Raw genomic sequence first — 144,179 nt, 5'->3', positions numbered from 1 at the left:
ACTGATCTGAATGACAGGATTACATTGGATAAGCAGTATCTGCCATCTGCTGGAAGGATATTTTCTAGCACTGATGAGGCAGGCGTTATTTGCTTAGGTGGCCAAATACAGGAAAACTGAACTAACAGCATTCTAGTAGTTGAGAAATTGAAACTTAATCTGCAGCATAATAAAGACCTTCACATGCTGTTTACCAGTGGAGAAATGAGTCACAGAAGAGAAATGATTTACAGAGCAACCTAATGGAAGAGGACTAGAGACTTGAACTAAGTCCTAATCCACTTTTCTGTACAGTATCCCACACTGCTCTCATTTTAGCTCATAAACCCCATTAAAAACGTTTTTGTATTCATAGCATTTCAACAGAACAATCTTCTTCTATCAACTCTGCAATTATTTGCCAGAAACATAGAATACAGCAATACTGCACATTTTAACAGAAAAGGGTGTCAGTCTTCTCTTCTTATTTTACATGAGAAGCAAAGCATTTAAATTAATCTTGATGATAAAACATTTTAGAAAGGGAATCAAACCTAGTGTTCCTGTAATGGTATTATTGAGATAGATGGCTACTTTTACACACATATATGTTGCATACAGATAGACTTTCACATTAAGTATCCTTGGGATTTTGACAGAACACTGTTATTTGGCTGTGCTTCATAATGCCCTTGAAAGTTTCAAATTCATATTTCCATGATGTGAATGAATGGAGTGAAATGTTATAACCACCTCTGAGCTAAAAGAAATTGCACACTGCCTTTGCTACTCTTTGGTGAGCAGCAGTTCACTACCTGATTTGGTTAACACATTAGTGTGTTGTAGTCGGACTGGTAGCACTATTATGACAATTATCCATCAATTCTGAACCCACAGCCCTGTTATCAGCTGCATATAATTTTGCCACACATGAACAGCTCACTCTGGAATTTTCCATGCTGGATGTTTGCCTCCAGACAATTTTCTAGAAAACTTCAGGCAAAAGCTTTCAGCTGTTCCCCAAAAACACAACTTAAAAAGCAATGCATTGTTTTGACCACGTTAAAAAATTCTGGCAGGCTTTTCTTTAAATAGCTTTAGTACATTCATCCTCTGGTCCAGGGACTTCCCATTTGCAAGCTGGGTGGCCTATTTATCAAAGATGAACTTCTTGCTATCCTCATGAAATTTTACCAAAGTTTGGCCACATTATAGACCTTGGAGCCTGTGCATAACAGATGTTTTCAGTAGACACCCCAGTTTTGAATTAAACTCTCCCAGAGTCCATCCACCCGAGCAGGGTCCAGCCTCAGGCTGTGCACAACATTCCCCCTGTCTCTGGCTCCAAGCTGTTGTCATTGCTGCATGAAGTCTGGGCACGTGATCTGCGAGTAAGGATGCACTTTCAACAGTCACAACACTGGGCCTTGGTGGTATGGGAGAGAGAAAAGGGGTGCTGGTCAGGATATGAATGCAAGTGCAATGTAAGTGTGGGTAGTGTGGTGTAGAAGCTGCAGCATGAGAGAGGAAAGCTGGAACAGGCTGCCAGGGTGCTGAGAGCAGTGGGATGGGAATAATCAAGAGGAGAGAAAAGGCTGGGGTGGGTAGCTTAGAATCTAGTTTGAGATGGGATTGAGATGAAGATCTAGAGGAGTCTGAGAGTGAACAAATAGGTTGGTAGGAAGGAGGTATAAAAGGGAGATGGATTTAATTAGTGATCAGATATGGTGGAAATGGTGGGAAATGTCTAGGAAAGGACACTAGAACAAGAGGCTGAGATCAGATGACAAATCTAAAGGAGGAGATTGGAAATCATTGTGAATGGGGAAGCTGAGGAAGAAAGACTAGATGAGGAGTTAGGAGAGAAGAAACGGTATGGGTAAGGCGAGCATGGAAACATGAGCTGATGAATGCGAAGTGGCCAGTCAAGGAGATAGGGTGGGAGTAGAGCTGGGATTTAGTTGGATCAGAGATTAATACTGGCTTGAGAAGTCTGTCAGACTGAGCATTCCCAGCCATCATCTATTTCAAGACTCCTTGAGCAATATGGGATGTAAGTCTCAGTGGACCATGCCCAAGGCATGGGCTGTAGGCTGGGCATCCCCAAATGATGTCATTACACAGTATCTTTTCCTCCTGTTTCATTCACTGATCTGCTCTGATGATGGATTTACTAGTAGTGTAGTAAAGGAAACCATGTTGTTTGCTGGTCAAGATGTGCTGTGAACAGAGGTGGCTGAAGTCTTTTATTTCAGTAAACATACCACCTATCAAAGACAGTATGTTTTTACTTGGTTTTATCACTTCCCTCAGAAAGGCTGTGCATGTGTGTGTATGCATGCATTTCTCTTAGGTTACCTTTTCTTCACAGAGTGGGAGGGAGGTATGAAGGAGGAGACACAGTGATCTATCACCTCAACCTATTATAGAGGTACCTCCTTCATTCCTGCATGCTGCTTTAAAGATGAACCTCAAGTATATTTACATGAGCATAAGCTCATGTTCAAAGAGCACATCGAGAACCACAGACTGAAGAGGCCAAGATGTGTGGGCAGAGCTGTGGGGAGCTGGCAGTGAGCACCAACAGTTGACTGGAAGTTGCTGCATTTCTTGCACTGGGTCATGTGAAGATCCCACTGCATCCCTGGCCATACACTAATTTTGTTGAGAAACCTAATCTCAAGAATTCCTCACCAGTTTACTCATGATTTTTGAAGACCACATTGGTCTCAGGGGCACTCTACTGATAGACAGTAATCCATTATTTTTGGATTTTCATAATCATGGTTAGAATAGAAGTTGTTTCGTGACTTCAGCAATAAACAGGATGCCATTTTCTCATGTGACTGCGGAGCAGGGGGAGGAAGTAACACAAAGACAAACAGAAGCTTTGCCCTTATCCACCGAAGACTATAGTCAAAATGCCCATTTCCATGAGAGCAAGAGGAAATATAAAATACATATGAGACTAGAAGAAACTTAGTCATGTGTATAACATTATGGATGAGTGGCTTTAGAATAGGTACTGACTCATTGCTCCCTGAAAAACTACATATAAAATCTCTAAAGTCCTGTAAAAATGTGTGTTTTGCTAACAAGCAAAAAAAAAAGGAAAAAGGATTCAAATATTTAAAATATTTCATGTGTATCTGGAGTATAACTTTAAAAGAGCCTTACTAAAGCTTCCACAACCGATATTTAGTCTCTTTAGACTGGATTTAGAACAAATATGAAAGAACAACCCATGTTATTCAGGGACAGACAAGGAAGTCTTTTAAACTAAGTGGGTGATGTGTATACTTAAAGGCTTCCATTGCTCTCTGGTGGCAAAGGTTCCCAGGCACAAAACCTTTCCTGAGTGGTCAAAAACAGAGTTTTTTCAACCTCCTCTAAATTCTAAGCTATTTTCTTTCATCTTTCTCAGTCCACCCTTGCCTGTTCCTGTCTTGGGTTCATGTGAGTGCAAAGAGAATCCTGTGGTATTTGCTGCCTAGTGCCCAGAAAAAGCTGTGCTGCGCAATAGCTGCTCTGTCTTACGTGCTGCAGCTAATTAGTGTCAGGAGGAACAAGATCAGAATGAAAAAAACCCGACATTTTGAAAATATTCTTTTTTTTTAAAATCAAAAAATTGTTTCACTCTCCTGGGCTGGTGTCAGGAAGACAGAATCCAAGTCATGTAAATGCACTTAAAATGTGGGGTGATGTATTTTTATTCCCCATGCACAAAATTTCTCCCTCCCCCTCTTAGCTGGCAACATTGAGGCAGAGCTAAAAAAAAAATCTTTTGAGACTCCCTTGGAAATTGCTGCTGCCTCTCTGCAGCCCAGTTTCTGGATGTTTGAGCTTCAATTCCCAGACACATGCCAGTACAAAGCCCCGTACTGAGCTCAGCAGGATCATTTGTGACACTTTTCTTCTTGACATGATTCATGGTTTTGGGAAGTCTTTACGCCTCTCCATTAAGAAGCATTTCAATGCCTTGGTTCTGCATAGTTCATCTTTGTTTTAAACTCCTCCCACTTGTTATCATAAGGCCAAATTTCCAAAGCTGCAGAAGTGCTAAAGTTGGGACAGAGGCACAAAAGGGGCAAGGGCATGGCAAACATTCCTGGAAGAGGGCACTGAGTACCTGTGTAGATGACTGACCACATGTACACAGGATTCAAGCTTTCTGCATGCTGTGCCTGTGACCAAGGATAACATGACCAAGGATTATACGGTCAATAAATATTTTTCAATGAAGTAGAGGGGATAGGAGATACCTACCAAGATTCATCATAAAGAAAGTAAAGTCTCAGAGAGAGGAACTGTCTTTTTGTTCTGTTTGTACACTACACATCTCAGTGGTTCCTCAAGGGAACTCACTGAACAATACAAATAATAAGCAGGTAAAGAACTTGGACGATTCAAGGATCACTTAAGCAGTTAAATTGTACACCACTTTTTGTTCCTTTTATACTTCTGCACCTGCAAAGAGTGTTCAGCAACACCTAATGTTCAAGATGTGCAAGTCTAATGTGAATTTTATCTAAAGACAAGCTGAACGGAAAAGACTACATGTTTTCAACACTGTCAGAATTGTTAACACTGAGTAAAAGCACAAGCATGATCAGCATGCTCCTCAGAAAGCAGAAATTAGTGTGAAGTCCTGCTATTCTTTTTGGTGGCTTCCGGCTGAGAGGATTAATACAAGGAAGGCATGGAGAACTACGCTTGTCCAACATTTTGGTCTTGGAATTTTTCTTCAGATGCTGCTTTCCTGTTTTTTCTACTTAACACCACAGTGCAAAGCTTTCTAGGTGATCTGCATCATTTTTCAGTGCTGGATAAAGCTGTTGACAGCCTTACAGCAGACAAAATTCATTAAATGGGTGCAAGTTTGGAAATCCTGTTTTCTAATGCTTTACTGTAGCATCTTAACAACCACATCCAGTGTTCCTAGTCAGTGACTTCTTGTTAAAATGTCACATAACTGATTAGGAATCCTGATGATACAAGAAAAGAAGCCATTTTTAGTGTCATTATTACTATTAATGCAGCTCTCACTTTTCCCCTGCCCCTAGTATATTGCAAACAGTTGCTACCATGGCTGATGAAGGCAGCATAAGGGATTAGAGGAAAGGTTTCTTTTTAAGTCATCCCAGACACCCTAAGTCTCTGACTACCCTTCATTCTCCTGATCTGCCCTTCTCCAGCACCATAGCATCTTCTCCTCTTTCCTGAGAACTAAACTACTCTAGTTCTCCCCTTCTTTAGGAAAAGATAGTTCCAAAAGCTGATTTGATTTCTGCTGTAATTTTTTGAGGCTTGGATAGTTATCAGCCTAGACAGACAATTTAACCAGGCTGGAAATGTGCCAGGTGGTCCCTAGTAGCCAAGACAGATATGAGATCTCTAAGAAAGAGCCAAAAATGGAGTACACTAAGTCAAATTCTGTTTCTTTATTTCAGGATGTTGTTCTTCTCTAACATATGTAGCAGATGGAGCCTCTTTCATACTTTTTCCAGCCAGACTGATCCATTCAAATGTTTGGGTCCTTGCAGCAGTAACTAAAAGCAATGTTGGAGAGATGCCCTAAGGCACATCATGAAGTGGACACCAGTGTACCTGACCCCACAAACAAATGATAATGATACATCAAAAAAGGTATTGTTTTGCCCTGAACAGTTTGCACAGACAGGATAAAACAAAGATGTAACATACACATGGAGTAACTTGAATAAAGGCTAGCAATCATTTTAACTATATTTTGGTTGTTGTTTCTTGTTCAGTTATGTTATATATTATAGTGACATGTGTTTAATGAAAAAAATCAGAGAATTAGTTACTCCAGGGAGTATGGAATTAGGAAAGGGTAAGAGTGCAGGCATAACTCTGGAATGAAAAACATGGCAGGATCCAGGGGAACAGGAAGGTCTAGGAGGAAGGTAAGTCAGAGGGCAGGCAGAGGAGGTTGAAGAAGTCTCAGTAAAAGAAACAGGGTCAACAAGAAGGAAAAAACACCTAACGTCCACTTTGGAGCATAGAGTATGATGTCATTTGTGCCTTGCTGAATAAACAAACCATCTATTGGCCTTTTTAAAAACCTCCTCTCTTCATTACTGTTTACTCCAAGAAATGCAGTATTTCAGAAGGATTTATCCCAGAGAACTTTAGGAAAAATGGTCACCATAAATAGAAATACTTTAAAATATTATCCAGACATCAGCATTAGGAATTGCATGTAACTGTTGGAGGCACTTTGGCATCTGCATAATTGTATCACCTTAGACTTTAACAGGAGTCCATTGTCTTGTAAAGATTTTTAAGCATCTGTTATTTCTTCCCTAATGTAAAAAGGCTGCTGATAGCCTGAGACTATTTTCTTATTATTGTTCAGTATAATTCCCCAAAGAATGTCCCACACTTCATGAGAGGATTTGAGAATATAATTTTAATACAGGAAATAGAATGTCTATTTTAGACACAGTAAAAATGGAGCAGCAATTGTTGAATAGTCTCCATAAATGACACGTAATAAACCTAAGTGTCATAAAAGTTAGTCTTTAGGTTAGAGGACTGTGGGGGTTTTTTTATTTCAAAGGGACTTTACAAATAAAATGGAAAAAAAGAAGACAAGGGGACATGCAGAATTTTCTTAAAGTCAAAGGCCATAGGCCAGTAAGATGTGCTGATAGCATGGAGACAGCACAGCTGCAGGTAGAAAGCTGAGATGCTGCTCGGAAATTCAGTGTGCAGTTTGCAGTGTTTGCATCATACTGGTTCATGATCGTGAACATGCTTAGAAAAATATGTGGAATTAAAAACCTGTGACTTTTTAGGTTTTCATTTTTTTAATAAAATGCTTAGGCCTTTTCACCTTTTGGAAGCTATAAAATGCTTCTTAAAGTTCAACATACAGAAGAATCAATTAATAGTGAATATGGTAAAATGGAATTAAAGAGAAGTGTTCATGAATTTGAGTCAAACTGCTGACTAGCAGTTTTAGCTAGAAGACAGGGTGGAAAATCCATATGGGTTGAAACAGTTCAACTTCTTTGCAATAAAATATTTCTGTTCAGAAATGCCAAAAGCTTTAAAATACAAATTTTTGTTTCAAAATAACATTTTCTCATTTTAAAAACAGCCTAAGTTAAAACAAGAAAAAGACTAAGCAAAAGACATAACTCTAAATGAAAAAGGAAAAAAGACATGTTTCACATTTTGATTGGCCACAATTGTTTCTCCCTTTTCAGAAAGGAATTTTTGCCATTGTCCCCATTGTTCTGGTTTAGCTTTCAAATATACCTGTTTACTTCCCAGTTTTCTTTTTACTTACATACTGATTTTCAGGCTCTACCAGTGTATTTTCTCAGTGTAAAATTCACTGTTTTCTCAGTATTTTTTCAATACTTAGAAGGCTGGAGCATATGACATAGTAGGAGATTTGGTTTTGGTTAGCCTGAAGAAGAGAAGGCTAAGAGGAAATTAATTGCTGTCTTCAGCTAACTAAAGAAGAGTTATAGCAAAAACAGGGCCAGACTCTTCTCAAATGTGCACAGCAAGAAGACAAGAGGCAATGGCTGCAAGCCGCATCACAGGAAATTCCAGTTGGATATAGAGATAATATTTTTCACAACAAGAGTGTGGCCAAGCACTAAAACTTGAAACTAAACAACCTGAAAAATCTCCATTCTTGGAGACTTTCAAAACCTGACTGGACAAGGCTGAGTACCGTGAACAAACTTCGTAGTTAGACCTGCTTTGTGCAGGGGACAGGAATAGATGGGTCCCTCCAACATAATTTACTCTGCACTTCTAAATGTGAATGTTTGTGTAGTAGTGCTCTGGTTTAGATCAAAACCATACACGGAATGATTAAGTAACAACTACATGATTACCGAAAAGCATTGGTCTAGCAGTTAACGCATGAAACTTCATAGAAATCTAGGTGGTCTTTCATGCTCTACTTTAGACTTTCAGGTTGAGATTGGCTAATGTCTAGAAGGAAATTTTCAAAAGCAAACACTTCTTTTCAGTACCTATGTTACACATTTTAGATAGGTCTACTTACATAAATAAAAGAGGACAAAGAGTCAATTTGAATCATTTACTCTGAGTATTCACAGTCCTTAGCCATTAGTTTGCATGCTGGGTTGGTTTTGGACCACTCCAACTAACTTTCCAACCAAAATTCAAGCAGTGTGCTCAGGATAGTTTACTGTGAGCACTGTTGACAAGGTTTGGCTTTGTCTGACCTACACAGCCTTCATGTGTTGAAACATCTTCACAGATCCTTATGGCACACAGCAAAGCATACATCCCTCAATTTCATTCTATAAAAACCTCACCCTAGCAAGCTGCAACACAGCCCTCATTGTTTCAGACAGCTTGACCTAAAAAAACCCTACAAAAAATAGCAGTTATCTCTTAGGGTCATAGGAATATCACATGGCACCCAGATGAAAACCAGAGGCACAACCTATTCCATATGGACACAGCCCGTCAGCTATAGGAGAGTCTTAAGCAGTGTGGGTGTGAGCCAGCATGTGCCACCCAGGGCCAGGAACTGAAATGATCCCTGCTTATTTTTCTGAGCACTATAGACATACATATTATAGACAGTGTGATCTGTGAGGGAGTCAGGTTTCAATGATTTTTACACGAGGCTGAGGTTTTTACTCTGCATAGGAATAACTTCAATTTGAAGTAGATTTTAAAATCAGGAAGATAACTTCTTTTCCTATTTGATTTTCTGAAAAGTCTAATTGCTATGTAAATTCTCACATTAACATTAACTAAGGATGCCAAATCAAGTACCCAAAAGTTAGGAAATGCTAGATCTAGCATTGATGGTGCAGACTGAATTCACATACATTCTATGTATTATTCATAGTTTCATGACTGACTGTTGTAGTTTTTTCTCCTCCCATGACACTACACAGACAACGTAGACTGCAGTGCAAAAGGCTAAATGCATAAGCGAGCCTGCACAGTAATAAATGCTACTGCACTGCTAATAAATGAACCACGTGGTTTCAAGCTAACTTGGTGCCATCTGCATGAACAGCAACCACCTCTTGATTAAAATGCTGTATTAGGAAAACTGTCTTGCCTGTAAAATAAAGCTGCGAAAACTCTCCAAAGATAAATGTTAGAAGACCTACTACAGGAGATATTTAATGTACACTTGACAAAATACAGAAAACAATTTTGTATAACCAGTGATATGAGCTAATAGGCCTATAATTCAGTGTTTGCCTTCTGTTAATTCGAAGGGGTTTTTTCCCAGCTGGGTAGCAAGTCTTTGCATATTTATTTGACTCGGTGCTTAGGGCTGATGATAGAAATTTGAACGTGAACAGTCTGCCAAAGTGTTTTTCACCTCCCAAGACACTCCTGAGCTCTATCAGTCATAAAGACAATTTAGCTTTGATGATTAAACACTATTTATGTCAAAGGTTTAAAGAGAACAGACTTATCCTTCGTACAGGGCATTAAGTTTATGATTTTTGTCAGACTGTTTCTATATTTGAATGATATGGTTATGCACAAGAATGTGAACTATAATGAAAAATAATGTAAAATTAATAAAGATTTTGAAGAACACAGTACTCCTTAACAGTGACTTTTTACTTAGGATTCTGTGTCAGCTCAAAAAGCTGATCATGTCAACAGGAAAAATAAAAAGGAACTTCCAAGGTCAAAGAAGGACATGGATTACTCATCTTCTAACTGAACTGTCCTCTTCTTCTCCCCTTAGGTGGGAAAAAAATCTTTCCTGAAGCACTGCATTAGAAAAATTGAAAATGTTCAAAGACTTGCTGAAATCATTCACTAGTCTGAGAACAGGAGGTCACTGAGAGTCAGTCCAGGTCCCCCAGCCATAGCCCAGATGAACAAGTTCTCAGGGGACAAATGTTTTTTGCAACGTACACTTTCCTTCAGCAGCCCCTTTTGAGCCTCTCTCCAAATGGACCTCTGTGCTTTGTCTCTCTCCCAACCCTAAACCTCTGTGTTGTTGGAGACTTAGCCCCAAACACCCCCAGATACTGTGTTGGATGAGACTTAAGACCAAAATATCCTAGCCATGACTCAGATAAATATGTCCTCATGTCAGCTGAAGCTCAGCACAAGATTGCAGCCATGGCCCAGGTGGAAAAGATCTCAGAAGATAATCCTTCTGACACCCCACTCTTCCCTTTGGCAGCCCCTTTCCAGACCACTAAACTGCAGTTCCCACTCTTTTTGTCTCTTCTAACCCTTACCCCAAACCTAGGGGTCAGCTGAGCCCTTACCCAATATCCCCAGCCATAGCCCAGGTGAACATGTCCTCAGAGGACAATTCTTTTTGTCCCTTGCCCCTTCCTTTGGCAGTCCCTTTCCAATCCCAGTCCAAGTAGAACTCTAGACTTTCTCTCTTCTCCCAACACTAAACAAAACCAGATCCCTAATCATAGGTGTGGGCTGAGAATTAGCCCAAGGCCCCTAGCCATCAGTCAGATGAAATCAGACAAATTTCTCAGAAGGTAATTCTTTTTGCGGCCCCTTTCCTGTCCCACTCCAAATGAAAATCCAAACTTTGTCTGTTCTCTGTCCCTAAGCCTAACTGTAGCCCCAACTCTAACACCTGATATCAACAGAGAGTAGCCCAAGACCTCAAGCCATAGCCACGATGATCAAGTTCTCAGAAGATAATTCCTTCAGCAACCCTTTCTCAGGTTGACCCAAAGTGGAGCTCTAGGCTCTGCCCTGTTAAAACTCTGACTTAGTCTGAATGCAAAGGATGGGTTGAGCCTTAGCTCCACACCCTGAGCCAGCACCCAGATTAAAAAGATCTCAAGGAAGAATTATTTTTGCAGCCTACCCCTTAATCTGGCTGCTCCTTTTCTGCCCCACACCAACTGTAGCTCTAGGCTTTCTCTCTCTCCCAACCATGTATGTAACATTAATGCTAACCCTAACCCCAGACATCAGCTGAGCCTCCCCCAATATGCCTACCCATGGCCTGGATGAAAAATGTCTCAGGGAAGAATTCTTTTCATGTCCTACCCCTCTTTGGCCGCCCTTTGTAGCTCCACTCCCAAGTGCATCTCTAGGCGTGATGACTCTCCTGCTCCTAATCCAATCTTTAACTCTAACCCCAATCCTCAACCTGGGCTGAGCCTTAGCCCAGGGCACCCAACCATGACCCAGATGAGCAATTTCTCAGTGAAAACGCAGTCTGCAGACTACTCAACCCTTTCCTGGCTATTTGTTAACATTGCCAAGTATGGTGACTGTTGGATCTGGGATTTTTTATTGTTGTTCCCTCTTTCAGGATAAATAACGAGTATCTGCCTCAGTATTTTCAATGAATTATGTACTGAGTTCACCTTAAAGCAATTCAGAGTCATGATCTATGTGAGATAGCATAATTGCCTGTTGTTCAAGATTTTTTCAACTTCCTGACACAAGAGAAACCTTGAATGTGTATTGTTGGGATTCTGCTTACTTTAAATGCTGAGATGCTTAATTTGCTTCTGCTGTATCCATCTGACTTCTAAAGAGTATCTAGAGCTGCAAGACACATGGCTTCAATACTGTTTGAGATAATAATACAAAACGCATGGAACAGGTATTCTGAGATGAAGCAATAGCTCCTTTTTTCTCATGCCATGCCAAATGGCAGGTGCTGAGTTTTAAATATGGTTGTGGAAAGATACTATATAGGGTATATCTAATAGCAGTTGTGGTAAAACAAGGAATGTTTGCAAGGACAAGATACATTACAGTAAAAAAGATTTAAAATTAAGCTTTGTCTTAAGTCATTTTGGTTTTGTCATTATTTTCTCTTTTGTCATTTATCATTCAACCTTCTGCTGTGATCCTTGGGAGAATGACATGAGAAAGATGTTTTACATTCAGCACTGCCAGAAAGAGTCCTTGAGGTAGCTTTGGTCAAATCTATTAAGACATTTGAAGATTAATATTAAACTAGTATTAGTATTAAAATTAGTATGAAATAGAACGTTTGCTTTATTTGATGAGTACTGTCAGAGTAGCATGTATGTTCCTGCCATTTTTAATGAGTCACACAAACTTGCTTCAAAATATTTCAATTTGCTACAAATTGTATGCCTATTTATGGCTGTATCTCATTAGTTTAGAATAAAAAGATATCTATTAGTTTCAGATTAACTTGCTTCACCAGCCGAATCAAACCGAAAGTGGCTATTTTCAAGTGAGGATCTGCTACCTTTTTTTTTCCACATAAATCTGTTTCCTACGACTGCTGGGTTATTCACAATGCTGCCGCTCGGTGGTGCCACGATCCTGCATTTAAAAAGCTTCAGCGGGTCTTAAATTCGATCACTTGTGGAATTCAGCCCCACCAGGTTCTTGCAGTGTTTTCTTTAAAATGAACAGTATCTACTGTTCCGTGGCCTCGGCTTAAAAAAAAAAAATCTATTGTAGCTGAATGATGCTTTCAAATTTGTTAGGCATATTTTTTCAGATAATGTATTTTGAACTAAAACTACATGATCACTGTTCCACCACCTCTATCTATGTAGGGCAACATCTTAAACAAAGAAACTACTTATAGAATAATTTATTTGACATGCTAGGGCAGCTGAGTTGTGCAACAACCAGTACAATGATAGTTAATATTTTCCAATAAATGTGCATCATCTATGTTCAAGCATAATAGGCTTATAAAAAACCCAAATTATTATGACTTTGAATAAAAAAAGTTAATCTTCTAGAAATATATAAACATGTACCAGTAAAATGCTCTGCTGGGATTGTTGCTACCACCACTTCCAGCAATATCCTTCACTCCAACTGAAGTCAATTAGAAAAGAACAAATTAACTGCCTGGTGGTATCATAAAAAAACTGGGACTTAGAAGCAATGTAGGAGTACTTTACTAAAAAACTTTGAGAACAGTAAAAACATACAAATACTTGCATGTGAAAGCTATATTGACTTTACAAAATAAAGCAGTTATGAGTACATGAAAACAGCGTAAGCCATCACTGTGCTGTTTAAACAAACGAATTTTATTTTACTACATTTTAAATTTCAAGTATCCCATGCAGATTTCAATGCACTAAACCCAGATATTTTTCTAGCAGGCTATGAGAGGAACGTTTTTTATAAGCAGAATTGCAAATGGAGAGAATGGGACACGACATTACTTCCGAGCAACGCACCACTGCAGAAGACTATAGTCACTGTAAAGCCACTCAACACCACCGGGTCTGAGGTTCTGACAGCTCGAATTCTGCAGAAACTCTGGATGCTGTGAGACTGGATTTCTGAAAAATCAAGACATGCATTTGGGGTCAAATTTTTTAGACTGCATTTTTAAAGTATGTGGAGAGATGCATTTTTTTGAGTTCCCAATGACAAAAGAACTCCCACTGTGATGCACACAGCTGTATTTTACATAAAGCTATTTATGTATTAAGCCAGTTTGCGGGAGTTAAGATCTTAGAAAATATGGCTCTTAGAAAAGATCTATGTGGTTATACTACCTCGACTGGTATATTCAGAAGTAACTAAAAGCACACCGATTTTTTGGCGACATTTTCAAATGCTTTCTCTGCAGAAGAGAGGGCCTCTGAGGGACTCTGATCCCGGCCTCTGCAGCCTGACAGGAAGGAGCACCCCCCCGCAGGTCCCAGGGACCCCGGACATGGCCCCGGGGCTGCCTCTGGAGTTACACTGGTGGCAACAGCACCCCCAAACCGGCAGTTAACGTAGCCGCACCGGAGCTGCGCGGCCCTCTGGGGCAACCGCAAACTAAAATAGAGCCGATTAGTGACCGTTACCGTGAAAATGCACCCACGCTACAGCGGGTCCGGGAAGGCCCTGCTGGGGCAGGGACACGAGCGCCGAGGCCGGCCCTCACCCGCTGCCTCAGCACCGCGCCAGGCGGACGAGGGGCGGCCCGCTCCGCGCAGCGCTGCACGTACCACAGCACGGGCATGTTTCTGCAGGGGATCCCCAAAAGGGAAGGAGAACGGCCCGCCGAAACGGCGGGAGAGCCGCACAAGCGGCCACGGCAGCGCGCCGCACCAACCCGCCCCGGCCCCGTGTGAAGCGCCGCGGGGTCTCCCGCCCCGGCCGCAGGGGCGACGCGGCCCCACCGCCGGGCGGCGCCAAGCAGCCCCTCGGCCGCTCCCGCCCCGCTCCCTGGCTGCCACGTCGAGGTTGCTCTCCGCACCGCCCCTCCGCGCTGCCCCCTCCCTTCCCCGCGGCCGGCACCGCCCTGGACAAGGCGGGGCGGGGGAGGCGGGGGAGGAGGAGGGCGCCAGGCGGCCGCGCGGCCGCTGAGGGGGCGGGAGGCGGAGAGCTCCGCGCCCGCCCTTCAGGCGTCACCCTGCGCCGGGCGGTGATGGCGGCGGCGCGCTGCGGCAGCGGCGGGCGCTCGGCGGGGCGGTGACGTTGCGCGCGAGGCGGAGGACGGGGAGGAAGAGGAGGAGACCCGGGCGCCTCCGGGGCTGAGGCAGCTGCGTCCCGCCGAGGCTCCGCTCGTGTCCCGTCCTCCCCCCGCAACCCCGGCGGCTCCAGCTCGGGCAGGCGAGCGCGGCTCTCCTGAGGCCGCGATGCGCTCGGCCTGAGCGCTTCCTCGCCGCCCCGCCCGGTTTGGGCCTCTGTGGGGCAGGGGGCCACTATGGCTGCGGCGAGCTGGCAGGAGACGGCGGCCCAGCAGGCTGAGGAGGCGGCGGCCCGGGTGCGGGACGTCCTGTCGGGCGGCCTGGGCCTGCTGCGTGCCGAGCTGGGCCTCGAGCTGGGCCTCGACCCGCAGCGCCTGCCTACCTGGCTCGCCTTGGTGGTCCCGGCCGCGCTGGGGCTGGGGCTGCTGGGGCTGCTCCTGGCCGTGGCCTGCGGAGGCGGCCGCCGTAAGAAGCCAGCGCGGAGCGCGGCGGAGAGGAAGGGTGACGAGGCGGCCGTCGCGGGCCCGGCAGCAGGCGGGGGCCAGGGCAAGGCGGCGGGCCCGGGCCCCGGGCAGCTGCACCTGAAAGGCGACGAGCAGAAGAAGCGAAACAAGAAGAAGCTGCCGGAGAAAACGGCGCGGGTGAGGGGGGGGCTGCAAGGGCCGCGCCGCTCGGGAGGGAAGGGGTGAGGACATGGTGGGGCGGGGGAGGCGGCTGGGCCCGGGCGCCGGCGGGGGAGGGGGCATGAAAGGCTCATTGACAGTGGCAGGATGGGGGGGGCGGCGGCGGGGTTTGCAGTGGCACCCGGCCGGGCGCGGCGAGTCCCCTGCGGGAAGGTGGCGGGGAGGTCGCGTCTGGCGAGCGGCACCGAGCGCGGCTGCCTCTCCCCAGGTGTCCCTGGTGCCCCCTGCTCGTGAAATGCTTGCCGCTCAGATAGGCACCGGTGAGAAGGGGAGGACAGACCGCAGGGTCTGGAGGCTATAGAGCTCCCTCCGAGCCGCCGTGCGATTCACGTGGGTGATAGCTGCCTGTGGAAGGGATGGGGGTGGTCCTGACTGTCTGCTCTGGAGCTGTCTTGTGTCGTCTGGGTTACTCGGTTGCTTTGAAAACCTGGAGGAGCAGCGCGCACACACGGAAATTACACGGTAATAGTCCTGGGTGATGAGGAAAACGCACGTTTCTTTTTAGAAGTTTTTTAATGAAAGCAATTATATGAAAGCATTATTCTTGTATTGTTATTCATCAAATGCTTGCAGGGTTAGGAACCAGTAGTGGCGACCTTAGTACGGCTTAGAATTTCAAGCCAGGAGTTGCAGTCCAGGCAGGTATAGACTGTTGGAAGCAGCACTGTAAGCCCCATAAATTCTGGGATGATTCAAACTTGAGTAAGGCTTTTTGCTATGTCTTTTCGACAGAACATGTCAACGGCAATCTTGTGGTGAGCTTGCCTCAGTAGGAGTATGTCTGATTTAGTTGTTACGGTAAGGATCATCTCCTTTAATAAGGAAATCTGTGTCTTAGCAGCCCCTTAAAAACAGATCGTTCCTGTCTTTTTGGGTTTTTTTTTTTAACCTCAGTATGTGGTGTGGGAACCTTCCATCTTTGACAGCATGCATGCTTTTCATGAGAAAATTAGTAGAATGCAGAAATTGTCAACTGTCCTTGTAAAGCTTCCAGTTATCGTAGTTTTGGGGCTTGAAGCGTTTGCTTCTATAGCTTTTATATTGTTAGTGTGTTTGTAATCCTATTTATGTCCAAATGGATTATAGGAATGAAAGTGCAGCAGATGTCCCCTGCCTGTTACAACTGATTTTAATTAAATCTTGCTCTATAAAATCTGAATTGTTTACCTAATGACAAGAAAAAGGAGAGAAAATGGCTTTTTACCTTCATTTGAGTCTGTGGCAATATTAAGACTTGAGAAGTTTGGGGGTTTTTAATGAGAAGGCTAGAATATCTAAAAAGAAAACAAAAAAAGTCTGCATATGCCACCAACCTGTCTTTGAGCAGTGAACTACTGAAGTTGATTCTGGAAGTTGCAAGAAACTGAACGCTGAGCACCAAGAAGAGGAAGCATTGTGATTCAGAATCTTTCCAGTGTAGCTAGGTCTCCATTTTGGAGAAGGCATGTTAAAAAGGCTTTTTTTTTTTTTTTGCCATCTTGAACAGCAAATACTTCAAGATTTGGTAGATCTGTTATGGCTTCTTGAAAACAAAGACTAATCCTAGAAATAATTCAGATTTTGCTTGTTTTGTTTTCTTTACACTCCAGTATAAAAACAAAGCATAAACTCTTTCAATTCATAGTTGAAGACATTAAAAAGATGCCTCAACAGATGATAGAGTGAAGAGGTAGATACACTGTTGACTTGACAATGTTCTGTAGTGCAGGGCTTCATAAAAGCAAACTTCGTATTTTATATAAAACTTAACTAACTGACATTTTTGGTAAATATAAACACTTGTACTGTTTCAAGCTTGGTTTACTCAGGCACAAAATAAAGTTAAGGCTATGTGAGAACAAATATTTTCAATATCAAAAGAGTAAAATAGTTTTTCAGCTGTCAAGCTGTCATTCTGTATTGTTAAGTTTTTTAAAGTTATTTTTATAGTACTTTGTATTCATCATCTCCATGCAGAGGTTAAAAATACCCACCTTTTCCAAAAAGAAAATGCACAAACTGAATCGTTAACTGTAGTGCAGATAAATTTATACTAGTGGCAAAGTTTAATAGGCCTGCCTCATGCTCATTTTCCAAGATAAATTCATAGAGACCGGTATTAGCGTGTCCCAATATTTTCTGACTTTCACATGAAAAATTCTCAAAATAACATTGGAAATTTAAAGATGAACAAAAATTCTTACTGATTGCTGCTTAATCATTTTCGCCTTTTGTTTCTGTGCACTGTGGTGCTAATACTGAGGTCTGTGAAGGGAAAAGAGTAAGCCTATTATCAGTAGATTTACTATAGGGTTTGCTATGCCAGGGTCTAGATTTCCATTGCGGGCATTTCAGAAAGCTTAGAGCAACTGGTCTGTAGCATTAAAGAGCACACTACAGATGTCTAATTAAAAGCTGTAGGGTTACTTTAATACAGAATTACTGAGCTCATTGTATGGCAGGTGATGCGTAACTCTCATCAGTCAGGATCAGAAATGTTCTTCACTGTACCCTTTCTGAGGAAGAGTATTATTGCTTTGTTTCTTGCATGGGGCTTTACTCAGTTCCTGTATAGGTAGGGTACAACTTAACTGATATTTTTAGTAAAATAACTTTAGTTTTACAGCATAGTGTTGACTGGATACAGTAGTAACTGTGAGATTCTATTTATTTACTTGCTGCAGTCAGACTGAGGGGAAAAAATATGAAGCTGAAATGGTTCAGCATTCATTAATGCTATAGTTTACAGAGCCAGTTCTGGCTTTCTCCAGCTGCTTGGAGCAAGGTAGTATCATGGTATCCTTACTTAAGATTCTGTGCAGTAAACCTGAAGCCTTTTTTCTTTTTTTCTTATTTTTGTAGCTGCTGGCAGGGGTAGAGCTCTGTCTGCTGTCACAGAGTTCTTTGGCCCCTGTTAAGATTTTTTTTTCTTTCAAAAAATCTCTTGATCTTTAATTCTCTTCACTTCTGAATAATTGCTGTGCTTCTCTTTCCTACTTTTTAAACCTTCAGCAGAAAAAGGTGAAACTGCTCTTACATGGTTTCTGTACAACATGCAAAACACCACAGAAACTTAAGAGTAACCATCTTCTGTACTCTGCTACAGCTTTAGAAAGCCATTCATACGGTCTATTTGTAGATGCAGAAAATACCAAATTGACTATGTACTTCCTATTGTTTGAAGTACACCTGGACAGTAGATGCTACACATTTTAGCAAAACCATTTGCACTCATTTGAGAAAGTTTCCTACTTAATCTGCTTGAAAGAACTTTTCAGGCTATGACTGTTTTATGCTTATTGCACTTAGAAATAAACTGCATAAAAACTTGTTCATACTTTAAACTCATACATGTTGGTTTTGTGTATTTAATTGTCAAATAGCAGAAGTAGGGCTCTAGGATTCTCCAGTGCTCAAAGAGAAAATGTCTTAGTTTCTTAAGAGAAGCTTACAGAAAATAGGTTCTTATATCGGCCAAAGATATTCTAAGTAGGCATATCTTTATAATGTGTAACTAAGGACTTTGGCTAATATGGGTTTGTGAGACTCAAATTATAGCAATTTTGTTACTGCCATTTGAAGTGTGAAACTGAGTTATCCATTGCACTGTACCATATTTAAAGAAAAATATTTTTCATTTTAACAGTCTCAGCAAAACCTTTATTCTATTTTTGGATTGTCTTAATGCCCTCAAATGAATCTGTGTGAAAAAGGTTTATTTAAATATTGGGGTTTTAGGTCAGCAGGCAAGAAATGCATTCAGAAATCAGTAGTGTTATTGACAGCACTATTTCTGCCTTGTTGCATCTTCCCTGTAGCTTTTAGGATGAGGAAAAAAAGACGGCAAATAATACATTGCACAATTTGAATGAATTAATATTGTCAGTGGATGTTTAATATGTTACTATAAAGTTTTAAAGTTAGTCTTTTTGGCTGCAGTTGTCTTTTAAAAGAAACATTTCTGAATACTATAGAAAAGCTTTTTTCTTTCCCGCTTCTGTTACTATCTTTGGTATATCCAAAAATGGTCACATGAATTTTCGTTAAAATTCTATGATTCATCTGTGGGCAGAAAATAAATGTGGCAAGCTTCCACTGAAAAGGAGACTATTACAATTCAGGGATACGTTCAGGGAGAAATGTATCAAAGTACAAGTTTTTAAACATCTTTCTAATGGTTGTTGCTTACATGATCAGATGATCAGACAGCGTTTTAAACTGTCATGTGGATGAATTTTTCCAGAGGGTTCTTAATGGTTATGAATTAGTTTATTACTTCAGAGAAACAGCTGAGTTTTTTTGAAATTAAAGATTAAACCTTTTATCTATTGAATTTTCGAGAGGGATTAAGAAAGTGGTTTTCAATTTAAGGTTTATATATAATAGCAAAGAAGCAAAGCAAGGTACAGAATTAAAAAAGTTAGCTGGCTGTAAACATTTTTGACACAAGTCCAATACCAGATGCAGCAAATCTGTTCTCTAACTCTACTGTTAAATAGCTTAGAAATCGTGATTCTTTCTCTAGCTTAAGATCTTAAATGTCACGGGTACTAACATGGATTGAAAAACATCACACCACTAATAACATGGCTGTGCGGAATCTGGAGAAAATAGAAGGGTTCAAGAACTGATTTTTGGCAGCGGGTTATTTTTCAAGATTGAATATCAGGTCTTTGGTATCGCTGTGGAATCAAGTACCGTGAGCTTCTTTGAGAGGAACTTAAGCGTTTTGAGACACAGATCTGTAAAATACACTTCCTTTTCAGAATGCTGAGAGAAATGTGTTGCATCTTACATATGAAGAGTCTAGTTTAAAGCTGGTTGTTGCAGGAGAAGAAGGGTTAAGTGATCTGATCTTTCAATTCCTATTAATAGTTACAAAATAAGAAGTTGGTGTGCTAGCTAACTACAGTAAGCAGTACTATGTTATGCACTGGTGAAAGCATGCCAAGGATGATTTGTAAGCATAATATAACATGGCAAGATTTAAATTCCTGTACCAGTTAAATTGAGGATCAGATCTGATAGTTGAAGGAATAGGTCACACTAAGTTGTAATATGGCCTTTGTTTGACTTTAAAGCAATCAGGTTCATGTGATGCAGAGTTACAATAGCTCTTGTTTTTTTAATAACAAAAATAACTAATGATAATATAGTTTCAACTTTATTTAAAAAGAAATTGCAGAAAATAAAGCAACTGTGAAGTAGTTATTTATGCTTAATGTCTTAATTTTCAGTCTTTTCTCTGAATCATTATGAATTTGAATCAATATGAAACTTGTGTGGACTCAGTTATCAATTACTACTCTTGACAATTGTTTTTCACTCAGTGAAATTAATGGCTAACAGTAATGTAATGCTTTACTTATTTTCGTCTTTTCTGCAGTTAAGCACAGTAACTTCAGTCATAGCTCTTCATTAACAGTAAACATGACTTTAAAAATTACTACATTTTGCATAGGGGAATATATAGGCTAAGGTGTATGCTGTTGCTGTCAAAGGTGATGGTAAAGACTAAATGACTGTCCGGAGTTTTAACTTTATATGTTAAATAATACATGCTAATTTTCTTTCCTTTATTACATGAGGGGGAAATGGTAGACTAATGTAACAACTATAATCAAGTCTGTCTGAAGAGAACAATGGGTTGTCATGCTTAGTCATGCTTCATGTTTGACGTCTAATTTCTGTTCTACTATGATGTTTAACTTGTGAAGGAAATGAGCTGTGAGGGATATGCATAGGTAGAAATTGCAGGAGTTTGGTCAAGGTAGAAGTGGTTTTAAAAATTCAGCCTGTTGCTGAACTGCTACAAAGTGGTAAACATGTTCATGTAAGTAGATAATTTATGGCACAGAGAACTGTAGCTGTTCTGAACCAGTTTTCAAAACAGCTGCAGAGAACTGTAGCTGTTTTCAAAACTGGTAACTTTCAGAAATTTACCTTCTGATAAGCAATTCCTGTGTTTAGTAGGATTGAGATGAAGTGAGGAGATTTCTGTTTTCTTTCCTGTCTCATTTCTGTGTTTGGTAAATATAGAATTGCAGTAGATACTTTGAGGACCAATCCACGACTCTGTTTGCTTTACTTAATAATCTTGCGCGCATTTTTCAGTCAACATATAGTTGCATTTCACTAATAGGAGATGAAGCAAAGCTCAAATTACACTTTCTCCAAACTTTTTTATTCACACTTATTGTTTACACAGCCTAACGGACGGTCTTTCCTTGATGTATCTGAGGATGAAGTAATACAAACTGTTCGTAAAGAAAATACAAAGCAGCCTGTGGACACAGAAAAGAAGAATGAAAAGGTCAGTTACGGATATGAAATGACAATGTCAAAGTTTAGTGCTCGCTATTTCAGTGTCCAATAACTGTGTTTGTGATTTGAAATCCTGTTACTGAATGAAGAGGCATATATCTTACTATGAAGAGTACTAATCTAATTTGGTGTTGGAAAGACCTGAAGTAGTACTTTCTTAACTTCTGAGATCATGCCTTATCACAGAATGTTTGCATCAAGCAAACTCCTTTCCCTGCGCACCCCCCCCCCCCCCCCCCCCCCCCCCCCCGGCTAAACAGTGATACCTCTCTTCGCCATGTGAAAATGTTAAGCCTACAGAAATTAAGTTTGTGTTTCATCTCTGCTGGCTTCTGTGGAGATGCAACATAATGATGTTATTGTTAAGTGGCTTGAAAATGGTCTTACAGTTGGGGGAACCACTATTCAAAGGATTAAGACCATGTGCCTGGTTATTTCTTTTGTCAGATGTATCCATTAGTGATTAGAGTTTTTAATTTCTGATGACAAATATGGGCTTTGAAGTCTGATGTGAGCTTTTTGTAATGCAAATTGAACAGCTACATTAAAAACATAATTTTAAAGCTTGGTCTGTAGCTTTATCTAAAAGGTAACCATACTGATGGAAATGTTATTTTTTGCATTGTGAGGACTAGTATCTTCTAGCCTTATCATAAATGCTATCATTTGTAGGCAACATGGATGTATTTATGGTAGGCCTTTGACGATAACTTTTGGCTTTGTTCTTTTGCTAATGTTGTGCATGAAATTTTCCTACTGTTGTGGATTTCTGATTTATTTTCTTCAACAAAATACATTTGTTCTAACTATATTGAGGAGTATTGGAAGGTAAATGATTATGCATAAACAGTCAGAGAACAGTAGTTGACTATTGTGATTTGTTTAGCTTGTTCAAGCTTTAATTAACTTACTTAACTATTCTATAATAAGTTCTTTTGCAGTTAGTGTGTTGGCTGAAAGACTGTATCCTGTTAGTTGGCTGTAGGGCTATAAACCTTTTTAGCATTGGCAAATAGAAAGACTTTTCTGTGAAATGGCTTTGTCTTAAAATTTCATGCTGCGTACTTTTTCTTCTCCATGTGTCTCATCTCAGATTGACTTTGTGGTTTGTTTTTTCAAGAACATAATAAAATTTGATCCTGAAGGAATAACTATTTTTCTTCTCAGCTTTCACTTTATCTCAAGCAGGTTTCTGAATAGGTAAGGTGTTTAAATGCTAAACTCGAGCTTTACCTTAACATTGCAAACATAGTCATCTGAATTTTAAAATGTTAAGTTGGAGCTGCAGCTCCAGGAAATCAGCACCACTATATGGGTATGGATGCTTATTCAACTGATTATGTTTTCATATCACTTTGGGGAACCCTGGGCAAAGCATGATTGCCTCAGGAGTTGATTGTTACCCTTCAATTAAAAACATACCTGAGAACTTTCTTTAAACTACAGGTAACTTTACAGGCATCCAATTATTTGGTTAAGCCTCTCGGGGCATCTGTTGCATTTTTAATGTTATAAACCTGCTAAGAAGACTGTAAAGGGTCCTGTGTATGTGTCTTTGTATAGCTTGGATGGGTAGTGTAAGTCAATGGGTGGGATTTAAGTAGTATGTGGGTAGATATATGAATATATATGGGTAGATATATGAATCTATGACATGAAGGGTATAATTTTTTTTGTGCTTGAATATATGCTTTCAATGAAAATAGCACTTCCTTTGTGTTTCTGTATTTCTTAGCTGCTTCAGGGTTGTGAATTTAATGCGTGTTTTTTCAGGGTAGTCATTTAAGTTGTATTCTCTTGTTCCTGCTTTGGGGGAGGGGAAGCTTTGGGTAATGTCTAGATTGTGGCTGTTCATAGGCTATATGATTCTCTTGACACTTTGAATAGTTTCTTCCCTTTTTTCCATTTTGGTGACTTGCACAATACATGATTTTTTTAGTTTTTAGTGTAAGGGACTGTATCAAAGAAGTGACTCTGTGGATGAGATTGCAGGATGTTAAAACTTCATTGCCCGTTCTGTTCGCAAACGCACAACTACCTTGTCTTGAATACTAGAAATAAACACCATTAGGGATGAGAAAGAAAGTTTTATTTTTTATTATTCTTGCATGGGGGACAGTGCATCTTAAAGACTTAAAAGTTGGCAGGCCTGCTGAGTTCCTCATGTGCTCTTTGGCTGGTGGCAGAGCCAACACTGGCAGCTTTCTGTGTTGCAGAAGATGACACTTTGAATGAATAGGCTTCTGCAAAATGATTGGCTAGCTTGCTCAGTAGCCTTTAACATCTCTTGCTATTTCAGTCAGTTTGTTACCAAGATAGTGACTGTTACAGCACTAAATTTGGCAGGTGGCGAGTAAATTGGATAACTACTTATGGTTCTGGTTTGTCAGATCAGGTTCTAGTAACTCAGGTTAGGAAAGTAAATATATTTTCAAGATTTGAATTCTTGATCTTTTTAAAAACAGTGTTTGTTAGTAACAAATGTTTTCAAGTTAACTTAAACATTGATGTTTTCACGAGAAGTGTAAAATTTGATGTCGATACCGCTGTAGGAGCTATTTATTTAAGAAATTGGAATTATAACTTGGAGGAGCAGGCATCTTAAACTGCTGACTGGGAGACTTCTGAAGTAATTTTGAGTGTTCGTTTAGTGCCAGAGCACAGTTAGGTGTAGTTACAGTTTTTTGGGTGGGAGATTCTAAGACCTCAACTTCTATTCTCAATGTAGCTGAAAATGGGAGACATAGGTATAAACTTACTATTCTTTCCTCTGCTTGAGCTCCAAGAAGCAATTCATAACTGTTTTTCATGCTGTTTTTCACTTTTCTTTTTAATTTTTTCCTTACAAGGTGTTCTGGCAAATAATTTGGCTTGTTCATATTCTTAGAACCGATTTTTCTTGGGTTGGTTTTGAAACTGGCACTTCTCTTTTGTGAGACTTTTCAGAAGTTAGATAGCTATTATGTGGATAAAGGTAGTCTACTGAGCAGGTGAGGTAATTCAGTTTGGGTGCATCTGTATTGTGGGCCCCCTCGTGCAGTAAATGATGAGTTAACTGCTTAAGTCAGTTCCCTAAGTGTTATAGGTGTGTTGGCACAGCATTGCATATAAGCAGTGAAATTTTTATTATCTCTGGTGCTGCACTAATAAGTTATACTGCTTTCAGTACCTATATTGAAGCTACGTGATACTTTTTGGGTGTGCTAACTCAAAGGCATCTGAACTGCATGCCATTGTGGGCCCATAGGATATCTGCTGCAGCTGTGGTGATAATTTAGCTGTTACCAATTCTGAATTCTAGAGAGATTGTTATACTCTTCTTGGCCATCTAAGACTAGAAAATCATATAGTTCGAACTCGGGTATAAAGCTGGCAATTACTAGTCTTACTCTGGCAGAAGTGTGTATTCCAGAAAGACATCCAGCATTCTTAGAATATCCTTATTCGAATATTCCAGAGGCAGTGCATCAGTGAATAGTTCCACTTATAACATTTGAGTAGATAACCATATTTCTTTAAAAAGTCTGGTTTTTTTAATTCATGTTTAGCTGGTAGTTCTTACATGTTTCTTTACTAGATTGAAAAGCTTTTCAGTACTGTATTTTCTTTCTAAGAAGGTAGTCAAGTCAATTTGCCATCATTTTAGCTTATCAAAAGATTAAATCCCAAGGCTTTCTGCAATATATTCTGTCCTAACATCTTGGGTCTGTTTTAATCTTTTTTTCTCAATATTATCTTTTTAACACTTTATATTGCTACCTGTTGCACGAAAACTGCTTGCAAAAGTAGTAATCTCTGTTCCTCTTTCTTTATCTCTGCTTGTATAGCCAAGAAGCCATAACTGGTGAAACCTTGGGGGAAAAAAACCTGTATATCTATTGCATGGACTCTAATCACAGTTCCTGTTTTGAAGTCATTTTCCAAGCTGGAATTCTCTTACCCACTTTTTTTAAAGGAGTCACCGGCATTATTTATTTCTCCATATATAACTTTATACTTAACTTCTGCACAAAACAAATTTTGGCAGAGTGGGATCTGCCTGCCAAATAGTTCATTACTCCTCTGTTACTGTGATGCCCCCAGTATAGTTTCTTCCACCAGGCTTTGTGCTGTTTAGCATAAGTAATTGTTTCCCCCACCTGCCATTTGTGTACTGCATAAGTGTTTCATGCTACTTCAATAGTTGTAACTTATGTTTAGGAATTACTATTGTTTAGTACTCCTTTCAAGGGACTGCCCATACAGAGGGTTGTTCAGGAAAATCTGTTTCAAATTTACTCCTGTGTTTTGGTGTAGGGGAATTCTAAATTACTATGACAAATGATCACTAAGTAATTATTAAGATAATGTTTTATTTTTATTCTAGTCAAAGAAAAAGAAGAAATCAAAGGGAGATGCTAAAACGGTTCAGGATACGTCACGTCTGGATGGAAAGGAAGTTGATGAAGGTACTGAACACAAACACACACAAAAAATGCAATTAGACATATTTGGCTTAAATGCTGTTTAAGATTTATTTGTTTGTGCTTAATAAAGAAACGTAAGAAACTCATTTTGTCATCACTCCATAGTTGCAGATTATATCTAGAAATCTGAACTTTGAAACAACAGTATTTAATAACTTCAACTGACTTTTTTGAAGTTAAACTTTGAAAAACTGAGAAAAGTCATGAATAGTAGGGCCCTCATGTTGTTCATGTTTTGCTCTGTGAAGCAAAGTATTACCGCATTGCATCCAGAAAAACTTAACTTTGGCCAGTTGTTCATGTTTTCAAACTAATGTTGAAGTTGACTGCCACATATGAAACAAGCTAAAGCTCTGTTGTTCTCTGAGTTATTTAGTGATGTTTTCATTTGGGGATGTTTTAGGAACCTGGGAAACGAAAATCAGTAACAGAGAGAAGCGACAGCAGCGTAAGCGAGACAAGGTGCTAACTGATGGTGGCTCAGGAGAATCAAATCTCCAAGGGGTGGAAAATACAGTCACTGTATCCATTGAACAGCTGATGCCTACACCATCACTTCCGGTTGGTCTCAGAAAAAATAAAGGTATGATGGTTGATAGGTCTGTGAACGTGTTCTAGAAAGATAACTTTACTTGAATGCTTAAATAGTGACTCTGGTTTGTATGTATGATAGGTATATTTGGAGGTGTAACTCTTGAGGAAATTATTTCAAGCTGTGTAAAGCAAAACTCCCCCTTTTTTTGAGCAACACTTTCAGGGAAGCTCAGGAGAGAACGTTCTGGAGTAAGCAGCTGAGGCACTGGCCTCTACACTGGTGCTCTGTCAGTAGCTGCACCGGCATATGTCCCCATTCCTTCACTTGTGCTCTGCTGCCTCTGCCCTTTATGTTTCTGGAAACTTCAAAGGCATCCTCAGCGCTGCTGCAGGCAACACCAACTCCTTAACTTCCTGAATGCTTCCTTGTGGGAAGGTTATGCCCATGAGTTCTCTTTACAGATCATTCACTGCTTAACATGTAGACATCTTTTCCAACATAGATTTAGTAGTACCTGTACAAAAGCTGTTTATAATGGTGGGGCACATCTGGCTGAGATTTAGTAATCAATTATTATAGCTAAGGATTCAATAAGGAAATGTAGGTTTTAACTTCTATGGCTGCTACTGTTTCAGAAAAAAGTTGCACGGGCCTGTTTAAACCATGTGTAGGCATGGGAATTCATATTTGGCTGCAACTGGGAAATGGTTTAAGAACATAAAAGAATCTGAAGACACAAACAGTTTAGCTTTCTAACATACTTTTAACCTACTGATACATTTTGTGCTTTAATTAGATGAAACTTGATGTTTAGCAAAGTGACAAAAAAGACTGAACCTAGCAACTGTCTGGTACCTTGTAACAATTTGTTGAAATTTGTATGTCTTACCTGGTATTTTTATTGACACTTGTTTGTGTCTTGACTGAGTGCATGATTCTTGTCCTTGAGGACTAGATTAATTGTTTCCTGTTTTCTTTTTTCTATCTATTTACACACAAACAACTTCATGAAATGGTAATTCTAACTGTCTACATACTCTATGGCTAGCCATAACTACTGTAACCTCTCTAGCCAGAGTCCTTTATGCATCGTATGTTCTTACATACCACCTTGTACCAGACTAATCTGAAAAGAGTTCAGCTGTATCTAGTGTTTTCATGGTAAGGTAGAAGTTGGAAATAGCTATATATTTATGAAGTATTTAGAGCTGCCCTTTGCTTGAAAATGACAGCCTCTGTTTTAGATTTCTGCTCTCCATTCTTGGGGAAACTAGCTAGAGTTCTTTGAAATCTGTGGTTACTTGGTTTATAGGCCCTAAATCAGTTTTGAGTTCATTCTGTTTGCAAAATAAACACAAATAATAAAGAACAGAGCATTTCAATTTTATTTTTAAGTTTTCTGGAAATGTCTTAATTTATTTTGAGGTATTGATGTGGGTTTTTTTCTTAAAAATATCAGTAATGGATACTCTTCTAGCAGATTTTTACAGGTGTTGCTATTTGAAAAAATTTACTTTAGCTCTGTTTCCTCTTACTTCTTAATCAGGTGATGCACTTCTGAATGCGCAAGTTAGCAGCTCTAAACCTGCAAAGGGGGAGTCGTCAGTTCCACAAGGTAAAAGGCTTTCATTATTAGGCCTCCTAAGTAACTAAAAAGTGTTTTACAGAAGTGAAAACACAAATTGTCAGTGCAGGATTTCATGCCATTTCTGATCTGGAACTTTATTATGCAGCTGGCTTTTTTGGCTATGCAAATGTTACGCTTCTAGGTTGCAGTTACTTCTTAACAGGTTGAAAACAGGCTCTGTTACGTGTAGAAAAAGGATTCAGTATCTAGAATTTTCAGACATTACCTATTATACAAATTGTTAACTTACAGAACAGGAAAGCTTATTTCAGCTTGCCCAGGTGGCCAAGAAGGCCAATGGCATCCTGGCCTGTATCAGAAACAGTGTGGCCAGAAAGACTAGGGGAGTGGTTGTCCCCCTGTACTCGACACTGGTGAGGCCGCACCTCAAATACTGTGTTTAGTGTTTTGGGCCCCTCACTACAAGAAGGACATTGAGGTGCTGGAGCGTGTCCAGAGAAGGGCAACGAAGCTGGTGAGGGGTCTGGAACACAAGTCTTATGAGGAGCGGCTGAGGGAACTGGGGTTGTTCAGTCTGGAGAAGAGGAGGCTGAGGGGAGACCTCATCGCTCTCTACAACTACCTGAAAGGGGGTTGCAGAGAGGTGGGTGTTGGTCTCTTCTCCCAAGTGACAAGTGACAGGACAAGAGGAAATGGCCTCAAGTTGTGCCAGGGGGAGTTTAGACTGGGTATTACGAAAAATTTCTTCACTGAAAGGATTGTCAGACATTGGAACAGACTACCCAGGGAGGTGGTTGAGTCACCATCCCTGGAGGTATTTAAAAGATGCGTGGATGAGGTGCTTAGGGACATGGCTTAGTGGTGGACTTAGCAGGGTTAGGTTTACAGTTGGACTTGATGATCTTAAAGGTCTTTTCCAACCTAAATGATTCTATGATTGATGGTGGTGTTTTAACAAAAAGTAGTTAGTGTAATTAAGCAAGTCAACAAATGAGTTATTAAAAGCACTCAGATCCAGAAAGTGAATCACTTTCTGCTAGTTTGTGAGAGCTTTACTTCACATGTAAGCTTCCTGGACCATAGCACAGAAGGAAGAAGCTGTATTTTTCAGAGATGCATAATGGGAGGACAGGAGGCAATAATCAAGTTTCAGTAAGGGAAATTCTGACTGGCCATGAGGAAAAAAGCTCTTCATAAGTTTGCCCACATATGCTTTGAACTATCAGCCTTTATGATTTCCAGAACTTAAATAATGTGGTATAAGTTTGAAGTTAACTGTGCTTTGAGCAGAAGGTGGAACTAGGTGACTTGCAGGGTTCCCTTCCAATCTTAAGTTTTCTGTGGTTCTGTGAAAACTTTCTGGTCATATAGAAGGTAAATGTTTGTGACAGGAGAGTAGTATGATAAACACAGAATAATTAAGTTCCTGCTTCAGGACTTAAGCTGTCTTTTTGCAAGGTTGCAAAAGAGTGTTTCTACCAGCTATAGTTTAGTTTATCTTTGCTATTTTTGTTGTTGTCTTCCCCTAAGATGTCATATTACCCTTAGAGGATGTTGACTGCCATGAACAATGTTAGTGCTGTGGAGAAAGGGCAGTGTTTTTAGGTACAGCAATGGTGACCTCAGATATGTCTGTGTTTGGAACTGATTTGTCTGAGAAAATCTAGGCATATCTCACTAATCAATTTCTTGCCAGTGAGGCCGCCTTAAATGTGGCTTGTTCATGGTGCCTGAGCTATAATTTCATATGAGTTCATTTCATATTTTATTCCTCAATAAAATAATTTGGTCTGTAGTTTTCATTGACATATGATAGTGACTGACTTGTGCATCAGGTTTTGGCTGACTGTTTAAGGTGTTACACTTGCAATATGCAGATATTTCTTAATTGTTTGTAAATCAGCAGTTTTTCTGTTGCTTACACTGCATATATAAAAAGAGCGAGAGGATTTGATACACAGTGCCCTTTGAGAAAGGATTGTGACATATAGGTCAGGCTGGGTGCACCAGGTGATGGTTAGCCTTTGTTTTATAGGGACATAAATTTAAAAAAAAAGTTTTATAATGATCTTTATGTCTCAGTGTACTGATGACTCCTCTCAAAGTATACATTAAACTTGGTATGGCTAGTAATTTCTCATCAGGGTAGGCTGTTGCAGTCTTGTGGTCTTTTACCTTAGTGTAACGTAATATATATTGCTTATAAATTATTTTGAGTGTTACCATGATTTTTTTCCTCTAACCTTGATGGACACTATGGTCAATGATGCTATGCTCTCTGTAAATCCTGTGTAGTGTTTGGGAAGCATTTTCTGATCCTTGGCCATTTCTTCTACTTCCTGCTTAGAGAACTGCTGTATGCAGTTATGAAACAGAAATTATTCTCCATTTAGTGCATGGGCTTTTCCACAAATCACCACCATACTCTGTAAGAGAAAGTACCTGGCAGTGTTGGAAGCACCCCCACCTCCTTTTCTTTAATCTAGAGGCACTGGTTCACCAAGATATTGGCCCTATAAAGAGAGGGACACAGGAAGGAGAGTGCAGGTTGGTGCTGTTTTTTCCTCACTCTTCAAGTTAGTAGACAGATGGTGCGTATCATCTGAACTGGAAAATACAGCTGAGACAGAACAGCAGCTTTTCTGTATCACACTGGTGTAGCAAAGCTGCTGTTCACTTATACTTTCTTTTTTTATTGTTAAGTGTATGTGCATGTAAGTAATATTTTAATTCTTCATGCAGTTCTCGTTTTAAATAATGCTTTCATTATGCTTGTATTTAAGTTTCTTCAGGATTGAGTGAAAGCCATACAGTAAATGGAGGAAGCTGGAATGAGAAGTCTGTAAAAATCTCCTCACAGATTGGTGTAGGGGAGGAGAAATGGACATCTGTTCCTTCAACTGCAGCTGGGAAGAGGAAGACTGAGACATCAGCTTGGGGCCAGGACACTGGAGATCCTAATGGAAATGGAAAGGACTGGGGTGTAACCCTGGTGGGCAGGCCCTGGAAAGAGCGTTCTTTGTTCACTCCTATTGGTAAGCTTATTCTGAAGAAAACTTGCTTCACTTAAGCATTTTTGCATAAGTATATTTTTTAGTAGTGAATCTCTTAAATAGCTTCATGTTTATATATTAAAAAAAAATCTTGGAGTGGTCTAGTGAAATGTGAACTAAGCAGTTTCTGTTTACTCTAAGTTCTGGTGGCTGCAAGTTCTGTGTCTCTGTTCACAGTTTAACTGGGTTTTTGGAGTTTATCTGAAATAAAATTATTTCTGTGAAGGAATCAAATTTTTTATATCAATTCCCTAAAATTTTGAAAGTGATGACTAAGTCATTTTTAAGTGTAACTTTTTTTTTAACGAATGTCTTAAAACCCAGGTCATAAGTCTATTCTGTTGATCCAACATGATCAAATCAACTGTGTTTGTTTTTGGAAGATGTTCATTTAGGCTCCAGGCATGAAGATTGTTCAGCTCTCGTGACATTTAGTGTTACACTGTTTTTCTCATTAGAAATTGTTTTTAGTCTTCTCCGATAAAATTTTTTTACCTTTATCAATTGTACTGTTCATAATAATAATGGAGAAGAGAATTCTTCATCTCTCTCTGGGCAGCAGTCTTCAGCTTATTAGTAGATGCTGTAGTATGGTCCTTCCCAAGTGTTCAGTCTAAATTATCCTACTCTCTTCTGGAAAGCAGTGTTTCTTTGTAGTCAGCAATATTGCTTTAGTCTAGACCTCTTTCATTTGTCTTGCATATCTTGAAATGTGGTGCCCAAGGCTAGACCTGCTATACCATTGGAAGCTTTACTATTGCTAAGTAGAGAGGCAAAGGGCTTTTTTCATGTTCCAGTTAGTTGTATTCTGCTGTATATTCTAATAAAGTAGTTCTTAGTGACTGTGACCAGCTTGTTGTTTTTGTTACTGTGAATACATCATGCCTGACCATGCTGATTTGCTTCTGGTAAAATGACTAGTTTTGTGGGTGAGGGGAGAGCAGTGGATGTCTTATGATGATTTTAGTAATGCTTTCAACACTGTCTCTCACAATATTATTGTATCCAAGTTAGGATAGTTGAAAAACTAGTCAGGCTCAAAGGTAGTGGTTAGTGAGTCATACTCTATGTGGAGGCTGGTAACAAGGGGGATATCACAGGGCTCTGTACTTAGAGCTATCCTATTTATCATCTTTATAAATGACCTGGAGGAGGCAACAGAGTGTCATTCACATCAGATTCCCAGATGATACCAAACTTCAGTGGGAAGGGGGGAACCAGTTGATACAGGGGAACCAGATCAGGGGTGCCATCCAGAGGGACCTAAACCAGCTGGAGGAATGGGCCAACAGGAGCCTGGGGAAGTACAGTGAGGACAAATGTGAAGTGCTGCATCTGGGTAGGAGGCAACCCTGGCTGGGGACTGACTTTCTGGAGAGCAGCTCTGTGGATAAGGGGTCCTGCTAGACACCAAGCTGGACATGAGCCAGCTGTAGGCCCCAGCAGCAAAGGACACCAACAGTACTCTGGGCTGTATTAACAGGACTCAGTAGATTGGGGGTAGTGATTATCCACTTCTTGAACCACATCTGGAATACTCTGAGTTTTGAGCACCTGCCCCCCAGTTAAATAAATGTAATTCTAATTAAATTTACTAGTAGTTTTTATTTAGAATCGCATTCCAACCAGATGTTTCTTTTGACACATTAGTGCTACTGATTATTTCTGCTTATTTTCTACCTTACACTTAACAGTCAAGTATATCTTAATTTTTTAAGCAGTATCTCCTATTTGTCAAAAATTGTTCTGAACTCAGCTCTGTTGTTTAACATATATACGATTTGCTTCAAGCTAGGTTTCATCTACAGAGTTAATAAATAAGCTTTTCAGTAACTTAGATGATTGCAATAATGAGAAGCAGAATAATAGTCTGGGGCTCAAAACAAAATTTACTTTTCCTTTGTGAGAAGTTTATATATACAAAAAGCTGTAGAGGGAAGAAGATCTTAAAAAGCTTGAACTGTTTAAAGCTGAATGTTCATACAGTCGCATCTCTGTCAGCACTGATTGTCTGATGTAATAAGCAAAATAATGCCCTCAGTTGTGTGAAATGTTAACATGGCTGGAATGTCCACTGTTTTTCTGACCCTGTTCATAATTAAATAGCTAACTTTTTCAACATTGCCAGCAGAGTGAAGTTCCTTTTTTTTTTTTCTTCCTTCCCTCCGCGCCCCCCCCCCCCCCCCAGCTGCTTGGAATGTGGATGCAAGGATTAATACCTCTGAACAGAATTCTACTTCTTTCTCTTCATTTGGATTAACTCCTGGAGTTTCTGGTATGTATGCCCTTCCAAACATTTTTACACTCTCTTCTCCTCCACCAGGTGGAAATAGAATTTGCCAAATGTTATTAATACATGTCTTTCTCATTGTTCTTTGAAAATAGTACCGGTAACTGGACACAGGTAGAAGACACATTTTATGAAAACCTAGAAGGCTTTCTTGTTATGCTGAAATTATGCAATAAAGTAACTTTTAAATTGCTAATCAAAAGCTAGATCAATGGGAGGGTGATATTTCTTATTTAGCCTTCCTGTTTGTTGAGTCTAAATAATGGGCATAAGATTGCTCAGTGTTGCTATGTCTCAAGTTGGAGATCTGAAGATTGCTTTTTAGGAAAGTCTGTTTACCCTCATCTTCTGGAATATTTGTTATTTGATGGTTGGGTTTTTCCCCTTCAAGGAACTGAAGCACTACTTCTAAAATATGTTCCATAGGCAGAATTTGAAGTCTTGAGTCTTTTCTCTGTAGGACGGGTGGGAAAGCTGAGCTCTGGACTTTTCTTGTTTTGAAGGGTAAAATTGCTGTAGAGTGCAAACCTGGCTTCATAACAAATCTTGTGTGTTAAACTACTGATATGAGTGCTACGGTGATTTATTATACAATAAAGGGATCATATGTCAGGTTTTCTGCTCCTGCTTGCTTATTCCACTTATCTGATGAGCTTGGCATGGCTATTTTCTTTTAGGAAGTAGCTGGCCAAGTGCTTATGCACTTAAGCTGTGTTTACGTGTATTGCAGTTTATAGTCTTTCAACTGTGGAACTTAATCTCAGTGTCCTACAGCTCATGAGTGCTTCATTCTCTGTGCACATCTGAGACAGGATAACGAAGTTATAAATGCCAAGGTCTAATTTATCAGACTTTCCAAAGAACTGTTCATTCAATGAAAATTTAGAAACCTTAAAGAAAAAGAAGAAACAAAGTCTTAATTGTACAGAGTTTTAATAAAATAACATTTCCTAGGGAGCCACTTGAATTCAAGTTCAATCTCTAGGCTAAAACTTAAGAAAGTTTAGTTAGCAAAGTGGGACAACAGACTGATCTGAGATTAATCTGCAATACCACTATTCCAACTTCAGTTGAAAGATAAATGTGAAGACATTGAAGTATATTCATCATCTTTGATGCACCTTAGCCAACAATGTTGTAATGCAAAGTGACCACGTGAATAAGTATTTACTTCTTACTTGTGACTGGCTAGCAAAAAATGAGAACATGTCAAGGTTCCTGTCATCTGAGGTATCTTTTGCAGAGGTGTGTATAAAATAGAGACACCCAGGTAGCTATGGTCCTGTTTAAACTTCATTTCAAAAGTGAGTCTCATCATAAAGTCATAGATGAATTTCTTTCAGTCTCACAATTAAGGTTTTTTGGGTTTATTTTTTTGTAAAATGGTTTCTGTTGGCTGATGTCTTATTTTTCTTAAAATAATGATGTTAGATGTCTAACACTTTCTGTTATTGTGACTGGTATTGGCCTTACTGTTGTTTGTCATGCTGCTTTTATGTCCCTGAAACCCTTTACTTGAAATGAGAATTGGATTCTTTGTAATGAATAATCTAATTGCTATATCTGCAATGTAATTGATGAGGTTTCTTTCTAGTACTCTTTTCTTTTAACCTTCTCCCTGTAAGAGTTTTTACTGATATAGGGTAATAATTTTACTACCCATAAAATTTCATTGTATTTTTCAGTTTGAGAAGACTGCTGTAGACCTTATAGACTGCTGTTATTCACCCTTCTTATCTCTTTTTTCCGTATTCTTCTCCTGACTTAATTTTGTCTTACTTCTTCAATTCCTTTTGTTTTCTGACTATAACTCATTTTCAAGAGCCTTGTAGTTTTCCTGTCCTGAGCAGTCCTTAGAATCAGACTTTTTTTCTTTGAGCCTTTTGTCTTCCTCTCCTACTTTGATTGGAATTTCTTTACCCAAGAAAATTCCTTTACCAAGGAAGCTTGTTAACTTACAAGTACAATTTTATTTATTCCCTTTCAGGATCCAACAGTGAGTCAGTTTCTCAGGCTGGTACTTCTGATTTTCAGTGGGATTTAAGTCATGCTCAACCCCCTGTTGATGACGAATGGTCTGGGTTAAGTATGTTCCTCTAAAATGTTCATTAACAAAATTTTGTTAATTACCATTATTTAAAATGTAGTTACTTACATTAGCTGCTTGTATTAGCCAGTTGTGAGCATCTGAAGAAAAACCTGGAATGTTTCACTTCTGGAAAGCTAATTGACAGTTTGAAGAAAGCAGGAAGAAGTATTTTGACAAATGATAAAAGAAAATGGTTAATTTTTAGGAAAAGTACTTGGATATTGAAACTAAGAAGTGAAAGAGAGCTCGTGCATTTTAAGGTAGTTCTGGCTTTTGCTAGAAAATCTTGGTGATCGATTAAAACAGTCTTACTGCAAATTATGAGAAAAATCCACTGCGAGTCTGCAAAAGACCTATTTAGCAGATTGTATTTGAGTCAGAGTTTGCTTTGACATGTTTGTACCTTACTGAAAAATTTGTGACATAAAACTGTTGTATTGAGTCTAACTTATTTTCTCATTTAGCAAACATTAGGAAGTTCTTATGTGTATAGAAAGCATATGCAGGATAGAAATCACTGAAATTACTTGGGAATTGTAGTAAAATTGTTGTTTACTCTCCCCTTCCCCTCCCTGCCAATTTTAAAATATTCTTACCACAGTCTCTCCCTAAACAGGGCTGTAGTATAATAAAATTACAGTCATTCCTAAATATTTACTAGTGAAGCTGTACCTGTGAAGAAAGCTTTCAGCCTTAAATTCACTTTTTGAACTGCCATGTAATTGATAGCTTTATTCAGTCAGATCTAAGAATGTTTAAGAAAAACAGTTTAGTGCCTTTCCTTAGGTCATTGACCTGAAAAATTGGTCAAGAAGTTTACCAGAAAAGCTGCCTTGCATGTTACTGTCTCTCTAAGAACAACCTCTTGTTTAATGACTGCAAAAGTGGAATGAATTGATGCAGTCTTTGATTCCACCAATTTTGGCATGACTGCTCTGATACCAGATCGTTTTGGAACTTATTTTTTGTCTTTTATCTGGTTTAAGGATAAGGGAAGCGCATTTCAGTTAATAATTTCAAAGTCATCAGTTTTATGTATTATCCAAAGCATAATCTATTCACATTTCTGAGCACAGAATGTTTATGGCTATAACTTCTGTTAGAGTAACCCAGTCATAGATGTCAATGGATTGAAGTATACACTAGTATAATGGAAGTTTAGGCCAATGTGATACACCTTACTGCTTTATCAGGTTCAGGACAAGGAAATTAACTGTATGTACAAATACTACTAATTTTTATTATTAGTAAGAAAGAATGGATTTTTTCTTTAAGCAATTAGTGAGAGGGCAGTAGATAAACTGTAAAGTGTTACGTTGGGCAGTAATTGTTTTCTCAAATCAGTAAACTTTAGCGTCCAAAGTAAGTGTAATTGAGGTAATATTTTTACGCGAAAGCAAGAGGTGGAAAAGTATTATAAGCAATCTTAACATCTCTTAGTGCATTTTTGGTTTCATAGTGTTTGCCAGTAAATTTAATTGGGATTACTATTGCTTTTCATTTTGACTTTATTTTCATATGTTTAAACTGAATCCCATTGTAGTTGGCAGACCAAGTTTGCCTCTTCTCTTTCAATCTGGCATAGACGGAGGGTGAGAAATATTTGTGATGTTAATAAAAATGTAAAATGGAAGATGATCTTTTACAAGGTCTTCTGTTTTAAAATCAGCTTGCTGTAACTTTCTGCTAAACAGACAGTTTAAGGCTTAGTTCTCGCCTTCAGATATTAATTTTTATATAACTGACCCTTTAAATCTGTCATTCCTGTTTGACAGCATAAATATGTGCCATCATAAATGAACAATAGCAGAATGGAGTAGGGACTTAGAGCCTTAGAAAAAATAAGGTTATTAAAAAAATGTCAGTGTTGCAAGATGACTTTTGGCTCAGTAAGATATACACTTTCAGATATATAACTTGTAAAGGATTCTTACTAAGGTAAGATTGATCAGTGTTACAGTTCATCCTAATTTTTTCACAAACTAGGAAGAAGGTTTAAGACAGAGAACAACTCTTAAATTTTTCCCTCTTCATATAGTCTAGAAAAGTATCTCAAAGCAATTGTGTCTAGCTAGCTGCTGCTGTGACTAGTTTGTAATCCGATTGCTCTGTAAAATAACCAAGTCTTACTCATTACTTACAAAAGTCTTCCACCTATCATTAAAATCTTTACATTTTTTCAGAAATACAGGAAATTAATATTTATATCTTGGTATCAAGAAGTGGCTTTATGCATATATTTTTAATTTTTTTATTTTTAAACTGTCAAAGAGCACCTGTAAAGTAAGGAGACATTCCTGAAAATCTTTTTGATCTTTGTAGATGGACTTTCTTCAGCTGATCCCAGCTCTGATTGGAATGCACCAGCAGAAGAGTGGGGAAACTGGGTAGATGAAGAAAAAGTTGCTTCTGTTCCTCAACCTGAGGAGATATCTGATGTTCAGAAGGTAAAAGCGGATATTTTCTCCTTAGCTCCAAGACTTTGCCCATACCACTGCCATTTCTTAAAGAAACTTAAGGGTTGATGATAAAGGTAATCTCTCATCTCTTTTACACTGATAAGAGTAGCACAATTATGTTTCATATGTACACGGAGAAGGAAAATGCTGAATGTTGTTATTGAGAAAATAGAAGCCACTTAGCTCCATATAAAATCTTACTGTCTCACCATAATATAAGGATTACCTTATCGTTGTAGACTAAGAGGGGATTTAGATCTGTTTTCATAAATACTTCTAACAATATCTAGTTCTCTGTATGAAAAACAGCATTTCCATGCCACCAGTACATGGTGTTTTGTTGCCTTTTCCATTCCCAACTCCTCTACCTGTATTACCAGACAGCATGTAAAGAACGTGGTCTTCTAAAATGAACTGAACAGAAAAGATTGTGTTCATTTATGCTTTTATATGCAACTAAATTCCTTATAGCTATTTATTTGTGTTTAGTCTGTAGAAGGCATGTTTCATTGTTATTTTAAATGCTAAATACCTTATATTCCCATATGAAGGCTTCAGATAATGAAAGAGAAAAAGCAGAGTCAATTCTTCAGACTTCTACAAGTGGCAAATCCAAGAAAAAGAAGAAGAAAAAGAAGAAGCATGGCGAAGAAGCTAACTCTGCTGTACAGGTAAATGGAACAAAACCTGGATAGTCTGAAAGGCGGTTGTGAGGAATTCACAAAATCACCTTAGTTTTGTATATTAGCATCTTAAGCAAAATTGGTTTGGGGAAATTAATTTCCTTTATGGTACTGGATTGTCTACTGTTGTTTCTCAAGAGTTAGTGATCCTTCTCTTACTAATATTTCCTTTAATTTGAATTATTCTATGCTTGACTTGTGAATACAACATAGTTTTGCTGGATTTATGGAAAGCATGAAATATGTGGAAAGTATCTATCCTGAATTACTTATTTTCTATCATCAGAATTCCGTACTGCAGAGATGCTTCCAGGAGGAACTTTTCCTCTGTGTGAGAAGCCTTTTCCTCCTGTCCTTTGAAAGGCAGCTGCCTTGGTGGACATAGCTAGGAGAACAGGAGAAATTGAAGTTTTCTCTTAGGCTGTCTTAAAGTACAATCCTATGAGAATGTAGTGGTTTTCTGAAGTACTGTCATAACCATTTCACATAAATCAAGCTAAGTATCAGCGCCTCGAACTCAGTAGATGAAGCTACTCTGTAGGAGTCAGATTTGAATGAGATAGGTACTATTTGCAAACTGAGGATGCTTGGAGTTTTCTGTGTTACTTAAATAGGTTTTGAAGAATTACATTGAAACAGGTTTGTTGTAAAAATAGCAAAATCAAATTGCACTTCACTTGGCATTTGAATCATGTTTGAATAGATGAAAACAAGTACTTTCCTAATAGGAAAAAGCTTTTAATAGCTCATGCTCAGAATACATTCTGCTTCTGCTTGTAGTGACAGCCATTCATAATTTACATTATTTATAAAATCGTAAATGCTCAGTTGTGTCTGACTAGGTGAATTGGAGAGAGGGGGAAAGCATTACTTCAGTCATTGTTGCTTTGGACTTGCTTTTAATTATTACCATGTTTTCAGTCTGAGATTTTATTAAAACAATTTTAAAAGATTAAAAGAATTCTGTTAAATAGGAATTTAAAGTTGTCTATGTGGAGATGGATGCTTGTGTCAATTTGCAGTGTTTCTTTTGAAGCAAATTCAAACAGGGTACTAGGTCTGCATCTTTTTTGTAATTGAAATCTATCATGTTCTGGTATCTGTAATGACTCTAAGTGTAAGTCAAGATTAATAGGTTATGGTTAACAGATGTTTGTGGATGTCTTGCATGGATCTTAAGGTCAGTGAGTGCATTCTGAAATTATTTTTTTTCCGTTGCCTGTGAAATGGAATCCTACTGTCCATATTAACATAATCAGATTAATTTATTCTACCCATTGGTCTCCAGCCATTCTGATTTTGTTACTTTTTCTTTCAATCCATCAGTCTATGAGATCATCAGCTTAAAGATAAGAATTTCTCTGTGTTAAATTTCTATTAAAATTTGGGGTGTGGTGCTTGATAGGAACAGACAGAACTGCTATACATTGCTGAGAAGTTATCCTTGTTGCAGAAGTTTAGTAATTTAACTTGGCAGTTGTACTTCAGACTCACTTAAAATTATATATTTATCCTCTGAAAATTTAACATTTAAAAAGCATCATCTTTCTCACTGATTGTACTTCAGTGTTCACACTCGTATTTGTTGACTTCACTGTTTGTCAGGGCAGTGGAAGCTACCTTCAGAGCTAGATGTAAGGCAGTATGTATTCTTTCCTGTCAAGAATCAACAGACTTAAGACTGTGACTGCTTTTTCACAAGGTTCTAGAGGAAATAAGGGAAGCAACAATGTTTCAAGAGGTACTTCCAGCTTATAACCAGAGTCCTGTGTTCTATTTACTGTTCACCACCTCAGGATTCTTCTGGTGCTATAAACAAATGTAACTACTCTAATTCCTCATGTAAAATGAAAACTTTCCACCACTGGAGTGTTTAAGGAGTAAAGGTTGAGACGCTTAGATACTTTGGATATATTTTCAGTTTCTGTACCAGGAGGTTTGTTTTACAGGCATCATGGCAGACTAAATTGGGTTGCAAAAAATATTATTAAAGCTTAATATAGGATAGAAAACTGTACAGGTTCATATGCAGCACTTTCATTTAAAAACATTTTACTTGTAACAAAGCACAGAATTGAGAGCAGTCAAGTCTCATCATGATGCAAAGTTTTCAGAGTAACTTCAGTATAATGTCACAGGAGTGTTGAAGTGCAGTTCATTCAGAGATTGGGATTTTTGTTAGTAAATTGCATGAAGAGTACTGCTTTTTGGGCTTTGCTAGGTTCTATGGGTATTTTTGTGTTTTGTTCTATAAATTTTGAGTGTTAGCATAGGCTAATATTAGCCCACTACTTCAATTTTTTTAGGTAGATTTAGTTATAGCAGCTGATTATGGCAACAAAACTGATGTGCAGGGAAGAAGAGTCAGAACTTTACTGCAAACACAGGCTCTTTTTTTTTTTTTTCCCCTCCACCCCTTTTGTAGGACACTGAAGAACTGGATAGAGAAGCTGGAGAGGAATTTCAGGAAGATACCTCAAAAGTTCAACCACAGCAGGAAATAGCTTTTTCTCTGAAGACCATAAGTACTAGTGAACCAGCTAAGGTAGGGATACAAAATTGGGTTTATGTTACAATTTCTGATTTGGAAGTGCTCAAAGTGCATTGAAACATTAATTTGTGTAGGTAAGGTTACAGTAAGTATACTGCTTCAGGCTATATGTTTATTGAGTATAAAGGTGATTGAGAGGTTGAATTTTAGATACAGGTCAGTTACGAGTTTTAAAAAGGATGTCTGCTCTGAAAAGCAGTATCCTCTAAAATCAGTAGTCACTTTCATGACTGTCAAGTTTTTTTCTTGTTTGAATATTCAAGCAATAGTTTAAGACTTTAAAATCTGGAAACCTAAGAACTAATAGGTCTGAGCGCGAGACTAATAGCATATTTTACTGTTTCACTGCAACAGAATGAAGTGTTACTAACTTATTATATTCTGACTTAAATGCAGTCTGAATACAATTTTTTTAATGTCTGTGCTGAGCTTAATGTTAATGACTGAATAAGAAAAGTTCTTATTTGAACCAATTCACAAACTGCCTGTTTGCTTCAGCTCACAGTTGAAACAAATATTCTAGAGAATACAAGTTCTCTTTACTATTTCTCCAACTATCAGCTTTTTTAGATACTGTTATCCTACAGGCATCGCATTGTAGAAAGAATTAAAGCGTTTAATATTTCTAGTGGTACTGGTTTTGTGTTCCATAAAGAGTGGACAATACCAGTGAGACAGCAGTTTGGTACCACAGGATATCTGTCAGAATATTGAGTTTTACTTTTTAATTGCTAAGCATTTGGTTTATAAAGATAACAAGGTCATAAGATTCAAATTAAAATATTAGAATGGAATCTTTTACGAGAGGCTGCAGGTCACGAAAGAAAGGTTTATTGAGAACATGTGCCTTGAAAAGTACATTCAGACATACTTTTAGCTTATTCTAAATACATCGAAGTAGAGCTTTTACTGTAATTATGTAGTTTAGGTTCAGTTCAACTTTTATTCAAGGTTAGCAACAACTACCTGTTCTGACTAGTGCAAAGTTGTTTTCTGTGGGTTTTTTTGAAGCTGTATCTAAAAAAACCCATCTGCCTATGTATGCAAGCAGCTTTATTCCTGGCAGTGTGTGGTTGTGGGGTTTTTTGGGGTTTTGGGTGTTTTTGGGTTTTTTGTTTGTTTTTTAAACTTAAAAAGAAATACATTGTTTTGTGTTGGAGGCCATAGTTGAAAATGTGTAGACAGAAAACTCAGTTTGGATTGTGACATCAAGGTGGGGTTTTTGACATCTAGAAAGAGGTGTACTGGTGCATCCCAAAAGGCTAGGTTTTGCTGTTTAGAAGTCTAAATTGATTTGAGAAACACTTTTCAGCTACATGTAATGATTCTTTTGATCTGCAGTTAGATACTTTATTTTTTCTCACAAGGTGTCTGCACTGCCAAAAGATCAGCTGAGTTTCAGTACACTTTGCTTAATTGTTTAGTGTTTAAAACCATACCCAACTTCCCAGGTGATTTGATGGCATCAGCTCTGATGTAGACCTACACTGTGCGCTGTTTTTGGGGGGCTTGAGTGCTCCTGTTACTCCTGAGTCTTAAATTCAATCTGTTCATAAAGTGCCTATGTATAGCTGTGTTTAGTCAGTGGCGATTTTGTGAAACAAGACATAGTCTGTATTAAACTTGGTGTGGGGGCAAAGGACAAACAAAATTATCACTAACAACATTCTCTGGAAGTTAGTTGGACTTGATAAAGGACAATTTGTGAATTGATGTATCTGACAATGCAGATGGTCTATCAGTCTTTATCAAGTCTCCTTGCCATCAGATTTGGCTTCATTGTAATTTCACACATGCAGAGATGCCTTCTGATGTTGTTTGACTTGGCTGTTCCAAAAAGTTTTAGAAACAGTCTGTGACTGATGTGTGAAATGGATGACTTAAGTTTCCAAGGTAGGTACTGTAGTCTTGAGCAAATGCTCCAAAACATGAGAACCAAACATGAGGAAAAATAAATTGAGTACAAATAAGTTATAATCCAGAACATCCTCATAAAGACAACAAACAGCTGGATGTTGAACACTTCTGATTTTTATCTGGTGATGATATTTTTCCCATATTACACATTGGGCTGCGTGGAAACCTTTGGCATTTTATCAGCAGGCACAGGTTTTAAGTGAAGAGGTTATCTTTGGAAATCCTTCATTTGTAACAGTTTCACAAGTCACTTCATTAATAAATTGTAGAATTATGTATATAACTATTTATATTATCAAATAGGCTTTATTCATTGTTTCAGGTTTCCTTTCTGAACTGATTTGTTAACAAAGAATATCCTAGTGAAGTGTGGTACCCAGTTCTTAATGTTTGGTATCACTATCCACTTCCCTCATCCAAAATTCAGGCAGAAGTATGGTTATTTGGAAAAATGTCCAGATAATGCTGTATGTACCTGTATCATTACATTTGCAGTAATACTGTGTGCATTAATATTCAAGCTGCAACATGTTTGTTAGTCAACCTGAGACTGTTGTATGCCATTTAAATCTTAATTGAGTTGCAGGTGGAGAGTGACTCGGTTCTAACAAAGCTATGATACCAGTGACCTGAATCAATTATGTTGCACAACTAGGGGCTTTAAGTCCTGCTTCTCTTTCAGAGGTCACATCCATTTTGTTGGAGTTGACGTATTTATGTGGCAGCTGATTGCTAACCATTAGACAACATTAGAATTGGCTAAACTTGGAAATCCTGTAGGATGGGAATTCATTTTATCAGTATGGTTGATATAAAAAAAAAATAAAATTCAAGATTACCATATTTTCAGTAGATTAAGAGAAATACTGCAATTATAGTTATTAAAAAATTTGTTTCAGTTGATGTGTAAGGGCACAGCAAACTCTTCTATTCATAAAAGGTTAGAGAACTGCTACACTCTAAATTCATGTGTTGGGCTTTTTAATTAAAGCTGTTTAACTTCTTGCTCAGTATGATATGATTAAAAAGAAAAGTTAAAAAGTGTATCTTTTTGCTCTTTTGTTTGTTCTGATTAAATCTTTGAGATGCTTACATTACAGTGATAGAAACAGTACAAACTGGTAACTATAATGTAGAATCTGTGTATATTCACATGAAGGGCTGGATGTAGACTTCACTGTTTTGTTGTGGAAGTTCCAAGTCCTGGCTTTTGTGGCGCAGCTACAGCCATGACTTCTTAGTAACATCCTAAAATTTGGGGTTACTGCTTGACTGAGGCACTGTTTTCTAATACACTCTTACTTGAAGCCTCTTGTCAGTAGGCTGCCTGCTGTGGGATCATATGTTTTTTTATGTTCTGACTTTCCTGTTGGAATGTCAAAATGTTTATTTGCATTTTGACTTCTGTTTTACTGTCCTTTAATTCCAGTAAGTGCTACACAGTAAGCTACAGTTACATCTTGTCTCTGTAGCGGGAACCTTCAAAATAGACCAGATAATCAGAAAATGCGAGGAGTATCTTTTACTTGGCAGTTATTCCTGCAGTAGTTTCCACTGAAATACTTTCTGACTGCTCTCACAAATATCTGTTATTCTAATATAAACATACAGAGTGTTTCAAGCAGTTTTTAGGAATGACTGCAGGTGCTTTCTAAATATTATAAAAGTTTGATTTATTTTGGTTTGAGTTGTATATTTGGACCTGTACAGCTCGCCTGTTTGCCTTGCAACAAAATGCATACATGTCACCGTCTTGCATCTCTTCTGAATATGTATTCTAGAATCTCTTTAGGATCTTAGTGATTTTTAGATTGTTCTCCCTTTCTTTGCATGTCATGTATTTTAAGAAGAATTCATTTGTGTGGTTTATCTTTGCTTTGCAACTAAAAGTTTTCTCACTAGATGGCAGTCATAGTCTTGCAGCCTTGATTTAAAATTTTGAAGGATTTTAATATTGGCTTAATTTTTCAATGTCATCTTTCCAGCAGCTGCTAAGTATACTGCCAAAACAACACTGTATATGAGTGGTTTACTGTTGTTTTTTTCTGTTTTGGAAATAGCCTGAGGAGGCTCCTTTGCTTGCTGTTTCTACTGAGCCATCTGTAATTGTATCAGAGAGCGATTCTGACAAGATCGCTTCCCAAGTGCCACAGATGCTGCAAGAGACAGATGTTTCTAGTCCCAATATTAAGCAAAACAGTGTGCCTCCTCCACAGAGTAAGTATCTCTCAGTACAACTCACTCGTCTGAATTCAGGGTGTACTTTTTTCCCATAGAGTGTATATAATCTGAATGCTTTGCCCTGAGGTTTGGGTTTAGAGTGCCATATCAGATACTTAGCTATTTCATTTATGTATCTTGCCATATTTTAGCTTTCACTGAAGTACTTTGACAAATGTGCTTTCGCTGTGAGGAAAAACTGGCTTCATATGCTTGAATGGCTGTTGGCTTTGTCCAGTCCTTAACAGACATTTGGATGTACTCTTCACCATCAGAACTGGAGCTCCATGCTATGACTAAGTAGTTCTGCCAGCACTGTTTCAAAGGCCTGCTTGCAAGTCTTCAGTGGAACAGATGGGTACTAACATAGCAGTTGACAGGATGTTTAGCTACCAGAAATCTGGAAAAAATACAAGCAATTCAGTTTTCAACCTACTGTTTTTTTTGACTTCTCAGCTTAGCTCATTAACATCTTTTTCCTTATGCTTCCATGAAATGTAGTAATCATGGAAGAAAACAGTTGCTAATATGGGAGTAGAAAGGTATTGGGTGATGCACTTACTTTTGTTGTAGTCCAACAGCACATACATCAGGCTGAACTACTGCAGGGATATTGCTTTTTAAAAATATGCTGTGCCCAGAGATGTCAAACGTATCCTCTGTTGCACTCAGCAAAAGTGCTTGTAGTGAAGTACTCACCCAGTAAGACAGAAAAATTAGAAGGGAAGTCAGGATGTAAAAGGCATAGTTTTTTTAAAAAAAAAGGTTGTTTGAATTAGACTTTTTAATGAGATTAATAAATACTGGTGTTTTGTAAGAAGTTCCTGGCTAAGTGTTGAAGGACTAAACCAGTTTTTAATGACTGCTGAAGAAACTAGATGGTTTCATAATACTAGTCTCATTCAACTGCACTAATTGGCTTCTTGGTTTCGAATATATTAAACAACAGTATTTTCAAGTCAATGTGTCAACTTACAACTTTTTGTTCTGGTTTTAAAATTTGAAGGCTTTTGTGACTCATTCATGCCTCAGCAATTGAAAACATCTCTTATGTTCAGCATATAAAATATTTTACCTGATTTACCACTTTTGGCAGCTAACATGTCTTAAGGCAATCTGTTTTAATAAAATGACATAGTGCTTCTTTATTTGATGATGGAATCCATATAACCACATCTTTATGTGGTTCATTATTTTTAAAAATACTCTTCTGACATGTCACTTATATTTAGTAGTTAAAAAGTGTAATCTGATAAAAGTGAACAATGAATGTCAATTGTGTACATGTACATTATTCCCAGTTAGCCAAAAAATAATAATGACCCTGCTGTAAATAATACATTTACAGAATGTATGACCTTCGTTGTGTATCACTCTTTGTATTTGTGGTTTAAAAAAGTAAGTTGAAATTAGCAAATGTTGGTTTAGATGCACTTCAAATTAGACTTTGGGAGAAGCAGGCAAATACAACTCTCCTTCAAAAATCATGCTAGCTGATTGTTCTGAATTACTTCATAATAATATAAGGTGTACTATCCACAATATTACGTCAATTCTGTGTATACTTTCTCAATCCTAACACTGTAATTATGCTTTTTTAGCAAAGTCTGAAGAAAGCTGGGAATCCCCCAAACAAGTTAAAAAGAAGAAAAAAGCAAGAAGGGAAACGTGAACTTCCTGAGATGGACATGTGTTGCTGAATACTGTCATGAAGATTATGCTGTTTATGCAATAATTTGTGAACATGTACAGAATTTTATATAAATTTCAAACAATTTTTAAAAACAGAACTGCTGTGAACACAAACATCTTTAAAAAGGAATCAAAGGAAAGTAACTTTATGATATAGCAAACAGAACATGCTACATTTGAAAGACATTCTGAAGAGTCTGTTTTTCCAACTTTTGGAGAGAAATCTTAATTAAAACTGGTTTTACAACACAGTGCCCTGTTTACAACAGATTATACTCTCATCTACAGCTGCGGATAAAAAAATTAATTTCAAGGAAGCATTGTCTGTAAAAATAATTGTCTGTACAATAGTGGGTGTTTCTTGCCTCTCTTATGAGTGAGGCATTAGAAGCACAGAATGTCAACCATTTGAATTTGTTTCATGCCTAAATCAAAGTGCTTTGATTAAATACATAATCTGCCATATCTTTACAGTAAGTTGGTTAGCAAGTCTGCTAGCTGTTACAGGAATCACAAGTGCAAATCATTAACCATTTGTACAGTCAGACCTTCATGGTTTATTATATGAAGTTAACACAATAAAACTCCTTTTGGGTTAAAAGTTTGAGAATGTGATTAGAAACTTGAGTATGGTTCATGAAGTTATTTTTGATAATGTCTATTACCTTACTTGAATTGTTGCAGATAACAGTATATTTTTAAGAATGCAGTAATGTGCATAAAATTGGTTTTCTCCTTCATTCCCTACAGTTCTTGGTTGATTCAGACTCCCATCTAAAACTGTGTCCTTTCAACTTTTAAACTTATGGAATGAATTGAAATCAAACAGTTTTTAACTTACCATACCCAATTCTGTTCTGTTCTCTGTTACTGAAACTCTGAAGAAAGCAAAGCGAACTTTCTTCACTCACAAATTATTTGGGATTTCAAAGATCTGTTGGAGAACTGGAGTGGCTTCAGACAGCTTTAATTGACATTGTCAAGACCAGTTATCAGGAACACATTTTTTTACTGCCTTAACCTGTAGTATGTAGAATGTGTCTAGACTTCTGGACAGGAGTTTAGTGTTTTTATATAAAAAAAAATAAAAATTCATGCAAGTATAGCAGTTGTAAAATAAAGACCATTTCCCGCTTGAAACTGTTAATTAAAATGGTGTTCAAGATGTGTTGTCATTTTCAGGCACTGTGTTAATTCCATGGTATCAAACTGGCAGATGTGTTTGTGTCTAAGGTGCATGCTCAGCCATGTACACTGTAAATAGCCTTTACAAAAATCTGTTTGATAAGGATGGTAATTAACATCACCTGGCAAATTCAGTTAAAGAAGAGACAATATTTTTTTTAAATGATTGACTTCTGGTTTTGTGGCACAAACAGAATTGTTAACAGCTGTAACACATGGTACTGATCAACAATCTTGTACTCTTACTGTACCTGACTGCAGTTCGACAGTATTGCAAGGCAAGAATAGTTAATGCAGCAAGCTGGTTTTAATTGTACTGAAAATGCACCTTGCTAATGGAGAGCTTTCCTAATAAATGGATACTAACTTGCACAGGTATTAACCCCTGTATATCAGGAACATGTGACAGTCTAAATTGATTTGTTAAAATAAATTGAGCATATTGACAGTATTGATTTATTTACTGGGAGGGAGTAATGCCTGAGACTGATACCTGTCAAGATTCATGTAAAATAAATTTAGAACTGAAGTACCGCTTTTCAAGGAGTATCTTAAGGCAAACACAAAAATAGGATATTACACAATCATGCAGAGTCTTTTGCATGTAAATAATATCTTCATTTTACTTGTCTTCTTCATAGTAAAGGTTAAAAAGAATACCCTTTGAATTCAGGTTTGTAATGTATGTCCAAAATGTCTGTTTCCAATCTGTATGTTGTGCTATGAGCCTCTTTTGTAGAAAATACGAAGATTTTTTTTGTAATGAGAGAGACTGCCCCCAAGGGCTTTCATTGCATACATTCTTTTTTTTCCTCTTGAAGATAAAATTGGTGATATTTCTGGGTTCGTAAGCTTTAGCTCTTGAATAGCTTATCATTCTGGAAAAAAGAAACAAGCTAGCTAACAACATAGGAACCCTGCTAATTAACTGCTACTACTAAGCAGGATCATATAAATATACAGCCTTCCTTTCAAAATGTTGTTACCTGTTTAGCAGCACCTCTTACTGTTTTCTTAATGTGCAGTTGCAACACCTTAGAAAGTGAAACTTGCTTTATTTGACGTTCATTAAAGAGGTAGTAACTGTATAACATATTGTCTATAAATAGAAACTTGGTTATCTATGTACTGTCATGTTGCTATGACTCAAGCAGTGGTTAGTCTTAATGATACACTGAATCCAGACTTTGGTACTTGGATAGAAAGAGAAAACACCATTTAAAGAAACTTCATCTTTTTTCTTTTTTTCTTTTTTTGTTGTTGAATGCATGGAATGATTTCATAAATCCAGTATGTTGGGTTTTTCTAAATACTCTGGAATTATTTGTATGTGTAATTTAAACTTATTGTGATGATGTGTAATTGGATAGTCCTGGCATATTTTTATTTCTTTTGTGGGGCGGGAAAGGTGTACAGAATTCATATGTGCTTGTTACGAAGGTAACAACTGTGCATTGGTTTAGAGGGGGGTGAAAACTGTACTTCTGATGCCCTTTTAGAAGTCTAAAGAAAAAAGTGCAAGAGAAAAGCACTACTTTAATATTTACTAAGAAAGAATGTACATATTAAAAACACTTCGAACTTTATAGAAATACTTCTAGTACTGTTGTGTTGTAACTGAATTGTATCTCACTGGAAACTGCCTTATTAATAGTTCCTAGCCATGGGATTGTCCTGTGAATAAGGCTTTTGAGAAGTGCAGACATCAGAATACATGGTTTAAGCAAACTTTCAGCTATTATTAATCATAGTTGTTTTGCTTTTAAATGACTCAAGTTGGTTGCCAGTCAAGATTTCAGTTGTTAAAAAAAAAAAAAAAATGCAAGTCTTTTGCAGCCACTTGTACCTGTGAGTGTCCTTCTGGTGACTGTTGAGTACCAACGATGTTTCAATATCCAGGCCACTACTGAAAGATTTTTTTTCATTGTTCTGCTGTAAATGGAAGAAAAAAAAAACCTAAAAAAATTTGAATTACTTCTTAAAAAATACTGCTAAAGTTATTTTACTGTTAAAATTCCAAGTGAATTGCTTCATTTAAGAACTAAGAGCATCAGTTGAGTCAATTTGGGTGGGGGGAAGGACTAGGAAGGGCTGTGTGGCTTATCATTCTTAACCTGAAAGTAGTGCAGTATTCCCACGGATTTTATTCTCTGCAGGACTAACAGAACTGCTGTTAGTTGGGATGAATGTTGGGAACAAAGTGGGAGAACTCTATTTTGTCAGTTTGGGGGTGGGGGCAGGATTATAGTTTCCTGTACTCTACAGCATGTTGCTATTAATGGTTCACAGACTGTTGCTATTGAAACTTGGTTGAATTGCTAAAATTGTCTAGTCTCCATATTGGGTCCCTTCAGTTTATGAAACTGTTGAACTTCTGTTCTTTTAAATATCTGGTTAGTTGTACCAAGCTGAAGATTTCTGGTTCACTGAAAATCATTTTTTTTACAGAAACTATGATGTCTTTAATTTTGGTGTATTCTGGAACGGAAAATTGCATTTAAAACTCTCAACATGAAACTACTGGTTTTGGGGTTTCATACAATGCTCTTTAAAAAACCTTGCTTAGTAACATCTGCAGCTCAAAGCAAGTATGTTTTCTATTCTAATTGTAGCATCAAGTGACCTCTTAACTTGGCTCAGGGTGGGTAAGTCATGGACCACTCAGAACTGGATCACCACATTGAACTCATAAAACTGACTAGTTCAAGATGGTTCCCTGTCTTCTCGGGGACAGCAAGTCTTTTACACACACAATGTTTCCACTTAGCTGTTCAACAGGCTCTGACTTGGAGTTAAGTGATTCCTTACTTCAAATACTTCATGAAGTATAAACTAAATACTTCGGTTACTGAGGCCATTCTGGCTAAGGCTGCCAAAGCTTGTTTTTCTATTTCCTTGACCATCCTTATCTGTGTAGCTAACGAGCAAAGTCGTGCCTTGAGTTATGTCTGCAAGTGAAGCTCTGGATGGGAGAGAGCTTCTCTCTGATGTGATACTGGAACTTGGACACACTCTCAGACAGAAGCAGCATGCTGGACTGGAGCTGAGTGTCTTTCTGAGCCCTAGCCAGTTAGCTAAAAGAACAGGAGCTGTGTCAACTGATGGTCCCTCTGCTGATGAGGGACTGAGTGGCTGGATGTGTGTCCAAAGAGACGTACAAGCTTTGCTTCTGCTCTCAGAAGTCTCTGAAGGCATTATGAAAGATCAGTAACCTTGCATTTCGCATAGGCATCTATTGTATTTGGAAAATATCTGCAGCCATGTCTGAAATTACTACAGAATGAGTTTTCTCAAGAAGTTGCCGTCATTGGAAGCTCAGATCTGACCCGAATCCAGTCTTTACAAGAGCAGAGTGCAATCATATGTGAAATCAATTTGATGGCCCCTTCTGGTTTATAATCTGTGGTTACTGAAACCAAGGCAACATCTTTCTGAAGGGGAAAGAGACAATCCTTGAAGCTGTCAATACAATTTACAAAAAGCTACAGGCTCGATTTTAGATTGGCTGCAAGAGTTAAATCATTCTGATTTAAAGTTATTTATAGCTCAAATTAATTAATTTTCCTCTTTGAGTTAGGTAGCTTGCTAATGAACAGCTATGTTGAATTTCCTATTTGTATATACTGTGACTAAGGATTTCCTTAAACTTTTTTTCATTGTCTTGAAAACTGAAAGAATTGCCTTACAAAAGGCTGAGAGGAGCTCAGGCTTTTGAGTTTGCTCCCCCTTGCTCTGAGCCCCCTTACCTTTTTTTTAATTTCCATTTGATATGCACACACAAACTCCTGAAAGGCTCCCAAATGCGGCTGTACCAATGTCAACTGCTATTTCTTCATGCTTGCCTGGGAAAAGAAGGTGCTTGAAATAGGTGATACTCCATGTATCCATAATAATTCATACTTTGGGAGCTGGGATCTGGCACATGCTGAAACTTGTTTTCTTCATTCTCGGTTCATCTTTTTAGTTTCTCATCTTGCTTACTCAAAACTGAAAGGCAAGCTATGATGGCTGGCAAGGTAATCTCTTCCTGACTAAGCTTGAAGTATTCCAACATCAAAATGTAATTGGTAAAACTATATTTGCAGCCATAGTGTTTTGCTTAAAGCTTCCCTTTATCCGATCTCAGAAAAAAAAAAAAGCTCCTAAGATTACTCTGTGGAGCTGTCACCCAGAAGAGTTGGAAGACTGTAAGTTTTCTTCATACAGATGCCTGTTTTGCCAGGTAACCCAGTGATGAGTCGTCCTCTGTACCCAGTGAGTTTGGAGGTATGTTGTGCCTTAACTGAGGGACTGTGAAATCTCTAGAAGATATCTCAGACTAAACATAAAAAATGGATTTACATTTGAATGAAGTGAGATTTCTTTTTTCGGGGAAAAAAAAAGTGCCATACTTAAGCTGACCAGTTATGCTTCCATAGTGTTTGAATGCAGTAAAATTATGAACAGAAAACACAGATTGCTATAAAATTCCATACAACTGCTACCTGGCTTTCCATGTGTGTGTGGATTTTTTTCTCTGGTATGCATAAAACATGTCTCAATAGTTGTATTTTCTTTCAGTCAAATCCTTCATGGACTTTTCAAGGTGGTTTTCTCCAGACGTTTGGTGGAGAGTTTGGGAGGTCCATGTGTTCTCCTTCAAAGACTGTACTGCTTTAGACTAATGCAGTGTTAGACAGTGTCCTTTCCGTAACCACCAAGAGAGTTTAGATGCTTCTGAATTACAAGAGAATGTAATCCATCAGTATTTACTTTTCTGACAGCATGAGGGGAAGAAAAAACCCAACTATAAATTCAGTGAAACAAAGTCTGTAGCCTTGGCCCAGCTGAGTTTTGCAAGGAACAGTTTAGGACTGGGCAGCTACCTCAGGTGCCTATTTCAAGTGGTCTGTCTGCAACGAGTAACCCTGCCATGCTAGCATCATCTTTCATTCAGCTCTTGAACTATTTTGTTCCAGTTTTGTGTTTTAGTTACATTGGCCTTTAGCTTGGCTGCAAAATTAGAGTCTTTCAAGTTCTTTGGAACTTTTTCAGATAAATTTCTTCCTCCTTGCTTGCCAGCATGGTCTGAGTAGCCACTTCAAGAAGAGCCAAATCTGGGATTATACAGTGACTCATGCGCTCTTGCAGCCTGCCTGGCCAGCACCCTCCAGCATCAGGGCCAGTTCGCCCACCCCGCACCTACCTTGCCTGTTTGACTCGCCTCCAGAAGGTGCAAGTGTAGCTGTTAAATAAGGCCAAGGCTGCGGTGGTACTTGAGAGGTATTCTTACTCTAGCTGGCTCTCCAGTGTTTCTGCTGTAAGTCAAGTCAGTGGCCTGTGTAGAGTAGGGTTAATATTGGTGTTACGTTAAGTATGAGACTTTCACAGTTGACTTTAACATGGGGGAGGGGGTGTTCCCCGTTCATAGACACCTTTCATTTTTTTTCTGTCACTGTCATGCCTGGCTGATTATTTTTAAAACTGTAAAATCTTAATCATAGTAGAGGTTTGAAGTATTTTCTTCCTTTTTGCCAGAATTCTCTTCTGCAGTTCCTAGGGACAGAGGTTTGAAGTGCTGTCTGTTCTGAACTAATGTGATGGTTTAATAAAAAAAAAAGAAGGAAAATCAGTCGTCTTAATAAGCAAAAATAATGTTACTCAGATTTGAACTAGGGATTGAACACTTGAACAGTAGTAGTAATAAAACATCTTTAAGTGCTTTTCTGGAGTGGGCTCAGGATGCTCAGCACTTGGTAGAACTGAGCTGGAAAATCAATACTGTGCTATTTTATATTCATATACTACAGGAATGCGGTTCAAAGTCATCGAAGTCATGCAGCCTGCTGTTAACCGTGGAATTTCTTTACAATGTTTTAGGAGTGTGTCTTTTACTGCAAGTCCTTAGTAGGCAAGCAGAACAGCAGATTTAGTGATCATTTTTGTAACAATTAAAACACTTTAGCTTGTACTGCCTTGAATATAAAAAATACTTTGTAGACTGTGAGAGAGATGCATAATTGAAGGGTTCCAAAGCCTGGCATGTCAGTGACTGAGAGGGGCAGGTTTTACATACCCAAGGATTGCCATGTGTTTTGGATTTCTGCAGTCACATCATGCAAATACTAGGCTATGGGAAACTTGGTCAGAAGTTGTGTGTGTCACATCAGAAAGTAGCTATTTGCCTGTTCACTTCCAGGTGGAATGTCTGTCATGCAACACAAGGTCAACATGTGGAAGCAGGATTGCAAGTGCTTCACTTTGCATTGGTAACTCCATCACTAAAAATCTTGACTTTGTGCTAGTATGCCACTGGGATTCATCACTCTGTGCTGCCAGAGAACAGCACACTGGAACACATTTTCTTATGTAAATACTTAACGTAATGCTAACATCTCTTGAGAGCACCACACGTCATCCTTCACACAGTGTTTTACTTCTGTTTTGTGTTGCTGCTGAATGGAGGACATGATACAGTTCGAGGCTTTAAACCCTTTGGACTTAATCATTCCAAATATTTCTTGAGCAATCCACCTCAAAGAAGGTATTTTGACAAGTTAACTGGAGGAAGAATTCCTAACTGCAAACTGTGTTCTTTATTTATGGCAAACCAGTGGCTCAGCCCTGCTCCAAATGAAGTGAGCTGTCAGTAGGGTGTTCTGCCAGGCCTTTAAGGATGTCTCCGTTGGCATGGTAAAAACTCTTAGCGAGGACTGCTGACTATCTTGCAAATATGAAGGTGTCCTATATGCCAGTTAGGTGGTTTGAGGGCTCATATACACTAAACATCAAAGGGGAAGGGGAAAAATATGCAGACTTGAATTTTCAAAGTATGCTTGGTTTTGGAGAATCTCATGTTGGTGATCAGTTAATTTTATGTTAGAACTGAGAAGAAAGTCGGATGCTGAGAGGCTGAGCAAACAATGTTAGGTACTTCACTACAAGAATGTGCAATAAGGAAGCTGCAGGATGCATAGTAATGGCATTCTATTGTTACATAGTCCAGCAGGAGTAGGGAAGAGATTGTCCCCCTGTACTTGGCAGTGGTGAGGCCACACCTCAAATACTGTGTTCAGTTTTGGACCCCTCACTACAAGAAGGACATTGAGGTGCTGGAGCGTGTCCGGAGAAGGGCAACGAAGCTGATGAGGGGTCTGGAGCACAAGTCTTATGAGGAGCGGCTGAGGGAACTGGGGTTGTTCAGCCTGGAGAAGAGGAGGCTGAGGGGAGACCTTATCGCTCTCTACAACTACCTGAAAGGGGGTTGCAGAGAGGTGGGTGTTGGTCTCTCCTCCCAGGTGACTAGCGACAGGACAAGAGGAAATGGCCTCAAGTTGCGCCAGGGGAGGTTCAGGCTGGATATTAGGAAAAATTTCTTCACTGAAAGGGTTGTCTGACACTGGAACAGGCCGCCCAGGGAGGTGGTTGAGTCACCATCCCTGGAGGTATTTAAAAGATGCATGGATGAGGTGCTTAGGGACATGGTTTAGTGGTGGACTTAGCAGGGTTAGGTTTACGGTTGGACTTGATGATCTTAAAGGTCTTTTCCAACCTAAACAATTCTATGATTCTATACTTACCGACTTGCCCCACCAAGTTTGACTTAATTTCAGAGCACTCTCAGGATCACTTTAAACAGTGACTGAATGAGATGCTGAGTTAGTACAAAATACGAAGTACTGCTCTCCAAAGTGACAAATATGTATCATTCTGCTCTGCAGAGATGGGGTTTCCATGTGCCATGCCTAAGCCACTTGTATTCCAAAGGTTTGTATGTAGATGTTTGACACTAAATGAGTTGCAACAGAGATGATGAGTTAGAAATGCATGTTATTGCAATTAAACTTTCTCTGTGCTTTTACCAGTCCATTACTGAATACCAATGTGAGTTGAGAGATCTCTGCCATGTTGGCTCAATCAAGATTTCCCAAAGTTTCTTCAGACTATAATGAAACGTGTTCAGATGTGCATGCCTGTAAAATGCTTTACAGTCACAATACAATAATATACTTTACATTGATAACCTATATTGGGACACATAGCAGAAAGCGATGTGATTGTGAGGCAAGCTTTTGAAGTGATGTTTATACTGCACTTGGGGATCAGTTGCCAAATAATGCTATTTCAGTAGAATTACATCGGTATTCATTACGCCATTTGCTATACAAAGTGGAGGATGAAAAATTAGGTATATGATTTAAACTATCAATGTTACTTCTGGCATGAGGGATCCTAAGAGGACATTTTGGACATTTAGAGGAGCCTGTGATGAAGAGAAGCCAAGAGTATCTTTGATTTCTATGATTAGAAGAACATTAGCAGCCTTGATCTGTCTCTCTTTAGAAGAGACAATATAAAATAAACAGAACTGCAAAGCTTCAGTCCCACCCCACATACACATACACCTGGTACTGGCAGCTCCATCTTACGTAGCTTTTAATCTAGATTTCCTAGCTGCATTTCCCAATGTATACAAAAGGTCTATAAATTGGGACAAACCTCATCCAATTAAACTTTCTGCACCATCAGCACCATAAAGAAATGTTTTCCTTGCTCTTGAAGTAACAAATCCATCTGTGCTGTATCTCTGCACTTCATGAAGGACATACTATGGGCCTGTAATTATATATAGTGTATATAAAAGGTGTTACATTGCAGGTGCAGTACTTGCAGCTTGCCTCTGCATGGGCTGCAGAAAAAGGCAAATATTGGCTAACTGTGTTTGAATTTCTATCATGTGCTCAGCAAGTCAGCTATCAAGGGGATTCAGAACAGACTGCTGAAGGGAACAAACCCAGCTGCATTTTCACACAGTATAAAGCCACCAGCTCCTATGGCATGTTCTCCAGGCTTGGCTGGCAAGCAAGTGGTCTCCATTGGTGACTCCATATTGAGCAGTAGATGGGTAAATTGGCAGAGGATGTGACACTGTGAGAAAGTGGAGTGCTTTTCTTAGTATAGAAAAAAATATGACTGGAAGTTTCTGTAAAGCTCCGTGGCAAACCTCCACCTGGGGTGAACACTGGTGAGAAGAACTAGATAGCATGCCCTGAAGTTTGCTCAAGAGTCCAGCAAACTTGGAAGAGAGCAGGAAAAGAGGAATAACTCCATAGGTATTCAAAGTAATGATGGTGATGCTATTCAGTTGCTTTAAAGTTGGTGATAGCTCAAAGCTCAGGTTTTTGGTGCATATGGCTTAATGTGCTAAAGAATAAAGTGCTCCTGGGGGAAAGTCTAAGCAGGTCCCCAAGTGAAGTGGTGAGTTGCTGCTTGAAACCTGACTAGCATCTAAAAATACGAAACTGGGAAGTGTTTGCTGTGTAAGTTACAGGCAGTAATAAATTACAATTATGGAACATGTGTTGTTTTAATTCCTCTTGACTGTACTTAAAAATCAGTGTTGGTTCTCAATAGAATGGAAGAAAATTATTTATCACTAGGCTGAAATTGTTAATGAAAGACAAAATGATCATGACTTATACTAGATATCAGTAAAAAAAAAAATAAATATGTAAACAGAACATGCTTGATGAGCAAAACTGGGGGGAATATCTACATTCTTCTACATTAAAAAAAAAAGTGAGCTTTTAAAAGAAGGGGAAAAACCCATAATCACATAATGAAAAAGGGAATAAAATCTGGCAACGTTCCCAGTGTTGAGCCATACTCAAATGAATTCATAAATTAAACATTAACTAATCTAACTAATGGAACTAAAAGGAAGTAAATACTATTTGATATATATTAGCTTTTCTTAGAAGGTCTGCCTCTCCTATCAATCAAAGACCTGTGACCTCTCTGACCACAAACTCAGCACAGTATTAAAAATCGTCACTGAGCTTTCCTTTGCTCAAGCAATCTGGCAAGCAGTGAGACACTGCTGGCAACACAACAACCGATTTATCCAACAGCTCCATCTCATCCTTGTATGCTGTATTTCATGTTCTATAACTGGCTACAGACTATGGATAAAATGTACTGGTTGGTTTAATACTGTGTCCAGCATAAGCATTCAGGCCAAAAGACCAAAAATCTCCATGTATGACCTACCACTGGGTTTCTGTCATAAAAGGTCAAGTGTAAAGCCCGGGATGTTTGAATCTGAGTAGTGAAGAGGAATGAGGGGTACAATCCCAATACTGTGTCCATTGATTAAATAAATACTGTTATGTCTGATGCCTGCAGTTTTAAAGGCTTTTACAAAACTCTAGATCTCTGCACTAGTGAGAGAAGCAATAAACATACTTAAAGGACTGGAAGCAGTGCCTGATGAGTAAATTAATTTGTCAAAAAAGACTTGGAGAAGACTTTGTTGTAGAGTAGAAGTTACTAGGATACAAGGTGCTAAAGGGCTCATTAGCCTGATGGAGGAAGAGATGATGAGTTTGAGTCGGACATAAGACACCTGCGCTTACCAGTTTGGTTGATACCAGTTGGAACCAAGCTGCCAAGATTAGTGGTGGTGTCTCCACTTCTCAGTGTCTTTTGGCATGCTGAGCCAGCGGAGGGGATAAGCCAAAACTCTTCCAGCCCCCTGGGCATAAGGTGGAGCGCAAGGTTCACTAGCTGTGTTTGGCTGGGAGAAATAAAGTTATTACACAAAATCACAGACTTCCCAAGGCAAAAGGGGAGAGAAGAGATGATCTTTCTTTATTGCTAATGTACTGGTTAGGGGTATAGAAATGCTGCAGGGTAGAAAATTTCAAAGAATAAACATGCTTTTAACACATCATACTCCATCTTTAGTTGTACTTTTCAGACTCTGTTTGACTTTATATACTTTACTTTCATGTATTCATCTTGTAAGTATGTCTACTAATGTCAGTTATCTTCAGTCAGACTTGCATTAGCACTTTTAAAATTTCCACTGAACTTGCAAATTATTACTAACCAAAAATGATTGTAGTGAGTAATCCAAGTGCTCAAAACTAGTAAACTTGTTGTGCCTTTATTCTTCTTCTAATCAATATCTAGACCAGTCCAACCTGCTTCCGTAACAAAATATTTCTTGTGTCTTTGGTCTATACCTTCTGTGTTTAGACGTTTAAGAAGGAAGAAACATGTATGTGTCTCCCCATGATGAACACCAGAGCCAGACAGGGCTACAAGACCCTTCAAATTTTCAGACTCGCCGTGTCTTCTGGTTTGGCAATGACTTGTGATAGTTCCTGTCTAACCCCGAGGGAAAAAATCTCCATTACGAGCCACAGCCAAGGTTTCTGGTGATTAGTGACTGCAGGACCTGCTATCTACAGACATTCTTGTGTGGGGGCTGGCTAGCTAATTAGTACCCCTCAGTTTTGTTTTAAATGGTCGCTTCAGGGGAAGCCCTCGTGTACTGCTTTCCCTGCTACCCCTGTGTACTTTTATTAGAAACTGCCCAGTGAGTTGAGTGGGTGACCCACACCGGGCTGAGGAACATGCATAAGAAGGAAGGAGCGGCCAAAGGAGGCAGTTACACACCAACCCCAAACCTCTGGTGCTGCTGTGAAACCCGGGGAGATCGGTGTGTTGTGCTGCCAGGGGGGGCCTGGGGTTTGCCGTGTGCTCCCAGTGTGGCTCTGGAGGGACCGAGACCCCTTGGTAACATGGGGGAGTTGGGCTGATGGCCAGCTAATGGGTGGTAGCTTACAACAGCAGAGCTGGGGGGAGTCCAGGGCCTATGCCACTGTGCTGGTTTTGGCTGGGATAGAGTTAATTTTCCTCATAGCAGCTAGTGTGGGGCCATGTTTTGGATTTGTGCTGAAAACAGTGTTGATAACACAGGGATGTTTTAGTTACTGCTGAGCAGTGCTCACACAGAGTCAAAGTCTTTTCTGTTTCTCACCCCACCCCACCAGCGAGTGGGCTGGGGGTGCACAAGAAGTTGGGAGGGGACACAGCCGGGACAGCTGACCCCAACTGACCAAAGGGATATTCCATACCATATGGTGTCATGCTCAGTATATAAACTAGGGGGAAAGCTGTCTGAGGAACTGCTGCTTGGGCTGGGCATCGGTCGGAGGGTGGTGAGCGATTGTTTTGATTTGCATCACTTGTCTTTCTTGTTTGGTTGTTGTTATTGTTGTTATTTTCCTTTTCATTACAATTTTTATTATTATTATCATTATTATTATTATTATTTTATTTCATTTCACTTATTAAACTGTTGTTATCTCAGTCCACGAGCTTTCTTGCTTTTACTTTTCCTATTCTCTCCCCCATCCCGCTGGGGCAGGGGGGGAGTGAGCGCGCGGCTGTGTGGGGCTTAGTTGCCGGCTGGGACTAAACCACAACAGTCCTTTTTGGTGCCCAACATGGGGCTCGAAGGGTTTGAGATAATTACAGATTCAACAGAACTTATTAGAAGGGGTTCCTATCTGTTAAAAGTTACAGGTCACAATATTGATTCATCTGTTCTTGATGTTAGTTTATTTAATCTGCACCATGCTCTTTATTTTGCTGTACCTGTTAAAGATTGGTTCTGGTTTTTTGTTTGCTGTGCTCTGTAGTGATTAGTGATGTTTTGCCTGGGAGATTCACCATTAAAACACTGACCTTGAGCTTAATCTGGTATTTGGTCTCTGTACTGAAGTCATTACTGTACTTCAGGTACCATCTCATGGAGACATTTAACAATTATACGTCTTCCTCTGAGAGGTTTTTTGTGGAGGAAGTACAGAACGGCACCCTTGCTACCTTCTTCTGTGATGTTGTCTCCCTCGTTACAACGACTTCTCAGTATCTTGAACATCCTTGGGTAGTTAAAATACTTCTATTCGTATTTCTTAGAAATATTGCTTCAGTTTTGTCTAAGGTTAACAAGCAATTTAGGAATATGACCCAGGCTCCGCGAGAGTGTGATCATGGGTGGCACGGCACATGGCAGAATACGGGCAGGTATCTAGAGAACTTCTCACCTCCAATGGTCTGGAACTTCGCTCCTGAACAACTACAGTATCCTGATGAAGTGGTAGAATGTTAGAAAAAAAAAATGCCGTATCTACTCCAAAGAGGCACAACTTACCAAGCTGTGCTGGGCCCTGGCCAGTACCTACCAAACACTGCTCGATATCATGCAGCACCCTCAGGGAGAAGAGAGGGAAGACAAACCAACAGACACTGTGGCTAAACCAGGCACTGTATCAGTCGCCCCTATAACTAAAAAGAAACAGTGGAAGCGGAACTCAGCTTGTTTAGTAAGGGATGAAGAAGCTTCTCCTAAGAGGGAGAAAGTATCAGAAGAGGCAGCCTGTTCTGCAGCAGAGCAGCCACAAGAACAGGAGGAAGAAGAGACTGAGATAATCAGTGAGACAGAAACCACCCGCTCCCTATCCCTAAGTGAGCTGCGAGATATGCGAAAAGATTTTAGTCATCAACCAGCTGAGCTAATTCTCAGCTGGTTGCTTTGATGCGGGGATATTGGGGCCAGTAGTCAGGAATTAGAGGGTAAGGAAGCCCGGCAGCTGGGATCCCTTGCTAAGGATAAGGCCATTGACAAAGGGATTGGAAAAAAGGCAGGAGTCCTCAGTCTTCGGCGGCGACTCCTGTCAAGTGTGAAGGACAGATATCCCTTCAAAGAAGAACTCGCAAATTCTCAAAGGAAATGGACCAACATTGAGGCGGGCATCCAGTATCTGAGGGAATTAGCCGTGTTGGAGGTGACCTATAATGACCAGGCATCCAAAGACCCGGACGAAATCCGGTGCACACGGTCCATGTGGCGAAAGTTTGTACAAAATGCAGTGATGTCATACACCCACACCCTGGTGATAATGAGCTCGACAGACACTGAGGCACCAGCTATAGATGAACTGGCCAGGCAACTCCAAGAATATGAAGATAATCTTGCTCCCTCCACGTGTGCTTGTGTCTCGGCTGTGGACAGACACAGACTGACCCAAAACATGTTCGAGCAAGCTGAGAAGAGTAGGTTTTCCTCATGCACTCCAACCAAAGCCTCAGCTGTTAAGAGTCAGCTTTTTCCTTTTCAAGCGAAGGGGTACCGGTGGTGCACACCACGTGCAACCCTGTGGTTCTTCCTGCGTGACCAGGGGGAGGACATGAGGAAGTGGGATGGTCAACCTACCTGCAGACTAGAAGCTCGGGTGCTGGAACTGCAAGGGAAAACAACAGCCAAAAAGCATCCATCCAGGAAAATTACTGCTCCGGTGTCTGTTGGGCAGAGTAGAAGGGCTGACTGTACTTTTGATCCTGATGAAGGGACTTCTGTTTTGCACTTACAAGAAACAAGTAATGAAGACTCAGACCAGGAATAGAGGGGCCCTGCCTTCGGTCAGGCAGAGGAAAGGGACAATCGGGTTTACTGGACCGTGTGGATTCGATGGCCTGGCACATCAGCCCCATGGGAGTATAAAGCTCTAGTGGACACCGGTGCGCAGTGTACTCTAATTCCATCAGATTACAAGGGGGCAGAATCCATCTGTATTTCTGGAGTGACAGGGGGATCCCAAGAACTGTCTGTGTTGGAGGCTGAATTAAGCCTGACTGGGAATGAGTGGCAAAAGCACCCTATTGTGACTGGTCCAGAGGCTCCATGCATCCTTGGCATAGACTATCTCAGGAGAGGGTACTTTAGAGACCCAAAAGGGTATCAATGGGCTTTTGGTATAGCTGCTTTGAGTACGGAGGAAATTAAACAGCTGTCTAGCTTGCCTGGTCTCTCAGAGGATCCTTCTGTGGTGGGGTTGCTGCAAGTTAAAGAACAGCAAGTGCCAATTGCTACCATGACAGTGCACCGGCGACAATATCGCACCAATCGAGACTCCCTGGTTCCCATCCGTAAGTTGATCCGTCAACTGGAAAGTCAAGGAGTGATCAGTAAGACTCATTCACCCTTTAATAGTCCCATATGGCCCGTGCAAAAATCTAACAGAGAGTGGCGGTTAACAGTGGACTATCGAGGCCTGAATGAAGTCACACCGCCGCTGAGCGCTGCCGTACCAGACATGCTAGAACTTCAGTATGAACTGGAGTCAAAGGCTGCCAAATGGTATGCAACAATAGATATCGCCAATGCATTCTTCTCGATCCCTCTGGCAGCAGAGTGCAGGCCACAGTTTGCTTTCACATGGAGGGGTATCCAGTACACCTGGAATCGACTGCCCCAGGGGTGGAAACATAGTCCTACCATTTGTCATGGGTTGATACAGAGTGCACTGGAACAAGGCAAAGCTCCCGAACACCTGCAGTATATTGATGACATCATTGTGTGGGGCAACACAGCGGAGGAAGTGTTTGAGAAGGGGAGAAGAATAATCCAGATTCTCCTGAAAGCTGGTTTTGCTATAAAACAAAGTCAGGTCAAAGGGCCTGCACAGGAAATTCAGTTTTTAGGAATAAAATGGCAGGATGGGCGTCGTCATATCCCAATGGATGTGATCAATAAAATAACAGCCATGTCTCCACCAACTAACAAAAAGGAAACACAAGCTTTCTTAGGTGTTGTGGGTTTCTGGAGAATGCGTATTCCAGGTTACAGTCTGATCGTGAGCCCTCTCTATCGAGTCACTCGGAAGAAGAAGGACTTTGAATGTGGCCCTGAACAGCAGCAAGCCTTTGAACAAATTAAATGGGAGATAGTTCGTGCAGTAGCGCTTGGGCCAGTCCAGACAGGACAAGATGTGAAAAATGTGCTTTACACCTCAGCTGGGGATAACGGACCCACCTGGAGCCTCTGGCAGAAAGCACCTGGAGAGACTCGAGGTCGGCCTCTAGGGTTTTGGAGCCGGGGATATAGGGGATCTGAAGCCTGTTACACTCCAACTGAAAAAGAAATATTAGCAGCATAGGAAGGAATTCAAGCTGCTTCAGAAGTAGTTGGTACTGAAGCACAGCTCCTTTTGGCCCTTCGATTGCCTGTGCTGGGCTGGATGTTGAAAGGGAAGGTCCCCTCTACGCGTCACGCAACTGATACTACATGGAGTAAGTGAGTCGCACTGACAATGCAACGGGCTTGGATGGGAAACCCCGACCGCCCGGGAATCCTGGAAGTGATCATGGACTGGCCGGAGGGCCAAAACTTCAGAGTGTCGCCAGAGGAGGTGACACGTGCTGAAGAGGCCCCTCTGTATAATAAATTATCAGAGACTGAGAAGCAATATGCCCTGTTTACAGATGGATCCTGTTATATTGTGGGAAAACATCGAAGGTGGAAAGCTGCTGTGTGGAGTCCTACACGACAAATTGCAGAAAGTGCTGAAGGACAAGGTGAATCGAGTCAGTTTGCAGAGGTGAAAGCCATTCAGCTGGCTTTAGATATTGCTGAATGAGAAAAATGGCCAGTACTTTAACTCTATACTGACTCATGGATGGTGGCAAATGCCCTGTGGGGGTGGCTACAGCAATGGAAGCAGAGCAACTGGCAGCGCAGAGGTAAACCCATCTGGGCTGCTGAATTATGGCAAGATATTGCTGCTCGGGTAGAGAACCTGGTTGCAAAAGTACGTCACGTAGATGCTTACATACCCAAGAGTTGTGCCACTGAAGAACATCAAACAATGAGCGGGTGGACCAGGCTGCTAGAATTGAAGTGGCTCAGGTGGATCTGGATTGGGAACATAAGGGTGAGCTATTTATAGCTCGATGGGCCCATGACGCATCAGGACATTTAGGAAGGAAATGCAACATACAAATGGGCTCGTGACCGAGGGGTGGACTTGACTATTGATGCCATTGCACAGGTTATCCATGAGTGTCAAACATGTGCCATAATCAAACAAGCTAAGCGGCTAAAGCCTTTTTGGTATAGAGGAAGATGGCTGAAATATCAATGCGGGGAAGCCTGGCAGGTTGATTATATCACACTACCACGAACCCGCCACAGGACGCCGCATGTGCTTACAATGGTGGAAGCAACTACTGGATGGTTGGAAACATACCCCATGACCCATGCCACTGCCCGGAACACTATCTGGGGCCTTGAAAAGCAAGTTTTATGGCAACACGGCACCCCTGAAAGAATTGAATCAGACAATGGGACTCATTTCCAAAACAATCTTATTAACACCTGGGCCAAGGAGCATGGCATTGACTGGGTGTATCACATCCCCTACCATGCACCAGCCTCCGGCAAAATTGAATGATACAACACACTATTAAAAACTACACTGAAAGCAATGGGTGCTGGGACATTCAAGTATTGGGATACACATTTAGCAGAAGCCACTTGGCTAGTTAACACTAGAGGCTCTGCCAGTCGACCTGGCCCTGCCCAATCAAAACCCCTGCACACTGCGGAAGGAGATAAGATCCCCGTAGTACATATAAGGAACTTGCTGGGAAAAACAGTCTGGGTTATTCCTTCCTCAGGAAAAGGTAAACCTATTCACAGGGTTGTTTTTGCTCAAGGACCTGGGTGCACTTGGTGGGTAATGCAGAAGAATGGGGGAGTCCAGTGCGTACCTCAAGGTGATTTAATTCTGGGTGAAACTAATCCATGATTTGAGTTACATGTTACAGGAATTACTATAGCAGGAACCACCTGAACCAATGGAGGACAAGTCTTAGAAGAAGCAGTGCAAGTGCAGCACTGACTTGACCTGAGCTGGTTGTGGTGCCCAATAACTCCATGCAATACAACTCTATCCCAGCCAAAACCAGCACAGCCACTTCTAAATCTGCTCTACCCAAGGGAAGAGGGCTTTGGGGTCTGCTGATGGAAGGAAATGTGGAGCAATGGCCCAACTCTGCCAAACCCACAAATGAGATGCTCCAGTGAACGGGCTGGGAAGGGGTTGCAGTTGCTTTGACTGCTGGAGGTCCCCTTACATGTAAGGGACCCTGAAACAGTGGTAAACACAAATACCATGGCCCAAGAGCCCTGACAGCTAGACACAGTTACAAACGCCCCTGGGCTATCACCTGATGTGCTGGTGCGGCATCCTGTTGGTCAAGGTGGGATCTATACATATCAGACTGGAGGAGCACACAGGAGGAACAACTTCATTAACAGCATGGCCAAGAATAATGCAGGAAAACCCATAGCATGACTGACCTTGAAAAAAGTGTCAAGAAAGGCTGAAAACTATCCATGCTCTCACTCTACAGGCTGGGACTTACAAATCTTCCAGAAAGGCAAGGGGGAGGCCATGGCAGAGTGTGGTGAAAGGTCCTTTAGAGATCTGGCATGTTGAGCCGAAGACTTGCACAGGGGAAAGGTCAGAGCTCAGCTAATGCTGTTGGAGGAATTGGAGCAAGAGATCAAATCTGTCTGATGCATAATTTTACTCCCCAAAGAAGGAAATGCTCATACTGCATCAAGCGAACATTGTTTATTGCTCTCTTCAGGTCTGGATGAAGCCCTACTGCTATAGGATTCATAAGCCTATTGGTGCCTTCAGCAGTGGTTTTAATTGTTGCTTATACCATATGAATCATTTGCTTGTTTTCTAAAATACAGTAAATTACTTAAACAGCCTTTATATTCTTGATTTTGTGTTTTGCAGGGCCAAGAGGTGAAGTTTGTAAAAGATACTTGTTAAGTTTGTTAGGGTGTTAACCCCTGTAGCCCAGTCAACAGGGAAGAGGGGATGGACTCCACGGTAAGTGTGTGTTCAATTTGTAATAGTACTGACCCCATCATCTAGTTCTAGGGGTGGAATGTATTGGCCATAAATTGCAGGGGTTTGGTAGCTGGGGGCTGCAGGGGTGCCATGTGTGGGAGGATGCCATGCCCTGTGCTGGTCACAGCCAGTGCCAGATGGCTCTAACTCCAGTGTAAATATCTTCTGCATGCCAAAACTTCAGTGAGGGGGCCTGTGGCAACCCTGTGCAAACATGCTTAAGAAAGAACAGCAGGGGCAAGGGAGAGAAAAAAGGCAGGGGACACAAAAGAGCCACCTGAGGAGAAATGGAAGAGACACATGGAAGGAGACATTGTTGGGGACATGATGGCGCATGTACTTTTGGAAGGAGGTGCTCCATGCTGGAGCAGGTATGCCTCTGAGGAGGCTTCAGCCCATGGATAGCATATTGTATCCAAAACTGAAGAAAGACTTCCAGTACATGTTACCAAATTGAAAATCTGCTGCCAGGCAAATAATTAGATAATCGGCTAACCTCATTTTGAGGTTTCTAGTGAATGTAGCACAGATGGTTTCTTCTCATTCAAAATGTTAAAATTAATCTGCAAGGCTAGCATGAATGGGAAGGCCAGAAGAAAAAAGAAAGAGCTGGATCTCAGTGTACTCCAGAGCTCACCAGCCTTCTTGTGAGTCCTATATTTTCACAGCAAAATTGAGAGGCTTTCAAGTCAGAAAAGGGGAAAAGGAAAGAGGCATTAAGGCGAGCTTTTTCTTGGAGAACATTTGAGCTCTTGGCTTTTCTGATTTACAAGGGCATTGTATCAAAATATTTTAATGATATGGTTTTTTTAAATCAACAACTTTAAAACAGAATTATGAAGCTGTAGCCCAAGGGAGCTAGAGTTGCAAATGCAGTTTACCATCGTGAAAGAAAATGAGTAAGTATATCAGTTGTCTAAGAGATTAGAATCACCACCCTCTATAAGGCAAATCATGACAAACTGTCCCAGAAGTGAGCTAAAAAGGTCCAGGCATTTCTCTCAACAAATTTTTTAAAGGTCAAAAGAGAACTTAAGAAGATAGAAAGAAAAAAAAAAAATTGTTGTACATTGTTTGGTACTGAAACATGAGAATTTGACTAGCTCTGTGCAAGCAGTTGCACACCAAGCATTGTGTCATTGCGACGGCTCTCTTATAGGCTTCTAAGATGTATTCTGAGTTGTAACATGCTGGAGAAAATGCTGTTCCCACTCTGATCTTTTTTACACAAACCAGGAGAATGAATGACCTCTTGAACCCATTTTGAACTGTGGCAGCAGTCCTATTTTATTGCGTATTGGCCAGTCTTTGTGGCTGAGAGTTAGTGTCAGACATTTATTGGAGGGTTACTTTTTTTAGAAAGCACGGGTGCTCTTTAAACTTTGTTGCATTAAATATTTCTGTAGCCCCGAATACTTGAACCATTTGCAGCCATTCTGAAACACAGGCTCTGAAGCAAGCCGAACAACAACTCGGACTCTTAAAATTACTCTTTACTACAATCACAGTCAATTTCCCAATGTTGTCACTGCCCTGTGCCCAAGAACAATACCCAGACCTTGGTTTCTGGACAATGTTTAACCCTTTTCTTATCTTGCCTTAACCTTGCCAAATACAAAACAATTAACAATTTCTTTGCTTCCTCTGAAGCACATGGCTAATCCTGCAAGCAGAAGATGTGGTTACCTTGAGCTGCCCTTTTGCGTATGTGCTGTAGGCAATGCCTGGCAACAGTGTAATTGAATTATCCAAGGCCTATTGAACTATGCTCCACCATCTCTGTGGACTGTGAGTACAGACAGAAGGTGGGAATGATAGGCAGCTTCCAAGTCACCTGTCCTCTTCAAGCAACCTTGTTCAGATAGGTATTAAAAAGCTTGGGAAGAGGACTACCAGTAACCAATTTCAGTGAGCACTAGAAAGCACGAGAAAATGCCAAATGGATCAGAACATCCTCTGGCAGGAGGAAGAAGTTGTCCCCTGGAGTGAGAAGGTCACGGGGGACACATGGGGGGGAGTACAGAGCAGAAGCAGGACACAGAATATACTGGATTTTTTTAACAGCTTGCAGCACAGAGAAGAAAAGGCAATGAACCGAAGTTGGGCTGGGTCCTTCCCCAGCTGGCTAGCGTAGCTTTTGGGGTGTGCTGTGGGGAACAAGTGGCTGTAGGAAATTACAACAATTTACAGCTCCGCAGTGGTAAGGAAAGGCAGCCAAGTAAGGAGGCGGGTGAGCAATACCGTTACCATGGACTTTCGGAGGGCAGACTTTTCCCTGTTCAGGACACTGGTCGGGAGGGTCCCTTGGGAGACGGTCCTGAAGGGCAAAGGGGCCCAGGAAGGCTGGACCCTCTTCAAGAAGGAAATCTTGAAGGCGCAGGAGCAGGCAGTGCCCATGTGCCGTAAGAAGAGCTGGCGGGGAAGACGGCCGGCCTGGCTCAACAAGGAGCTTATGCTGAGGCTTGGGGAAAAAAAGAGAACTTACCACCTCTGGAAAAAGGGGCAGGCAAGTGAAGAAGAATACAAGGACCTCGTTAGGTCATGCAGAGAGGGAATTAGGAAGGCGAAAGCCCAGCTAGAGGTCAACCTGGCCACGGTCGTGAGGGACAACAAAAAAAGCTTCTATAAATACATTAACAGCAAAAAGAGGGCCAAGGAGGATCTCCATCCTCTACTGGATGCGGCGGGGAACATTGTCACGAAGGATGAGGAAAAGGCTGAGGTACTTAATGCCTTCTTTGCCTCAGTCTTTAACAGCCATACCGGGTATCCTCAGGGTATCCGTCCCCCTGAGCTGGATGACAGGGATGGAGGGCAAAATAGGCTCCCCATGATCCAGGAGGAAGCAGTTAACGACCTGCTATGCCACCTGGACACTCATAAGTCTATGGGGCCTGATGGCATCCACCCAAGGGTGCTGAGGGAGCTGGCGGAGGAGCTTGCCAAGCCGCTCTCCATCATTTATCAACAGTCCTGGTCAACGGGGGAGGTCCCGGATGACTGGAGGCTTGCCAACGTGACGCCCATCTACAAGAAGGGTCGGAAGGAGGATCCGGGGAACTACAGGCCTGTCAGCCTGACCTCGGTGCCGGGGAAGGTTATGGAGAGGCTCATCTTGAGGGCGCTCACGGGACACGTGCAGGTTACCCAAGGGATCAGGCCAAGCCAGCACGGGTTCATGAAAGGCAGGTCCTGCTTGACCAACCTGATCTCCTTCTATGACCAGGTGACCCGCCTAGTGGATGAGGGGAAGGCTGTTGATGTTGTCTACCTGGACTTCAGCAAAGCCTTTGACACTGTTCCCCACAGTATTCTCCTAGAGAAGCTGGCGGCCTGTGGTTTAGACAGGTACACTCTTCGCTGGGTAAAAAACTGGCTGGATGGCCGAGCCCAGAGGGTTGTGGTGAATGGGGTGAAATCCAGCTGGCGGCCGGTCACAAGCGGAGTCCCCCAGGGCTCGGTTTTTGGGACCGGTCTTGTTTAATGTCTTCATTGATGATCTGGATGAGGGGATAGAGTGCTCCCTCAGCAAGTTTGCAGACGACACCAAGTTGGGAGGGAGTGTTGATCTGCTTGAGGGTAGGAAGGCTCTGCAGAGGGATCTGGACAGGCTGGATCGATGGGCTGAGGCCAACTGGATGAAGTTCAATAAGGCCAAATGCCGGGTTCTACACTTCGGCCACAACAACCCCAGGCAACGCTACAGGCTTGGGGATGAGTGGCTGGAAAGTTCCCCTGCAGAAAAGGACCTGGGGGTGTTGATCGACAGCCAGCTGAATATGAGCCAGCAGTGTGCCCAGGTGGCCAAGAAGGCCAACGGCATCCTGGCTTGTATCAGAAATGGTGTGGCCAGCAGGAGCAGGGAGGTGATCGTGCCCCTGTACTCGGCTCTGGTGAGGCCGCACCTCGAATACTGTGTTCAGTTTTGGGCCCCTCACTACAAGAAGGACATTGAGGTGCTGGAGCGTGTCCAGAGAAGGGCGACGAAGCTGGTGAGGGGTCTGGAGCACAAGTCTTATGAGGAGCGGCTGAGGGAGCTGGGGTTGTTTAGCCTGGAGAAGAGGAGGCTGAGGGGAGACCTTATCGCTCTCTACAACTACCTGAAAGGGGGTTGCAGAGAGGTGGGTGTTGGTCTCTTCTCCCAAGTGACGAGTGACAGGACAAGAGGAAATGGCCTCAAGTTGCAACAGGGGAGGTTCAGGCTAGACATTAGGAAAAAGTTCTTCACTGAGAGAGTGGTGAAACACTGGAATAGGCTGCCCAGGGAGGTGGTTGAGTCACCCTCCCTGGAGGTATTCAAGGAGCGTGTGGATGTGGCATTGTGGGATGTAGCTTGATGGACATGGTGCTGTGTGGTGTTGGGTGGGTTGTGGCTTGTTATTGTTGTTGTGTGGCGTGGGTTTTGTGGTTTTTTTTTTTTTTTTTTTTTCTTTTCTTTTGTGGGTTTTTTGATGTTGTGTGGTTTTTTTCTTTTTTTTTTTTTTTTTTTTTTTTTTTTTTCCCCCCAGGTTGGACTCGATGATCTTACAGGTCTTTTCCAACTGTACTGATTCTGGGAGCCGTGAGTCTGCATTTCTTTTCTGGATATGTCCGACAGCCTACACGCCGACCTGTGGCTGAGCAAGGGTGTGTCAGGTTTTGACCCTGTTTAATTTCAGAATCAAATGTTCCCTTGGAAAAATTTCTTACCATATCATGGATCCCACTAGAAGGATTATCTATTTTTTCAGCACAACTAAAACAAGGGCTTGTGAGTAGGCTCTTGATTCACTTGAGTTTATATTGCTTTCTGAGCCAGGCAGCGATACTGGTCCTGTTCAAGTTTTGATGTATAAAGATGACAATCCGGCGTGTCTCTTGTACCTCTAGGAACCTTGACAAAACTCAGGGGTCATCCAGTTCAAAAGTTGTCCCTGGTGCATCTTAAATGATCTTCCACCATTCTGGGTGGAAGATCAGATATGGTGGATTCACAGCCATCTCTGTAAGAGGTGTTTGTCATTTCTTGTTTTATAAGGCAAAGTGAATGGCACGGAGGCTTGAACTACAGAGTCTGGTTCTGGGTCTGTAGCTGTGGCAATACTCCGGCTCTGAAACAAATTAGTAAACACCGAGTTTTGTATATTTGCAACCATTTCATTTCTGTTGAATTTCTCACTTGATACACACTTGACAGCATACTTCTAAGGCCTTTAAAGGTTTGTGTAACAGTCCCTGTAAGTGGATTTCTGTCTGCTAAGTGGTGGCTGCTGAAGGCCCTTCGGTGTCACTGCTAGCAGAGGGGGCACACGGCAGTGGGGGGGCCTGTGATGGTGGTCAGACCTGCAAGGAGGAGGCCAACGTGGCGCCAGCGACTGCCTCCGACAGAAACTGCCGCTGGGTGCTGATGTCCCACCAGCCAGCCCTCCTTCCAAAGACCTCGCTCGGAGCCAAGGCAGGAAAGCAAATTCTCTGGATGAGGTTTTGCAGAGGAAGTTGCATGCTTGACTTGCAGCAGCCAAAGTGTCTTCTCAAAATCCATTTGCATGCAAGAAAAATGGATTGGTGTACATTGGAGCCCAGTGACCCTCATGCTGTGATCTGTGTTGTGACCACCCCCCCGTTACTGTCCCTTGCATCTTTTTGTTTTAATTCAGTTTGCAGCTGTGTCTTTGTCTCCACAGCTGGGAGCAAGGGGAGTGAGGTGGGATCAGTGGGGTGGGTCTCCCCAGAGCTGGTGGGGCTTCATGCAAGTCCACAGCAGTGCTTGTGCCTGTGCAGTCAATTGCTGATGAGAGCTGAAGACTATAACCGCTGCAAGGCAGGGACTAGGTCTTCCACCTGCAGAGTACGTAGTATGCCACATAAATAAAAATAGGAAGGAGCAGATTGGATTTCATCATTTCTCTAAACTCTGCCTTTATACTTCTCTGGACTTCTACAGTTGGTTATAAATTAGGAGTGTGATACGAAGCCTGATGTTTCCTGATCTTTCCCATCAGGCTTTTTGAATGGAAATTAGTAATTATACAGGAAACTGCTCTGAAGTAGTGTCCACTTTCTTATTCTTCCTTTGTTTTTCTTCTGAGGATATCCAGGTTAAAGCCGTGAATGGGAAACCATAAGCAAAAGAAGACAAGCAGTTCTTTTCTCCTTGCAGAGATGAGAGCTGTGCTGGGGGATGTTATAAGTAGCCACTACCTCCAACAGCTCCAGGGCCTGGGGTTCCTCCTGCCCAGCTGCAGGAGCCCAGCTTGTTGTGCCCATCCCAGGCTCACGGATGCGACTGCTGCTTTCCCACTTGCAGGCACAGGACGCCGACAGGGATGGCTACACAGATGGCCACAGACAAGGTGCTGCCTTCCTTCAGCTGTGCCTCCTACCTGTAGGGCTTGCAGAAGACCTAGGTACAGACCACCTGGTCCAGCTAAGCGTTTACAGGCGAATAACACACACACACACAGGGTTTGGGACAGATAAAGACTCTCACCCTGCCAGCAGCCAGCCCCAGGCACACAGGCTGTGACCCATGGTCCCACTCCAGCCGTTGGCACTGAGCCCCTCGCTCACCTCACTCGCACCGATCCCCCCAGCAGCTGGCACTTACTCCTTGCAGTCCCCGCACACACTGGGTGGAGAGTGAGAGTACACAGAGAGACAGTTAAGAAAGGATTTAAGAAGAAAGGGTGATCAGGCACAGGGCTCAGTCAGGCAATTGTACTTGATTGACCCCTTTTATACCCCTTTCTGTCTGATCCTCCCTTTGCTCCTTCCCCATCCCTTTTCCCTAATCATTCCTTCCTAAATTTTGCAGAGTCCCACAGGCCCCCCTTGAATATCCCAGATCCTTATGTTGCTCTTGTTTGCCCCTTCTTATCAGTTACAAAATCCAGGTGACCATCCCCAAAGCTGCCCCTGAAGCTCCTCAATGGCCCATCAATCAGTAACTGGAGATTTTTGGTCTTTGGCATTGTCTCCTGTTGTCCCTTGTCCACCAGGTTTCTGTCCTTGTTTATCGCTTCCCCCTTATTATCCCCTTTGCTTTGAAAATATCAGGTCCTTGATCAGATAACCTTAATGAAGCAGTTGCTCTTACCTTCCACATACCCTTACAAGGCATACCTACAGGGTTTAGTCTTTCTAACTAACTTGCTTACTTTCTGGTATTAAAGATCGAGGTCTCTCAAGGTTACCAGTGAGATAGCCCAGACCACATTGTTTGGGATTTTCCTTTGGTTTCTCAAATATTTGGTTTGTCAATGTGGATGTTTCATTTTACTATAATTTTGGTATCATTTTTTAATATGAATCTTGAAAATACACTGTTTGGCTTATGCATACAATCTAGTCAAAAGTATAAATTCAGTGCCAAACGGCTTTTCTCTTTATGCACAAAAAAACCCCCAAACCCTGGAAGTTTTATAAGGACAAGGTAAGAACAAGAGGTCATGTAAAGTTCCTACTTAAAGTATTTTACATTTAATTTCATTTAGTAGCTTTACAAGTAGGGATAAGGCATAGTTAGAAATGTTCCTCCATGCCAAGTTAGTCTTGGAGTTCCTGTTCTGTGCACATGTATGGAAGAAATAAAGAAGAGCTCCAAAGCAACCATATAGGGAAATATTTGAGTAGTTTTCAATGTTATATTTTGATGATAAATTGTGAGATTTAGCAGGAAGCCAAGATAGATGGCAGTAAATAAATTACTCTTAGGGTCAGGCTAGGCATACAGACCTCCTGGTAGAATTTTCTGCGTTACTTCCTTTAGAGAATGATACAAGTCTCAAATAATAAAATATGAAAAAGTCAGCTGCTTGGGAGGAAGCTTAGCTTCCACCTGCATTAGTGCTTGAATATGCAGCATTGGGTCCTTCCTCCTAATGCTGCTTCCCCCACCACCATCAGGGCATTAACTACAGCTAGTAACAACGAGGTTAATGTTAACCTGTATATCAGTTACACGAGGCAATTCCAGCCTTCTTAAGAGCAGCAACTTTGGGAATGGGTTAGTAAAGAAAAAGAAAATAAATGCTCATGGCTTCAGAATTTGGGGCAAATCCAAAGCGTTCCATGATCTCCTCTGATAGTATCTTTCTTTATAGTGAAATGGAGGTTTATTTCTACTGGCTAAGTCAAGATGTGCCAGACGAGCTACAAGCTTTGCTGAGGAAGCACCGTCACGGGTTTGCTCTCATCCCAGGGATTCCAGGCGCAGCTGTGCCTGGGAAGGGGTGGGTCGGACCGGCAGGAGAATGGCACTTCTCCACCCGCCCTGGCACGCCGGGCACAGGCAGGCCAGGCTGTCAGCTCACAGAATCACAGAATCAGTACGGTTGGAAAAGACCTGTAAGATCATCGAGTCCAACCTGAATGCTCGCTGCATTTCCTCACCTTTCTCTTGTAAAATCCTTCCGCGCTTTGGCGCGATTGCCGCCGTGCGCTGGGGTTTTTCAGTTGGTTGGTCGGCGCTAGTGCCTGCCCGGGCGTGGAGGGCTTTGACGGCAGCACCGCGGTCGGCAGAGGTGCAGTCACCACCCGGGGGACCGGCGGCGGCTTCACCCCCGCCCGCCGCCCTCTGGGCTGAGTCCCTCCGCTCTCGGTCCCGCCCGCCGGGAGGGGCGGCCCCGGCCCCGCCTCCGCGGAGCGGCGCGAGGCGCGGAGCGGCGCGGAGCCCGGAGAGCCCGGAGGAGCCGCGGAGATGCTGAGCTCGCCCTGGGCGCGCTTCTACTCCAACAGCTGCTGCCTCTGCTGCCATGTCCGCACCGGCACCATCATCCTCGGCGTCTGGTACCTGGTAAGCACCCCCCGGCTGTCCCCGTCCCCCCGCGCGTGTCCCCCCGCCCCGGGCGCTCGGCAGTGGGTGCAGGGGCAGCCTTAGCTGCGGCTCCGCCGGGGGGGAGGCCGGGGGATGCCCACGGCAGCAGCTAAGGCTGCCCCTCGCAGCCCAGGCGTTCTTTGGAGAGAACCCTCCGAGAAGTCATGTTATTATTAGCAGCGTAACGTGCAGCAAGCTCCAGCGCTTCCCCGCTGCTCAGCCACGGGTTATCCCCCGGCAAGGCAGAGGCTGGTGTTTAGACTCCGTCTAAATTGGGAAATGAAGCGTGTGCGTGTTTAAGGGTCAGGGGACTGGGAGCAGGAGATGCAGAGCACAGGCAGGCTCACCAGGGTCTCCAGAAAAAAGCTGGTTGGGGGATGAAAACGTGATGAGTGAGGATCCCTGGTGTGAGGCCTTTTCCTGGCTCTCTCAAACTTTGGAGCGGTGTTTCTCAGGCTGGGGCTGGCTGCAGCACTGAGGCCCCACTGGTGCATCACCTCCAGCAAGACTGCCCCGATTCTGACCACACTGTGCAGAAAGTCTTAATTTATCATCTGCTTCGTGAAGAAGTCGTGTGTTCTCATCACTGCTGTTCCTTGTTTGCCAGATCATTGTTTGTCAGTAGTATCTTGGGCTGCCTGGCGGAGAGCTGAAACCTTTCAGGCAGCTGCTATCAGGTCCTAGAAAGACTTCTTTCCTCCATCAGGGTTATAGGACATGAGTGAGGAATTCACCCTCAAGGCACAGCTTTAACAGGTTATCATCAGTCCCAGAGGTTGTTCGACACCCGGTTATTCAGCCAGGGGAAACACTTGATGAGGGGGATGTGCATTAAGCCCTCAGTTCCTCTCCTGTCTTTGACAATCTTTTCTCAATCCCTTGGGTAGCAATGCAGGAAAAGCGGCTTTCCCAGAGCCGGCCCTGCCATAGTCGCAGGGTTTGCAAACGTGTCGCAAGAATAAAAAGAGCTGGTTCATGGGTTATGTAGATGTACTCCTCAGCCTGCTCAGTCTTCCCTGTCCCTTGGTGTGAGAAATCAGTCTCTGTCTGATGCCAAGGCCACGCAGAGCTGTTTGCCAAGCATCATTTTTCAAATTATTGCAGGCAGAAGCAGATTAGACCCAGGCTTATTTGCTAACTACTGAAATTCCCTTCAGAAGCAAGTGAAAAATGCAGGGCTGGCCTCCATTGTAGGACAGCTCATTAAATAAATTCAATCAGCGTAATAAAAAGGCTAGGTTGACATTTATGTCCTAGAAATCATACAAAATGCTCTATGTCCTATAAAACACATATTTCACCGCTGAGAAAATGGTGCATTGGTTGAACTCTTTCTTGCTCCTGGTTTAATAAAACATAGTTAAACGCAATATCCACAGCCTGCGGTACCTGGAATACTGACAGTATTGAAAAAGATGCCCTTCTTTTCCTGGCTGTGATGAACTTTCAATAAGTTTTAATATGACCTGAAAGCTTTTGACCATTTCTTCCAGGTTGCTTGTTATTTCTTTCTGCCTTCAGCTGAATGAAGCCTTTTCACATTGGCTCCACAAAGACAGGGATCCAGATATTTTAGCTGTTCAGTGGACCTAAAGATATTTGAGGAAGAGGGAATTAAGTGCATCAGCTGGCCTTAGATACAAAGAAAGCCTGACAGCTTTTTAGACTTTGTTACCTATTGAGTTACTAATATTTAAATACCAGTGACCCAATTTCACATAGTTTTTTTCTGCAAAATCTGTTTTAAATTTTTCTTTTCTAACTAGCAGGTATTTCCTAATTTACACCTCTTCCCACTTAGCTTCTTTTGCTTTCATAGATTTCTCAGGGCAGATTTCTGAATGGCTTAAAACTGACTATAACTCACAACATGTCAGGGTGTGTATCTCTGTCTGCGCTTTCTCCTCTGTTGCAAATATTTGGATTTTTAAGGTTAACTACTAAGAATAGAAATTTAGATGAATGTTGATAATCGCTAAACCTTTTTGCTAGCTTACAAAGTTGGGAAGCAATAAGTAAGGAAGGAGTAGCTCCTTGAGTAAATAGCTACCTTGGTTGAAAGGTCTGGTTTACAAAGTCAGATATGAAAATATTGTTTTATCTCACAAGAACAATTATGATTTGATACCATGTGCTACTGAGGGTTTACATAAAAATAGACGCTGTCTTGGTGGCAAATTTTTTCTCTGCATGCATTTCGGGTGGTTGCATTACTCCAAACCACACATGAGCTATGAGCATTGCCTCAAATAAAGTTCAAATAAAAACCGCATTGATTTTAAGCCATGCCAACATGTATTCTGTATACTGTTTGCCATTATGCTGCACAGGAAATTACTTGAGGAAAAACCATCCCTCTAGAGAATCAATAGTTTTTTTGTTGCTTTTTTGTATCTTGCTACCTGTGAAGTATAAGTTTTATTAATTCTATGACTATGAATACAATGATTCAGTAGTAGAGGCTTCTGAAGGAGGAAAAAACAGTAGCTTAAAAGTTTTGGCAGGTTTTCAAAATAACATTTTCATATGTTGAACCAGTCTTGAGTTAGTATAATCTCAGGAGGCAGATTTTCATGTCTGAGTAAATGTGGAAAAAATAGTGCATTTCTCTGGGATGATGTTTTAGCTCTTTAGTTTTAATGTTTTAATTGGATGTTTGCAATCCTACAAATAGTGGAGAGAGTGGGGAGCTGAGTGCTGGTGGAGTCATCAGGGCTGCATGATGAGAGCACTTTCCCACATAGGTAAGGGGCAGGAACGCTGTGTGCATTTCCAACACATGCCCAGCAGCCACGGACACTTACAATGGTCTCATAAAGTATCAATAGCTGGGGAATAAATATTTAACTTTGCTCTATTTTTGAACATAATGGATCTCAGAATGCTGATGTTTCTATAGCCCTTGAGTTTCAGTAGTTTCTTGCTGGTAGAGCCATAGGTACTGCATTTAGAGTAACATAATACAGCATTGCATGATATTGCAATATAGTATACATAATACAATATCCATACTATCACAGAGCACTAAGGTACTTCAATGTAAAAAGTAACTTGTAAAGGGTGGAGCAGCCAGAGGAAATTTCCTGAAAATAATATCTAATGGAATTGCAGAATATTCTGCACTTCAGGAACTGGTGTGCTGCCTTGAGGAGAAAAGCTTAAGAGGGGGTGCTGCGATGTTGAATACAAACATTATGCTGAAGATTGATCAGGACAAGAGGATTGATCAGGACAAGAGGAAATGGCCTCAAGTTGCGCCAGGGAAGGTTCAGGCTTGATATTAGGAAAAATTTCTTTACCGAGAAAGTGGTGAAACACTGGAATAAGCTGCCCAGGGAAGTGGTGGAGTCACCATCACTGGAGGTGTTCAAGGAACGTGTGGATGAGGCATTGTGGGACATGGTTTAATGGGCATGGTGGTGTTGGGTTGATGGTTGGACTTGATGATCTTACAGGTCTTTTCCAACCTTAGTGATTCTGTGATTAAAATGGCAGTAATATGGCTGGCTGGGGGGTAATATTTATTTCAATCCCTGAGGACCAGTTTAGTTCAGCTGGTTATTAATCTTTGGTTTTTATCCTACTGGCATGGACTTTACACTTCTCTGCATTACATCAAACATGAAGTCAGAGGTCAGAAGTAGTAACCCGGAAACATTTTGGGCATTGAAGTCTTACAAGTGTCATATTTTGGAAAAAAAAAAAAAAAAAAATTAAGGAAAATGGGAAAGTTACTTTCAGCAGCTTAGTTTTGTTCTAGACAGTTGTATCAGCACGCTGTTCAAGGCAGTGACACTGCTGAAATGAACCAACTTCAGTTCTGATCTTCCCCGAGTGCTGGAGTCCAGGGGAAAGCTGGCACTTGTGGTAGGTCCAAGTGACCCAGTGCGGCACTGGTGAGTCAGAGTAACATCCCCGTTGGTAACAGCATTTATAAACACAGCATGTCTTCTTCCTGAGTAAGTGGACTCCACTTTCTGTATCTAAAACACAAAGAAGGAACAACATCAGATGTGTTGACAGCGTCATGGAGAGATTTCCCACTCTCCCGACACACGGCAGTGGGGTTTACGCACACCCCGAGGCTCCACCGGCACCATCTGGGACAACAGGAATTATTTCCCATTGACTTGGGAGGGGGGAAGACGAAACTTTAAGGCATCAGTTCAGAAAAAAGAGCGTCAGAAGAAAGAGCTTTCATTTTTGAGCGGTGTGTGCCCAGTGCCGCCCCGCTGCAGCAGCGCCCCGGGCACGGGCTGCGCCTCCCCGCGGTCCCCCGGGAGCCGCCACCGCCCCCGGCGGGGCGCGGGAGCTGTCCAGCCCCGCCGGAGCTGTCCGCGGCTCAGCGCCGCCTCCCCGGGGCCCGGCAGGGAGGGGCTAAAAATAAAAACGGGTGGAAGACTGAGACCCTTTCATAACCACGAGTTACCAGGTCGGGCGGCTGCCTCTGAAGGAGGTGCGGTGGGAACAGAAACAGGGCGAGCCGAAGTTTTTAGCCCGGGTGGCTTCAAGGTTTGAGCTGCTATTTGTGGGAAGCTCGGCATGAATTGCTAGTCGTGACATTTCAGTTCTGGATTTTTCTGAATATACAATTGAAAACGTGCATAATTTCTATCTGCATCCCAGCCGTTTTTTTAATAAAAGGATTGAATCCTAATGGATGAAAAAATGTACTGGTAGTGGCCTTTTTAAACTGGAATGCAAAAGAAAAGCACTGGTTGCTACAGCCTCATCGATTTACAGGTTGAACACCCTGCTGAGATCAGTAGAGCGCACTTGACCTGATGTCAAAAAGAGAATCAAGGTATATATTTTGCAACCAGGCCACACTTACTTCCTTGTCGTCTTCAAGCCCTGTGCAAAACAGCATTTATGGCAATGTGCTTAAACACCGGTTAGGAGATTACTGAAATCTTGGCTTACTTGGCAGGGAGTAGAGATCAGCATAACTGCTCATGTACACTGGGGTCTTTCCAAGCTGCTCTGTCCCCACTCCTGGAACCTTTACACTGTCTGAGACTGCTCACAGCAGCAAGGAGTTGTAAGCAGGGGTCCCCTGAACAGGGTAGAAAGGCCCTTTCAGAGAAAATAAAGAAATTCTAAGAAAATATGAAGTTACTAATTATTTTCAAACCTGTGAGAATCGGGAGATTTTAAAAACTGAAAAAAGAACTGAAGCTGTGAAAAGGGGGAAATGGCACCACTACAACACCTGATGTTACAGGGAATTGGAAACTTTGTGCCAGGTTGTGGGAATTTGCATGAGTACAAGTATGAGGCCTTCTGTTTTACTTACTTAGAAAATTAGCATTCTTTGTTTTCATACAGAATTAAATTGGCTAAGAATAAAGGATCTCCAACTTTACCTACATACGAATGGTCATAGTACATCAGCCAGCTCACTGAAGGCTCAATTCCTTCATATCAGCCAGGGATGTTGCTTCCCGTGTCATGCCAGTGTGATATAGCTTGGGTATTGGGTCAGGTTATCCTGCAGGCAACGCTGTCTTTACCACCTCCACTAACAGTCCAATACTGGTGGCACTGGGGAAAGAAGTCTTGCAGAATGGGATTCTGTGTGTGTTGACCAGGGGATTGCTCCTCCATGGCCCAAACCTGGGCAGTGTATTCAGGGGTAAGAGCTGGATGGTGCCAATGACACGGCTAATTTCCAGCCCTTGGTAGGAGATGTAGTGTCAGTAGCAGGTGAGATTTCTCCACTGGCAGGTGAAGGGTTCAGGATATAATCTGAAATTACTTGAGCTTCCCAATTCTTGTAGTGGAAATGGCTGCAGTGACTAAATATTTATGTCCCAAGTCCCATGTCTATAAAATTATCATTAGCTTTTCTATTGTCTGTACTTCCTTTCATAAAAAAAAAGCTAACATCTTAAAAAAAACCAGTAGCATTCCCAAGTAACTCATTGGAGACTTGCTGCTTTGTGCACATGCTTTCTTTTGAGTAGAGTGGAGAGGGAACTTGGAATTAATTATGAATAAAGAAAAAATATGAATCCTACTTTCAAAGGCTTCCCTGTATGATTGATGTTCATGTTGAATATCCAGCTGAGACTGGAATCAGAGGAGATTCAGTGTATTTGCTCTTGGAGTGGATCGCCTCCATTTCATTATCTTCTTCAAGACCTGCAGGAAATAAATGACTGATTCTGCACACAAACACCTGCTCAGGGCCTGCATGGTACTTTCTTAAGAAACTGAAAATATGTGTACGCATTTTAAACATGATAGAGCAAAGAATAAAGACCACCACTGATCCTTAGCATGAATGAAATGTATCTTGTCTGAAGGACCTTCTCGGTAATTACATTATGATTATAACCTATCTAGAGAGACAGTATTAAATAACATAACAATTAATTGCTTCAAGAATGGCTTCTGGAGAACTCCTTAACTCCGTCCTACCATGTGCAAACCCAGGTTGGTTTCTGCAGTGCAGGACCTTATCCCACCTCCTTCCCTCCTCATTCCAATTCATGTTTCAGGGCCTCTTCAGTTAAATTACAAAATAAAGTACCATACGGGAGGGATTTAAATCACACAATCAATAAGACAGCTTGCACAGACCCTCATCACTCACCTCTGGCTGATAGAATCAATCCATGAACAGGCCAGAAAGATTACCTGAAAAAAGGATGGATTCATAGGTGTTATCTGTGCTTTCTGTTCTGAGTGAAAATAGCCAGGTTTGTGTGCTTGCTGTGTTGCAGAGAGGAGCAGAAACAGCACTTTGTCAGTCCTCCCCAGACTCTGTCAGTGTGCTTGTTAATGTTTTTGTTTTGAAAACTTTTTAAGGCATTGGAGGGCTAAAATTTCTTGTAAGCATCTTTTGGACAGTCCATGCATTTACTGAACTGTTTATTAGTCTGTAACACAACACAAGGATTTCTGAAAACTTCTTTAAGCTCTATTCTCCTTACATGTGAAGTTTTCCTATATCCCCAAATACCATGGTGGGATTTACCACAGGGTATATGAATCATTGCAACTGTAGCTGATAATCTGCATCAGTTGTCCAGGATTATGACACAGTTGTCTCTTCTGATCAACACGGTTATCAATTCAGAAAATATAAACTTTTGTAAAATACCCTTTTTTTTCTTAGTAAGGCTTTCAATTGGGTAATAAATTCACTGGGATTACAAAGAACAGTTGTCTCCCTCCAGTAAGAAAACAGATGGTTGGTTGTAAGAGGAGCAAAGTTTACATAAATGCTTGTTAAAGGAAAGAAACCCATTAAGAGTCCAGTATGCTATAATTACTCTTGGTTTTTATACAAAAATCTTGAATGTATTTATAGAAAGGAGAGGAGGTATTACGTTAATCAAGGCAAATGTGTTTAGAAGTTCTGTTGAAGGTTAATATGTATCTCCTAGTGAGCCAGAGGAGAACACATTAAGCTTCGTAAAGTGATCGTTGATTAGACTGACGTCAGTGAAAATGCAATTAGTCTTATATATTCCTGGACATATGGAATGGATGTTGCAAAATAGCCAGGAATTAATTTCCTTGATTGCTTTCTTTTTCTCTGGTTTTACTGGGAGGCTCATGCTTTGACTGTAGAACTCTGGAAGTTTAAAGCAGCTGAAAACTTTGAGAACAGGGAGTTTCAAAGAAAAACATGCATGGGAGTTTCTGTGGTGTTCTGCAGCTGGACTGGTGGTTCCAAGCCCCAAATCTCCCCAAATAGGAAGAGAAAACCCACACTCATTGCTGAAGGTGTGACAGAGTGCTCCTGGTCGATCTGAGGTATTGAATCTGCCGGCAAGACATCACCGAAGAAATAATCCGGACTTGAGCGTAGTGCACTGTTCCTGGACCTCCTGTGGGTCTGCTCACTTTCATACGCCTGTAGTCAGCTCTGACTACCGTCATCCTAGTCCTCTGCCTTAGAAGAGCTTTTGAAGTGCTGTGGCTGTTTTTCATTTCATTCCTAGCTTGTGCTGAGCAAGGTCTTTTTCCATCAGGAGATATATTAAGCTACTTAAAACAGACAGGACAAATGATTTTGGCAGAAACACAGGTTTGTGGGAGATTTTCACCTTGCGGAGGTGCATTTTCCAGCTGTGAAACAGCTGTGCCCAGACGGATCGGATACATGTGATCATGTTGCTTACTATTTCAGTAATTATCTGTACTGTACCATCCTTTGTGGTGTGCCCGCTTCTTCCTTGCATAACTGAATCACTGCCTTGGGTTGCAGAGTGATGCAAGGATGCAGTTTACTACTGACAGCCCCGGTCCCTTGCATGGTTTCTGTGGATATTGCCTGTGGTGACTACATAAGAATAATGGATCAAAGGTTTGGTGTGTTTTGGTGTTTTTTTTTTTAATTAAGTGGGTGTATGTGGCTCACTGTCAAAAGTTGGGGCACACTGCTCTCACTAGTGCAGTAACACATGTCTGAAGAGGCTAGGGGTGAGTCTGAGCACAGTGTTGTGGGCTGATGTGGGTAAGAGACTAGCTGCTGGCCATGGCCTTGGGCAATCCAGCCCAGGTACTCAACTGCTCAGTTACAGCTGCATTGACTGACCCCTCCTCTGTCACACTAAGGTTCAGACCCATGGGAACTGCCACAACTCACATCAAAAGCGACACTTCACAGGTCTGCCCTCAACCTTTCACAGTCACCTGCAAGACTGAAAAATCAATTTCTGGAAGTCAAGGACAAATCCCAACTGACCGGTTGAACAACTCTTTTTCTAATAAGGTTTTAATGCATACCAATTCTTTGCTAGCTCTCCACAGCACCCTGAACTGAGATGTGCTTTAGTAGAAATTGCGAGTCGATCTGGCAATGTTATAATTTGAACATGGGTATATTAATTAGATTTCCCCAAGGTTGGGCAGAAGACCTCAGCAATCATTTTCAGGACTTTGCTCAGAAACAGGTCCAACTTCCTTTAAACACAATGTAAAAGTAACAAAGAATCCACTGACAAATTTGCATACAAATATCCTATTTCATTAAACCATGACAGGACTAAGATTAAGTATATAATAAATTAAACTCTATCTCTAGGGAAGCAGAAATCTCCAGTGAGCATCCTGCACAGTTTGTCCATCTAATTTTTCTTTTATAAATTTAGTCATTACCATATTTCATTAGTAACAGACTTCTTGTGGTTTGGGTTTTAGGGCTGTTAAAAGACTGGCAGTAGGCAGTAGTTGAGTCATTTGTATAGAAGAGTGATGATAAATTATGCTGGACTTCCTATATCAATTTAATCAGCATAGCCTTTAAAGTTCAATGCTTAGTGTCATTATAATAATCAAAGTTGAGTTTATATATGAAGTCTGATTAAAATACTTTATGCAGCTTTCTATTATATGCTCTCTATAATATGCACTCTGTAATATGCTAGTCTGAGCCTGCCTGGATCGTTCTTTTACTTCTCATGAGTAATTTGGAAAAATAAGCAAGAAGAATTGCAGATTCTACCCTGTCTTCTCCAGATTAAGGAACATAAAAACTTAATTGCTACTTATGATCTGACTAATGCTCTCCCTATTCCAGTGCAGTATTTCAGGTAGCAGCCAGAAACTTATGCTTTGAGAAATCACACAGGGAAGTAAGAAAGAACGACTTGTGCAGGGAAGACATTTTCTTTTATTCTACTGTTATTTTAAGGTGGGCAATAACCTGAAGCACGAAGGCTTATATTTTGTTTTTAAGATGCTTTGTAGTACAATTAAGCACTTGCATTTCCTGAATAAACAGCTCATCCTTTTCTGTATTCCTCCAACCTTTTGGCTTCAGTAATGTCTGATAATGACTTTCACTGGTGAAGGCAGTGAAGGGTTTCCTTTAACCCAACTCTACGTGGCCATCTTTCTGTTTCCTTTCAGCCTGTTATGTTTCATTGGGTGAAAAGATAACTAAGTGTGTCTGGGTTTCCTTCCTTGGACCATTCGTTATTTTGTGTATCACTAACACATCTGCAGCTTGTGCCCCAGCACTGGAGAGCTGAAATATTTTCATTAGCATGAGGCAGAAGGCTTACACAGCAGAAAAAAGAGAGAGTTATCCACTCTGACAGCCAGGGTTCTCCTGCTCCTCCTTTCCTAGGAGTTCAAGCCACTGGCTGAGGTCTGCTCAGATGTAGCTCCTGGGTCCTATGCACCCTGAGGGGAAAGGTGATTGAATCATTGCCGTGAGATCTGCAAAGAAACTTGGGCACACAGCGGGGACACCTCATTCTTTCTCATGTTGTTTTCCTGCTCTCCACAGCAGTCAAGACAGCTGTAAAACCTTTACTGCTAAAATTGCCCCCTTGTTTCCTCTTTAATCAGAATTCAGAAAAAAACCCAAAACTTTGCCTAACAGGGAGAGAGAGAGAACAGGTAGAAAAATCTGCCTATATGGGGCAATAGATCATAAACTTTAACTCATCATCAATGCTAACAAAATAAGTTTGGGAAAGGCACCCAAGATAGCACAAATCTACCCTGAACTATTGAGTTAAACTTGACTTTTTTCCCCTTTTGTAGCGTTCTTTTGTCCTCTTGATGAACAAAAGTGTTCTTGCTTTTATTAATGTCTTCTATGCTAAAAGAAAAAAAACAAGAAAAATGCAAAGAACATGCCAAGTGGGAAGGTAAAGGTAGATGGAGAGAATTAAGGATGTTGACTTACCGTAACTGTATATCTTAACTATATAACTTAACTATAGAGAGAAATCTGCTGTTATTTGCTACTCAGTCACAACCATTTTTGTTCAGAAACATCATCTCCTCTTTCATCTGGTAGCTTATACTGTGTCAGGTATGGGACTATAGAGTAAACTACAGTGATGTTTTTGGTAACTAGCTGCCCGTATCAATCCCAGTATTATAGTTCACTAATTACAGAAAGTTGGGGGGTTAACCCAGAATGACTGTGTTTTCATTAAATCTATTTTTTCATTATTTTCTATATCATAAAAACAGAGTTTATCTTTGCAGTTTTCTATTTTTCTCCCCTTATCTAAAAGTATGGAGGTTTTATACCTAAATATTACTGAGGTGTTCACTGTCATTAAATCAGCTCTCTGGAACTGTAAAGGGCCCCCAACAGGGAGTACAGGCAGTGAGTTAGTGCTCCACCAATGCAGAGATTTAAGGAGTGTGCTTAAGCGGATCTCTTTTGAGTTCAATGAGGCTGAAAGCAGACTCAGAATTAACAGTGTGCATACATCTTTCACCACATAGACAGCATCCAGACCATTCATTACATGCATGGATTCAGTTATAAATTGAACCCTCAATATAAATAAAGCTAGGGAGTTTTCTTACTTTTTCCTATAAATATAAGGAACTTTCTTCACTGCTTTGGGAAGTCTTGGGAGAACTGTAGGAGAATATTTGTAGAGGGGACCCTGTGGAGTTCAATAGAAACATTGCTGCATTTTTAATGCAGTGTATCAAGTTAAAGTAAGCTTAATATTTCCTCTTCTAAATGCCTTTATCAGAGCAATTCTATTTCAACTATTGACTGTAAGCTGGAGGAAGGCAGGGACAAATTAAGCCATTGTAAGTCCTGGCAATTCTTTCAGTATTTACGGACATCCATGTTAGTCACTGGCTTGAGCATTTTTCTGTCTGCTTGAGTTAGGGATCAGCAAAAAGATCTGTGTTAATGGCATGCTCTTAGGAGCTACTGGAACTAATTTTATTTTAGGTAAGCTGGGATAGATATGATGCAGCTGCACTTCCGTGGAGGGTCTGAAATTATATTGGTACTCATTTTCTCATCACCTGTTGATGCAGTGGTTCCTGACACCTTCCCTCCCCTGCATTTTATCCCCATGGGTCACCGCACTTCACTGCTGATCTCCAGAACAAATGATGGGGAAAAGAAGACAGATCACTCATTGGTGGCAGAGGTCTGAAATTGGTGCGTTATATGGTTTCTAAACACTGGATGCTGTCTGTGGAAGATATGAGGTTGCTTCCTTGCATCCTAAATGCTGGACGTTCCCTCTAGCCGAGCAGCCTCACATCGTACATAAGCTGCTGGTTCTTTATCACAGTACAGATGGAAGCAGTAGCAGGGGCTGGCAGTGCTGGTCCTACACTCAGCACGTGCTGCCTTTCTCCCTCATGCCCGCACGCACCTTCTCTCACACAGTTGTTGCTGTTTAAGATACCTTCTACTCAAATCTGAAATTGTGTTTTGTAAGCCCAGAGCAGGAAATCCACGTAATGCTCCAATATTTGGACTAGCTATCTCCTCCGTAATATTTCCTGGTTTGCCCTCTTCATTATGCATTCTGGATTCTCCCCAAAGCGGAGTTATTTTCCTCCTCTACATTGATGAGAAGGTGGATGTATTCCATCTGGTTGCCAGAGAAGCAAGATTTGGTGACTTTTTAAATTATCATTTTATTTCTGTATCAGGATAACAGGACAGTTGGGTATTTCCAGGACTTTCTGTGGGATCTTTTCCAGTCTCTTGTTAGGGCACTCTGAGCACCATCCTGCAGGGGCTGAGCCCCGGTGCAGAACTGGGGGTTGATAAGGGGGTCCATCAACAGCCCCCAACATGGCAGGTGATGAACCAGGACCAGGGGTCATCCAGGGGGCCCAACCAGGAGCAAAAGGGGATGAGAGCAGGGGCACAACTGGAGACGAGCTACAACATGCATTCAAGGGGTCCACCCAGGAAGAATGGCTGGAGATCGGCACTCCTGTGGTGCCACTGGGGCAGGGACTGATGACCCCAGGCTGAGCTGAAATGGGGTCCTGGGCCATGGGCAGGGGTGTGGGGAGGCCCAAGGTGGGGCTGGGCAGGGCCAGTAAGGCCTCTAAGTGCCCCCGGGGCTCCTCTCCTATAACTCTGGGTAGCACTATGGCCGTAACCAGCAGCAGGACCCAGCGGTCACAGTTCTGACATGACAGTGCAAAATCTTGCATTTTATTCTTACCGCTGGACACTACCCTGCTGTGTGTTCATAAACCTGTTTCTGTTTCTCCATCCATAAGAGGAGGATGACATGTCTTATTGGGAAGGCATAGGGCTTAGTTGCTTACTGAAACTTTGCATAATGAAAATGCTTTCTAAGCATTGTTAATTAGCCGTTACATTATTTGTTGCCGAAGGAATGTAAAACATCCTGAAGGAAATCTTGGCCCTACTGAGAGCACAGAAAAATCTCCTTTGCTTTTCCTAGAACAGAGATTTCAACTCTCATACCAACTGCCTATATCAACAAGGCATTACTTTATGCTCTTGTCCTTGATTATGCATCCTTGGAAGATGCCACATCAGTAAGTTTTTAGGCACTTTAAATTCATGCATTAAAGCATTTTTTAAAATTCAACAGTTGCATCACTTTCAAAACAAAAGAAAAAACCTAACAAATACAATACACCCAACTGTGCACACATTTCTTCTCAGAGAAATAAGGTGAGCGAATAAACACATGGTGTATTTCACTTGCACTGCTGACAGCACAGTTTGAAGGTGCTCAGAGATCATTATAGGGTTCTCAAGAGAACAACCTGATAGAACAGAAAAGTGATGCACTAAAGAGCATTAGAAAGATTCCTACTGACCGCAGCAGACTTCAGATCAGGCAGACACAACCTGCAATGCTGACAAACATGTAATCTGAATCTGGACATATCCATATGGATAAAGTAGAGTGCCTAGGTTAGTATTTTATGAATCTTCCTATCTATATCTGTACAAAAGATTAAACTTGTATGCCTTTAAAATAGCAACAATATATACATTTATTTATATATATACCTGATTGCTTGATTATTTTGAGTATACTACTTAAGTAACATATATTTATTACTGGCATATACCCCCTAGCTTTCCACAATAGAGTATAAAGCAGTAATTGGATTGCAATATAAAGTTATACATAATGATAAAAATTAAGAGGATATATAGAATATAACTTTGAATCTTGGCAGTCATGTGATCTGTCTTCAAAGCCAAGACAAGACCACCTATGGCTATAGCGCTCCCAACACAAAGCTATTTAACTGTTCTACGAAAAAATGCAGTAACGAAGATCTCTAACCCCCTCTAGACAATCTCTTCCGCTGTCTGATTGTTCTTATTGTTCAGCAAGCTGCCTAACTGAAATTTCCTTTTGCCGTAATTTAAATCTGTTACTTTCCTCCAGATCCACTGGGAGATGAGTAAAGTCTATTACCTCCTTCTTTTCCCCACCTTTCTGCATATGAAAGACTGAGACCACCTCCCTCCACCTTCTCTTCACTAAACAATCCATTTTTTTCCCTGTCAGTCACGCTTCCCAGATGTCTGATCAACCTTTGTTCTCTTGCAGGATCCTCCCCAGGGTTTTTCTTGGTACGTTTTAGAAGGACTTTGAACTGGGCCCTTTCTGCAGAAGCCCTGTGGAGGGCGAGTGGGAGGATGACTTGTGCGTCTTAATACCCACGGTTCTGCAGTACTGCCCACCACCATGCAGCCGCAAAGATGAGCTCATGGGCTGACACTGAGTCACATTCAGTTTACTCACTGTCGTACCCAGACTCCTTTCCGAAGAACTTACCTACTTAGTTATTTCACCTCTTGTTCTTCTTCAGTTTGTCACAAATGTGATATTCTATGCTTGTAGGTACTGAATTGTGCTCTGTTCTCTGAATTCTGCCATAGTTGGTCAAAATCTTTTTAATCTTATCTCCTAAAGTGCTTACAGCTTGGCATTTTCAGCAAATTAAAGAAAGGTACAAGTCACAAGTGACTTGATATATCAAGTCTTTCAATGATACTGGAGAACCCCAATCAATATGTCTTCCATGCTGGCTGTGAATCTTTGATAACTATCATTTCATTACAACTATCCAGCTGTATGTACACTCACCTTCCGGCACTTTTCAACCGAACCAGGTTTTCCTAGCTTATTTATGATAACCTCATAATATCAAAAGGCTTGCTAAGATGCAAAGAGATGATATCTGCTTTTTTTTTTCCCCAGTCCAGGAGGCCTCTTAGCTTGTCAGAGAAGGAAACCAGGCTGAATTAATTACAATTTGTCCTTGACAAGCCCATGGTGATTGTTGGTTATGACAATACAAATTTGAAGTGCTAATGGGAAGACCGCTTGAGCATCTGTTCTTGGGTTTATTTTACTGTTAAATTTCACAATCTAGCTGGAAATTCTTTATATGGCCTTTCTGCTTTGAAAAGGCATAAACTGTGCTTGCTCCTTCCCCATCTTGTGATCTCAATCTATTCTTAACAATTTTTCAAAGATCATTGCTAACAGATCCGGTATCAGCTAAACTCCGTGGAATTTGCCCATCAAAAAAGCATGAAATTCTCTATCCTGTTCATGTCTTATTATAGCCTGTGTTCCTATACCTTTTTCTTGCTGTTAGTAACCTGTGATCAGATTGGGATGACTTCAAATTGAGCAATAAAGCAATAAAAATCCATCTTTCCCAGCACACTGTATTATTATAATCTTTCTTTTCCCCATTATCCTGTTCATCAGTTATCTTCCTAGTTCTGTAGAATAATCTTTTAGCCAGGCCGCATTATTTCACACTGAGCAATCTTCTTGCCTGCGATTAGGCCTCTGCACTTCAAGATGATATGAGCATTTTGTTCAGATTTGTTTTAAAATATAGCTCTTGGCTACCTCTGTGTTCCTCTCATAGCTGATACTTGACAATCCACTTCTGCTGAATCACTTGATAGTATATTCTTGTGTTTAATTCATTTATTGCATTTCACAGCCAAGGCCTCAGTGTATGTGAATGTCTCTCTGTGCCATATGATACAGGAGCATCCGCATCAGACATTGGGCTCACACTGCCACCTACTCCCGTCCCCCCAGGGCCCCCTGGTTTAGCAGCTCATGTCAATTAGCTCATCACTCACGGCCTCTTAAAATTCAGCCTCCTCCAGCAAATCAGCTCCTCTTCTATCATCTAGCAATTTCACAGGGCCTGTCCCCGATCCCAGCTCTGCCATGCTAATAATCCTTGACTACAGCGCTCATTTGTAATAATCTCAAAATGATTGTTTTTAATTGATTTTAGTTCTTGCAACAGAACAAACTGAAGTGGATGTGCTAACATGTTTTATAAGCTGAAAGAGCAGTGGTAACTTGTCTTACGGTGTGGGAGAGAGTTGGGATGAAAAGGGGTAATCCACGTTTTGTTTCATTTTCCTGCCGCCACTTGGGGAAGAAATAGGTCCTGTTATACAAACCCAGAGAAACTAATTGCAGTGTTAGTTAAATACGACAGTTGTACAGTTAGAAAACAGCCTCTGCCATAGTTGGCATGGACTGTGGTGGATATATGCTACCCAGAGGTTTTTCACGGTTTACTTTCACAGCCTGACCCTTTTCCCTTTTTCCTCTCTGTAGATTATCAATTCTGTGGTATTGCTGATTCTGCTGAGCGCCCTGACCGATCCTGACCAGTACCACCTAACCAGTGCTGAATTAGGGGGTGAATTTGAATTTATGGATGATGCCAGTAAGTACAAACTGCCTAAATACTAGCACTCATTGCTCCAGCATTTATGTACCTGACCTATCTTTTCAGTAAGTACAGTCCTTTAATTATTGCTTCACCTTGGTATCTTACAGATGCATTTTTGTTGTGAAAGGTATATTCATGGCACAGCTCAAACTGGTTACGTATTAGTAACCTTATCTGCTACCTATTAGTAATCCATCCACTCTGCTGTGTCCTGGCTTGGCAGGGGCAGAGCAAACCCTTGACATGGAGATGTTATCCCTGAGCATGATGCTGAAAGCCCCTGGGGGGATTGTGCAAGACACAGGGAGATAGGGAGTCTCTGCGCCTCCCAGCACCATGTCCCGTAGTGCCTGCACATGCATAAGAACCCTTACTGCTATTTATGTAACTGCCCGAACGTGTTCATTCGTGTTGTGCATATTTACACAACCCCCGTGAGCACATGGCATGTCTTACACAAACCTATTGTGATAGGTGCAAGTATAAATATTAACTGTATAGTTGTAGACATATTAGCGATAACACAGGGCTGCTTCCTTCTCTCACCAAAGGACATCACAGAAAATCTTCAATACAGTTTCAGGGAAGGGTGAGCCAGGCCATTTATGTCTCCTGCAAAAACCTCCTGTCCTTTGCAAATGTGTCTTTCTTCCATGACTTTTTCAAATTATTTGGTGATGTTTGGTTTGTTGATTTGCTTTAACCATTTAATGCATATCTAGAAAAGTTTTCCCTCAATGTGATTTTGATAAAAGTTGTTTATTTTAATTTCTGCTCACAAGACTGTTACGTTCAACATTTCTCACCTTAATCTGAAACAAATACTAGTTGCACTAGTGTCTTGCTGCTCAGAATCACACCCACCCACAGCAAAAGACTCTAAGTCCTTTCCTCATTCCTACTGAAGTCAATAAAAATATCAGTCGGAAAAGGAATAGCCCCACATGTGAGAAAAATAATTGCACCCATGATGTGTCAGAGCTACTGGGTATCAGTTAAGGGATGCTTATTTCCACAAGGTCTTTAGTACAGATATGCCTTAAGGGTCTACATTTAATTAACAATAAGGGGCAATTGCCACTTTATTGTGTCTTCATTGAAAAACCACCTACAACTTCCGACTAAAAATCTTTTTATATAACTGGATTTAAGAAAGTAAGGACCGTAGTAGATACAGATGGGCTCCTAGCTGATTCTGACATATTAAAACTGACTGCCTTGTCCTAATTCTCAGAGATTAACCTTGGTGATGACTGTCTGACAGTGTGGTTTTATATAGCCGACATCAGAGGCCTGCCAGTGCCTAAGGCTTTAAAATAGTAATTCTGTTTTGTAATGCAATAGCTGTCAGATCAAGTACATTGGGGATTTCCATCTACACTTGAAAATTGTATTTTCTACACTTTTTTATCGAGGCTTCTCAAGTGAACCCTGCAAGACTGTAAAAGGATGGCTTGTGGGCCAAGCGACCTCATTTCCATTTGGTAAAGGGAACACTTCACAGGCAGTTAAATTACGAATGAACACTTGAATTAATGTCTCCTTTTATTCTTTGACTCCCTCCAGCTTAATGCCTTACTGAGTAAAGGCAGCTGAATCAGGCTACTGGCTTTTATAGTTACTGGAAATAGCTGGCAGGAGATAAATTTTTCTTTTCTTTTTTTTCTTTAAGTATGCCTGTATTTGTTCAAATCTGAGGAAATGTTTTCTTATGAGATAAAACATCAGACAGACTTCCACATGCTCTTCTCTTGTCCTACTTTTATTTGTCTTTCTTGAAGAAATGTTTCCCAGGTTAGCTATGTGTGTTGAAATTCTTAAATGTGAAACCATGTGTACAAAATACAGGAAGATCACCAATTTTTATGCAAATGAAGGTCCCAGAGTTGTTGTCTATATGGACTTGTGTTGACAAATAATAATGATGGAAATATTAGTAGCTGTTATTCTCATTACTGCTTTTGATGCCCCTATCAATAGCAAACCAAAAAAAGAATGCAGACATAGATTTTGCATGTTAAATTGTCCCTCCCTTTCCCTCCCTCCTCAAACAGGCTCCTTCATAAAACATCTGAAAATATCATCTGGAAATAAATTTATCAACTGAGTCACAGTAGGGGGATCATGGCTAATGTGAAGTTAATGACTGATTTCCCTTGACTTCCAAGAAACCAAGATTCCCCAAAAGCTTGTATTCATCTTTATTTCTGGCTGTGCTCAGGCCTGCTTTATGGAGAATTTTCAGTTTTCTGTTCCAGCAGTAGGAAAAGTTCCTGCCACATGCAGAGCTAAAACCAGTCTCGGGCAAACTGCTTGAAAATGCCAGCACAGCATCAGGTCTTCTGCGAATGGCTGCTCAGCCTTAATTTCAGGATTTAGCATGGTTCCCAGGGCATTACCAGAGGCTCCAAAATGCCTGTTTCATTTCAATCCTTCAGAAGAGGAAGGATTTACCTGAGCACTTATAAAAAGCTGTAGGTTATAGCTTTTCCCCTCTATTCTAGAAAAGGAAACAAGGGGGAAAATAATCTGCCAAGACTTGCCATGCGGCAGATGGATGTACTGGAAGACACTCGTGTGTGTGGTTTGGCTGGCTCTCTGAGACGTACATCTGGGAGCTGGGGAAAACACTGGGCTTCCTCCTGTGCTGGATATTCAACTGAGCCCATTTAGTCTCAACTTTCTTTTTATTATTTCCTTAGGGCCTGAGGGAGTTTATGAACTAGAAGCTGACTAGGAAAAATTAAAAATGTGTGAGTTGCCCAATGTAATACTGCTGCTGTTAGAAGACTAATAATCTCTGGGCAGGAGATGGAAAAGCCCTATAAATCATTTTGACTTCCCAGATGGTTTCACCTGAGCCTCCTGCTCAGGTTCTCCAGATACACAGATCCTGACATGTCAACAGCCCAAACAAGCAGCGAGTGTTGCCTGGATGTATTTACTGCCTTCAGAGTGTCACAGGTGTGATACTTCATAAGTCATATGACAGCTAGGACTAAAATCCTATGTATGCCCTATAGAAATTGATGGGAACTTCGACACTGGTGTCAGCATCTCAGGCCAAAATCCGCCTGTATCCCTGCCCTGGAAGGGGCAGACAAGACAAGCAGAGGGCTCAGGGTAGGGCAGGATAATGTGATGGTCTCTCTGCCGAACGTGACATGCAGCCAGGGCTTAAAAAGATTACTTAAAGTAGAAAAATGTTAATAAAGAAACCTACAGACAGCAGGCTTGGACTTCTGTTGGGGGGTAAAGGGAAGTGGTAGAGTACATACCTTTCCTGCCCCAATCCATCAACACCACCTATGTAGCATGAGCCCCATGTCACAGGCAGGGGGGGAAAAATCTGGATCCCTGCCCCAGCATAGCATATTCAGGGCTACACGTTCCCCCCCTAGCCTTACCCTCTGGAGTAAATGAGCTAGGCTCAAAGGTGCAGAAAGTTCTTTCCTTCTCATGGGCCTCCCTCCTTCGCCAGAGAGAAAATGCCGCCACCACAGGGGCTGCGCCCCAGGAGGCTGCAGGGCGACCCGCAGCAGAGGCACCGAGCTCACACGAGCAGCTTGGAGCGAGGCGGTAATCCTTAGCTGGCAGGAAGGAGGCCAGGCTGCTGGATAAATAAGGCTAGAAGGGTGGGCAAAACCGCCTGAGGATTGTAGGCTGCTGATCAGCAGCTTTCTGGCCCCTGCTGTTGGAGCTTGGAGCCAGCGATTAACTCCAGGGCTTGGGCAGGTGGTCAGCTGGAGGTTTTGAGGTCTCCGTCACTCCACACAGGTCCTGGCTCATGGAATGGCCTTGCTGGCTGCTCCTCCCTGTCCCCACAGCACCTGCCACCAGCCTCCTCTGCAAGAGGAGAGGGGAAGACAAGGAAATGCTTCTAAGATGGGCTACAGTGAGCTCCAGCTGCAGAGTTTGGCGTGCATGCAAGCACCCCAGGCAGGAGCTCTGCCCAGCCCCAGCAGCATCTTCTCCCCAATGTGGCAGGAAGGTAGGATCTCACTGCAAGGTACAAGAGGGGAAAAACCCAACTAGTTTCTTTAAACCCAAGCAGAAAACTCAAAAAGCCACCTAGGACAATAGGCTGTATACACACTGCAGCACTCCAAGTAGGGCCCTTCTAGCCATGAATGCCATGGAAAGTACAGCATGGCTGGAAAAAAATTCACACATCCCTGAGAGCTTCTAATGTAATATGCTACATATCTAGTTTCATTCTCATTAATTGAAGCCAACACAGCTCAAAAAAACCAATGAAGCCTTAAATGAGAAAGAACCAGCTTGAGCCAACTAGGACTTGGCACAGCTAGAGAGACACTGGAGATGGGGAGCACAAGTTTGTCAGACCAGAGCTTCAATGTCAAGTTTATTGCAGTTTGCTAGGCTCTGGCTCTGAACCAGTACTGCCACAGTCACAAGCAAAGCGAGGCCTGTGACTGCTGCATCTGCTGCAAATGACAATGACAGCAGCTCCCCCTTGGATACAGTGAGTAGGTGACTGAGATTAAGAATGGATAGAACAAATACATGAGCAGTGCCTTCAAACGGATGTTTAAAATAAAGATATTGATCCAAGATACTCTTTTATAAGAGGTTCAATTGAGGTTAGTGGCTATGGGCAGCCATTTCCACTTCTTTCCTTTTCTTTCATTACCTCAATTGTACCTGGACTACTCAAAATAATTTTGATTTCACAGGATGTATGTGGGCAGCCAGAGTAAAGTACCACACAAATAAGACTGTCTGAAGAGGCTGCAGTACCTTGTATCAGCATGGGTTTGTTTTGTGGGTGCTTCTTCCTCTTGAGGACAGAATGCAGATCAGCTCTAACAGGCACAGCACAGCCTAAAAAGCTGAAGACTGGTCATGGCCATGCAGCTCACACTGGATGTCTGGATTCTCTGCACAGTCAAAGAGATGAAGGAGGTGCCTCTGAAGAGCAATTTGGGATGAAGAGCAATTTGGGATGCACTGAGATGTCATCCCCTCCTGAATCACGAGCAGGGAGCCCAGCTGCCTCCCGATGGCATTTCCAAGTGCCCACAAGCCGAGCTGCATAAAGCCACCGGGTAGGAAGCAGTGAGCACAGGGGTGCAGCTAACCTCAGCACTGAGTGCTGGTGCCTCTCCCAGGTGAGACCTGCTTATTTTGACAATAAGACAAATATTCAAGCATTTGCACTCTGAGTAAGGATATCTGGACTCCAGGCCCTCATCAGACTACAGTGCTTTAAATGTGCTCCTCCAAGTGCCCAGGAAAGGGGCCCCATCCATTAAATAAGGAAGTAGCCTGCAATAGGGCTTCTTCTGTTGCATTTGAGTCCCTATGCAATCACAAGGACAAAATTTGGGGGCAAGAGTGAGAGATCAAGGGTCCTGAAACCCAGGACACAGGCAGTGTCCTGGGAAAGGGGAGAGCTGGATTCCTAAATCCTTAATCCTGCCATTGGTAGGCATGGTACCCAAGGAGCCTGTAGCCCAACGTTCATAAGCACTCTCCGGAGACACCCTCACCAGCCAGCGACAGTCTCCTCTTGTTCATTTTGCCACCAGCTTCACAAGTCTCAGGTACCTCTCTGCATCAAGGGCCAGCAAAAATCTGGATTAGTGCCGGCAGGAGCTCTGCACTAGTCCAGGTTTGTGCTGCTTGAGGTGGAGGAGGGTCAAGGACTGGGTTCTTTGTCTTCTACATGGATGATCATACTGGCAGGCTGGAAAAAATGTCCTTCCTCTTCAGCCATGAGCCGGGTAAACCTGCACTGCTGCCTGGTGGCAGTAGGTGAGATCTGTCCACAGCTACCAGATCAGGAGCTTTCAGGGACTTTGAGGCAGGCACTTACCCAGAAGGTCATTTTGCTGCAGCCAGGGAGGTGGAGGGACGGTCCCTTGCTGTGGGATGCTCCTCATCATGTGCTGGAGTTAGATGTTGTGGCAACTCTGTGATAAAATGGAGGCATCTTCACACTTCGCCTCCAAAGTCAAGCAGTGATGGATAGTGAACAGCCTGTACACCATCATGTATTTGTGTGTCTCAAGTCCATCAAACGTCTCATCAAAGCAGGTAGTTTAAATGCACCTGGTGACAGCAATGTGAACAGCAGGTATCTCACAGATATCCACAGAGCTGGGTTCTCTAAAGTCATGTCCTACATACCTCACATCCTCTCTCCATTTTGTGCACTGGCTTAGCCTTGGAAAAGTAGTTGCAATGCTCAGTTGCACTCTCAAACTCACTACAAGGTTGGGTTCAGAAATACACTTCTGGTATCCTGACTATGGCCTGTAATGATGTCAAGGGACGTGTATAGGGAAAGACCAAACATATGTATTTTTTTCCCCCAGGATCTCCTTCCAGCTGTTCGTGGCTTCGGAACTTCTTAAGTCTAATGAAAAGCTAATTGAAAGCTGAAGAGCAATAGAATAAAAAGATAGGAGTCCTGTAATTACGCCAATCAAAACCTTAAAGAATATTTTGCTTCCTTTACTACTTCACCTTTTCTGACAGTTATACATCTTCATTGATAAACTCTATATCTCTGTAGTATTCTTGGTTGAAGTGAAAATTTCCAAGATATTATTTCTGCTCTAAGATGCCTCTACCTGCCAGTTTTGCTTTTAAAAATCCATTTCTCCTTTTCCAAAGTTTTTAGAGATATGCAAGCAATGGTATACAGAAACTATTAGCGCAAAAACAATCTGCAGTGCAGAAGAACAGACACTTTCTGACTACTTATGTCATCATCACCGGCAAAATAGTCTTCTAGTCAAGTCTGCTCCTGATTTTTGAAAACGCTCAGGAAAATTAAACCATTCATGGCATCTCCACAGCCTCATAGAAGCTGCAGAGGCTTGTGCAGTGTAATCACTGTCTGTGCTTCTCATATGTAGGTGTTTTCCCACAGGAACCAGAGATTTTCTCCAGCAATGGCTGAATGATGCCCCTGCCCCCATCTCTGCCCCAATTTCCACCCTGCCCTTCGAGATTCTCTGCATGAGGCAGATGGCAAAATAACCGAACCAAGCTCTGAATTAATCTGCGATCATTTTGATGTGTTTCTCTTTCAGATATGTGCATTGCCACAGCAATTTCTCTTCTTATGATTCTGATCTGTGCAATGGCTACATATGGCGCATATAAGGTAATTCATTATATTCAGTAAAGACATGAATCAAGTGAACTATACAACTCTGTAGAAACAAAATTCAGAAAATTGCTTTCTAACAATTTCTTGTTTAGTTGTTTAGCTAAAAAATGAGAGGAAAAATAAAGAAGTCAAAGAGCCAGCAGAACTGATTGCTGAGATCAGTGGTATCCCAGGGCCCCATGCTGCAGGCAGGAAGACTGCCCAGTTGTGTTGACTGTCTGCAGTTTCAAATATGAGTAAGCTCTGGGCAAAGTGAGAATTCAGAGAACTGAATCTTGTACTTACCAAAGTTAAGTAAATTTTTTCTCATTCACCTCCCAAGCCTGTGGTTTGTCCCAATATTAATCCTATTAATTAGTGTCATGTATTATTAAGTGTCATGTTGTTTCTAAATGTCCTGGTATAATGAGTTGTGGGACTTACACCACACATATTACTGAAGTTCAGCAGCCAAGCTGTCTTGGCCAACCCTTTTGGCTGAATACCATATTTCTTATAGCTGATTTTCCAAGTTCTTTTCTCTTACGGCTTCATGAAATGTAATGCATTGTGTCAAATATTCCTTAGATTTTCATGCAGAAAGACATATATCCTTCTATTTTAACTTGTGGCTGATGAGTTTTTATCTTATTTCCTTTTTAGCAACATGCAGCTTGGATCATCCCTTTCTTCTGTTACCAGATCTTCGACTTTGCTCTCAACACGTTGGTTGCCATCAGTGTACTCGTCTATCCCAGCACAATTCAGGACTACCTCCACCAACTGGTAAATCACTTGAAGTTCACAAGCCTTTGGGGGCTTTGGGGGAAAAAAAAATGTGCAAGGTGCACAGTTTGTCCTTTATTTCTAGACAACGGTTTCCTGTTGACTTCCTATGCAGCCCTTGAAAAGTCCTCTCACTCCTTGCTAGTCTGTATTCAACAACCTTGCAAGGCTACGTTACTAACTTACTACACTATTTGTGCAGAGCTGTGGAGTTGTGGAAGCTCTCAGCACCACTTCATTTAGAATGAGATTCATATTGCAAGACAAAGACAATAAGTAATTGCTTTTGGATTCAGAGTTACTGTGTTCATATCCAGTGTCTTATTTTTGGTGCTATTTCAAGAATGTTTTGTTGCTCCTTTTAATTTATTTGGTGGCTTTAACATAGATTTTATTAGGCACGAGTTTCATTCAATATAGGTTTGTTTTTGCTAGAAAATATTATCGAATTCTGTCTTAGGGACAATTAGAGGTTGCCTTCTTGCCATGATCTACTTTGGCCAAGTATTGTGCAAGCTTACAGGATGTGATTGCAACCACCTACAGCAAAGACAAGAGCCCACCAGGCTCTGTCTCATCACAGGACCTTGGCCTTGTCCGACAAAGTTCAGGTGAAGTTGCAGAGCTCTGGGAGAAAGCTAATGCTGCTTCTGCCTCTGAAAATCTGCCTAGAGAACCTGAATACAGATTAGCTTGGCTGTGGACTTTGTTATGTGGATGGAAAACTAGCTAGGGCAGTATAAATAACAGGTAACGAGAAACTGCAAGCAGATAAGTAGCCACACAAATCTGCAGGAAGAGGCAATGTGTCAAGCCAGCGGGAGCTGGGATGCATCAGGGGCCTGTTATCCTTCACCTTATTTAACACCCACCTGCATTCACAGCTGATGCTACACTGGAAGAGAAGCAGAGGAATAATTCAAAAGGTTCTCAGAGATATGAGTTGAAAAGAGCAAATTACAGCCATAGCTTGGCGAGTGTTTGAGGCTGGCACTGCTGCTGGCTGGAGCCCTCCTGCCCATCCTTTGCATGCAGTCCCTCGCTTCTGCATCCGTGCCAGCCCCGCTCTTGTGGCAGCACAAGCATCTGTATGGCTGCAGTAACTCCCCTCTCCTTCCCAGAACATGAGTTGTAACCAGCTTTTACTCTGTCCTGGTCACTGTACAAGAGCATGAGGGGGACACGAGCAGGCTGGGAGCTGCACACCAAAAAGCCCTGCTTTTCTGCTGAAAACCTGGTGCCACATCTGGAGCCGGCTCACCAGGAGGGCAAAGAGCAGCTGATTCTCTCAAAATGTCTGCTAAAATGTCACTGTCATTCCTGCAGATAAAGAAATAATAGGCCCTTCCACAGCAGAACTACAAGGAGCAGGCTTTGGAAGGTATTGGGAACAGTGCAGCAGAGCACTTCGTGAGCCACGTTGCTGTTCTGGAGCATTGAAACCTCTGGTTGCATACATCTTTGTCTTGCTATTGTAAATAATTTTCTGGGTTTGTAATGAAATGCCACAAGACTTCAGGAGTGCTAAACTGTCAGTGCTCAAAAGGGCAAGGGGGATTTCCAGGATAATTATAGGCTGATTAGTCTGACATTGCTACCAAGCAGAATAATAACAGAAATGCTGGGATGAGAGTCAATTGATAAAGGATTAGAAGAGAGGAGTATGATTAATGACTGCCAGCACAGTTTCACAGAAAATCAGTCCTGCAGGCAAACTCATTTTCTTTCACTGACAAGATTACTGGCTTCATCAATAAAGATGGGCAGGGGCATAATAGACTTTTGTAAGACGTTTGACTTCACAGCGTGACGCTCAGAGCAACAATAAAGCACTAGATCAATAAAGGGTGTATCAAATAGATTAGGAGAGGTTAGCTGGCAGACCGCAAAGGGTCGTGGTCAAGCCGACCATCTGCCAACGGGTTTCTATTTTGGATAGAGGAATCGGCACTAGGTCTCATGCTCTTCCTGACTTCCTGACTTCCATTAATAACCTTGGTACCTAAGAGGCCATTCACAAAGGCTAACGTCATCCTTGGGAGAGCTTCCCCAGGCTGACTGTCTAGAGAGATCGAGTCCTCTAGTGGGAAGTTGAGAGCAGTAGCTTAATCTAGCTGTTCCATGTCATCCTCTGAAAGACCCTATCCCTGCATTGCCCAAAGCGAGCACATCTCTGCATTTCCCAGAGTCAGTACTGGTGCCTTTTCCCAGCAAAATCACTTCCAATAAAACCTGTCACTGACACAGAGATTAAAGAAATAGTAAATAACACTAAGGACAGAGCCATTAATCAGAGTGAACTAGACTGGCTGAGAACCTGAGTTCAGTCAATTAATGTGTGTTACATTGCTAAATGCAAAAAAAATGTAAAAAAAATGAGGAATATAAATGAGCAACTGTACCTGGGATGCAGTGACCCTGTAAGCAGTCTAGGGAACTAAGTGCCAAAACAAGAATCCCCAGTTTTTTTGCTGTTTGCAAAAGCTGGTCATGGGATTTGTGCACAGAAAAAGCCAGCAATGAATAGTAATGGAGAGGAGACTTTCCTTCTCTGTCGGTGACATAGGTTTCATCTGTCTATTTCTGGTGTCTGATTGTAAAGAACAATGCTTAAAAGCCAGAGAACATGCAGAAAAGTGTTTCTTCCTGGCATTCTTACAGTTTTTGTTCCTCTAAAACCGCTTTGAATTTGGGGAATGATATTTTAGGGAGCACAGCTCCATAAGGGAAATGAAAAATCCCAATTGTTCTTCAAATCCATTATTGAATGTCTGGAAGAAGGTATGCATTAGGTCATGGAAATATTTGGCAGTCTCAGAAAAACTTTTTTTTTTGTATTGCTGTAAGGTCAAAACCCCATGTTTTTAACCATTTCTACTTCCCTACACTAGTATCTGGAATTATTTTATCTATTCACTTTGTGCACATCTGCCAGATTTCAGTCTATCAGTGGTGAATTGTAAGCTACTGTGAAACCCTCCATGTACTTTTAGCAGGATGATAAATGAGTACCTATCAGTAGAGTAGGCAGAGCCCTAGCTGAAAATGTTGCAATTGTAAAATACAGAACATTGTGTTCACAGGCTATTTGGTAATGTCACCCTATACTGGCTGCTTCTGTTGGAGGCACAAGTGTCTTTGGAAACTTTTTGTTGCCTTTTAATACCCAGTTGTACACAGGTGTGCCACTTAATTCCCAAAAATTGCAAGAGCATTTCACATGAACGGTCATGTAAAATAAGTAGATGTTACAAATCTAGCATTTGAAATCTGTATGGCAATGACATCTGATAAAACTTTCTAAGGGTTATGTTGGACATCCTGGTCATTATCACTGTCACTAGAAAAACAGAAACTTTCACAGACAATAAATCCAGCATGTGTAAAACAAAAATAATTTTGGTTCTTGGAGCAGCAGTGGTTTAAAGCAATTTGACCTAAAGCACATTTCTTTTCTTTAGCCCTGCTAAATCTTTGAGATATGGGCTTTCTAAAGCCTTCAAATTAAACACTTCATCTTCTGTCATCTGATAACAGTATACAAAATGAATTGAAGCAGAGGTGCAGAACAGGCTAGTCTGCAACTGTTATGCAAACTTGTTTTTTATTAAAGTACAGAACTATTACAGTTCATCTAAAGGAAATTTCAAAGTATATTAAATAGCTTTACTATGGGACTACCTGCAATGCTGCTGTCTAACAATTCAGGTGGTATCAGTCATACTTTTAAATCCTAGGGGAAAGGTCTAGAGAATGTAAAAGAGATTAAACCTAAAGAAATTATTCCTATAAACTAAAGCTTAAAAAAGGAATATTCTTTCTGACATTTTTAATGCCATTTCGTCATTCCAAAGAAGAAGTGCTACTAACTTCATAGCAAAGCTTTAAAAATTCTACAGACACATTACTGTTTTCTTTCAATTTTGTAAGATTCTGATACTCAGAGGATTGTAACTGTTGAATGAGAATCCTCACCGTCTTTTAAAGTGGATTTTTTGTGGTCCAAGGGGAAGGAAAATGTGAAAGGTTATGCAAGCAGGCTGAGGGAATGAGAAAGGGCTTCAGCCTTGGACTTCTTATTCTTCTTGAGCATTTGTACAATGTTGATGCAGTAGAAATCTACTTCTCATGCAAGTTTTAGGTTCTTTTTAAGCATCTAATAGAGCTTTGCTATGTATAAGCAGTATTTTTTTTCTACTTGAAAGTTTATCGGGTATATTATTATGTATGCAGCCCTCTCTGTGTCCATGACAAGGTTATAAATGACCCTTTAATTATGACTTTAGCATGCTGGTGCCACACCAATACAACTACCTCTTGTTGGTATAGAAAATTTCATCACGTCCTGCTGCGAAATCACAGAATCACAGAATTACAGAATGGTTTGGGTTGGAAGGGACCTTTAAAGGTCATCTAGTCCAACTCCCCTGCAATAAGCAGGGACATGTTCAACTAGATCAAGTTGCTCAGAGCCCCGTCCAACCTGACCTCACTCCTGTATTTCCAACAGTGGGCTTGACTTTTCCCACACAGACGTATTTCAGTCTCAGCTTCATCAAACCTTGCACAACATTTGACATTTGATTTGAGCTTTTCCCAGAAGTTGCAGCACTGAGCCCAGTGCCCGTGGCCTTCCCAGCAGCAGGATTTCAGCTACCGGTCTCCCCACAGGAGAGCAAACCCCCAGCACAGGAGCAGAATCTCTCTTCCCACTTCATATACCCACATCAGTGTTTAAGCTTATCACTGCGGCTGGTGGAGGGCAATGGGTGTTTGATTCATCTGAGCCACTGTCGGTATCTGTTTTCCATGGGAGTGAAAGAAACTTTGGGAGTGGCTGCTGCCCTGGGCAGACCCTAAGAGCCACCTGATGGCACCTGCTCCATGGTGGTGCCTGCACCAGGTGAGCCTGGAGCCAGCTGAGATGCTTCTGATCATCTTTCCTGCTTCTTTGCCAAAAGCTGCAGGTTTTATAAATTGCTTTTCCTACTGCACTGAAGAGGCTTGTAGTTATGAATCCAGATTAGATGGCTCGTAGGCCAGACTGGGCAAGCCAGTGTTAAACATCTTCTGGTCAGCAGGTGCCACCAGCCCGGTTAGCAACAATGGGAGCTTCTTCCACACTGACCAGCTGCCCCTGAGCTTATTCTTCACAGCCCCAGATGCTGTTTCTCCCACACAGCAAGTTGGGAAGCCCCAGGAAGGGCAAGCTTTGGTTTTCATGCCCCGCACGAAGATCTCCCAGGCATCTGTGGGTGGGGTGAACACCACATGGGTGCAGCACCCACCTCCTCACTGGGGTTTGCTTGCACCTCACATCTCTTCAGGACAGAGACCCAGAAACCTGACAAACCACAGCATTTGCTCCTCATGCGCACTCCTGGCTTGCTACTTTCAGTGCTGAATTATTGTCCTTTCACCTGAAACACTGCTGATGTAAGGAAGGGCCCGCACTGCTCTGCAACACATGCTGCTCCCAGACTTGGCCAGGGCTCATGGCTCCAGCAGATGTTCCTGCTTTTCAAGGTAGTGGGACCTTTCTTGGTCATTTTCCCACCTTTCTCTTGCCCCTGTGCAAATCCCAGTTGATTTGACATCTGGAAACGGGCCGTTAGGTTATGGCCAAGACCCCAGCACGCAGTCATCCAGTCTTTGACCAGTGACTGCTCCCCAAAAACCAGAGCATAGGAAGACCAAAGCCTCACTAGGAGTTTTTTATTACTCTCACAAAGTAGTTTGACTGATTTTTAATGGTAGGTCAGTGCTAAAAGAAATTGTTTTGGGGCAGTTTTACTCTAAATGTCCCTAACTGACTGGGCTTTCTAACCAAGTGCATGGCCTCCCTTCTGCAAGCAGGAAGGCAAGCTGTGGCATTAATAGTCTAAATTTTCTGCATATAAGGTTTGTGTTTATTTTTCAGTGCATCTTTTCTTGGCATATACTCTTGCTTTCTTGGTCTCTGGGTGACTGCATCCACTATATTTACCAATAACCTTCTGCGGAACAAAAAAAAGAAGCAACTTATTGAATTATAGCAAGCTAGTTTCCTGAAAAAGCTTGACAAAGAAGATAACGTGATCAAAACTTCAGCCATGAAATTCAGTACAGGAACAGAAACATTGCTGTCAAGAAGCGGAAAATGTGCTTATGTAACATTTATCTGCAAACGGTTACAGCTGCTGCTGATGTTAACCACTTTGAACAGTTCATGGGAGCACTAAATAAAGAGCTATTCTCACTAGCAGCTGTCAAAAAAAAGGAGAATTTCCTGTTGCAGTGGGCTGAGTTCTGGCATAAGGGGTAATAAGGGGTTACTCTGGATTCACACCATCATCGCCAAGAATACAGTTATAGCTCGGTCTAGTTAATTGTCCTGACAAGGATGCAGAGCTGGCCTGGTTAAGTAATTAGACCTGTAAGGGAAAAGGGGGTTGTGTGTGGAAGGAGCTAATGCATTCAGTTATAATGAGCTACTATTGCAGCGGCACCATCTTTTGTGGAGAACAGCTCTGTCTGTGAACAAAGGTTTATTCTAACTGAAACAGGAACTTGTGCCTTGTAATATTACAAAACGGTTTTGGAACATTCATTTTAAAGGGTGTGTTTTCTTTAAGCAATAACAAATACAGTAAAACATTTTTAGAGGTTGTTTTTCAGCCAGTGATCCTAAAGTGTTTCACAATTATAAATCACTAGAGCCTAGGCTAAGTAGGAAGATTAATTTTGTCACCTCTATTTCATGTACAAGAAAACAGAAGGACCTGGAGCACATTTTGATTTGAAATCATGACATTGCTCCCCTGTAGGACCCATGCTTCCACAGGCATGCACTCAGACAGCAGAACTCACAAGTGCTCCTGGGAGAAGTAGTCCAAATTTAGACAAAATGAGATGGAGCAGAATAGATCAAATATTTAGGTGAAAGGATCACGCTGTCCAGCCTTTCCCGCTTTGACTTTCTGGAAGGAGCTGCCAGTGGTCTTTGGCAACTACTGCCAGTACAAGATAATGATTAGTTAATAAGTATGGGACTTGCCTGCTGTTGCCCAAGATGGCAGATTTCCTGCTGCAAAGCTCCCAGAGAGATGTCCTTCGCTAGTTTGTGTCGGATACAAAACCCATGAGCACAGAGAAAAAGACAGCCCACACCACATACAAAGCAAAAAGCAAACCCCTCAGCCCTTCAGTGAACGTTTGGCAGCTGAGTCTTTGCAATGCCTGTTCCAGCCAAACTTACTGTAACTGGTCATTGGTGCAGAGTGCTCCCCATTTAGCAGATCACAGCAAGTTTTGTAAGCTGTTAATTGTAGAGTGCACTAATTGAATGGCTCTTAAATGACTCGTGAGATTAATTTACAGTGTTTTTCTTATTTTTGCTTATGCAGCCCACCAATTTTCCCTACAAGGAAGAGATCATGTCTGTGAACCCTACGTGTCTGGTTGTGATTATCCTCCTTTTCATAAGTATCATTTTGGCTTTTAAGGTAAGTGCATTACTGTGTATAAAGTCTACTTCTGGTCATGGGTGGAATACCCCTTGCTGGGAGGCCTGGCTTTAGAAGAGATCTAGGGAAATACAGACCAGGCAGCCTGACAGCTATATGTAGCAAAGTGATAGACATAATGGAAAAAAAGCAGAAAATCTCATAGACAAACACATGAACATATAGGCCAAAATGGTGAAGCATGATGCTTGTAGGGGGAGCTCATGACACATAAATCCATTGAAGGAGCATCCAGTGAACAAGGGAGAGCCTGTTGATACAGACTTCTTGGTTTTTCGAAAGGTGTTTGGCAGTGTCTCTCATCAAAGGCTTTAAAAAACACTCTAAGATGTGTAGGGAAAAGAGGAAAGGTCCTCTCACAGATTGTAGCTAGGAAACAGAGAATAAGGATAAATTAAGTCTTTACAACAGTGAGTCCCACGCTGTTCGGTATATTCATAAAAGGTCTGGGAAGGGGAAGGAAATCTAACAACTTTTTTTTCAATGATGTCATTCAAAATAGGGAAAACAATTAGCCAAGAAAGCTTTGCAGAAGAATCTCATGGCACTGAGTGACTAAGCAATGAAATGGCAGAGAAACTCAGTGGTGATAAATTCTAAGTGATGGTCACAGAGGAAATACAATCTTGTTTCGCAAATATTGCAGTGGACCCTGAACTAAGTGTGACCACCTGAAAAAGGGATCTTGTAGCTGTAATAGATAGACCTGTGAAAATGTTAGCTAACTGCTCAGTTTTGGTCAAACAAGTAAATCAAATGCTAAGAATATTAAGAAAGGAATAGAAAAACCTGAGATCTAAAGATTTCTTTGCCAGTTTTGATGCCTAATGCCTCTGGAAGCATGCATTCACTTCTGGTGCCCTATCTCAAAAAGGATGTTGTAGAGCAGGTAAATAGATCCAAACAATCCCTCCTGGGAGAGACAATGTAAAGGACTGTCACACCAGGCAGCAAAAGGGCACAGGGAGTGATGATTTATTTGCTGTTATGCAAGCCTCACGGGTGAGAGGGCTGGAGATGGCAGGTACCAGACGAAGGGGAGATATAGCATCACTCAGCGCAGCTGGAAAGGGCTCATGTGAAAGCCCCGCACCCAGGTTCGTGGTCCAGCGAGGTCGGCCACTGCCTGCCATGCAGGGCAGAAGTCCAAAAGGAGCTCAGAAGAAGATCAGACAAATCAATGTATGGAAAAAAAACACCTGTGGCTCAACTAGTGACAGAATCACTGAGGTTGGAAGAGACCTGTAAGATCATCAAGTCCAACCAGCTCTCAGTCCTCTGAGCCTTGGACCTCTTGAAAAGTATGCTGGTATGTTTGCCCTCTTCTTGCACCCTTTTGCAATTTCTCACAGTGCAGTGCTGCTGTTGTTGTATTTCTTGCGTTGGGTTTTATTTCAGAATAGTTCTTGCTCTTTCTCTGCAGAGCAATTACGCACTAGATTAGAAAAATCCCAAAGAGCCAAAGTGACAGTAGGGTTGCTGTTTCCAGATGACACATTTGACAACATGAACAGGGAAAGTTATTGTGACAAAAGATGTAGATTAGATTATTGAAGCTTCTTCAAAATTGAAAAAAAAACAGATACGGTATTTTAAGTTGCTGTTGGAAGTGATACTCACTTTTCTTTTGTGATTTAAAATTAGACTTTAGCCTTCTGGCTTTGTAAGTTCACAGCCATACAGCTGATTTTGTTTGCACCTTTAAGAAATACGTATGAATGTGATAAATACGTAGATCTGTCAGGTGCCACAAGGGATGTGCTCTTTAAATTTCCCAGATGAAATCATTAGCTCGTTTTTACCCCAGGTGGGTCAGGTATTTCATTAGCTAAGCATGGTAAGGAAGCCTCAAGCTTGTAAAAGAAATGCAATTGAAATTGGAATGGCAAAAATACTTACTACAGGAAAAAGAAACCTGAGAAATTAATAGTGCAAAAGACTCATTTTGTTTTAAAGTGCCTGACACATGTTTTTTCCAAGAGTGTATGTGGCTCATATAATGCTCATTCTAGCAACATATTGTCGTGCAAATGAGTCACAAAAAATATGACCCACACAGAAACACATGCTAAATTGCAGTTAGCATTTTCATTTGAATTTCTTGTGTTTCCAGAAGAGCTGCTATGCAAATTTATGGAATCTGCTCCATGAAAAGAAAGCTGGACACTATCAGATGCATCACACTTTATCACTGATAGACTTAACAGATGGTACCATGTTTATATACTGAAACTGAAAAGGTACTGCGCATAAAAATATGTTTGAGCTCCCTCTCCCTCTGGAGTTTGACTAGAAATAGGGAGAGAAACCAAAACATTGTAACCTAAGAAAAGCTACAGTAGGAGAAGCTGCATTCAGCTGGTGGGGAGTATGAAAATGAATCACGTAATTCCTCAGAAACATTTGGCATCATGACACTTTTGTTTTGGGTGAAGCTACAAGCTAAGGAAAACACTACTGAGCAGAAATCAAGATATAGCAGCATTAGGTGGTGTTTTTATGCTTTGCAGTCACGGGATTGTAGAAAGGGAAGGGGGGGACAAGAGAGGGTAGTAAGAAAGCGAGCCAGCTAACCACACACAAGCACTTTTCTTTTTAGTCCTTAAGATTTACTTGGATCCGAAGCAGCTAATGGATATTTCAGGGAGTTTCACGCATAATCTTTTTCAGAATAGACCAAAATGTGTTATTCCATTTACTGTGTTTGTCTATAAACTGAACCAGAGTTACATATCATGAAACATAGGTGCTTCCTATCTGGCTGAGGAAGGACGTCCAGCAGCATAAATGTATTTCTATACATGTACACGGGACTTCAAATGGCATACGGCCAACACAGTGGCTTTCGAATCGTGCCCTCCTCTGCAGCTGGTTTGGGGAACAGGGCCTCCGTTTCCTCTGGCCGGCCCCAGCTGCTGAGACAGAACAATTGAGGCATCAACCTCCTCCTCCCCACCGCGGGCAAAGCCCCCCAGGCCCAAATGAACTAGGCTCAGGTGAGCACAAACACAACCAGAATAAACCCTTCTCCCAGACTGCCCTGAGCACTCTGCAGCTGCAGAGTACAGCCTCTTCTTCTCTTCTTTTTTGGCATTTTTTTTTCTGGAAAGGAGGTAGGAAGAGGTAGTTGCCAGGGAGGCAGCTGAAAGGTATTCCAGTTCAGTGAGCAGGCTGGTCTTCAGCAAACTGAATATTAAACATGGTCTCCGTAATATGTTCATAACCTGCATGTACAAGGTGTTGAACCTGGGCATGAGACCACTCTGTGTGTCATGGTGTCCTCAGCACACGGGAAAGAGTGATGCAGAGTGAAGTTTTATGACGCTGAGAGAAGTTTTATCACCTTGAGAGATTTTATGTCTCTGCCCAGGGGGATGCCCCTGGCAGGGCTAACCCTGATCTACGTCACATCGTGCCAGCATCTGCTACCTTCCCACAGAGGTGATGGAGCAGCAGTCAAGACCATGAAAACACCCCCAACAGCCAAGCTCTGATGCCCGCTCCCAGGAACAGCCAGCACAGAGCCATGAGGTTGCCATCTGCTCCATGAAAGCCTGGGGACAGGTCCCAGCACTGGGCTTGCTGGTGGCAGGGTACTTATAGAAGAAGCATCTCTAAAGCAGGCATCATTTGCTTTAAATTGCATACCCCAGTGTGTGTGATTGTGAGCCAACGGATGATGTCCTGGCCCGTATAAGGTGCCATTTAAAGGGTTGCAGGCCAGTGGTTTGGTTTGACATCATTAATTCTTTTCAATCATAGCATTTCTTTGCAGTTATAAGGAGTCGTTCTTGTGCAGCCTTTTTATACTCACAAGATACACTTTCTAGTGTGCTGAGAAGATGGATTTAATTGCAGATTTCATCAGCACAGCAACCCATTGTTTCTCCTTCTGCAGCACTGACATGTGAAATACATGTGGCCAACTGGTCTGCCATTAGCATCCCTCTGAAATCTTCATATAAATTTCAGTTTGTGTAGAAATCTTTATCTCATTTTCATCAGTTACTGAAGACCAGGCCAGCTCTGTAAATAGAAAATTCAAAGCAGCTGGAGAATAAAACGGGGCTCTGTGCAGACAGCTCCTAACCCGATCAGGCTCTGTTGGGACTGCAGCATTCACCCTGCGCTTGCTGCCAGCGAGAGAGCTGCCCAGAGGGCTGCTGTGACCCAGATTGGCACGGACTTTTCCTTGCTGTGTTACAAGAAATGGCAGGATACAGCATCCTCTAATTTCCACAAAGATGCTGGTCAGTCAGCTGGTCGGGCATGTGTCTGATGAGCAGAAGTCTGGCAGTACGTTGCTGTTGTTATGCAGCTTAACAAGTGCATATGCAGTAACAACGGCAAGAGGCAGGATTATAAAGTTTTGTGGGTTTCAGTTCCTTAGGGGCTCAAGTCATTTCCCACCGTTCAAGGGGGAAGACTGAAAGCTGGTAGAAGTAGGCACTGTTTCCACACTGAGCTCTTCTTGTGCACCATCCTTTCACATGGTGACTATTGGGGCCGCTCCCCCAAAAAGTGTCTGTCAGCAGCTTGTGCTGCAGTATGTGTGAATACCACTGAGGGTGCGTTAGGTTGAAGTGACTTAATGCCTTTTATGTAGGGCCTATTCCAAATGTGAACATTGGTCTCCTGAGAGAAAAATCAATATATTTATATACTGTGAGTCAAGCCACACATTTTAAAGCGGTATTTGAAACCTCAGCCAAGTTTTTCATGAAAAAAATTGGTAACTGAATCAGCAATCCCATTTAAGGGTGCAGCAGCAGCAGTAGAACACAATGATTAGGAACAAGTTTAAAGAAGTTGTTACAGGTTGATCAAAATGAGTTTCCATGACTCACAATTAGCAGGCCAGCAGCACATGTCCAACGCACTTGGACAAGGACGTGCTCCGAGCTGCTGCCACTCTCAGCTGTATGTGGGTCAGTGTCTCGGGGCCAATTACTTGGTGTGTGCTGGCTGATGACCTTTTTAATTCAAGGGTTGGAATGGACCTCACCCACTGAGAAACGGCCCGCACATGCAGGAGCAGGGCTGATTAGAGGTAGGGCTCAGAGCTGGAAGAGCTGTAGGAGTTCATTGTGGGTTAAATGTGTTTTATTCACCACATGTAATGGAATGGGAGCATTCAAAAATAAATCTCCCACTTGCTTCTCCCAGATAAGACTGTATTATCTGAAACGGGGCTTCCCTCGGTTTGGATTTTGACAGAAGGAGTATAGAAACTGCTGTGCAAATAGTTAGGCTTGAGGTAAAGGGTTTCTTATAAAGACAGGCTGTGTCCCCACAGAAGTGTACTGTATTCAGTCTCTGTCCTGTACTAGCTCTTATGTCTTTCTCAGCGCAGAGTATCTGAGCATTGAAAGCTGCTGAACAACTTATTACTGTTTATAATTAACAATGGCATTTTATTTAATTCTGGAAAACATGCAGTTCTCCATGTATGTGCCTTTACTCCACTTGTTTCAGTAGCCTGGGGCAGGTTTGCATAACCTGCAGCTTCGGCTGTAGAGCCAGTCTAACCTTCCCTTGGGTCTCAGCTCACTCCAGAAGACCTTTGCTCTCCCCATTTGATGGTCGAAAGTATTGTCAAATTCTGCGACACCTCCGAGTCATCCAGGGTCTGTAAGATGCTGCGAAGAAGAGGAAGCAAACTTACTGGATTTCAGCCAACTCAGCCCTGGTGGAAAAAACTCCTCCTGATCTGCAAGCGAACCGTCAGTGAGTCATGTGGCATCCCAAAAAACACAGCTCACACATGACAGCTCTGGAGAGGGAGGAAGCACAGGGCAGCTCAAAAGGATAAGAGGCTTTTGGAAGGTCAGCAGTGCAAGTGAGTCACAAAAATATGACTCAGAGTGAGACACACATGCAAATCCAATCAGCGCTGGCAGTTTAATTTGCACGCACTGGATTTGTGAAAGAACTGCTATGCAGAACCTACCAAGTAAAAATATAAGTCGGGCACTATCAAAACACATTGTTCTTCTCATCACTGTCATGTGTGACTGTGTGGGAAGCAGAAAGCTCCAGAGGGAACTGCATATTCCCACCAGCCTTGTCCCTGGCATGCTGAGGATCTGACTCCTGCTCGTCCACATGTGTTACTGCCTCCTTCCTGCCTGACTTCCAGTCACTTTGCTCATCTCTGCTGGCCAAACTGGAATCTCTCCTACTGATGAAGGAGATGATGAATGTGAGCACTTTGCCCAACCAGTTAAAAAAAAAGTGGAGACAACTAGTTGTTTGCCAGGCAGCAGCCCTACCCAGAGCCAAGTGAGCTCCAAGAGAAAAACTAGTGAAGTTTATGACCCTGCGGTAGGATTATTGCTGCAATAACAGCTTTTTTTGCTTTATACTGGAAAAAAATCAAGTATTTGTAATAATGGTTAAAAGGTCAGAAATAATTTCAGATTTCAATAAAAACTTTTGCACTGGCAATTTTCTCTAGTCAGGCAATAATAGGAAGGCACCAGACCATTCCAGTCATATGGAATACATTGATTTAATGTCAGATTAAGTGAAACAGAGTATTGAAACAATGCAGGTGATATATAGGATCATTACATAGTCATTGGCCAGGCTTCCACTCACAAGACAAGGAGGGTTTCTTGTAATTTACTTGATGGTTCTTCAGTCCCCAGCATGCTTGTGCTCTTTTTACTGGGGTTTGCTTCCACTTTCTAGCACTACTAACCCCCAGTTGATGATATTTAAACATCCTTACCATGGAGGAATCCGAAACTGGTTTCTGTTTTCTTTTTGCTGCTGTCCCCGAGACATTCTGCATCTGCAGGACCTTCTCTTTTTTGTCACAGTCTGACTGGTGCCTTCATTCTGTGTTGTAAAACTCACTCCTGCTGGTACACAGTATCCCATGCACAGTAACGAGGTGTGTGACTGAACACATACCCCTCTGTATTTCCAGAGAGGTGTAAGAAAGCAAGCCAGCATATGTGACCTGCTCATTTAAGTAAAATGGAGGTTGTATACACAAAATGTTGTTACTTTAGCTATATTCAGGCCCAAAGAAACTGTTTCTTTTCAAAATAATTAGTCTACATTAATTATGGTATAATATTAAATATCTGGAATAGTAAACTTCATTCAGATAGGTCTAGATTGCAGTATCTCTGCCTAGATGGAGTGGCTCGTAGCGCAACACAAGTAACCATAATCACAGAACCGTATAATCACACAGTGATTTGCGTTGGAAGGGACCTTTAAAGGTCATCTAGTCCAACTCCCCTGCTGTGGGCAGGGACATCTTTCACTAGATCAGATTGCTCAAAGCCCCATCCAACCTGACCTTGAACACTTCTAGGGACGGGGCTTCCACAATTTCTCTGGGCAACATATTCCAGTGTCTCACCACCCTCATCGTAAAAAGTTTCTTCCTTATGTCCAATCTGAATCTATCCTCTTTCAGTTTAAAACAATTGCCCCTTGTCCTGTCACCACAGGCCTGGGTAAAAAGTCTCTCTCCATCTTTCTTATAAGCCCCTTTACATATTGAAAGGCCACAGTAAGATCTTCCTGGAGCCTTCTCTTCTCCAGACTGAATAACCCCAACTCTATCAGTACAAGGAACAGTGTTAGATTGCCCACAGAGCCCCTACACATACTTACAGCCATTGCAACCAGCAAGGAGACTGTCCTGTGCTTCTATCAGGCTCATATTCTTATTTACAGGAGAATAGAAATGCTCTAACAGAAAAATGTATATGGTTTATTTTCTGCACAGAATAATAAATCCCTTTTCTTTGCAGGGTTACTTGATAAGCTGTGTGTGGAACTGTTACCGATACATTAACAGCAGAAACAACTCAGATGTGTTGGTGTACATTACCACCAATGACACTGCGGTAAGGATGTTACATCACAAACAGTTGTCTAATATTATGCATTTAAGAGCTTTATTTTATATTCATTTCTGACTCCTTAGTTAACCATCTTCATTCCTTTGAGAGTCCTCATCTGTTGGTTATGTTTAGACTTGAGATTCAACAGACCGGTGTGCTATGGTTACAAACCACATCTATTCCTAAAACACTGGTTTTATTTCATGCATATAGCCTGTTAAAGAATCTGTGTTAAGCATAAAACAGCTTACCTTGTGGCCCCAGGAATGATCCCCAGTTCTGAGCTTTCCAGCTGTGTGATGATCCAGACAGTGGGGGACTGATCAAGACCCAGGGATGCCATGGCCTACACCTGCAGTGAAATGTGGATTTAGCTATAGAAACTGTGATTTAGGTCACTCATCATCTGGTGTAGTGCTTTACACACTCACAGAGAGGAGCTAAAAGGCAACAGAAGTGCAGTGATTCGTCTCCCAGCGCATGATGGGTTTTGTATAGTAAGGAGACAGAATGAAACAAAGATTGACATGAAAGAAATTAATAAACAGATTTTAACCTCAAAGAATAGAAGGTGTCAGTTCACTTTATAGTAGTTTAGTGCTGACATGCATATGCGCAGGACACGACCGCTAAGCAATGTCTTGCTTGTTGCAGAAGGCACTGAAGGAATACAACAAGAAAGAGTCCCTGGAAAGAGCTAGCTCTGTCTGCAGCGGTATCTCCATGGAGCTGCACAGTTCCACCCAAACTACACAGTGAAGGCACTGTGCCAAATCAGTCCCTGGAGTGACTCCACTGGCTTATGTAATGAAGGTCTTTATATCATTTACATAACAGAATGAGAGCAGCATGAACTTGGTTCTTTGGATCTTCTGGGTAAAATTTCAGGATTGCCTTCCTCAGGTTTTCCTAATCGTGGGTGTTCTCCACATGCTGAGGTATTAGACCATCAACTTTAAGCCATTGGAATAAGTGATTCCTGCGCAGCCACAACTCCTGCATAGTCATTAGTCCTCAATATCTAGTGCTTTAAGAAAGGCATAGGAAGTTTTACAGACTATGATCAGAGCTGGCAACCAGGACATTTGAGTATAAAAATACCGGTTTATTGAAAGCCAAGAAGTATTACTACTTTGTCTAGTGGAATCTGCTTTGAGTAAAACCAGGAGTTTTATGTGAAATAATTTTGATAGCTCTTTTGTTCAGCCTGTGGGTAGTTGTAACTCAGCTTCAAACATTGCTAACTCTACAACCCACAGAACTGGCAGGCTTGGTGCTGGGAGAGTGTCAGCTGGATTATCTGGGAAAGTAAACTTACCAAGGCTTTTTAAAAGCTGCATTAAAACAACCTGCTCCACTACTGCCTTTACAAAGCAAAAGACTTTGGTTTTGCAGAGGTGCCTGGTTACCAAAACTCCTCTAGACACTTTTGTATGTAGCAATTACAAAAGTGCTCTGAGCTGCCTCCTCATCTTTAAAGCACTTGTAAGTATTTCTGTGAGGAAAGGAAGCCCTTTTATCCTGTTTACAGAGGACATATTCTTGCACTGAGAGTTTAATTTAACTTTGCTTGTCTTGGTCTTACAAGACAGCTATGGCAGAGACAGGTTTTGAGAAAGGCTGTGCATTCCTAACTAGTGCCCTGACCATTGGACTCTTCTTCTTTCCTCAATATTTACATCTCCTTAATTTGAATATGGTCAGAACCTCTTGCTTTCAGGTATGATGCATTTGTTGTTCATTCTTTCTAAGTAACTCCAATGCGATGATGTTAGATCAGGTCCTATAGAAAGAGCTGTTTGGGAATTCATCAGCTAACCAAAAAATTCACCCAAAAATTCTTGTTCAGGAGTACAGAAAGGCTCAGGAGCAACGGTGCTGGGGAAGAGTTTCTCAGGCCAGGCACAGAGGCAGGAGGAGAGAGAGTCACTAACAGCTTGGGTTTTGAAGTATTTATTTAGGGTGGAGGCAAGCTTCATTCAAACTCCTGTCTGACTGCTTCTCTCCAGTTATGATGAGCTCCTTCATCCCTAGGTGACACAGTTGGTCTCCATCTCTTGCACATCCTTCCCTGACAAGCTCCATGGACACCCACCAGCGCAGTGTACTCAGCGATGTGATGGAGGAGTTGATGTGCTCCTGAGCAGCCCTTTTCTTTCTTCTGCTCATTGCTGAGCTTCAGCAAGGAACAACAGTTTGCAGGGTTAAATCCTCATCATTCTCCACTGTGAATCAGAAGATTGTTCTTCCCTCCCTTCACCCCCCCAAATCGCAGACTCAAAAAGGTATTTTTTTCTGTGTCTACATTGAGAGACAACAGCAAAAACCCCTATTCACATGACTGTAAAAAAATAAGCTCAACACAATTGGATAAAAATGGTCTCAAAATGAAGTGTGGAAGAATAGGGCTTTGAAAGTTGAGCGCTGAGGACCTTTGAGATTTTAGGACCCTTGAAGAAACCTCATGAAATTTTGAAATGCTGTGATAGGTCACCACTGTCTGTTGAATTGTATAATATTCCCCCAAAACTTAAGTGTACTTTTGTATTAAAATGAAGTTTTTTCATTCTTATTGATGCTGGGAAACTTCTTTCGACAGGGATCCTTCACCCCAACATGCCTTTAAATTATAAACTAGAAGTTTCTTTAAAAATGTGGGTCAATCTCTGCCCTCTGCTTTGAAAGAAATGTATCATTTTTAGAATCAAACCTGCTACCTGAATTCCATCAGCTGCATATCATATCTGCAGGGCATATTCTTGTCTTCAGGGATGTTTTTTTGATATATACTTATCATCAGCATTAGCTGAAAGAATACCGATCTGTACAAATGGAAGTGAAAAATCTAATCTTAAATATGGGACTGGGCATAATATAGAGTAATATAATTTAGAGTAACAAGTTTTAAATATACCCCAACACTTCCAAAATCTAGAGATCAGATCCCAGCTGCTACCTGCTAATATCCCTTGTACTGCATAGTAATTAATGCATCTCAACTACACTCTACGCACAAGATTTTTTTTTTAAAGTTATTAGGTTTGCAAGTGCTAGACACTATATTACAAAAAACATTTAGTATGGAGTTTAGATATGGGCTAGAGTATGGGTTAGCTTACTGCCAAACTCAAAAGATCTGGTTTATGTATTGGGATGATTACAAATTAAAAACCTTTCTGCAGTTACATAAGTATTTTCAATGAAGCTAAGAAATTTATTACTACAAATGTTTTATTACTGTGTCTTACAACTTTTTGGGAGAGCTGTCTCCAAAAAATATCTTAAAAATGAAATGTATACTTTATTTATTTCTGTTATAATTTGCACTCAGGGGAAAACAGAAACCTCTGCCTTCAATAACAAATCATCAACAAATTCATCCTTGAATTCAAAATTCTATATACCTGCAGGATTTGTACTGAAAATGGAAAAGGAATGGGTAAACCCCTGTCCTCTAATAACTCTAATTACAGACAATTAAATAGCCATAAACAATTGCATTCACGTTATGATTACTTGATGATTGTTGTGTGCCGTTTTCTGAAGGAAGACCTATGTCTGTTGTAAGAGAAGGCATGTCAACTACAATAGTTATTCTTATCTCTGGTCTGCTAACATCTTGGATCTTCCATTGCCAGATAAATACAAATTTATTTATACCTTCATAAAGGTCATTATTTTCCCCCTTCTAACTTTTGAACTAGTAGTTGCCTGTTTTACCTTCTCCGAACCCTTGAAAAATATATCTAAGAGTTTCAATTTAAATGGAAATATGACATTAATGACTGAGCTTTTCTTGAAAAGAACAATCAAATCCTTACTAGCTGGGATGCTGTTGCATGAGAAATAGAAAGGGTCCACAGTTACTTGCTGGCTGCAGCAGCTGTGAACCCTTCTGAGATGTTTGGATTACAGGTCTCTTTCTTAGGAAAGAAGGAAATTTCTTTAATACAGAGCAATAGGATTTGGTTCGAAAGAGTAAGAAGGTGTGATTGTATATAATTGGTTCTCCAGTTCAGAAAGTTGTTCTGAAAAAAACAACCAGATTATCTTTTGTTTTACTGCATTTCTTTATTTATGGCTGGCAAGGTGTGTAAGCACACTTATACATCACATCCAGATTTGATTAGGAGAATGGATAACTCCTTAAGCACAGCTGTGCAGGCCTGCTTCTTGTTCCTTGCTCCTCAGCTCTCTGCGTTCAGGAAGCCCTTGGTTGGTCTCACAATTAGTTTCTCCCATTTCTATCTAAAGCCAAGTCCATTATGACTCTGTAAATTCATGTTGAGAGTGTACAGGTCTCAACAGCAGTATTCATTCATCATCTTCTTGGCTGGTTGCATGGTGGAAATCTACTATTATGTCCTTCCAAGAGATGAGCTTTTGTGTTTTCTGTCCTCATACAGGGCTGCTCTGCCAACACCAGTCGCTGGCACTCTCCTGCGTCTGTCATACCTTCTCTCACGCTCCTCGTGAGATCCTCTCTACAGACCCCTCTCTGTTACCAGCCCCCAATTCAGTAATATTTTACTTTAAAAAATATTCATCTGTCTCTTTGCCTTCCTACTAACTGTCTAATTTTCGTATCACTAAAAGCCCTGAGAACAACTTAAGTGTAGGAGATTTTGGCATGGCAGTAAGGTGGCTCCCCTGCAGTGAACCATAGTAACCTGAAGATTACTTTTTCCACTTTCCCAATCTGGGATTGCTTTTTCCTGCCAACTGCTCAAGCACACCATGGATGAAGATTAATTTTATACACTAATTTAAACTGTGACAGCAGTACTGTGGAAATGTTCATCCAATTTGGAAAAATTGCCAGCGTACGAGTGCAGAAGATAACCTAAAGTTAGACATTTTGTTCTCCGGAGCACAAACAGCTCCCTTGTGCTCTTGGACAGCCAGGGGATTTAATTTTGTTTATTTTTAACTCTCACTGAAGCCAATCAATGGAAGTTTCATCTCCGGTCATGCTGCCAGTGGGGATAAAATGTAAAGCCGTAAATCTCTCTTCAAAGTGGGATTTAGATCCTTACGTACTTTATCAAATCACTCCGATGGATCCTATCTGACATACATTTATCCACAACGGTTAATAAGTTACTTGTTTTTTCAATGCAGATACATTCTTTCTGTGGACATGACATCAATTAAGTAGCCTGTAACTAATCTGTCAACACTTTTGTTTGCTCTCCCTTTCTCAAAGCAATAGGAGACCTATTTGAGAAGTGCAGAGTTAGGTCTTTCATTCCTGCTGGGTGATTCCTCTGAGCAGAGGAAGAATATTCTTTGATAAGCTTGGAGGAGCCATTCTTTGTGTTATTGTGTTATTCTACACGTGTGGAAGGTGATTAGTTTGGCTATGGATGGAGAGAAGGACCCTTAGACTCATGCCAATTAAACAGACTGAAGCGTGAGATGGAGCCCAGAGGCAAACCGTGCACAAGAGCTCTTGTTTCTGATAGGTGCTTTGGGACCTGTGATTTCCAACTACTGAGCAAGTTTTGGGATGGTACGTGTCAGAGTAGAAGACAACTTGGAGAAAAATCCTGCTTTAAAGATATTTTCCATACTGTGGCATGAAAATCCTACAAACTTGACGACGTTCACCAGGTAGCTGGTCTTGTGTGGCAGTTTGTATTACTGGGCCACTAGATCAGGGGCATCTTTTTCCAGCGAGCAGTAACCATGAACATACTTTAAAGTGAGCGAACACCACAAGTGAATACCCCTGGCATGAATCACTCTGAGCCCTTCTCAGGACCTCTAACTGAGTCCAGGCAGAGGAGCTCTGACCTTCCCTAGTGGAAACTGTCTGAGAAAACCTGCAAGAGGGAAAGCAGGTACAATGGGAGGTAGAGAAGAGGAAGAAGAAGCAGGGGCAAGAAATAAAAAGGATATAAGCAGAACTACCCAGTGCTTGAAGTAAAGGGGGTGATTAATTAGTAACCACATGCAATAGTCTACATGAGACCTGGGAGTGTGGTTTAAATGCTGGATCTGTTTTTCTGCAGAATTGCGCTTATAAACATTCCCAGAGAGATGTCTTTAATCGGAGAATCTTCAAAGGGCTCAGGCTCCACGTGTATGCGAGCATTCATGTCTTGCTAGTGTGCATGTGCAATGTGTGCACTTCCTCCTCTTCTGTTTGATTTTGAGTTGCAGAAAAGTATCATGACAGTCTGAGTCTGCCAACAAAAAGCTATTCAGCTGCTACACCGTTTCATATTCTACCTGCAGTGAAGTCCCATCCCTTGTCAGTTGTCCTTTAATCTTAGCGAAGAGATTGCTTTTTCTTCTTTTTTTTTTTAACTTTCCCATTTTATCATCTACACTCAACTCTTTCTTCCGCTGCTTCCTTGTTTATGGAAGGATTTTGTCTTAAAATCCAGCATTCCCTGTGGTCTGAATTGCTTCACGCTGCCTGTTTGCTCTGTTCTTAGTGCTATTTGCTAATCACACTTCTTGTTATAGGTTTCACCTATTACTAGGTGGCCACTGTCAGAAGCCAGCTGTGCTGTTTGGAACAGGCTGTTAATGGTATCAATTTGGGGCAAATACCCTCTTAAGTTTAAAAATAAGACTTCCCAACCATTTTCACTTGTCATTACAGTCATTACATTTACTTACAAGTTAAATTACAAGATCAAAACATACATGTTTATCTATTTTCCCCAGTAGATTTTTATTTTAAACACAAAAACTATATTTATGTTTGAAAGTCAAATACTGGAATTATTCTAATACATGACAATTCGTAAGAGATTTGCAAACGAAATAGAAAAATCTGTTCTCAGTGTTCACAATTAGATTAAAAAGAAGACACGAAATGGGGTTGTGTAATTTAAATCTTCCAAATCTTTTTGGATTCACTAATTGGGAGTGTTGCAATGTAGGAAAAACCAGAGTGTTTATAAATTTGCAGTGTTTCTTTACAGAGCCTTTTTTTCTAACAGGGTTGATTCATTACCATCTGAGAGCTGCTGTTTTGTGGGCTTCAAGAAACGAGTTGAAGTCTTCAGTATAATTCCAAGGATATGTATCAGTGCGGCAAAAGCCGATGATAACTTAAATCCCCGTTGCCAAGGATATATGGGTGTATAAGCTGAGCTGTGTGTGAATTTTCCAGGTCAGGCTCAAGTCGTAGTTACTCTGTGCAAGGAAGGATGGGGGAGGCCTGAATCCACTCAGGCAGGTATTGTTCACAGAATCACTATGGTTGGAAAAGACCTGTAAGATCAAGTCCAACCGTCAACTAACACCACCATACCCACTAAACCATGTCCCACAATGCCACGTCCACATGTTCCTTGAACACCTCCAGTGAGGGTGACTCCACCACTTCCCTGGGCAGCTTGTTCCAGTGCTTCACCTGTTCAAACAGGGAAATGCAGCAGGGTGCAAGAGGCCAAGTCCTGGCAGCAGTGAGCCACACTGTGGCTTTATAGCTATATAGTTGGCCCATGCTAGAAGCCCTGCCCTTCTGCAAAGCTGCTCTTCCCAGAGGCGGTCCTGCCTTCAGCTCCAGCACTAGCTCATCTGGTATCTTTGCATCGCATCCCCTTGCACAGCGCAAGCCTGGCCTTTGCCAAGCGGAGGAGGAACTCCTCATACATCCCAGTCCCTCCAGCCCCGAGCCTCTCTGCTGAAACTTACCCAACACCACAAACCGTGCAGATGCAGAAAGAACATCAGCCATCAGTCAGGCGGGAGGGAGCTGCTGCAGCTGGTGGTTCAGTAGGTGGCATTGTTCTCTTAGACATTGCGTGAAAGCAGTGCTCAGCTCCTACCAGGGAGGAGCACCCAGCTGCCGTTGTTTTGCTGAGGGTGTGACAATAATCAAGAGGTCTGTCTTCCTGTGGTTATTAACGGCTTCTGGTAATTTCTGGACCATTCTTTCAGTCTGATTTCAATTCACTTTAATGGCTCCCACAGAGCAACTGCACTCTTCCCAGGCCTCCCTCAGGACTCTTTATGAACACAGGATTGTCCACTGTGGTCTGTGTCCCAAACTGCACAGCACTTGTGGTTTTGGTCCTCTGTTTTATGACCAGTGAGGAAAGTGAGGTCTGCTTTAAATGAACTCTGTGACAAACACTCAATTTCAGAAAAAACAAGGCATTCATGTACCAAATTTAGAACAACTGCAAAAGTCTGTGGGAGTTTCTGGTTGACAGGTGCTTTACAGATGTGATTTACTAACATTAACGGATTTTTATACAAACATAAGATTTTTCCCTCAAGCTGTCAGTTCATCACCTTTCATGACGGTAGTCCTTTGCAGTTTTAACACAGTATTATAATAATTTGGTTATAAACAGAGGCTTCCCTTCAGCATTGACTAGGAAATGCTTAAATACACTGTGCAAGAAAAACTCTACTTTATATGGCAATACTATGTCTTACTTTTTAATAGTGATACCAGAAGAATGAGTTTGTATAAAAATAAAAATTAGTGAAAAGTGTGTATGGAAGACAGAACTAGAGACTGGTCATCTCAAAACCCCACATCGTACTGCTCCCAAATGTTATAATGAGACTTCAAAATCTACCACCAAATTTTGCAACTGGCACATATCACAGAATCACAGAATCATTAAGACTAGAAAAGACCTGTAAGGTCATCAAGTCCAACCATCAACTAACACCACCACACCCACTAAACCATGTCCCACAAAGCCACGTCCACACATTCCTTGAACACCTCCAGGGAGGGTGACTCCACCACTTCCCTGGGCAGCCTGTTCCAGTGTTTCATCACTCTCTCAGTTAAGAAATTTTTCCTAATATCCAGCCTGAACCTCCTCTGGCGCAACTTGAGGCCATTTCCTCTAGTCCTGTCACTAGTCACTTGGGAGAAGAGACCAACACCCACCTCACCGCAACCCCCTTTCAGGTAACTGTAGAGAGCGATGAGGTCTCCCCTCAGCCTCCTCTTCTCCAGACTGAACAACCCCAGCTCCCTCAGCCGCTCCTCATAAGACTTGTGCTCCAGACCCCTCACCAGCTTCGTCGCCCTTCTCTGGACACGCTCCAGCACCTCAATGTCCTTCTTGTAGTGAGGGGCCCAAAACTGAACACAGGATTCGAGGTGCGGCCTCACCAGCACCGAGTGCAGAGGCACGATCACCTCCCTGCTCCTGTTGACCACACTATTTCTGATACAGGCCAGGATGCCGTTGGCCTTCTTGGCCACCTGGGCACACTGCTGGCTCATCTTCAGCCGGCTGTCAACCAGCACCCTCAGGTCCTTTTCCGTCGGGGACACATCTCTCTGTTGTGGTGCCCAAAGACTGACATTGGGTCACCCCATGTCCCTAGGCATGTAGATAGGGAAAAATGGTGCATGTGGTGAGATGAAGGTAAGACAGAAGCCTTTCCAGGAATATCTGTAATGCAAGCAGGGCTGTGATAACCATGCTCTTGGGAGATGACCAGTCCTGTTAAACAATTTGGCTGTCCCATGTGAGCTGTTCCTAGGTTTCTGTCTTGTTCACTCTTGAGTGGGATACATGATGTCATCATAAGAGGAGATAAGGTTAGGAAGAGATGCAGGTTAGTAATTAAAATGCCCATTGAAAGATTAATGCTTTGTCACAGCCTCTGCACTCAGGACAACATATCAACCATTTGTTACACAGAGTCAAAGTATACTTCAAGTCGTCAGTACTGATGCCATGCAGGCAAGCACCCCCTGAGAAAGCATGTGCTCATCCTGCAAATGCTCCTTTTGAATAAAAATGACGGAAAAATTGAAAAAATAAATACGTTCTGCCTGTACAAAATCATGATGTGCAACTAAAGAAGCAGCAGTAGAGGCCTGGCCGAGATGTAGGAAAGACTTCTGTGGCCTGAGGTAGACTATCCTTCCATGCCTTTGAATGGAGAGGGTAATTACACTATTATTCTGGATGACTTTTATGAGGCTGCACATGATGGAAAAAGACAATAGCTTCCTGAAACCAATTTTCTTCCCACGCAAGGGCAATCACAGTCTGTCCCTAAATATTGCTGTGTCCTGGTAATATATACATTTATTCCTTTATCTGGAGTGCTGAAAACATTGTGCTGCTTCATTACAGAAATCCATGAACTCGTGTAAAGTTTCTTAAATAGTGTCTTGGAGAGCTGGTGGCTTGGAATAAACAAGCAGTTTTGTCAAAGGAAAACAAAACATACCAATTCGAACTTTGCACAGATGATTTTGCAGCATTGAGGCCTACTTCTTTGCTGAATGGGGTTATAAATTATCTCTGAGCTATTCTGCTTCCAGTTACTCCATCTGTAATCATTCTAGTGTGGTTTCTAAAGGAAATGCATGCATACAAACATGAAAATACTTCCTGTCCATGTTGAGAAGAAGGTTTCTTGGGATTTATTTGACAGACAACATATCATGAAACCCTTAAATAGTAATTAACCAGCACATTTTGAACAAACTTTTCAAGCAAAAGCATCTGTGCATAAAGCAAAGTAAAACATTTCTCATTTCATATTAAACATGATTTGGCTCACATATGAAGCTTTGGCCCTAAACCCAGGGCTTTTTTATCTGGGGACAGGGGAAGGAGAAAAAGAAAGATGGGAAAGTTTTTTTGTAAACATTGCTCTCTGACTTCCTCAGAAACAGTTGCTTTGACTGGATTCATTTGACCAGAGCAGCCATTTACATTGTAAACAGCCACCTCTGAAGCAGATATTTATAAGCATTTACTTTTAAGAATCGCTTCTAAAGGGCAGTTGATCTCCTCTGGAAGAACATCTAACACAGGTTAGGTGGGTGAAAGTGCCTGCTGTCCTCCTGAGAATGAAGGAAGCTTCATCCAGATGGAGGTCAGCTCCCTCCCCAGCACCCTCCTGACTGTAATGCTTCTCCACATGCCTGGTCTTGGAGCTCTCTCTTCAGCCTGGACCCAAAACTGTCAAGTGAGTTTCTTAGTATGAAAAAATTAACTCTGGACTGCACTGCAGGGGAGCAAGGACCCTTAGCGGGATGAAAGAGGGACACAACAAGAGCGAACATGATAGAGGTCTTTAAAATCACAAGTGACAGAGGACATAAAGGAGGAACAACTGCTCACAGTCTTAGTAAAAGAACTAGGGGACATTCAATGGAACAGCTAGTGGCAGGTTTCACAGCAAACCAAATAGGGTATTTCTTCATGTAACACCTAGATTAGCTGTGGGACTGCTTACCATAGGACATTGCGAGTGCTAAAAGTCAATACGAGTTCAAGTGCAGGCTAGAAAAATCAGTGGAAGAAAAATTCCTGTAAGACATGACTAGTAATTCAGCAAGTCCTTGACATTCAAATTTCTGACAGTTTGGAGAATATTCTGGGCAAGTCGTGACTATATATGCCTGCACTGCTCTTTCTTAATTTCTTTTATTGTTCTGTCTTGCACTTCTCTTTCTTCATCATCCGTCACTAATTGCTGTGATCCGGATGGACCTTTCACCCAGTCCAGTAGAGCTGTCCCTACATGCACGTGCTTAGCTGCAGCATGATGAAAGCTAATCCCTACTTCTTTCTCCAGTGCTTATCTTGTATGCAACATCTGACTGCTTCTCACTACAGAATTATTATTATTCCTGTTTCTTCACTACTAGGAAGAAGCTCCCTCTTCTCCTGAAGGCTGTCAGTCTTTTCATACAGTCAGTGTAAAGTGTATCTTCATGTTAAGGGGTTAAAGAGAAAACTGACTTCTCAATGGATTTGATTTAATACTTCCTAACTGTTTCAGTCAATCTGTCTCCCTTGATAATCAGAGTGTGTATGATGTACTGTTCTTCAGGGCCAAATATTACCTACTTTGCTGAAGTTACCTTAGAGATGACCAGATCAGATGACCCAAAGGTGCAGTTTGCAACTGCAGTTTATGAACTGAATTTTTAAAAGTAGCAGAAGACCTTGGGTGACACTTCTGAGACATCTGAAAAGCCTGGGGCTTAAAAACTCTTGGGCACCCATTGTAGAAAAAACATGTTTCTTCAGAAACTCTTAATAAACACTTCTTCTTCCCACCCTATGTACAGCAGTGTGCCCAGGTGGCCAAGAAGGCCAACGGCATCCTGGCCTGTATCAGAAATAGTGTGGTCAGCAGGAGCAGGGAGGTGATCATGCCCCTGTACTCGGCGCTGGTGAGGCCGCACCTCGAATCCTGTGTTCAGTTTTGGGCCCCTCACTACAAGAAGGACATTGAGGTGCTGGAGCGTGTCCAGAGAAGGGCGACGAAGCTGGTGAGGGGTCTGGAGCACAAGTCTTATGAGGAGCGGCTGAGGGAACTGGGGTTGTTCAGTCTGGAGAAGAGGAGGCTGAGGGGAGACCTTATCGCTCTCTACAATTACCTGAAAGGGGGTTGCAGAGAGGTGGGTGTTGGCCTCTTCTCCCAAGTGACTAGCGACAGGACAAGAGGAAATGGCCTCAAGTTGCGCCAGGGGAGGTTCAGGCTGGATATTAGGAAAAATTTCTTTACTGAGAGAGTGGTGACACACTGGAACAGGCTGCCCAGGGAAGTGATGGAGTCACCCTCACTGGAGGTGTTCAAGGAACATGTGGATGAGGCGTTGTGGGACATGGTTTAGTGGGCATGGTGGTGTTAGTTGATGGTTGGACTTGATGATCTTACAGGTCTTTTCCAACCTTAGTGATTCTGTGATTCTGTGAAATGTTAGAATCTTTTCAAGAGTCTGCCTCAATAAAATCGATATATATAGTAACTTCCAGTAAATTTGGTACAGGAAATAAAACATGTGGCTTATTTCTTTTCAATTAAAATACAAAATTAATTATATAATCAGTGATATTTACATATAGTTCAGTGCTCATTGTCATACAGAATACTAAAGGAAATAGCTGCCACCTGGTGCCTTCAGTCTCCAAAACAAAGAACTACTGAGAAGATGTGGATTTCTGAAAATTTTAAGCAAAAAATACATCTTAATTTTACATTTCTCTCTGTAATCTCAGACTTCTCAGAAGAAAACCACACTGTCAAACTTGACAGGCAAACTTGCAAAGAGAGAATTATTCTCAGCCTTTTCTGCATACAGAGTGAAGCAATCGTCCAGCTATAGCTGTTTATGCACACAGAAATCTTCTGTTTTCCCCAGGTGATTTTCATAATATTTGTGTAGTCAAGAACCCAACAGTACACGAGGGCTGTTGGGAGTATCTTGAACTGGACAGGTGGTCACATCGGCAGCCTTCTCTCTAGGGCTGTTTGTAGGCTCGCTGCTTGCTTCACTGCAGCTGAGCAGTTAGGTTGCAGTTAATGGCTCCTCAAAGCACCGCAGCTGTGGGAGGAAATTCCACTCCTCTTGTCTGGGTGAATGACAGGAGAGCAGGGAAGTAAACATGAAATTAGTAAATGTGATTGCATACCATTAAACCCTCTCCAAACCGCACAACAGTGTCAGAGTGGTAGAAGTCAGTGGTTGGTCTTGGGCTGGAATCACTGAGCTGAAATGAACCAGGAGTAGAGGACTGGTGCAACTAGGCATGTGCTACTTAAAACCTCATCTTTCGATTCAGTTGTCTCTGAACCTGACGCATCAGCCCTCTGCTACATCAAGGAGAAAATTTATCCTGGATTAGGAAAGGAAAGGCATGTGGTGACTGTATTTCAGCCTGCAGCTGTGTCAGTGTTCGTCCCATCACCAGGCCAAGGGCTGAACGTTGGACAGAGGCTCCCGGATGAGGAAATTCCTGTGGTTCAGCACTTTTACCAGTGAAACAGTCCTGCCTGGCTCTGGCGTACTCTCACCATCTGCCTACTGCTATTCACTTTGTGGTTACTCTCCCTCCCTCTTTAAGCAAACAGAGAATAAGGTCTGAACCCAGTGACACTTTGTATGTGACCTGTAAGGCTCCTTTTGCCCTCTCTCCCTTTCCACCCCGTGTATTTGCACAGGCCTCCCATAAGAATGCCTGGTAGCGGTTTGGGTGTCTGAAATGTAAAGGTCACTTCTGAAGAAGAATGATATGTAATGCATACATAGCTGTGGTGAAGTTGGGGTAAACATTTCCAGGCATAGGCTGAAATTTCTGCAAATACATATTTAGTTTGTAAATATTTCCAGAATTTAGTCCCTGTCTCTTACAGTCATACGCAAGTTTCATCCAAGAGAGTTTTAAATCTGTCTTAAGGTTTCCAAGACCTTTCAAGATGTTTCAAATAATATGCTTGTTTTACAAACAGGAGACTTTCCTAAGATGAAGCCAAATGATTTGTCAAAACTCAAAAGGTCAGTGACAGGACCAGGATTAAATTGCAGTAGTGATCACCCTAATTCCACTCAACTACTCATTGTCACCTGTCCCTGTGTATATACTGTGTGTTGATGCATTGTGAAGTCCTTCAATGTAAAGGACTGGAGTTTTTATTGAAAAGCTAAAGTTTGAGAAAACATCCTGAATGCTCACAACCATCAGCACTTACCATAGACATTTTTAATCTATAGCTTTTTTGGCATTATCAAGTACATTTCTGTTCTAGAAGGTGTTAGAGAAAAATATGGTAGAGCTGTCTGTAACAATGTTTGGTTCTAACAAGTCATCAACAAAAGTTTCATGTAGCTGCCAGCCAAAATGTGTTCAAACTCAAAGCTGTTAGGTGACAATTGTACCATTTGACCCAGTGAAGAATACAAATGGCTGTGGGAAAAATTGATCCAAAGCTCTCTGGAGATGCAGAAAGATTTCTATTGAGTTCAGTGAATTTGGTGTGAGACCCTTAAGAAAGCAGAATAATCAATTAATCAAATATTTAAGTTTACTCATACAGGAATAAGCACATTTTCTCCTCTACAAATGTACTAGACACCAAACAGATCTAAGAGCTTGAGTTCAAACAGGAATAACTGCAGAAATATGAGACAACTTGTACATATGCTGAAGAAAGAAAATTTTCTACTGGAAGTTTAGGTAAATGTGGAACCAGCTGCAAAAATACAGAGTGATTATTGAAACTATGCAAATCCCTTAAAAAAAGCCACCTTTGGGCCAAGATTAATTCCAAACTGTTTGAACATACAAATATTTGTCTGTGTTTCTTCTTAGGTGCATTTCTAAGCAATGTCTTTAAACGTTTATTCTCCAAAACCAGGTTAACCAGGATGTAAAAAATAAGAAATGACATATGCTTATATTAACTGAATATGTTACAGCCATTGGCAAACTTGTATGGTAATTCTTTCTTCCAGAGAAGGTCATCCTGTACCATGTGCTTTGTAATAGAGAGATGCTTGTGTAATGCAATTATCCAAACCACTTGGATGACACCAGCTAAATCACGACCAGGATTTCTTATGGGTCAGTTCTGGATTATTTCTGCGTATTACACAACAAGACTGCTTACCACAAAATGCTTAAATGGTATTGGGAGCAACACCCAGCACCCAGGGCTCCCTGTCCCACTTAAGCACCCTAACCATGGGGCTACATAGCCACACTTTCTCCTATTTTCTTTCTTTCCCCATGGATTCTTGCATACTTGGCTTCACTGTGACAACAGGAGGGTGGAAAATGGTCCTTCCAACCTAACTGAAAACGTTGTGTCTGGAGCATTCATATGGCAGATAGGAGCTGTGGGTTTAAACCCTCTTGGTTTGGGAGCCCCTAGAGCTCTAATCTCAGAGTCTCTGTGCAATGCTTTTATCACCAGACGACTATACAAACAGTGAGTAATGTCACCTTTTCCTCCAGCTGCATATTAAAGGATGATGTTAAAATGTTACGTGGTTCTTAAATACAGTTGTAGGGGTTGTGAAAGAAGTTAGGATCTTCTGTCCTTTGGATTTTAGGCATCCTATAGGACTGAACCCTGCAACCATCTAATCTTCCAAACTTGCTTTCTGGTCTACTGCTAAAAATCCAGAACTTCTCACAAGGATCACCAAGTTCCAAAAAATGGGGGTCCTTCGTACTTACTTTTTATAGTGACTTGTGAGTGACAATCTTAAACACTGTAAACATTAGTCCCAAAGCATCCAGGGGAACTAACATACATTTTTCTCAATTCACAACAAACAAGCAAGGAAATGCTCAAATGTAGTACCTAGGAAGCAAAATGCATCAGTTGTCCTAGTGAATATTCTGCCTTGTGGATACCATGGACCTAAAATATGCATATATTTTTGTCCTTCATGAATTACTTTAGACTGCATCCACTCTAATTAGGTTCTTTGATAAGACTGAATAGAGAGTTTCTGTCTATTTTTTCAATTTCTGAATTCACCCTTTGGCTCAGTGACTAGCTCCCATTTTATGTCTCTGGAGAGCATAACGTACTGCCTGAATAACTATGCTGTTTTATGCCCAAGGCACTTTTCTGCTTCCATTAAACCATGTTGAGATTTAAAATTAAGGCAAGAGACGGGAAAACTACTCTCATCCAGATTTTCATCTCAGCTACTTTGGTATAAATTGAATGATTAAAATTCTAATGGAATTCTCTTTTCCTTGAGATTTTGTAAACTGTTAACCATTTCAACAATAAACAGTTAAAAGCTGAGATAATTCAGGTTTTATCATATTTCTCCCTCTTGCCAAAATAGACTTAACTGAAAAAAGATGGAAAAGTTATTAAGGGAAAGTAATGGCCTGAAACTCTGTTCTTGTAAAAAATATTTAAAAGGTAGTCCTACAGAGGCAGAGTTGCAAGATTTGTAATTATAAAGTAGTTGAAGAATTAGTCAAACTGTCATGGAAGCTGAAGGATGATTATTTAGACTTACAGTTGACAGATGATTAAGTAATAGTAACAAAACCCCATTGACTGAAAGTAAAACAGTTAAATGAGTTTAAAGAACTTTTACTATACTAATGACATGAGATACTTGGTGTCCCAGCTGGTGCCATGTATTCCACAAGCCCCAAGAGCTTTCTTCTACATGTTGTCCATCACGTTCATTCATCTTAACCTTTGTTTAATATCCTGTCCATATTTCCTTTGTCTAACTCCAACACTGATAGGCTAAGACAGTAATTTTAAATTCTGCTCATTTTACACTCATTATTTTTTATCACTCTTCTGTTCACGTCAGAGAATGCAAGATCAGGATATTTAAATATTTAAACATAAAAACGTGTGGGGAGTAAGCCTGTAAAGTCGTCACTGATAGAACTGTACAGACAAATAACCTTTGCCAGCAATAAAGTGACCCTAAACCTTACAGACATTTGGCAAATACTCTTTAGCCTTCCATTGCAGATATTTTCTTGTGAAATTTCTGAACCTTTTTAGTGGTCTCCCCAGTTCATACTCCATATACCTTGAATATTCCTATAGAAATCCATATGCCTTAAGATTTAGCCAGTGGCTTCTCCAAAACAGCTCCTCTAGGTATTCCTATCTCCCCTCACTTCTTGTTGAACTGTTGACAAGTGAGAAAGCATCTTCTGAGGTTCCTTGAGGCCATTGATCCATGTATGAGTTTTGGGTCCATGGAACAAAGTGGAGTGCTCACTTCCCAAGAGGTAAAAGCCTCACCAGCAGGCTGTTCTCCTCCCGGACAGATTTTGTTTCACACAGGAGTGAAGGGAATGAAGAAGCTCACTCATATCAGTAAATCCTCCAGCAGACCTACTGCAAATAACAGTAACCTCAATGCTGAAGTAATAAAATTGATGTAACTGCAGTAGTCTTAGGACACATTGATCTAAAAGAGGATCAGAGCACAGGAAGAGGTATTGTCCTTTATTAATCAGCTCGTAGACCTGGAAGATGGACAGCTTTTTGGATTGTGTCTGCTGTCATTTCTTATCACACCTGATGAAATGGACTCTGAACCTGAAAGGAACTAACCACAGTTTGGGGTTTAGCATTACAAGAGTGCGGTAAGATAGCTAAATCTTCACGAAGTGAACTTGATTCATTTTCAGATTTATCTGTAGATCAGATTTAATTACTAATTATATTGCTTCATAATCAACTAATGAACATGTTTAAGTACATTTGAGAAACTAGTGCCTTTTTTAGTAACACAAGGATTTTACTAGAAACCCTGTTATTAAATTAATGATCAGCACTAGGAAGAGGATCTCAGCTGTAGGTTTTCACAATTTACATGCTTTAGTGCTGTGATTTACTGAGGCTACATTGCAAAATATATTTATGACTTTTATCACTATATTTTTTTGAAGTTCTATATGTTGTCCTAATTTCACTAGGTAAGTAGTCTGCCATAAGCTGTTTGCACCCTTTAAAGTTGACATAATTTATTAAATGCTTTTCAATACAAGGCTTTTCAGATTATATAGTGGATGTGTGCATAGTATATTGCATTTACAAGCTCAAACATATGGTATTAATAAAGAGTGATGGCTCTCACAATTTCCTTTTCTAAATAATGAAACTTTTTTGATTAAGGGCTGAAGATGCCAAGGTAGACATTCTGTAATCTAACAAACATGTGCACAGATGTACTTGAACACATGATCATCAATGCATGTCTGTAAACTCGTATAAGTAGAATGTGAATCACCCTTGGAAATAATCCACAAAAGCCTGATCCAAAGTCTATTTAAATACACAGAAAGATTCTCACTGATTATTTTATGTTGTGGATGAGGTCCAAAAGGTATGATTATGGATGTTCCTTTGCGGAAGGCAGGTAATCAACTTCTTTAAGAACTGGTGAAATCCTCTTGGGGCAAAACTTCCATTGACTTTATTGAGATCAGGATTTTCCCTATGTATGGTTAGACAATAGGCTTTATGTGCTTTTTAATGACGAAGAAGCAATGCTGATAAATGTGGAAATTCCATCATGAATAATTGATCTTCAGCCACATAAAGTATCTCTGCCAGTGCACTACAACCGATATTCTTACATGATATTGAGATATTTTAGGGAATGTACACTCATTCTTCATTCAGACATTTATTGTATCCTCAGCCCCTGGTGGGATTCACAGACCAAGTGCTCCTTTGCCTTTTCACGTGCAAGCTAATTAATGTCAATGATGGTGCCATTAAAAATTGCATGATCGCTAGCATGCTTGCCTAAAGAAGTAGAAATCTTGGTTCAAATCCCTCCTCTGCCCTGTGTGGCCTGAACTTGCATCTCCCATGTCCTAGGAAGCTGCCTGGACTCCTATGAATGGGGATGATTTATGATTAAAGCTGTCCTGATTTCTATCAGATGTTTAAGAATTCACTGAAGAGCTTATAGAATCATAGAATCATAGAATTGTTTAGGTTGGAAAAGACCTTTAAGATCAAGTCCAACTGTTAACCTAACTCTGCTAAGTCCACCACTAAACCATGTCCCTAAGCACCTCATCCACGCGTCTTTTAAATACCTCCAGGGATGGTGACTCCACCACCTCCCTGGGCAGCCCGTTCCAGTGTCAGACAACCCTTTCAGTGAAGAAGTTTTTCCTAATAACCAGTCTAAACCTCCCCTGGCGCAACTTGAGGCCATTTCCTCTTGTCCTATCACTTGTCACTTGGGAGAAGAGAGCGACACCCACCTCTCTGCAACCCCCTTTCAGGTAACTGTAGAGAGCGATGAGGTCTCCCCTCAGCCTCCTCTTCTCCAGACTGAACAACCCCAGTTCCCTCAGCTGCTCCTCATAAGACTTGTGCTCCAGACCCCTCACCAGCTTCGTTGTCCTTCTCTGGACACGCTCCAGCAACTCAATGCCTTTCTTGTAGTGAGGGACCCAAAACTGAACACAGGATTCAAGCTGCAGCCTCACCAGTGCTGCTGGCCACACTATTTCTGATACAGGCCAGGATGCCATTGGCCTTCTTGGCCACCTCGGCACACTGCTGGCTCATCTTCAGCCGGCTGTCAATCAACACCCTCAGGTCCTTTTCTGCCAGGCAGCTTTCCAGCCACTCGTCCCCAAGCCTGTAGCGTTGCCTGGGGTTGTTGTGACCCAAGTGCAGGACCCGGCACTTGGCCTTGTTGAACCTCATACAACTGGCCTCAGCCCATCGATCCAGCCTGTCCAGATCCCTCTGCAGAGCCTTCCTACCCTCAAGCAGATCAACACACCCGCCCAACTTGGTGTCATCTGCAAACTTACTGAGAGTGCACTTGATCCCCTCATCGAGATCATTGATAAAGATATTAAACAAGTCCGGCCCCAAAACTGAGCCCTGGGCATGTAGGTCTTCCTTCTCATGGCCCAGAGAGCCCCACAAGCACAAAACTGGAGATTTATTTAGACATTGGGTAATTTGTTCCCAATTTGCTTTCTTTCTCCCCACCCCAAAATAATTATTAGCTATACCAGGGAGACCTCAAAAAGGGAGGTTTTCGGGACTTTTCTCACTCTGGCTTAGCAGCTTGAGCACTCCTCCAGGAGACATGGTTTAAGTGCTCTTGACAGAGGAGAGCTGCAGAATAAGCAGCTACTGTAACTGCCAGCTTGAACAAATTCAGGTACCAGCAATAAATGATCTCTGGCTGAAATCAAGCTGTCACTGGAGTCAATAAGAAATGAGAAGAAATTATGTTTTCCTTCTTAATGAAAACAGGCACACAAATTGAAAAGGAGGCACTTCGAACTAATACTATTTCATTTTCTAACTATTCTGCTGCTTCTTACTAATTTACTCTTTTTTGTTATTTTTTAGGAAAAGGCCTTAAGGGTTTTCTTTTCTGTAAATTTTATCAGCTGGCTTCTTTTTAAAATGTACAACCTTTTTTTCCTGTCCTGCAGGTCCTGTTGCCACCATATGATGATCCTGTGAACGGAGCTGCTAAGGATCCACCACCACCTTATGTGTCAGCATAAGTGAGACAGTGCTGTGTACCTAGGGAAGATAGCTTTATTTTTCAGACACTGGAGCAATAGTTTGGTAATTTCACTTCCAGGATATAACCTCTATGGGTTATACATTGCTGTTTTGCTGACATTGAAACCTAAATTGTATGATTAAAATTCTATAGATAGTTTTAACAATTTGCTGCAACTACAGTAGTTTTCAGAAACTAGTGAACTAGTTTCAGAACAATTCTGGGTAGCGCTATGGTTACGGTAGTCACTGAATAGCTTTTTCCACCATGTCTGACATGCAGTGCTAGAGAACGTAGAACTTTGCATTCTCAATCATGTTCAGAGTGTGACTTTCTTCTTTTTACTTGTAAAACTTCCAAAGCATTACAAATGTGTTTCTCAGATGCCCACTTTCACCTTCAGAATACAGACCAAGTCCAAAAAAGTGACATTCCACTTCATTCATGTTCTGCAAGAATTTTTTAAATTATTATGCTATGAAGGATGACGACTGCAAGAAGAATGAGTCTTACACACTATTCTCGTCAACGTGGCTAATGGGAAACAAATTTAATTGGGAAGAATAAGTATGGGAAATGAGAGCAGACAGAGCCCTCTGTGATATGTAACAAGCCAGAACCTGTGGTCTACACAGACTCACTTTGTCCCAGCCTGCAACCACTCTAATGATCAAAAAAAAGAGTTCTTACCAACTTCTGGTAATTTTCTTTTCTGCCTACACACCTTTTTCATCCTCACCAACTTCACAAATAGTATTTTGAGGTCACAAAATCCTGCTTTTAAAGTCCCATGGTTAGGTGACAAAGCTGCGTCTTTCGCACTCAATATGCAAATGTTTTCCCAGTGGAATGTGCCTGTAAATATCGCAATGTTCTGCTGAGTGTGAACTATATTATACAGATTCTAAGATATATGTTCCCAGCCTATGGGAAACTTAATGCATGTAACTTCCTCGAGCATTAGTGGATATGTTTTGTGTGTTTCTCATATACATCAACGTGGGGATTTTAGATTCTTTTTATGACTGAACTTGTTCTTCTGAGAATCTTTTTCATGGGACTCATCCATGAATGCTTGTGTGAGGTATTAATTTCTTCCCCAGAGAAGTGCCTCCTGCACATGTAACTTTTTGTTGTTGATGAAGGTTCTACTTTTAATTGAAAAGGAACGGGGAAAGGGAATATAATGTGTGTTTCTACCTCTCATTGTTTCCCCCTGTGTTGTCTCCTCTGCATTTGGGGTGATTGAACAGGCTGATGTTAGACTGATGCCATTGCACACAGCCCCAGGTAAAGGGCAGTGCAGAGCTGAGCCACAGTTTGGAGGAGCACCAGAAGAACCCAAGGTGCTGTCTCTCCTGTGACTGGGTTGGCATGTGAGTCCACACCCTTCCTAAGGAGGACACCCGTTCTCACCCTCAGTGCATTGACTCCATTCTGCAGAATGAAGAAGAGTGGAGCTTTTCCTGCCTTTTTCTGGAAAAGAGCTTTCCAGTGGAATGCAGGACCAACAACTCCTTTTCATGGAGGTTGCCACTATTACCAGGGAAGGAAGGGCCACTCTTTCTGCCTGTCTCTTCCACACCCCTGGGAAAAGGCAAATACCCATCTGCTTGTTGGAATTTTACTTCGGGGTTCATCTACTCTGAGATCAAATTAAGCAATGCTTTTGACCGAACCAATCCTGAAGTCCATCCATTGATCTCTGTCACAGTCCTATTGCTTCCTTCAGAATAACTCCATGTATTACTATCTCATTACAGTTATCTTTGGGAATTAATCTGAATTTGGGGATTGGGCTGGCTGGCTGGGCTTCTGAGCTTCATTTTGTTTAATTCTTGACAGATATGTGAAGGATTTTAAACAGTTATCTGTTTGAGAAAAGCTGGTTGTAAATATATCGCATCTGTGTATACAAACTTCTCTACAATAAAAGGGTGTTTCCTCAAGACTATGGAAACCATATTTGCTGGTCTTCCAAGCACAAATATACACAAATTCCTGTCCAATCAATCTCACGTGGCAGGATTTTCTCTGTAAATGACCTAAACAACAGTTTTTCAGTCCACTCACCAGTCTACTCACCAGCTTTCCCTCCATACTGTATAAATGGAGAATAGAAGAATAAGTTCTATAATTTGTTGTACAATAAAAACAAGACACAATTCAAGCTTTTAGTTTATTGTCCAGAACCACAGGCAGTTTTCCAGGTCTGATGAAATGTGTGATACAGAATAGGGCTATACTGGGCTACACCAAAAGCTGGGGTTTCTTTTTCTCCACATCATTATAGGGATAATGTTGTGCTAATTCACATGAAATTTCTGTAGACTTTAGCTTGTCTTACTAAAGAATCAAGGCTTCTTCACACACACCATACGTGTGTAAGTGTGAATACATGTGTCCTGCCAGTACTCCTAATACCTTTTGGGTTTTGTCCAGTTTGAGTTAAAGAGGGCAGGGAGGTTATGGTATCAAAACCATGACATTCCTACACATACTGTAGATAGACAGGCGGGTAGGAGGGAGCAGATAATGTAATATAAGTTCAGCTCTGCTGACGTATCAGAGGATCCACACGGGAGAAGAGTTCCTCTGCTCCCAAAGAAAAATGAGATTCTCTGGGTTACATGAAGAGACACAAAGTCCAGTTGAAGGTTTTTTATCCTCAGTTGTTGAATTCATTCTCCCTTTCCATGTCTAATCCTGGGGAATTCACACCACAGCTTTTCTATAATTCATTTTTAATAGTCAGTCATCTGTGACACAGCAACCCAGTAAAAACCTGGCTTCGTATGTTTCTGTGCTTTGGGAACTGCTTTCTCCTAACAGTGCTTTTTTCACTATTCCTTGCATTTTTTCCTTTCTCCCAGATATTAGGAGCATGTGCTTACGCAAATTCTCTCCTGTTTTCTTATCTTAAACTCTAATATAGCAGTTTATTATTAATAATTTCTAGTAACTTAAAAGTGGGAAGAAAATATTTTCAAGGTATGTTGACATGGAACATCATAAATATGGGGCCAAAACCAGCAAGTAGGAATCTAAACCTTGATAGTATCAGAAATATAAGTAGATCTTTTGCTGAAATCTTCTAATTTTTTGAAATATCTTTTATAAGGCATTGCAGGCTTCACAAAGCCTACACGTACTAAGGCACAAATCCCATTTCTCTCATCTGTGCCTGATGCTCTTATTCCCGATGTCACAATGCAGCTTCCCTTTGTTGTACACTCATCCATGCATCGTATTGGAGAAAGCGAAGAAGAATTCGTAGTGGTGACCCAACAGTGGGGCACTCGTGCTTGTAAGTACCTTAAATTTTCTAAAACAGTTATTAGTGACCATTATTTTAGGTGTTAGCCTGTCTGTACTTCTTTGGGAAAACCTCTGGTTGGTAAAAACAATCCAGACTTGATATGTTACCGAAAGCCATATCAGATTGATTTATGGCTGGAGAAAAGCTTGGCATGGAAGCAGAGGGAACAATAACTAGTCTGAAACAAATTCCAAACTCTGTCCTTTCAAAATAGGGCATCCCTCACCACTAGCCTCTTGGCCAAAGTACAGCAACTAGGGACACCATGGACAGTTTTAACCAATTTTTGCTAATATCAACAAGTCTGCACATTGGAAGATTTGGCTACCGGTAAGGGCAGAACGGAGAGAAGAGAGGCAACAGGGACAGACCATGGGAGGGCAATGTTCATATATGTCCTTTAAACAGCACGGAGAGACAGATGTTGTTGCATCGACAGGGTTCACTGCTACAAAACTGGTTGGCTTATGTGCTCTCTTTCTCCTGTGCTGTGCTCAGGAGGAAATATAATCACTCCTGTAACCTGTAACATTAGCTGTTATGCCAGCTCTGTTTCAGACTTTTATCGCTGGAGTGGATGATACCTTGGTCTTATTTGTTGTAAGGCAAAGACATCTAGAGGTTGATTTTTCTAAACCTAAAGGAATATTGGCTAAATTCCTGCCAAACTGTCTAGTCTGACAGAAGACTGAGCTACTTCTCTGGAGCTAAGTTATATCCTTAGAGGCTGCTCTCCTTAGAGGTTCTCTCCTTAGAAGCTACTCTCCTTAGAAGCTCTCTCCTTAGAGGCTGGCCTCCTTAGAGGCTGCTTCTCTGCAGCTAAGTTATATCCTTCCCATTTACACATCTCTATTAGCTGCAGAAATTACAGTCAGGTACCACAAAAAAGCATTTCTTGCAAAATTTCAGTGCCTGTGGCTACAGAGATGTTCCAGCCCTATCTCAGTTCACAGCTCTGAGAAACCCAAAACAGCAGCCGTAGCTATCTAAAGGGAAGCTTGGCTCTGATAAATCAGGATTAGAGTTCTTTCAGAGAAGGACTCTGGTATTTGTAAATGATGTCTCCACACCCATGGCTTTGACCCAAAATGGTTCCGCAACGTGGCCAGTTCTTCAGCTGAATAGCTCAGCAGGGTGTGGAAGCCAGATCTGTGAGCTTCTGCCTGCAGCCTGTGTCTACCTCCAGCAGAATAGGATACCGAAGCAACAGGAGTGAAAACCTCATTGTCACACAGCCAGCAGATATAAATTTATTTCAAAGCAAAAAGGCAGTTCAACATCTATATCTTAGACAATGAGCTACAACAGTAGTTTATTTTAATGAACTTACGTAAAATTTAATACAGTAAATTACTTTTTTTTCTTTCAGATTATTCAAACCTTTCAAACAGGAGGGTTTTCAGAAAGTCATGAAAGGTTTGTCCTTTGTAGCCAGGGCTGAACTTAACTAATTAGTCTGAGCAGAGGACACAGGTCACTTGGAAGGCTGAATAAACAGCAAGAAGATGAATCAAGCATGCAGCAGGGCTGGCTACTTGGCTTGCAGTAGAAGCTTGCTAGCCAGCAGAGACAGAAGAGCTGTGAAGCTACTCTGAGAGAGGGAGCTGCAGCACAGCAGAGTCTCTGCAGCCATTTCAGAGGACTTCTGTTTGCTCTTTGAGGTCAACATGACCAGTAATAGCAGGGATGAGCCACACACAGCTTTTTAGCCCAGAACCTGGTGCCATTACAGTACCTAGGTGCATCCTGCTAATAACTATCTAACAGGTTTCTGGTTTTCTATAACTTTGCCCAAGTATCCAAATACTTCCGGTTTTTGGAGGGGTTGAGAGATTTTTTTTGAGATTCCTTCTACTTCATCATCAGGAACTCTGTGGCGTTTATCACCTGTAATTTTGAAACTGTTTTCCCCTCCAAAGTGCCCCATTTCAGGTCCCTTCATGACAGCAGAGGCAAGGATGCAATTAGAGACAGAGGTCCAACACTGGTAGACTTTTAGCATCAAATCCTCTGAGCACATTCAGTGTCAGGATGGGTAAGGTGTTCTTAAAAATATAAATACCGTCCTAATAAGACAGATATGTTCTACTTTATGGATGGCAGATCTTTCGGGCTCCTCTCTGGACCAGACACAATCACAAACAGGCATTCTGTCTCTTATGGAGAAAAAGCGGCTGGACAGACAATTACTTTTATGGTTATATTTTGTGTATCACCAGTACACCAGTTTAAGACTGCTAGATAAGCAATAAATTGGTGAGACACTCTGGGAGACTGGTACTATTTATATGAATGCAGTCATTCTTGGCAGTATCAGATGCGCTCACCTGAGGGCAGCAAGGGCAATGAAAGTATAGGAACAAAGGCAATTACTTACAAATACTTATCTTTTGTGAGTTCATAAAGTCTTTTCCCCATCAAATCGTTAGAAAATTGGAAGGGGTTTAATTTCCTTCATTGCATTAGAGCTGAGGATGAAATTAGCTTTATCAGTTGCACAGGCTAGCTTAAATTTCCTGCTACTGTGTGATTCTGCTTCTTTGCTTTTCATAAAGAAAAAGCAACTAAAGAAGTTCAAAATGAACCAGACTAGTTGATACAGTAGGTTTTTTGGTTTTTTCTCCAAAATTATTGAAGTTTGCTTCTTTTTTTAATGCAAATGTTTTCCTTTTAAAGATCAATATTTAATAAAGGTATCTGTGGCCACATTTTCATCTTAGGAACTGGGTGGTTTCTGTTTCAAAGGTATCTTTTCTTTGTGTTTTTTCATCTTGTGAATTAGCAGAAAAAAAGCCCAAAGAACAACATAATACATCATTATGTTTTGGTTGCTTTTTCCTCTCTTTGCAATTCAGTTTTTCAGGCTGAATAAAATGTTCTGACACAGTAGTTTGAAAAAATAAAGTACAATAAAGGCAAAGTATAATTATGCTGAACAGACACTGTGAACACTCCAGGGGTCTAGAAAAGTAGACCCCCTGTGAAAAAGTGAAGCTCAGAAAAACTCGTCTGTAACTGTTGTACTCCTGTTGTACATAACATATATTTCCATAATAGCCGCTGTGCGGCTGTGCAGCAGCAACATTTAGATGTGGACTACATTTAATCGCTAGAGCTGCCTTATCTGTAGCCCTTGCACAAGAGGCTTGACAGGCAGCACAGTCCCAGTTGAGCTGGGACCAGTTCATTTTACACAAGCAGCCTGAGAATGAGCTACAAAAAGGGGTGTTTGAGAAAAGGAGGGAGGTGAATATTTGAGGAAGTATGGCTTTGCCTCAGGGGTTATGAGACCAGGTAGAGTCACAAGCTGGGAAAGTTTCGAGATGTGATCCCTGATCATGTTTGTGATGTCTACATACACCCAATGTATAATGTCTTTTCTGGACATTTTTTAGTTTCTAACTAGCATTCCTGCTAGTAGATAATTGATTCTTCTTTGCTTTCCCTTTGGGTTGGATTCAGTGGCTGTATTAGCAGTATCTTTTTACTACCTAACCAGATTTAACTCAGCTACAAACCGTACCAAGGTTACTACAGATCTTCTTTGGCATCTCATACTTTGAGTGCAATTTTGCTCTTATGCCTTTTTCTGTGAAATACCGTCTTAGATTTGGGGGCAAGGAGGGTTGAGGATTTTTTTAACATTAATAGGAACATATTAAATTATTTAAGATATTCTATATCTACAGTATCTACTACTATATCTAGTAGTATTTTCAAGAAGTCTTTCATCCTTTGTCCTTTCACTACAACTTCTTTTACAAAGTTTTCTTCCTCTTCAGCCTTTAAAAGCACAGTGATCTGATGCAGAGCCAAAACATTGGCAAATGCCACCATCACCACCAGTGGTGGTACTCAAAAAGCATGTTTTGGAGAGTTCCTGAATTAAAATTTTTAGACTTCAGGTATAACAGAAGATTCATCATACAAGGCTGTAACTTAGAGAGGCTGAACACCATCCTTGGGGACTTTTTTTAGGTCACTTTCTACCTAAATTTTTCCATAACTCTGTCATATAGTGCATTACTCAGAAAACCGATAATAGAACACAGGACTGCTTGGGGAAACAGGCTTTGTCAAACTATCCTTTTTTGCTTTTTTTTAAAGGAGCTATGAAATGGATCAATATAGGGTCGAGTTATAACATTATACACTTGGACATTTCTTAGGCACTTTACCTCACACAACACAATATTTTGACTAGGGAACTAGAATGATATAGCAACAGCTTTGCACATATGAAATAGGTTGCAAACCAGCTGATAAATCTCAGCTGTATGTGAGCAAAGAGTACTCAGTAAGTGAGTGTGTTTCAAAAGAAATTCTGCAAGGATCACTTTTTGACTCCATGGTGCTTAAAATTCTTCATCCACGACTTAAAGATTAATTAAAAGGCCAAAAAAAAAAAAAATTCTACTTTCCCTATACCTTAAAGCTGTGAATAATTCAAGCAGAATGTTTCAAAAAACTTGGAGTGGGTTAGCAAAGAGCTGAAAGAACCATTAGAGAGTTGGAAAATATGCCATCAAGTGAAAAACTCAGGAAATGCAATGCCTTTAACAATTCAGATTTAGGAGGTGACTTAAGGACACAATTTAAGTAAGTACATAGGGAACAACACTTCAGTAATAGGTGTCTTCAATGCAGCCAACAGAAGTGTAACAGCACCTAATGCTGGAAGCCTGCAGATAGAAAAATCAGACTAGAAACAAGCTGGTTTTCTGCTGTTCTACCTCTCTGTCCTTCATATTTGATAACATTTTGTACAGGATTTTTTTTCTCCTTGGTAATTTTTTGAGCAATAAAGGACTGTTTTTGTAAGGCAATCCATAAATTAATTCAGGAATTAATTAATTCAGGGAAATTCTGTATCTTTTGGTATGTAGAAGGCTCAAAAAAAGAACTTGGATGTT

General features: G+C 41.4%; 2 protein-coding genes across 5 annotated transcripts; both read left to right on the top strand.

Moving 5' to 3' along the window:
- The first annotated feature begins 14,620 nt into the window (after positions 1-14,620).
- MTDH (metadherin) lies at positions 14,621-49,676 on the top strand. 4 transcript variants are annotated; one of them, XM_059836114.1, is made up of 14 exons: positions 14,621-15,025; positions 21,255-21,359; positions 25,737-25,818; positions 26,240-26,419; positions 27,918-27,986; positions 30,743-30,994; positions 33,201-33,287; positions 35,290-35,388; positions 37,714-37,838; positions 38,402-38,521; positions 40,959-41,096; positions 41,284-41,301; positions 45,071-45,218; positions 46,823-49,676. In XM_059836114.1, the coding sequence occupies exons 1-14, from the start codon at positions 14,621-14,623 to the stop codon at positions 46,891-46,893; spliced, it is 1,899 nt and encodes a 632-aa protein (XP_059692097.1). In that variant the 3' UTR covers positions 46,894-49,676. The 4 variants fall into 4 exon arrangements, with proteins under 4 accessions (XP_059692097.1, XP_059692096.1, XP_059692098.1 ...); XM_059836113.1 differs by lacking the exon at positions 41,284-41,301 and having other exon boundaries at positions 40,959-41,078; positions 45,062-45,218; XM_059836115.1 differs by lacking the exons at positions 27,918-27,986; positions 33,201-33,287.
- A 25,626-nt stretch (positions 49,677-75,302) lies between these two features.
- On the top strand, positions 75,303-135,945 carry LAPTM4B (lysosomal protein transmembrane 4 beta). Its single transcript, XM_059815685.1, has 7 exons — positions 75,303-75,413; positions 91,793-91,904; positions 98,975-99,048; positions 99,697-99,819; positions 107,205-107,303; positions 115,100-115,195; positions 135,871-135,945. The coding sequence occupies exons 1-7, from the start codon at positions 75,318-75,320 to the stop codon at positions 135,943-135,945; spliced, it is 675 nt and encodes a 224-aa protein (XP_059671668.1). The 5' UTR covers positions 75,303-75,317.
- The last annotated feature ends 8,234 nt before the right edge of the window (positions 135,946-144,179 follow it).

Source organism: Gavia stellata, chromosome 3 (assembly GCF_030936135.1).
Source record: "Gavia stellata isolate bGavSte3 chromosome 3, bGavSte3.hap2, whole genome shotgun sequence".
Lineage (NCBI taxonomy): Eukaryota > Metazoa > Chordata > Aves > Gaviiformes > Gaviidae > Gavia > Gavia stellata.
This window is presented reverse-complemented; position numbering and strand designations above follow the sequence as displayed.

Coding starts and splice junctions, on each gene's coding strand:
- LAPTM4B (XM_059815685.1), top strand. CDS start 75,318: ATGCTGAGCTCGCCCTGGGCGCGCTTCTACTCCAACAGCTGCTGCCTC. Junction 75,414..91,792: donor TCCTCGGCGTCTGGTACCTG/GTAAGCACCCCC, acceptor TCCTCTCTGTAG/ATTATCAATTCTGTGGTATT. Junction 115,196..135,870: donor TTACCACCAATGACACTGCG/GTAAGGATGTTA, acceptor CCTGTCCTGCAG/GTCCTGTTGCCACCATATGA.
- MTDH (XM_059836114.1), top strand. CDS start 14,621: ATGGCTGCGGCGAGCTGGCAGGAGACGGCGGCCCAGCAGGCTGAGGAG. Junction 15,026..21,254: donor TGCCGGAGAAAACGGCGCGG/GTGAGGGGGGGG, acceptor TTGTTTACACAG/CCTAACGGACGGTCTTTCCT. Junction 21,360..25,736: donor CAGAAAAGAAGAATGAAAAG/GTCAGTTACGGA, acceptor TTTTTATTCTAG/TCAAAGAAAAAGAAGAAATC.